Below are 143,755 nucleotides of genomic sequence, written 5' to 3' on the forward strand. Positions count from 1 at the left end.
AGGATTACGTGCCATCAATTCAGCCTTTCACGATACCGTCAGACTACAAATTCTAGAGCTTCTTGTGTCCTTCTTTTACGGGTTATCTGGCATTGAACATTGTTTTGGCTGCGAATCTGCATTAAGGACGAGATACAATGGCAAAAAGATTTGAGTCATTCAACACCGGTGTGGGGTTGGTGCAAGTGCAAAATGAGGATGGCGAGAAGAATGTAGTACAAAGAAGCGTATTGATCAATTTGGGAAATACCCTCAGCCTTCTTCCTAACACAAGTTCAGCTTCCAGCTCTACCCAAAACATTTCCTTCACTATTTCTCCTCACCCAGCTCCTAAAAACATACCGCCAAGATACTCTATTAAACCAGAAGTTTTGCAAGTCACATTGATACCTAATGTCCAAAAGCCTGCATGTGCAGCGCCCTTCACAGAAAACCAGCAAAATCAGCTAGCGGTATACCCACACAAGAGATTGAGAAATGAAACGAATGCAATCAATCAGAATAACTCGAATAGAGAGCTTCACAATTTAAGGAGGATTATCGAAGAAGAGATGCGGGCAAGAAATGTCCAAAGTTTAAGATATGAAAGTTTGTGCATGCTTCCGAATGTTGATTTGCCGCCAGGATTCAAAGTGCCAAAATTCAACACCTTTAATGGCAGAGGAAATCCTGTTACGCACTTGAAGGACTATTGTAGCAGATTAATGGGAATTGGACGAGATGAAGCCATAAGAATGAAATTGTTCATTCAGAGCCTATCAGGGTTGGCGTTAAATTGGTACACAGAACAAGACTTTCGCAAATGGTACACATGGGAGGACATGGCCCGCGACTTTGTAGAACATTTCAAATTTAACATCGGGGTTAGTCCAAATCTGTATGATATGCTTGAGATAGAAAGAATGCCACATGAGTCTTTTCAGGAATATGCCATCCGGTGGAGATTGGAAGCTTCAAAAATACACCCTCCGTTGCCCGAGAATGAGCTGATTTCAACTTTCATCCAAATGCAAAAGGGCATATATTATGAAAAGTTGTTATGTGCGCGGTTACGCGACTTTTCTGATTTAATTCAAGTTGGAAAGCAAGTAGAAGCGGGCATTCGAGCAGGAAGAATTGTTGACACTTCATCAGTACAAGAAACTTTTCAAGCCAAGACATTCAACAACTTGCAAGGAAAAAACAGAGAGACCGACTCAACTGTCAGGTCTACACGTCAGCCGCAATCACGGCAGAACTATCAATGTTCGCGTGATCATGTATACCTTCATCAACGAGGCTTTCAAAATCAACCCGATCAAGCACAGTCTAGCTTACGACAGTCAGAGCACGCAAAATTCCGCGCTTTTACTCCTCTTGAAGAGTCATTAACCAGCATATTTGAGAAAATGAAAGCCAAGGGACTCCTGAAGCCAAAGAAAGGATGGATCCCTAAAAGCCTACCGCCAGATTTTGATTGGTCCAAGAGTTGTGCTTACCACTCTAATATTCCAGGTCATGACACAGAAAATTGTCCGGCTCTTAAGCATAAGATCCAGAACATGATCGAAAAGGATAAGATAAGTGTGCAACAAAATAAATTGTGCGACAATGATGGCCCTTCAGTTGCAAATGCAATTATTGTTACCGGTGATCTGTCAAAATTGGCACCGAGACATTTGAAAAGGAAGTGTGGAACTAAGTAAGACGATTGAAAGGATCTACCGTCACTAGCATTCTCCACCCATCAGCTTTCCTTCTTGTAATTTTTGCTAAAGCTTGTTATGAACTACTTTCGACCTGATTCCTTCGGGATAAGTAGGCAGTCCATTCTCGGACACGGTCTTAATATAGTGAAAATTCCATCCTCCCCATAAAGCAACACTGGGGCAGCTTTGCAAATGGCCTATCATTATTCGACAAAAAAACATGAATCGAAATCTCGAACAATATATCAGCGTCACCAGATTGTTGCAATGCCATCACCTCAAGAAATGCAGATTCAACGCCAAAGCTTTGGTGTTCAATGCAAGGCAACCATGTTATTTTACACTAACAAAATTTTCTTTGAGTAATGCAGGGACATATTTTAGCTATTCTTGAAGGACATCGCACAGTATCAAATCGGCAATTGCAAGATTCAGATACAACAAAGGGCAAAGTCAACTTGATAATAATTAATTTTGAAAACTTACAAATTTCTTTGAGTGCAGGAACCTTTTAGTTGCAAATTTTGGCAGGGTAGAAAGTCCCCAAATCTTCGGCATTGTATCATGAATATTTGTTGCCGCAAATTACGCACTGCGTCGAGACACGTCTCACCGTATATGAATCAAGCATCGCAAAGGCTCTTCGCTCCGCACTAATTTTGGTAACCATAAATCAAGGAGGTCATTTCGGGCTCATTCCGCCTTTATGCGTTGTATGGGCTGTGCACCGCCCTTTGAATTTTTCGCATAAGGCTGAGCACAGCCCCCTTGAAATTCCTGCATAAAGCATTTGCACTGCACTAGCATTGCTTTATTATTTGCAAATGCCCCGCATCGCACCGCACCCGCATTACATTATCACTTTCAAATGCCCTGCAAAGGCACAACACCATTGTTCGCAAAAGCACCGCATTTTAGGCCCGTCCGCCTTTAATGGGACATTATAGGTTCGTCCACCTTTAATTGGATATTTAGGCCCGTCCGCCTTTAATGGGACATTATAGGTCCGTCCACCTTTAATTGGATATTTAGGCTTGTCCGCCTTTAATTGGACATTATAGGCTCGTCCGCCTTTAATTGGACATTATAGGCTAGTCCGCCTTTAATAGGACACTTTAGGCTCGTCCGCCTTTAATTGGACATTTAGGCTCGTCCGCCTTTAATTGGACATTTAGGCTAGTCCGCCTTTAATTGGACGTTTTAGGCTAGTCCGCCTTTAATAGGACGTTTAAGGCTGAGCACCGCCTTTTATATGTTGCATGGGATGTGCACCGCCCCTTTGAAATTTCTGCAAAGGCTAAGCGCCGCCTTCTATCTGTCGCATGGTCTTAGCACCGCCCTCTTGATGCTTTTGCATAAAGTCGAGCGCCGCTTTCCATCTCAATTTCATTCTGCTTTGTAACCTGAACTACGCTCGACCCGATTCCCTCAGTGGGATTCATCGTCTGCGAAAAGCTCAATATCCTTCCGTGCCAGAAACTGGGACAAATTTTAAAGGCGTCATCGCAGCCCAACATCCTCCTGCGCCAAAACTGGGACAAATTTTTTAGGGCATCATCGCAAGCGATATCGAGAAAAATGAAGGAGTATATGGCCAACAGAGTCATCAGGCAAAAGGAAACTTTGGAAAAGGACGCTCTTCACAGTGCGTCACAGTCCCAGTTAGCCAAGACTCAGAAATAGGCGGAGTTTACAAGTCCAGACAAAGTTGGAAGCATAAAGCGTCGAGAACCAAATCTTCAGAGTCAACGCGAACCAAAGCGCTGCATATGCACTAAATACCCTATGAAAGCACTGCATCATTGCCCGCATTGCACCGCACTTGCATGGCTTTATTATTTTCAAATGCCCCTGTGTATGCGCAGCCGCATCGCATCGCACCTGCATTACATTATCACCTTCAAATGCCCTGCAAAGACGCAACATCATTGTTCGCAAAAGCACCGACATTTTAGGCTCGTCCGCCTTTAATTGGACATTTTAGGCTCGTCCGCCTTTAATTGGACATTTTAGGCTCGTCCGCCTTTAATTGGACATTTTAGGCTCGTCCGCCTTTAATAGGACATTTAAGGCTGTGCACCGCCTTTTATATGATGCATGGGTTGTGCACCACCCTTTGCATCGCTTTCATATATTGCCCGGGCCATGCACCGCCCTTTTAAATCTCTGCATAAGGCTGTGCACCGCCTTTCATATGATGCATGGGTTGTGCACCGCCCTTTGCATCGTTTCCATATATTGCCTGTGCCATGCACCGCCCTTTTAATTTTCTGCATAAAGCCATGCACCGCCCTTTTAAATTTCTGCATAAAGTTGTGCACCGCATTTCAATATGATGCATGGGTTGTGCACCGCCCTTTGCATCGCTTTCATATATTGCCTAGGCCATAAACCGCCCTTTCAAACTTCCGCATAAGACTGAGCACCACCTTTAAATTTTATGCATAAAGCCGTACACCGCCCTTTGCATCGCTTTCATATATTGCTTGGGCCATGCACCGCCCTTTTAATTTTCTGCATAAAGCCGAGCACCGCCCTTGCATCTCTTTCGTATATCACGTGAGCCATGCACCGCCTTTCTAAATCTCCGCATAAAGACATTGCACCGCACCTGCCTTGTTTTATTATTATTTTGTTGATGCCCTGCATATGCTCGCAGCAGTATTGCACCGCGCTTGCATCGCTGTATTTCAATATATATTCTTACTGACTATTTTTATCTGGTTTTTAGTTTCGCAGGAGCTTTTAGCGCAACGTGGAACTATTTCTTCGGCAGCGAACTGGGGCAATACGTCGGGAAGGACAAGCAAACTTCTCGACAAGGGTCAAAGATCTACCTCGAACACTCGGCTTCAAATTCAAATTTCCCGTTCACATTCCAGCACAATCAATTTTCAGGGTTCTATCACAATACCCAGTGTCATCATAATTCGACACTGGGACAATATGTTTTTGCGAAGATCGCATCAAATCGTGAGTCGCCAGTCATAGGTGTCATAGTCTTCCCAGAACTACACACGACCTGATTCTCGTGCAACCCGAGATATGTAGGCGATTCAGAGACCAGAGTTCGGCCGTAATTTTCTTTACCCTTAGTCCTTCATAATCCTCTAGCCGGGACAAAATAGGCTACTAAGTCAACGTCTTTGCCCGAAAATTCTTTCATCATTGTCAGGCAAAGAGGGACAAGTTGTTGACACCCAATTTTGTCCCGCCTCTCCCCCGAAATACCTATTAATGCTTCTAGTGTTTTGAGAAATTAAAAAATATGCACCCACGTTTTATTATTCCGCTACAGTTATTATTATTATTATTATTATAATTATTATTATTATTATTATTACTATTATTATTATCAGCGTTATTTTGTTATCAATTATTAATCATCATTATCATCGTTATTTTATTATTAATTATTATCATTGTTTTATCAATAATTGTCATTTATTATTATTATTATCATCATTATTATTTCTTATTATTATTATCATTATTATCTTATTATTACCACTATTATTGTTATTATTATTAATTTATTAACATTTTGACACTATCAATAATTGTTATTTATTATTATTATTATTTTATTATTAATTATTATCATCTTTATTATTATTAATTATTATCATTTTTAATTATCAATATTTGTTATTACTATTATTATTATATCTATTATTATTTTTTATCACCATTATCATCAATATTATCATTATTACCATTATCATTATTGTTATTAGCAGTATTACTACCGCTATTTATTTGCTGCTACTATTTAGTATTATTCAAACTTGCATTTCTCAGCATTTTTTTACCAATTTCTGCACACGTATCGCATTTTATTTCGCACAATTAAATGACAGCGTTTATTTATTGTTAAAATGATATTGCACGGCTATTATAGCATCATATAATTTTATTACCCGAGTCCTAATAATTACACATTTGTATTAGGCAATATTTTGTCATACTCAGTATATTACTAATCAATATGGGTCTTTATTTCAAATTTTAGAAGCTGAACCATTTCTTGCACTCGGTCCGTATTTTGACTTACCGGACCCCAAATCAAAGTCCGATTAACTCCTAATATTTTTTGGACTAGACCATATTTTTTATCTCAATTTTTAGACCAGTCCATGTTTTAATTCACTAGTCCATCCTTTTAATACCCAGTCTAAAATTTGACCCGGTCCACAAATGGACCGGGTCCGATCCATTCTTTCATCCAAATAAGGGAAACCCTTTTTAGGGTTTCCCCTTCACTTCCTCATTACCTCCGCCGCTTCCCCACCCCGCCCCTGTTCTCTCTCTTCTCCTTCCCTCTCTTCTCCCTCCATTTTCGCCCATACCTCTCCTCTCCCCCACTACGCCCTGTTCCCTGTTGTCCCCCACTTCATATTGTCCCCCCACGCTCCTCTCTCTCTTCCTTTTCGGACGAAAACCCTAGTTCAAACCTAAGATTGAGGTTATAAATAATGTTTTCCCAAGTCAGAAATGGGGGAGAGATGGGATTTTCATGAAATTCCCCTAGAACCTGAGGTTTTTTGAATCGAAAAAATCTGTTGCAATTTTTTTCCCCCAAGAACTGAGACCTTTTTTTGAATCGCAGAAACCCCCTCCCCCTAAAAAAATCAAAGCTTCCAGTCGCAAAAATCCCTAAAATACGTTCTATTGGCAGTTTAATCTTGTTTGTTATCAGTAAAATACCGAATCAATTCATCGTTTGCCTTGGTGTTTGTCGCGAATCCGAGCATCGCAAGTTTGGATTCGATTGTGTTCGAGTAGATATCGAAGCCCCGCACCCATTTCGCTGCGCCTGCAAAAGGTAATTTTCCTTTATATTTTCTTTTATTTCGGTTCTGCACAAATTATGATTAGTTTCTTTTTGTGTCAACTGTAAGATAAATTGTTTACTTCTATTTCTATTTGTATTTTGTGTTTAAACTCTGACTCTGTTTGTTTATTCAAAAAATTTGGTGTAATTAAATTGTTTGCTTGTTTCAACCAGGATTGTGTACGTTAAATTTAGTTAGGTTTAATTGTGTTCTCACCATTTGCAAAGTTTAATCATGTTTAAGAGCATCTAATTCTCGACTATTGTCAGCTGGGTCTTGTTTAGTCGAGATTCAGTAGGTTGAGTAAATGATCCAACATACTGATTAAATGCGTTTCATTCCCCAAAGAATATTCTCATGTTGTTTCTCCGTGTATTGGAATGGTTCATGGTCTACAATTCACTATAGGTATTTTTAAGTGCTTAGTTCATTTCTATCTACTGATTAAGGTCACTTCTATACCTGTCTATCTGGATAATTCATGGCACATTTGAAATAAAACATGCTTTCGTATGTGAGGAATGGTCATTTGTTCCCTTATGTGATCCTTTTCTGCACAACACTAAGTGGTATCCCAACATGTATAAATATGCGATTCAAATTGCTTTATTTTAAAGTAAATGGCACTGTTGGTTTGAATACTTGTTTGAAAGTCCAGAATGGCATGAATCCCCTTTTTGTGAAGCAGGCATAGCATGCTCTGGTCCTGTTTCTTACCATTGTGTAAATTGAACATGTGTGGAGCCTAGAGGTTATTTTAGATCGCAACATTATCATGAGTATATCAAGAATGTATGTCTGTTTTGATTAAATATTCAATCATGTGTCTAGCATAATTTGAGGAATGCACTGCTGAATGGTTTGATCTGTTTAAACTACTTATATGGTTCTGTGTCTGAGTTTGAACATAGATGAGGAATAACCCCAGTAATAACTAGGTTTGGATTGAGTTTTCCCTGTGAATGTTTTGCTACTGGCTAACTCAGTTTTTCTGTGAGTTTAACAGCGTTTCTTTCCAGGCTCCTTTTTCTTGACTGGTCTTAAAAAATGATGTTTGATTTGGTTGTTTGAAGGTCTTAATTCTTTGTTTGAGTTGACTTCTTTCTCTTTCAGATTCTTCTGTGGTTCTTGATTTAGCTCATTTTTCATACTTTGCACGTTCTGATGTTTTCCTTATCTCTGAATCCATGAGGATCAGTTTTCGGTACCAGGTTGTTTTTTCTGTTGTCATAAATGATCCCTTTGTTCTTGCTGTTCATCTTCTTCATTTCCTTCATATTTGAGTCGAGCAAAATTCAATAGATCAAGGGTGCGTTTGGTTCTGTGTCAGTAGGCTGTTTCCTTCAAATTCAACTGGGAGTTTAGTTCAGTTTTAAACTAAGGACGCACATTTCAGTTCTTTTCTTTTTATCTTAGCTTGGCTGATATATTTAACCTCTTCTCCGATTTAGGTTACTATCAAACTAAAGTTGATATTTGAAGCATGCTTACTAGTTTAAAGCTGAACCCAGACCTCTTCGCATACTCCTTGATGACTCTGTTTCTTCAAAAAAAAATGTAAAAAATCTTTTATGTGTTTTGGCGGTTGTTTAGTCATACGAACCCTCCGAATAACCTCCTTTGCACTAGTTAGCATGTTGATAAGGCCTGCTTGCATACTTTGCCCATGTGTGTTTATGTCCATGTTTCGAAATAACTCCGCAACGTTTGTTTAATTGAGTCTATGCATACTACGTGTGTCTTGAGATTTATTGGGTACATATGTTGCTTTTTTTTGCTGGATCCGTTACGACTTCCTTTCGTCCAAAACATGGAATACGCATCAATCTGATTTCGTATAAGGAGATACTCGTATATGGATATACTTGTGTGTGGATAGCCTGATCCAATTTAGTTTTCTATTTGTTATGTGATAGTATTTAAAATCTCTTTCTTTGAATTATGGATTTTGCATTTTTTGAATTATTAATCATCTAGACCCATACTAATCCATTTCCTTTTATTTTATGCATGACATTCGCATACGGGTCCGAGGGACTCGTCTTCCGCATTTGATGTTGGGCTCAAGGCCCTACGGAATATCATTTCCCCCCTCTGCCCGCTGCCAAAGAAATAAAAGTGGAGTTTTGGGTCAAAGCCCAAATATAAGAAGAAAAAAAAAAGACCAGCAGCAGTCTCAAAACGGGCTGGCCCATTTGACATTATTTGGTCCCCTTTTATTTATTTTGTGCCTTTATTTGTCTTCATAACTTGTGAATTCTGGTAAATTGGTGGGTTAGTTTAGTATAATGGGTAGTTAATTAAAGAGAAATTAAATAGATAACTCAGTAGGCTCCATTTTATTTACTTATATTATCTATAATATCTATCTTAAGTTATTTACATTATCTTTAATATTCATCTCAAATTATTTACACCATTTATAATATCTACTAATATTAGAATCATAAACTTCCGATAATGAGAACAAATGCCTTGAGCCGGAGGATTACTTTCCACCCCTTTATCGCAATAGGGATTTAACGTATCATAGACCTAAATATATGAATTTAGGTATTATAAGTTGATCTAATCTTAATTAAGCTCGGTTAACAAAAGATAACAAAAGGGTAAAGAAACTCGTTAGCTGTTTCGTATTTCATTTATACTTCTAAAGTACAGGATCAACTAATACTTTATCGTTTAGTTTGCCTCAGATATTTACTAAAATATCGCACAAACCTGCGTTTTTTTTTTTATATGCAAATCATCATCTTTTGCCAATCCTATTATTATACTTTCACCTAAGACATTAGCAGTTTTAAGCCTTATTTAAATAGCATTTTAAAATCTCCTTTATACTAATATTAGTCTTATTTAAAATAGTATTATTATTTGAAGTCTTTTTTTTTTTTATATAAAATGACATTTAAAATCTTCTTTTGCACAAATTGTTATGTTTTTTACAAGTCTTATTTGCACAAGCTATTTTCTTAAAATTTAAATACTATATCCAACATTGATTAATTAACCTAAGTTTGGCTGGATAACCGTAGTTAACGGATTCTAAAGGATGCCTAACCCCTTCCCTTTAGAATGATATAGGACCCTTACCTAGAATCACACTGATTAAGCAGACGATTAATGGAGGTTTAGTTAACTTTACCTTAGTTAATAATTAGGTGTCCTAATTCACCGTAAAAATCAATTAGGTGGCGACTCCTTAAAAATAAACAAAGCATATTTAGGAATCTCCAATATGTTGTACTCCGCTTCAACTCCGGTTAAAATGGGGTATAACAAACCGAAGAAGGAACTCAGTTATCAAATTCAAACAACATTAAGACCGAACGAATCTCACTGAACTTATTAAAACATCAGAATAGGAAAATGACACAGATCAATGAACAGAATCACAAAGGAAGAATAATGTGCAAAGGAAAATCCAGAAAGCATACGAGGAAACATTCACATCTGGGCTTCATTATACAGTAACTGCTGATTCATGACACACATATGACATATGAAACATGATTAACCATAACAGGATATTCTACATATGCTTAAACATGGATAAACTTAGGCTAGGATAACATAGAAACATACTTTGACTAGGCTAAGCTAAACAAAGATCCAATCATGCTTAACTGTAAAATAACTCATCGTATACAGCTTCATTGGGTTAAACTAACTTAAGCAGGCTAGGCAATTCAATTACTAAGCAAAACAGGAGGGTCTTTCTCCTTCGACTATGATCACAATTTCAGCAACCAAATCAAGTAATGTATATCATCTTTATTAAAACAGATCAGGCTAAACATAATACAGTTCTTCAACAAATGAAACAATGAACCTACATTGGCATAGCAACTAGTCGCGGCTAACCATATAAACAGCCAATGATGAATAAGAACCAAGACATTTAAGCATGCTTAGCTAAATAAGGTCAATATATTTAAGATTTAAATAGCAGGGCTTAGACCATGTTGAACTAACTTAACATATCAAGCAAGCTTAATCATCCTACATAAGAACATTATTGAACTGATTAGCATGTTTAATAACTAGGTAAATTATTTCACATAATCCTATTCCTTTTAACTAAGTCAAACTGAACACGAGTATGATTCATACACAGAACCCGACTATCCTAACACATATACAGATATTTAAACTAAATGCACAAATCACATAGAAGCAGTAAAATGAACTAACACAGAACAAATAAACCCTAAATAAAATAAAAAGACACAAAAAGGGAAAGGAGAATCACCTGCTTCGGGTGCAGCGAAGTGAGGCTTCGAATCTCCGATCTGCCCCGAAATACCACAAACTCCTGAGTTGGTATCACTCGGATCCGAAACAGCGAAAAGAGAAAAAATGTTTAGTATTTTTTTGAATCGATATTAAGCGATATTGTGACTGCTAAAAAAAAACTAATATTTTGTAGGGTATTTTTTGGGCGGCTGAAGAACTCTAATTTTTAGGGAATTTCCGCGGCTAAAATACTTCCTCTTTTTCTTCCGAAAACGATTATTTATAGGGTATAGATTAGGGTTTTGCTGGGGGTTCTAAAACGAAAAATTGGGCGGGATTTAAGTTGAATCCTTTTTCAAACACAAAACGTTAGGGTGTCGTCGACAGAAAACCCAGAAGAAGAAGACAACATTCATAAAAACTTCGTACTCGAAAAATCAAAAGGGAACAGATAAAGACGGATTTCAACTCACAAATGGCCAAAACCCATTAAGGGTTTCAGATCGAAAAAAAAAAAGAAAGAAGAACAGAAAGAGGGAAGAAAATCACCCTTCATGTTGACTCTGATAGATAAGGTACGGTGTATTTAATTTCCATTCCCGAATTGACTATGCACGGTCTGTGGGAGGCGAAATAATTCTGCGATTTAGCCATTTTTGTGAGGAGAGAGAGAGGAGAGGGGGGGGGGGGGGGGGGGTGCGGCGCTGAGTGATAAAAACCTAGTTGTTCATTTTTGTTAACGAACGGGTCGGGTCGGTCATCGGGTTTAATGGACTGGGTCAGATTACAATGGGCTGAGTTAAATATTGTTTTGGGCTGGTGGTTTTTTGGGCTGGGTAGTCGGGTAGCAAGTTGGTCTCATAGGATTGGGTTAAAACATGGGTTGGGCATTGATGGACTGGTCCGAAAATAGTTATAAATTGATTGGGGCGGATGGACTAAAAATATATTTACTTCTTGTGCTATTTTGGGCTTCTAAATTTGCATAAAAGATCTATTTTAATTAAAAATATTACCTATTATAAAAGTATGTATTTATTAGTGCTCAGATAAAAATAAAATTATAAAACGTCGTAATGACCGTGCGATAATATTTTAAAAGTTCAGCAGTAAATAAACGCTATTATTTAATTATGCGAAAATAAATGTGATGCGTGTGCATAGGATGGTAAAAAAAATGCTGAAATGATTATAATGCGAACTATAATAATACTGGTAATAATAATAATAACAAAAAAAAAATTAATAATAATAATAATAATAATGACAAGGATAATAGTGGTAGTAGTAATAAAAATAATAACAGCTAGTGACTGCAATAGAAGAATGAAACGCCGGTATTAATAAAAGCTAATAATTATAGTAAATATAAATAATTCTTTCTTAGGTTGCCAAAAATATTAGAAGTGTAAATAGATATTTTGGGGAAGGCGGGACAAAATTGGGTGTCAACAACCTAATTTTCGTTAAATTTCTACTACTATTTTACTCTATACTAACCATAAGTACCTATTATGATTACCTTTTTATCTCAGATGTAACATCAACCAGAATAAGTCCAACAGTTATTGAGGAAAATAAAGTTCCACAATGCAAAATATTATACAATATTGAAATTCAAAAGAAAGTAAAACAGAAGAAAAGGAGTATGAAATTATTATATATCCGATATGGTTGGGCGTTATTAGTGAAAGTAAATGGGTAGAGGTTCTAGAGTAGAAACTTGTAAGTTACTAAAAGAGAAAGTAAGTATAGAAATAAAAGAGAATAATTATTTGCAGGTTGAAATATATTAAATTAATTTAAGAGAACTGAAAAGTAGGGATATGGAATAACAAGAAATGAGAGAGATTGTTATGACATAAAAGTAGGAAGTGGGCCCAAAAATATAAAATTACATAACCATCTCTGAAAAGGCGGCAAGATGCTCAATATGGTGTGAAATGAAGATTGAAGCGAGTTTCAGCTTTCAGAAAATTGTAAATTAAGCAAACCAATCCTGATCTTTTCATCCAAAAGTGTAAGAGTACATTGCCAACACGCTGAAATACAACAATATTAAAGCAGGAAAATCGTTTAATACCATATATACCCCCAAGTCAGCAAGAAGGACTACGGGAAGCTCCTCAAAGTCTCCCTTACATATTAGTGGATGAAATCAAAAGTAAGTAAAAACAAAGAATTGACCGCAAAAAAGGGAGCATTTGATACGCTAGAAGGAGGGCTCGAACCTCCGACCTTGTGGTTAATAGCACACGCTCTAACTAACTGAGCTATTTCAGCTTGTGTGGTGAAATACTGCTTTCTGGCTAAATTGTTGCATTTCGGTTTGAAATGATCGGACAAACTTCCCTCTCACTGATTAGGAAGTTTATCAAGGCCTAATTTGTTTTTACTAAGATTAAGACGGTTAAATCTGAATGCACATCTAAATATTAAGACACGCATTAAGATTTAGATGTTTGAATATCTGAATATATATTTGAATATTAAGATGTGCAATAAGATTTAAATGTCTGAATTTGAATAAATAACTGAATACTAAGATGTGTTAATAAATGAATACCAAATAATTAAGACTCTTTGTTGTCTCAACAATATCTAAATATATAAAAAAAAACTTTATCTAGAAATTAATAAATAAATTACTAAATTAATTTAACCTAATTTATATAATTTTAAAAAAATTATATGGCAGTTGGTTGGTGGTGGTCGTGGATGTCGATTGAGGATTGTGTTGGTGAATGGTGATGGTTATAAGTAGTAACTAATGGTGATGATCGCTATCATAATGATTAATAGTGGTTGTTGATCGTGGTTGTTGGTGGTAGAAGCTAATAATTGTGGTGGACGCTAGTGATAGCTAATGGTAGTTGTGAATGATGATGGTAATTGGCAATATATAATGGTGGCTGATGGTGGTTATTGCTCAGTATGTAGTGATTGATAGTTGTAATGGTGATTGGTGGTGGTGATTGTAAATGATGGTGGCTGATGGTGGTAAAATCCAGGTGTGGTGATTGTGACTGAGGACAGGAGAGGATCTAGGGTCCGGGAGGGTGTATATCGTATACATAAAGTTTTTATTTTTTATTTTTTATGTACATATATAGATTTTGAATACCTTAAACACAAGAGAAAATGTCAGTCTAGCGGTTTAGTGAATTCAGAATTCACCTTGAGATTCTAAGGTCAAATAAAAACGGTCACTACATTTTTATAGACTCACTTAATGATTAATAATATTGAAACCTTCATTAAAAGCAAACAAATGAATCCTAAAAACGTGTTTGGAAAGCAATAGAATTGAATTTGAGCAATAATTGCACTCTTCAATTCTCAAGGAGGTGATGATAGTTGATAGTAATTTATATGGTATAATAACAAGATATTTTTTCAAATTCTCTTTTAGTTTTCTTTTCAAATTTATATATTATTTTTACACTCTTTCTCTCACATTTTAAACACATTTTAGACCCAGTTGAGGTTGGAGCCCCACATACCTTAAACATATTTGGTTTGGCAAGAGTTGTAACATGCAAGCATTTAAAAGTATGATATTTGATCAATATAGTCGTTCATCTTTTGATCAAAGAACGACCTTGAACAAAGCTATGGATAGGAAATTCAACTCTCTCCCATATATGATACAAAGTAAATCATCATCGCAAAGCATAAATGAACAACAAATCCTTGTAATTGACCCATATAGTTTCTTGGGATAAACACATTCTTTCGTAGCAGACTGGCCCATTGTAGTTTATTATGTATTTATGACATTATCGCAAATCCTCTACACATTTGTACTGTTGCATTTGTCATTTGAAGGGTCTGAATTTCTAAGTAGCATGGTATGTACATTTCTTTTTCAAAACTGACATGTTCAAAAGTATGTTTAATTTCTTGTTGGTGTTAGTAAACACATAAGTATACACATATATTAATATAAAAAGAAAATAAGAATAAGACAAATACAAATGACATGAGGGATTTGAAAATAAACTTATGTGGCAGAGGATCATTCGATGTTAAAGTATTCACATATTGTTCTCGATAATGGTTGTTAGTATCATTTTTTGTCTAGCCAAAACTAAGAAATGTTCTACCGTAACCAGAAAACTTGGCGATCAACATTTCATTTAATTGATTCTCACTATAACCGTTGTGTTTCTCAATCATTTGTTCAGGAAGAAACATCATTGTCTTTTACTGTTTCCTCTTCCATTGACAAGCAATACAACTTTTTAGAATATATATGTGAGATATTACAAAAAAATTGAAGTAAAAAATGCAAGCTCAAATGTTGAATAAAATAAATGGTGTGAGTGACGTGGTAATTGAACTCAGAATAATTGATTATGATTTTAACTTAAACATCAACAAAAGCATAGTACAACCAAATAGTACCAAACTTTCTCGAGAAAAGGAGAGCAAATAATCAACTATGTTATTACATGTGTGAAAAAGAACTAAAAGTTTCCCGCTAAGAGATGGCTTGATAAAAAACCAAACTCATGTATAAGAACATGATTGTAACTCTGCCGTGTTATTCAAAAATAGATAGAGGGACGAAGATGAATCAGACACTAAAAGGGTCACCATGGAAGCAAAATGTCTCAAAATTGGGTGCCCAAAGTCAGACCCAATTGAGGTTGGAGCCCCACATACCTTAAACATATTTGGTTTGGCAAGAGTTGTAACATGCAAGCATTTAAAAGCATGATATTTGATCAATATAATCGTTCATCTTTTGATCAAAGAACGACCTTGAACAAAGCTATGGATGGGAAATTCAACTCTCTCCCTTATATGATACAAAGTAAATCAAATAAGATAAATCATGGAGTAAAAGAATATATTCATCGTAACCAAGATTTGGTAGCAATTGCCGTTTTCCTATTAAATCTCCATTAGTTGAATTAATGTGTCAAATTGTTCTAATTACTAGAACACGAAAATCAAATGGAAACTGTTTATTATCCAATAGTTGAAGTGATATTTTTTTAAGATATTATGGGGTAGATAGATATTTGTTAGTTCATTGCATTAGTGTATTCTAAGAATATACATTTGAAAACTTTTTTCCTGAGGGAGAGTCCTTTTAGTAATAGTTTCTAGCACTTAAAGATTAACCTCCTCAAGACACGTAGGAATATGGTGAATTAAGAATTTCATACGGGTCTACTTATTTACATAAAATTCATTTTTGGCTAACAAAAACAGATTCCAAAAGTAACTTCAGATATTCTGAATTTCTTGCTGTTTACCTAAAATTTTACAAGAGTCATATTTAGCATTAAAAGACATGCAAATTTTCTCTCTAATACTGAATAACCAGAACAACTCTCTCAGAGATTATTAATTGTTAAATATTTATAACTAATAATCATGGACATGAAGTGAAGTTGAATATATGTCTTTTTTCAAATTATATATTATTAACTATTGATACATTTAGGTAACATCTCATAATAAAATACGTAGAAATATATATTCAAACAAATCATAAAGTTCTTTTGATTGTTTTTCTTTAAAAAATGTATACTTATCAGTAGTTACGAAGAGCGAGTTAAATTATAACAAGAAAAACTTACTGGGCGATCTCGCGTAGGAGAAGGATCACATCCTTTTATCCGAAGAAACACATCCCTTCATACGAAATTGGGTTTGGGATAGTTGCCAAGCGCATCTTTTTACTATTTATTTTTAGTGGGAAAATTAAGTTTTTAAGAAGGGGTATTTTAGTAATTTAACTTTCAAGTTAGGGAGTTCATGCTTTTAATATAATATAGACAGAAATGTCGATTGGGAAAATATTCCACAAATTTCTAAATTAATTTTAGCGGAAAAATATTAGAAATGGAAAAATGAATAAAATAAATTTGGTCTAAGAAAATTATCAATCAATTGACCAAATCCGAAGCCGAGTCGAGCAACAAAGACGGCGCAAGGGGAGTCCCTTATCTTAACTCTTTAAGAGCTAAAAGAAGTGCTTCTCTATTTAAGCACACTTTTTTGATTTCCACCACGACAAAACTCCTTTCCAAAAAAAACTTTGCTTTAAATCTCATTTTCCCTCCATTTCCTTTTTTCCTCCATTTCTCAGTCACACCCACTTAGCTAACTTCAACAATAACTGCTTGCAAAAAATAAAGCACAGGCAAAAACTATACAATGTTTTGCACAAACATACAAATGCTTTGCTCTCTCTAAGTTACCGTGTGCAGATGTCTCTAGGTCTCGTTGTCTTTTAGATTCTTCGTCAACTTCTTTTCCTTTTCTCTGAACTGCATGGCTCTTGCTATTTCTATTCTGAAGATATATTCAACGTTAGAGGCATTGTTTTGTTGTAAGCTTAATGCTTCAGCTACTTTGAGTTATCATTAAGTTCGATATATGAGTGTAAGAGATCATATGATTGTGAACCATAGTTTCATTCATGATGCAAGCAATACAAACACAACTACAAATTAAATATATGTAAGAAAACACACTCTTAACAAAATACATGGAACAAAAAGACGACTTTTAACTTGAGCTTCCTCTCTTATTTCACTCCATCAGCTAAATTAGCTTCTCTCTGTCAAGTTTACACAATGAATTTTGAGACCTCCTTTCCACTTTTTGTTCCAAACTTCATACAACCCAAAACAAAGCTTATCATCAGCATTCCCCTTCCCTTTTGTTATTGTGATAGTTTTTTGTATCATCTTTTTGTCCTTCTCACTTGTCAAATTCACCTTTCTCCATTGAGTGTTATCTCCCCATTTAGCCATAATATAAACCGGTGAATCATTCCAACCGAACGCATCAGTCATCAGTGACATTGTAAAGCCAATGTCGTATGATTTCTTTTCTACAATATTGTCAATGCAACCAGTTACCTCCAGCCAATTTACTTGTATAAGTTCTGCACCATCATTTCTGTAATTCAAATATATTTAAAAACAATGTTAGCTCAAACTACAAATTAAATAAGTAGTAGTAACACGTTTAATATGATAAACTTAATTAGATTTGATATGCCCAATCTTACTCGTATTTGGGTAACCTCCAAAAGCGCTCATCGTTTCCCCAAACAATATTAAGAGCTTTGGGATATACTATATAACCCTGCAAGCAACAAAAAAAAAATTATTATTTGTCAAAGATCTTCATAAAAAAAAAAACATAAACTAAGCATAATGCAAGAAGCAGAGTAATGGGAGAAACAAGAAATGCATGAAATTTCCTGAACCTTTCTTGTTTTACGGAATGTGTGATTGCCTTGATAGTGACATTTTGAAGCCATTTGCTATATAAGTTGAACTCACAAAATTACAAAGAATGTAGAGATTTGAGTGCTTTATAATAATTTGGCCTTACAACAACCAGATATATATAGATATGAAATTTCATGCAACTTCCAACAGCATGCATGCACTCGACCAAAAGGAGCAAAGGGAATCAAGTCACACGGAAGAGGCCTTTGATTAAGAATACCACCATACAACATATTTTGATGTTTGTCGAAACTGGCCGGTGCAAATTAAATAATTTTAAAAGATTGACTACAGGTTAAATGATAGTGGTATCCAGATATGGTATCCGTAAAAATTTTACAAATTTTTTTCTAAGAATATGTTTTAATTATCCCTTATTGGCTTACTCGGTGCTAATCTAACTAATCGAACCAGGACCGACAAAAAAGTTAAGAATATACATACTCCGTGCTATAAGTTGTCAAAAATTGAAGCGAATATTGATTAGAACCGCTCTTTGTTTTTGTACTAGAGATTGTGTCCAAATTGCTTAAAAATATTCTACCCACTACAAAGTGCCTTTGTACTATATTCTCACACGGTTAGTATCATATTAGTTCAGATCTTCCACTTTTAGATCTCTTTCCCGTTGTTTTTTTAATCAACTATCCCTTGATCCTAGTCAGCCCAAATTAATTACCTCGAGCGGAGTCACACTTTCTAAGTTCTAGAAAAAAGTTGCAAGTTGTAGTCTAATTGACTTTTCTTAATCTTATAAGAATGGTTTCTTAATTCACTTTTTTCCTGTAATTAAGTTTCCTATGCAACCTTTCACCTGGAAGATTTGATCAGTTGATTCTGTTTTTCTTTTTTCTTTCTCTTTTATGTAATTAAGCACGTCATATTTGGTGATAAGGAGGCAAATTAAATAATCAATTTATGACTAAGCCGACAGAAAGCATATAAGTGAAGGGCCTAAGTTGGACCAAATTAAAGGGTCAAAATTCCTCTTATATAAAGGTAGCATATATACATTTCAAAGCAAGTGTGATAGTTGAATGAGTAGAAGAACAATAGAGTAGTGGCTTAAAGATGACGGCTCGACTAATTCTAGAGAACACAGATAATTAACAACAACGCGCATTGTTACTTCAACTCATTTTCGGAAAAGTATATTTCAAATTTTGGACGAATTTGCTAATTAAAAAAGGCAAAATGAAAAGTTACTTATCTAAGTTACTTCCCTATGTGCAGACTGCAGAGGCAAGCAAAGTTGATGCTAATTTGTTATTTGACAAATTGACATAAACACTGAGTACATTGTTTACCCCGAATTTCGGTAACAATTGAATTTGTAAGTGAGGTATAGAATATGCGGATGAATTTTAATCTACTCTTGGTTGATGTGAAATATGTATGGGTTCGTATGCTATAATATGTATGGATGGATATATATGCTAATGCCTTGAATAAATATGTTGATATTGGTGATTAAGCTATATATATATATATATATATTGTATTGAGTGGATGAACAAGCCAAAGTATACTTCAAATCCGGACTAAAATGAGAGGGAGAGAGAGAGAGAAAGAGCTTCAATATATTTATCTATTACAATGTTCTAGATCTCAAAAACCAACCCCTAAAAGTAGGGAAATGTCCTCTATTTATAGGTTTGTCTCATGGGCCTTGAATATAATACAAAGCCTTTTAAAATAAAGAAACCCTAAAAGGATAAGGTAGTACCGTATGGTCTGACACCCGTACGGTTGTCAGTACAAAATGACAGAACGGTCGTGGCAGCACCGCAACTGGGAAACCGGACCAACGGCCACGATAAGTTCTGACACGGAGAAACCGGACTAACGGCCACGTAAACTTGACTTGGAGAAATCAGACTAACGGCCACGTTGAGTTTGGTTCGGTGACGCCGGATCAACGGATACACTTCTCTCATCTCGGGTCAGTCGCCTTCGGTGCAATCCCCCCGATCTGAAGAAAAGACCGAATATACTCGTGCTCATTTGGTCCTACCCTCGGCCCCCAATCTCACCGATCTTGCATATACCCGATTTTTACCGTATACATACATGCTTGCCTCCATATTTCTATTATTTCTTATAATTCTTGATATGATTGTTACTTCAATTCATTTTGGTAAGTATATTTCAAATTTTCGACGGATTTGCAATTTAAACAAGGCAAAATATTAATTTCATGAATGATCACTTAACTTTTATTTTATTGCATTAATAACTCCAAATTATTTTTATAATGAATAATTTATTCAACTTTTATTTTTGTCGGCATAAAAAGTCGCTCAACTTTATATTAAAAAAAAAACAAAATATAAAAATTCGAAAGAGAAAACCCCTCATAGTTTTGCTTATACACAAAAAAAAATTCTGTTAAGGTACGTTATTATTGTATTGGCGTGGAAGCAGAAGGTGGGGCGAGCACACAAGATCATTAAAAGTATAAAATACATTACGCAAAGAACAACAACAAAAATTGAACGCTAGAAGGAGGGCTTGAACCTCCGACCTTGTGTTTAACAGCCACACGCTCTAACCAACTGAGCTATTCCAGGTTGGTTATTGAGGCAATGTTTCAAGTTCTACCACTTTCTAGTACGTTTCGGTTCCAATTATATTTGTCTCTTGCTGAGTAGGAAGTTGGAAAGCCAGCATGGAATTGATTTTGTGTGTAATTATATAATTTTGAGCCTCATTTGTTTTCATTAAAATCAAGACCTCTGAATTTGAATGCACATCCGAATCATTAAGATGTTGTCTTTAGATCTGAATACTGAATGACTAAGACTATTTATTTTTCAACATTTGAATGTACATAATGTATTTATTTTAACATAATAAATATACAATTCAAATAAAAAATGACTAAATATTAGAAGATAAATATAAATTTAACAAAAAAAATACTTGATAAAAAAAAACATTTATGTTTGCTAATTGTTATACCTCGCATTTTTGTACATTGAGTTTCGCCGAATGCTAGTTGTCCTAGCCTTGGGACGTAGGACAAATTTTTTGAGGTCATGAGGATAGATATGTCCATCTTGGGTATATAAGGGAGTACAACCATGTTTAGTCAGCCTCGGGAAGGTTTAAGACTTGTCGGATCATCGGAGTTCGGTTTGGCTATTTCGGTTTCGATTTTTTGAAGGTGGACACCGAACACCGAACCAAACTAGTTCGGTTCGGTTCTTTCGATTTCGATTTTTTGAAGTTCGGTTCGGTTTCGGTTTTTTCAATTCAGTTTTTTTGATATGATATTAGAAGCGATTCCATTTACACTAATTCATATTCTCAAAAGCAATAAAACATAAAACTGATAAATTGAAATCAAAATCAAACAAACAGGATACACAAGAACAAGAAACCATAACCACGATATAGGATTACTAGGTGTTATATACATACCGTAAGAATAATTAAGAAAACACATAAAGGACATACATTAATCCTAAAGACACATCCTAGTCACCTTTTTTTGTTAAGGATATTTGATTTTCTCAACTGAAGTAGAAAATTAGGGATACAAAAGCAAAAGAGGGCTTATTACAATTGGTTTTTTTTTTTTTTGCTTAAACTTAATAGCCTGGACTATTTTAATTTATTTCGGTAATGTATTAAATTTCGATGGGCGTTCGATTCTTCGGTTCAGTTTTATCAAACTTCGATTCGGCTATTTAGATTTCGGTTTTTTAAAGGTGGACACCAAACACCGAACCAAACTAGTTCGGTTCGGTTCGGTTCGGTTTTTTGGTTTTCGGTATTTATGCCCACCCCTATTATATATACTAGTATGGGATAGAATAATCTTATATTTAACGTGAGATCAATGCAACTTTTTTACTATAAAGGAACTATTATATTTATCTCATCTCTAAATGATCTAACGATATTTTGAAATCACTTAAACTACTAATAAAAAGAAAATGTATCATAACTTTGCCGGTCCCAACTCCCAACTATTACGATGAAAGGTGCAATTTAAATGAATTTAAATGGAAGTTTCATTAAATAAGCAAGAAATAAATAGCCATTTTTTTAATCTCTGGCCAAGTTTTGTCCCAACTTCATCCCTTTATATCACACACCTTCTCTTACTTTTTCGTGAATCTGCCTTAATTTAAGCCTTTTCTGGTAAATACGTTTGAACAACTCTTATTTGTCGTGATTTCTAACAGTTGTCTCAAATTATTTGTCGTTTTAGAAGTTCAAGACAATTAATTCTTCCTTTCCTAGTTTACGCTTAGCAGCAATTATTTTTGAAGACTACAAATATCTCAATTATGGGGAGATGACACAAAAATAGATTAAATATTCAGCAAAGAGATATTATATGTTAAGACATAAATTATGGTAAAATGGTCGAAATCCCTCTTAATTAATATCTTTTTAAAGATCGTGTAAAAATATAAATGCGACAAATAATTTGAGATGAAAAGAGCATCAATTAGTGGCTCCATTAAGTTAGACCGATCATTTATTTGAAGAGACAATTGCAACCCTAGCTTATTCTTAACTAAGAAATCTAATTGTACTACCTATAATGAGTTAGTTTACTGGTTTGAATCACTATGGGTTGTCATTCTCAGTTTAGTGAAGCTAGTCCGTTTCAGCTCTCTTTCTCTTTTATATTCTTTAACATTTTCTTTGTTTTATTCCCTTTTTAAAATTATGTACTTCCTCGACCAATAAACCTCCCTAAAAAAGAAAAATACATATTCGGTGAAAATTCTTATAACTATTTCGGTAATTCAAAGTATTTGGGATTGAAGTAGATTTAGAACCCTAATTGATATTACCTAAATTTCGTTAAATTACTACTACTATTTTACTCTATACTAACCATAAGTACCTATTATGATTACATTTTTATCTCAGATGTAACATCAACCATAATAAGTCCAACAGTTATTAAGGAAAATAAAGTCCCAAAATGCAAAATATTATACAATATTGAAATTCAAAAGAAAGTTAAACAGAAGAAAAGGAGTATGAAATTATTATATATCTGATATGGTTGGGTATTATTAATGAAATTAAATGGGTAGAGGGCCTAGAGTAGAAACTTGTAAGTTACTAAAAGAGAAAGTAAGTGTAGAAATAAAAGAGAATAATTATCTGCCGGTTAAAATATATTAAATTAATTTAAGAGAACTGAAAAGTAGGGATATGGAATAACAAGAAATGAGAAAGAGATTGTTATGACATAAAAGTAGGAAGTGGGCCCAGAAATATAAAATTACATAATCATCTCTGAAAAAGCGGCAAGATGCTCAATATGGTGTGAAATGAAGATTGAAGCGGGATCCAGCTTTCAAAAAATTGTAAATTAAGCAAACTAATCCTGATCTTTTCGTCCAAAAGTTTAAGAGTACATTGCCAACACGCTGAAATACAACAATATTAAAGCAGGAAAAACGTTTAATACCATATATACCCCCAAGTCAACAAGGAGGACTACGGGAAGCTCCTCAAAGTCTCCCTTACATATTAGTGGATGAAATCAAAAGTAAGTAAAAACAAAGAATTGACCGCAAAAAAGGGAGCATTTGATACGCTAGAAGGAGGGCTCGAACCTCCGACCTTGTGGTTAATAGCACACGCTCTAACTAACTGAGCTATTTCAGCTTGTGTGGTGAAATACTGCTTTCTGGCTAAATTGTTGCATTTCAGTTTGAAATGATCAGACAAACTTCTCTCTCACTGATTAGGAAGTTTATCCAGGCCTAATTTGTTTTTTATTAAGATTAAGACGGTTAAATCTGAATGCACATCTAAATATTAAGACATGCATTAAGATTTAGATTTTGAATATCTAAATATATATATATATATTTGAATATTAAAATGTGCAATAAGATTTAAATGTCTGAATTTGAATACACAACTGAATACTAAGATGTGTTAATAAATGAATACTAAATAATTAAGACTCTTTGTTGTCTAATAGCTAAATATAAAAAAATAAAAAAAACTTTATCTAGAAATTAATAAATAAATTACTAAATTAATCTAACCTAATTTATATAATTTTTAAAAAAATTATATGGCAGTTGGTTGGTGGTGGTCGTGGATGCCGATTGAGGATTGTGTTGGTGGATGGTGATGGTTATAAGTAATAACTAATGGTGATGGTCGCTATCATAATGATTAATAGTGGTTGTTGGTGGTAGAAGTTAATAATTGTGGTGGACGATAGTGATAGCTAATGGTAGTTGTGAATGATGATGGTAATTGACAATATATAATGGTGGTTGATGGTGGTTATTGCTCAGTATGTAGTGATTGATAGTTGTAATGGTGATTGGTGGTGATGATTGTAAATGATGGTGGCTGATGGTGGTAAAATCCAGGTGTGGTGATTGTGACTGAGGACAGGAGAGGATCTAGGGTCAGGGAGGGTGTATATCGTATACATAAAGTTTTTATTTTTTATTTTTTATGTACAACAAGAATACAAATTTGAAATTTACACTCCTCAACTGGTGGAATCATAAAACAAAAAAATCCAATTTGTGCCCTCATCATCAAAATCATTCCAGCTCTAACTTGTTGGGAAATTTGGAGATCGAGAAGTTGCAACAAGTTTGAAGCAGAAAGGTACTCACTTTACAGATCAATTGCTAATATTCTCTTTTCTATCTTGCAGGTCCTTAAAAACAAGTTTGGAAATGCTAGATTTGGAAACTCATGGAACACCATTTGTCAAGCCTGTAAAGCAATATCCATCAGAAATCAACCTTACAAGTCAAATGGATCAGGCCCCAACTCAACAGTGTCAAGCTCAATAGTGATGGGTGTTGTTTAAATGGGATCTGTGGAGGTGGAGGAATAGTCAGAGACCCCAATGGAAAGACTCTATTTGCCTATTCTATCCCACTGGGCCAAGGAACCAGCAACATGGCCGAAGCTGCTGCAATGCTATATGGATTGAAATGGTGCTCAGCAAATGGCTTTAACATAGTTTGGGGAGAAACTGATTCTCTACTAATAACAAGATGCATAAATGGAGAATGGAAACCCCCCTGGAAGATTGCAAAACTCATAGAAGATATTCAGAAACTAGTTGAAGAGAATGGATTTATCATCACACACTGCTATAGAAAAGCTAATAAACCAGCAGACAAACTAGCTGCATTTAGTCATGGAGGTGGTGTAATCCAAACCTTCAACTTCTTCTCTGATATCCCTGCTTCAATCAAAGGGCTCCTCAACATGGATAGATGGGGTACCCCGTCTTTTAGGATCAACGCTATTAAAGACAGCAACCTTGTTTATGATCCTCCATAGAAGAACTGGTTTGGAAGTTTTTGGTTAGGATAAAGGTAGTCTAGTCTCACCTCAATGATCATGTATAGTTTGGGATGCCAAACTCTTACTCTAATGTAACTTTTTGCACATCAATAATCAATGGAGACAAAGTTTGAATTTTTTTTTTTTTTTTAAAAGTAGGTAAAACACATTCCATAAATGACATCCCACATTAATTGTCTCATTGGTACACTCTAGCACACCATGCCCCATATCCCCCATTCTCACCACCCCTGCCTCTATAGGGTTTGAATATTTTGTGTATAAATGCTTTTGGACAATATCTTTTACTTAATTACTGATCACCACAAAAAAAGTAAGAAAATCACTTACTTTCCAAACATTTTCCTTCCTATACACACCCATAGTTGTTACAAATTAATACTTATTTACTTATTCATCCGGAAATAAAGTTTATTTCATTATATATAACTAACTTTTTTTTGAAATCAAGAATATCTAAATATATAACTATATAATTACACTTGTGCGGTCAAACATGATGTTGCGAATCACAGTGTGATTATATTACGGCAAACAAACATATCTTTATAATTACACAGCCTAATAATTACACGGTGATTTTTAAACACATCCTGACTTTTGTTTTGTGCTCCTTAAATAATCACGAATCTTTTGCGTTTTACACTGTTCATTTTTTTGGAACCATTAAGTCCACTATACTTTTCTATATAAGAAAAATAGTTGACAGGTCCGAATAAAGGAAGGAATTATCATCAATTTGAACTCTTCGCTAAAAATAGTCAACTTTACATTCAACATGTGATAGAGCTCATACTAGCTATCAGTCTTCACTCATCAGTGTGACTATGTAGTAAATGCATTACTCCCAAGGATGTCACATAGAATGGGTATAAATCTGTGAGGCATAATACATAAATAGTCCCTTAAACTTGACCTCAGCTGGCAAGTATGCCCTCCAACTTAGGTGCACAAGTAGGCACCTCAACATGTATAAAGTCGAACATGTAAATGCTGACGTGACATTGACTTGGCACTAACGTGGCCCTTCAAAATTTATGTGACACGTCAGTGCCACGATAACATTTGTGTTTACAAGTTCAATTTTATACAAGTTGAGGTGTCTACTTGCGCACGCCCAAAGTTGGAGGGCATACTTGCCAGCTGAGGCCAAGTTTAAGGGTCTGTTTATGTATTATGCCAATCTAGGACTATACCTCGAGAATGCGCACAATCTTACAGAAACGAAGGAAATTTTTTGAGATATAAGAAATACATGTGTTAATATGTTCTCGCGTGTACATATTAGACGCAAGATAAATCCTGATTGTATAGATATATAATGAAGAATGCATTCCATAAACTGGCAAACAGCATAAGCGAACTCGAAATGTACTGCTCCTTGTGGAGGTTATCTCAGAATATTGTTCAATTCATAGCTCTAATTCTTGATCGATTGATGCAGCTTCCAGGTCTTCAACGCTGACTGGTTGGTGCAGCTGCATTGATGAAAAGCAACTTTAACAAAGACAACATCACTAAGTACCCAAAGCAGCGAAAGTAAGCAACAATGATAAAGAGACCATACAAATGCATCCAGACCATTTCAATTGCAGCTCCTACATGGATTTCGTCTATATACTCATTTTCCAACATTAGTGTTCATAAGCATTTATCAGAGGAAAGACAGCTAAACTAGCTAACTCGGTGATGCATGTTTCTCAAAGCCCCAATCCGAAGAACATTTTAGGTATCAAAGCAGGTACCATATTCAGTAGAAACTGCTGTTGTCTATGGAGCAACTTTGATATGACCCCTTGCTTAGCAAACTTTACAGATAATCAAACAGATAAAGCAGGAAAGGTAATCTCCTGGTAATTAGTAGTGAGAAGAAACATACTGCTGTTGCAACAGAAAATAGGTGGAAGGCACGCAAGGAAGCATCATTTTCTGAGGGAAGAGAATCATGGTTCCACAATGTTATGTTTTGGAGCTTTGCCTTCATCTCCCAGCAACTTGAATCTTCCTCAGACCTTTTTCTTTTCTCATCAGGCATTTTCTTTCCCAAGACAAACCCTGAAGAAGCAAGTCGAGAGGTTTCAAATAACACAAAGTTAAGAAAATTAAGGTCCTAGTATAAATACAAACTATAATATTTGTAAGACTTTAGATGGCAGATGAGTGATGTTGGTAGTTTTACTCTACGAAGTTCAGGAAACAAATAAGGTAAAAATGATACCACTGAAAACAGCAACACAAGTAATGATACATATTCAGAAGTACATTTCACAGAATTGAAGTATCAAAACTGGGATGGAGAGGGATTACTGTGTTAAAAAAAAAAAAAGGAGGGGGGGGGTTGGTGGTGGATGGAGAGAGTACATCATTTGAATGGAGCTGAAAGACAACAGACTATCATTCAAAAAGCATATATCTTAAGTTCGCCTGGACATTTTCCTTCCAGACAATTGTTCTAAGATTGACATAAGTGTCTAATGAAGCCAGAAGCTTAACCAAAATTTTTGTTAAATCATCAAAAGTTGGAAGGCAAACGACAACCCATGTAAACTAGCTAGGATCAACTCTCAAAAGATGAAACAAGCAGATAGTTCACCAGTCTAGTTATTCCTCTCCCCCTCGCCCCTCCCTCAACCCCCACTACGCCAAAAAAGGAAAAGAAATTCAAGCTATTATGATCCTAGTTGCAGGTATGAGAATTCAATAGCATGCCATTGTACAGGATTTCACTGTGATTACATGGCATTAGGCCCTGCCATCTCAACAGCTAGCTTGTGGCATGTGATTCTCATAAAGTTCACACCAATTGGTTCAGAACCATCCAGTAACTATGCCTCCTAAACAAGTATGCTGGATGGGCAATAATATCAACATATAAGTGTTTCCCCAATACCAGAGTGTTTAAAGCAAATTTGTACTGCCGCCAATTCAACAAAGTAGTAATGGATGGTTATTATCCAAGAAGTAAGTATTGCGACTTAGATCCAACACTAAGATTATGGGATCCCAATATGAGTTCAGCTCCCCTTACCTTATTTTCTAAGGGTATAATACATAGATAGACACCTTAACTTGGCCTCAACTAGCAACTAAGCACTCCAACTATGAGAATGCACATCTAGACATCTAAACTCGTCCCCATTGTATCTCATGGACACCCGACACTGATGTGGCACATAAATTTTGAAGGTGTCTAGATGATCATTTTGTAAAGTTGGAGTGTTCAATTGACACATTGGAGACGAGTTGAGGTGTCTAGATGATCATTTTGTAAGTTAGAGTGTTCAGGCCAAGTATAAATGTCTATCTATGTATTCTGCCTTTTCTAACCATATTCTTGGCCCAATTTTTAATTTTAAAAGGCAAGCCAGTCCTAATAGCATTGTTATTTTTTGAAGAATAAAAAGAAGAGAAATTACCAGAATATCCATGAGGAATAGCAACAGTAGTTCCCTGAAGCTTCCTTCCTCTAAAATAAGCTTCCTCCACACTTAACCCATCAACAATCACACCTTCATTTCATTCCCAAATTCAAACACCAATTAACCAAAAAAACGAAAAGAGAATGTTCTTTGGATAACTTAATTTTAAGGAAACTTACAGATTCGTACCCTTCGGCCATCTAGTTTACCAAACCTGGCCGAAGTATACACTTTGTACTTCGGCTGTATAGTTATATATATTATATGTATATGCAGTATAAACTATACAGTACCTATACACTGTGTACATATTTTGTAAACTAGATGGTCGAATGGTTTTGGTAGTAATTTTCCCTAATTTTAATACTCCCTCCATCTCAATTAAAGTATTTTAGTTTGACTATGCACGTGATTTAAGAAATAAAGATAAAGTTTTTAATCTTGTGATCCTAAAGTAAAGATGCGTATTATATACTAAAATATCTTTTAATTTTATGGTTATAAACTTGTCAATGCAGGATGTTTGAATTGTCAACTTATTCCATATAGAAAGAGATGGAGTATTACTTTTGGGACAAACCAAATAAAAGATTTAAGTACATAAAGGGGTATGAAATTATGTTTGGATAAATAGAAGAGTTATTATACCAGTGGATTTAGGTTTGAAGTAGTGAGAAACATGAGATGGACCATTGAACTTGATACAGCACGGCAGCTGGTGCACTTTTCCCGTGAGATCCACTACCAGATTGTCGTTTAGATTAATTGTGCCTGATATTCCATTGTTGCTTCTCTCCATTGAACAATTGATTTCGTAACGACGATCAAAACAAGCCCTAATTTAAGGTTAACTTTCTATTTTCCCGCGCTGCTTCATGAGTTTTATGTACTATTTATAATTAACTGGACACGATATTTAAGAAAGAGGGAATATTTTTAAAACTTATGATTCAAAATAAGATTTAAAAATTTGTGTGGCTTTAGATCATTCATAAAGTGAATTTGTTTTCAAATTAGGAAATAGGTCATTTATTTTGGCATGAATTAAAAAGGAAATAGGTTCAAACAAATTGAATCAGAGGGAGTATATATATATTATAGACCACACTTAAAATAAGAAACAGAAAAGCTTGGAATGTAATCCAAACACAACAACGTACCCCCCTTATCCTTACAATGGCAATTAGAGAGGCTGTTAGAGTATCCACTTATCAAATTAAAAAAAAAAAATTAATCTTATTTTTTTAGATTTGCCCCTATTAAGTGTTTTGTGATTAAATTTCAATACCTATTTAATTAGGAGCAATTTAGTCAATTTTTTTTTAGGAGTTAGTATTTTCTTAAGGGGTGTACAGATGGCTAAGTAGATACTCTTTTTTATCCGGAGGGAGTAGCTTGTTTGGTCAAATTACTAGAAAGTTAAAAGTGCTTAATTTTTTTCAAGAAAACAAAGATAAACTTATTTAGGGGGGAAATGAATGTTTTTAATATAGCAGAACCTGTTTTCCAGAAGTTGAAAAAATAGCCTTTTTTCAAAAGCACTTTTGGAATTTTGGTCAAGCACAAATGAGTGCTTAATATGTTTTTCAAAGTGATTAATCAAATACAAACTATTATTCACCAAAATTACTTTTTCGAGAAACGCTTATCAAAATAAACAGATTTTGAAAGCCTGGTCAAACAGGTAAATATGTGACTATGGAAGGGTGAAAATTTACTCCTACCCGGTATTTACACTAATCTAGTTGTAATTTACCTTCATTAAATGATATATTTAGGTGGATATATGCATTAGTTAACAACTGTTTAATGATAATAGTATATGTAAAGATGTAGTCGTTGCATTAGTATAAACATGAGGTACGAATAAATTTTTACCGGAAGGCAAGTGTTAGAAGGTGCATAATGTTTAACTAGGCTAACCCCACAGTTTGGAGACAAAGATAAGAGATAAGATAGGCGAGTGAGAGAAGTGGACTTTTTCTAATTACAACACACATCTTATTAGTACGTTGCTTGAAGTGCACAAGGCTCTAGAACACTTGTACCAAGGGTATTGGTGGCTTGAGGCTCGGAGGCTTAGTTGATGAACTAACAAATTGGACAATGATCCTTGTTTACTTCAAAAATCAAAGGGGAAAAGGGAAAGAAAAATGTAAAATGAACTACCTAATTCTTCATAACAGAATCTTGCAGCAGATAACCCTTTAATGCCTACTGATTAATTGATAATGTTACTACTATTTGGATAAAACAGAACAGGGGAAATAACAAGTACTGCGTCTCTCCTACCATCCTAACCTAACACATCACTTGCAACAGATACAACTTCTAAATGCAAGTCACTCTATTTCTTTGGTACATCTAAATGCAAGTCACTGGAAGTAATTAGACAATAGACAGCATTGTTTCAACTCTCAGGATCAGATAAATACACAGGGCTATCCAAATCACCCATTTGTGCTGAAGCAAATGACTCAGAACTATCTGCACTAGAGAGGGGAGAAGGCGATCCATCAGAGTCCGACATTCCCCCATCATGCATAATGATGTGATCGTCATCAATCTCAGATGCATCTGATCCAGAACCACCTAGGAGAAGCTTGTTTATGGCTCCTTTTGCAGTTTCGGTGAACCATTCGTCCTCAGGTAGCGCACTGATAAGAAAGATATTTTCTTTGATGACCATACATTAAAGGAGAAAAGAAGTAAGCTAACTGAAAAAGGTATACCTTTGTGGATCTATGCCCCTGGCAGAAAACGTCCTGACTGCACGTGCAATTATATCTGATGATATTTGATGCACATGCCTTGATGGATAGCCCGCAAATCTCGCGATTTCAACAGTGAAGTGCATGTCAAGAATTAACTGTCAAACAAAAAGTTGATATCAAGATAAAAGGAACGTTCTGTCAGAAAATCAAAATATTTGCTTAAAAAAGGCAGCATTTCTAAAGATAAGGAAGTAATAAGTGCATGGACAAGATACCCTCATTTTTAAACACCTAGACACCCAGAGAGTTACTTATAGAAAAAAGTATGACATCCTATACCCAACTACATATCCTTGAAAAATGTCCATCCAGGATTTTCTAAACAATTGAGGACTTGAATCTGCGATAGAGCCATACAATTTATTCCGTTGTGCTACTCTTCATACTGAGTACAAATTAAACAAAGCTATAACAGCTCCTACACACTATTCCAAATTGAATGAAAATCCGGGTAGGAGGTTTGATGTCAGGTGCGAAAAGTAAAAAGAAATTGCGCCAATACTCTTAAAATATATTCAGGTAGTACAGCTAACAACAGGGTAGTATATATCACAAAATACCTGCTGCAGACCCAGCGCCTGCAGAGGAGCTGACTCATCCTCTAGAACACTCCAAAATTCTTGTTCATCAGACAACCACATTACCACAGTCTCTGTCAGCCTGGCAAGCAAAACCTTCTGTATCTTCTCTCTTCCTAGAAGAACATCTCCTGCCACAGTTGCTAATTGCTGCAGCTTACCAAATAATGCCTACAGATTTTAACAGTTGTCACCTTTAAGTCACATAACAGGATTTCTAATATAAGCATTTTATGAGGTTCTCATTTAGCAAAAACTATTGAAAGCACTTAAGAAAAAGATCACAGAATATTAGCACTTGGATAGGTTGATAAGAATTGGCAAACAGTTGTAAATAACAAGCTAGAGAGACAACATAAATCTGTGTTTTCAGTGCCCAATGGTCCAAAATATCAAATCCCAGGGAACATCCGCTGCTTGAACTTTATAATAAAGACAAACAAGCATCTGTGGAATAATATGATGAATGATTGTCTTATAAAAAAAGATTTAGATTCTCCTTAAGGTTGCTGCAATAAAGCAGTGATAGATGACAAGCAGAAAAACTGGAATTGAAGGTTTTGACAGAGGAGTTACGTACTAACAGCAAAGCAACGCCAATGATGAACCAGAAACTCAATAGAAGCAGCACTAATCCACTTGGATATAGGGAAATTACACATCTGGTTCTCCCAATTCACAAAAAGGAAAACTTAATTAACCTTGGACCATTGTAGCGAAAAGGAAAAAGAAGAGAACAAACTAAAGATTGGTAAAAGAATAACTAAAGATTGGTAAAAGAATTAACTAGGGTGTGGGTTCATAGCATCAATGAATAAGGATGAATTTGAAAACTACGACAAAAATAAGGATCAATTTGGAAACTAGGACAAAAATCAATGTCAGTACCTGAAATGGCAATGATGGTAGCGGATCAGTGTCCCAAATTGAATCTTCCCCGACACCACTCAAATAAATCTGTGCATCTAATCGTGCATCACCATCTCTTGAGTATATGAAATTAACAACATATTGTCGACAGAAATTATCTCTAAGTTTGTCCAGTGAATGCTGAAGTTGACGCCTCCAGTCCTTGAGTTCTACGGTATTGTTTGTGGCAGTCATAATATTTTCAGACCCCACTTCCTTGCTTTCATTAAGAACATTCCAAATTCTAGATACAACCATAGGCAATAGTTCCTCAGCAATGGTAAATGCAGTTCCCAATAGTGCAAGCTGCTCAGAGTCTGTTTCAGCTCTAAAAGGAACAGGTTCTTTCAGCTCTGTGAGATTATCATCCTCAGAAAGACCAGGTAGAGCTTTAATCAGTGAATCCACATACTTGTCAAAAAGTCGTGAAATTCTGGTCAATATATTAGCTCCAAAATGTAGAATGACTAACTGGGTGAGCTTCTCCACTATTTCCTGCAGAGAAGGTCAAAGTTGGAATAAACTATTATCAAGCCATCATTAAAAGTAACAGATATCTAATGCACTGCTATTGTTCTCTTGTCTTGTTGTTCCACATGGTGCAGTTCAAAGCAATCTCAAACATCTATCTGTGTTCCTAATAGAGCAATGACAAATACTTGAGACATCTATTTAAGTGGCACCACAGTGAAGGTCGTCGTAAAATTTGCAGCTAGCAGAAACCAGCAGAAAGAGAGAGAAATCACGTGCATTTATGCAATATACAAGTGATATATATATATATATATTTGCACATACATATACACACACATCATATTCATATATAATGAATGCACAATTGTAAATGGTAGTTATTCCACCATGTCTTGAATATGCAGCTATAAGTATGTTACATACAGGACACAGCTTTTTGCCCCTTCTTCATCGGAAAAGCGGAAATGTTCTGTGACACAGTGTACTTCCATTTTTTGAGACTATTTTCAGCTCAAGAAATGTTTGTTTTCCTTGACCAAGGAGACACACTTTAGTGCCCAAGGTTCTTTCTATTTCGGCTTAATGAATCAAGTAGTTGAATATAAGAGAAAGAGTATGGATAGAGAGCAAGAAAGAGAAAATTAGAGAAGAGAATGAAGTATCTGGATTCAATCTACCAGTCAGTTGTGTTTAGAGGGGGGGGGGGGGGGGGGTTGGGGGGGGGGGTCAACAGAGGTCTATCAAAAACAACATTATAGGTTACAAATTACTTAGAGTTCTTGCAATAATAGTTGCACACCAATAACAAGGGGAGGGAGGTCCTTATAGAGGGGAATAAAAAAAGCAAGGGGAGGGAGGTCCTTATAGAGGGGAATAAAAAAAGCAAGGGAGGGAGGTCCTTATCGAGGAGAATAACAAAAACAATGGGAGGGAGGCAGGAGTGCAAATCTAAATCTGCACAGTGCAATTTTGTGAAGCTAGGTGCATCGAGAGATACAGCATTAACACATAAGCAATCAGATGATCAAACATTAATAATAAGGATTAAGACCTTACTTTGACTACATATATGAATCTCATTCCACTTTCAATAAGCAGAGTATCAGATGTAGTTGCAAATGTAGATAAAGGAGATGCAAAGCGAGGTGACAATGGTTTCCCTTCATCACTTGAAGCATCAAGAACCGCTTTCCTGGCTCGTATAAAGTTCAACTCAAGGACTTCTTCTATATATGGGTGCAAAAGCACCAAGAGTAATTTTGACAGTTTAAGGCCCTGTTTCTCCAAGGCGTTACAGTGGTTAAGACTGGCCTGAGCACAAACACTCGCTGCATGTAAAGCAGGAGCTCCATCAGAAGGCGGTGCATGTTCTTTAACCAACCGCACAAAGTATTCAATTTCCCTTTCTGCCCACTGAATAATTCTGTTGCTATAAACAGGATTGTCACCAAACATCGCACTGGATTCCTTAGTAGTCAAAGAAATGGTAGAGAATACAAGGTTAGATACTGTGGCCGAATAAGTCTCGGGGTAACAAGGACAAAGGGGAAGGAAAGCCTCAATACTTTTCTGGAGACGAGATCCGTACGACTTAACAAGTAGCTGATGTGCCAAAGAACCTTTCCCGAGCTTGAGCAAATCAGACAAGGCCTTCTTAAGTTCGACAATGCCAATTGAGGGTCGTTCAGTGATCTCAACCAGCTGATTCTCAAGCATCTTTTTTCTTTTAGACAAAGCAGATTTAAAAGATGATGGTTCAGTAGATGAAGTGTCTCCTGAACTTTTCAGCTCAGGATGACTTCTTTCTTTAGCATCTATTGCATCTATTACTTCATCAATCTTGTGCTCAGCCAGAAGAACATCAATATTTTCCAAGAATAACATGTTTTCATCTTCCATGTCGTTTATGAAAGTATCATCATAATCAGAGCTTCGGGAACTTTCATTAGCTTCTTGGATATCACCACTAGCTCGGCTCCATTCATCCAATTCTCTGCATACACCATTCATGAGATCTTGAACAAGAATCCCCTGGGCGGATATATGCTTTCTAAGCTCATTGAGCTCGTGTTCTGTTTCCACAACTTCCTCAGACAATCTACAATGACAAGAATAGATTAGAAGCTGACCTCTGCATGTAGAGGGGTCATGTACCATTACACGGACCATTTAAGGTTACGTATCTGATGAAAGAGTATATAAGTATCCGATACGGGTATGTTTTGGCCAATTATCCAGTGTACTTCAAAGAATCTGCACAAAGGACCCATATCCAAATCGCACCCATTTCACATGGGTGCATCAATGCAAAAAAAGGACAAAGATCGGGAGATTAAATAGAAGGTGATAGGTAGACAAAAACACATAATGCATAAAGCAGCCCTATGCACAAAATGCCAGTGAAGCAAAAAAAAGAACAGCTGGACATGCACTGTCCAGAAAGACTAGTTGCAAGTATTCAGTCTAGCTAAATCTGTGGAGATTGTTAACACCGTCTACATTTTCATCTAGAGATAGTAAGTTGAACAGTCAGTAACTTTCTCTTTCAATGTGTTTTTTCAACTCGTGTTTTGTCAATAAGAAACTATGTCTGGTAGCCTTCTCCAATATAAAAGCTCCCATATAATAATTAGGAAAATATGAAGAGCAATGTGAACAGTCAGTAACTTTCTCCTTCAATGTGTTTTTTCATCTCGTGTTTTGTCGATAAGAAACTATGTCTTGCAGCCTTCTCCAATATAAAAGCTCCCATATAATAATTAGGAAAATAAGAAGAGCAATGTGATGCACATATTATGTCACATCTCTTTGAGGTGGTAGTACCTGTATTTGTCATACGATAATACACATTTACTCATTTAATGCAAAGTTTTAAGACACTTTTGCTATTGTGCCCTTGGAAGTTTATGTTTTTAACAGACTGGTAAGCGCAGCTTCCATAGGAAAGACAGGAAAACGGTTTATGAAAATGTGGGACTGAACAGAATATCTTTCACTTTTCTTTTGGCCTAGTGAAAGAGCTTCATCAACCAATACCTCAAGAAGGCCAAGCACTTTGTTCGAGTATTACCACACAGGTTCTCCACCGCATCCTTCAAATCCAAAAGCTCAAAACAGATTTTCCTGATTCCCTGCACAACCCAGAAAATTAAATTGGGAAACTCATAAGAAAGATAAAATCAGCAAGCACTCCAGAAATAGCGGAAAAGATAGACTTCTTTGATTTCACACGTGAAAGAAAGCATTACACCATCATATCCCAACTTTTCGAACACGGTTTTAACCATCATATCCCAACTAGAGAAACTTAAATCTCAAAACCATGGTCCAAAGACAAGACCTCATTGTAGCCTCCAAAATAATATCCTCAGCAAAACCCAACAATAATGATAATCATTCCCCGTGGGAGCTATTAAAATATTTATGGAAAAAAAAAGGGGGAAAATCAAGATGCAGAGCAGCACTACCTTCAATACATTTCTACTCAAGGAAATGGAGAATGCATTTTCTGGGAAGAAAGAGGTAGAAGTTTGGCACGTAAAAAGCACTTAAAGATGTTTGTACTTTTAAAAAATTCCTACATATTCATGGTATACATAACTCCTGTATCAACAGAACAGATGTGCTTTACTATTACAAGCTTGTTGACAAGTTCTCTCCACAAGGGGAACAGGTCCAAAAGGAAATCAAGTTCTCTTATTGCAGCCAACAGATATAGTTCAACAAAAAAATAAGAAGAAAAAAAGAAGTTAAGGGAAGTAAGATACTAGTCTTGAATATAAATGTCAGAATATACTGTCAAAGATAAATAGAGAACTCTTATTGCATTGGTTGAAGATATATACAAGAAAAGCTCTAATACAGGAACCTTAGTCTACCTACTATACAATAAGTAATTATTCTGTATGTCCAATAATATATACTTTTTGGATAATGGATTGTGTTATCGTCAGTTTGAGCATAAATCGACTAATGCATCGGCAGCCTGTCCAGCCCACAAGGACAGGCTGTCAAGACAATTCTGCCCACCAAGGATGGATCATATAGGTGTACACCAAGTATTGTAGTGGGATTCGAACATGGGATTTCTAGGTTGTTACTCTCATGACTCAACCTCTAGGTCATCCCCTTATGGACAAATAGGGGCATCTATTAGCTCTCTTCTTGAATCTTTTATTTGGGGAAAGCACTGATTTCAGTCTTGCACTTGTTGACAAAGCAGATTTTTTAAATTCCCCTGCCTTCTTTTTCCAACCCTTCTTATTGGATCATAATTCCTCACTTCTACTCACTGATCGTCCACTATTTCCCCTATCTTAACCTTTACCGTAATGATGGTTGCAAGCATTCTGGTATGAGCCACTATATTTGCTCATTTTAACACTCAACTAAAGTTTGGAACTATTCTGGTCAAAACCAAGAACAGACAGTTTTCCAAACTCTAATATCATCGAAGTCCTCGTAAATGTACTCATTTTTGGATAAGGTCCTCATAAATGTACACATATTGACAGGAATCATGTCAAACTACAGCTAGAGAGATTACACTAAGAACTAACCACTTGAAAGATGATTTCAAGAAATATACTGAATCAACAATTTAATAAAACTAAAGAAGGCCCTACTAGCACATTAGTACATCAGCAAATTAATATAGAGATGTTGAAAAATTTATTAATTGTAAAACTAGGTTTTTTTTTTCTTTGAGAACTATAAAAGGGACACCCCAAGCAACCAAAGTAAATGAGAACATCAAAAAATAAATAACACCTAGAAAAACTCACAAATTTAGCTCAGAAAATAGATCAACTTCAAGGAAAATATAAACACACTTGCACATTTCATCTAAGACCAAAATTTTACACTCAGCACTTGAAGCAAAAACCCAGCAAACCAAATTGAACTAGAACTCCAAAAAATAAAGAACACCCAGATGAAAAGTTACAAACTTGAAACCAACAATTGATCAAAATCCAAGAAAAAGAAAAACCCAACAACAGTAAGAGCAGTTAAATTTGTCATCACACCTATATTCTCAGCAAAGAAACAAAATGGGGCGTGAATAGAAAGTAAAAAGAGACTACTTTTTCAGTGTTGGACTGGTAAAGGGAGTCGATCTTGGACTGAGGAGTAACACTTTCAATACATGGGAAATCATCTTCTTCTTCACTGCTTTCCATCCTCATTTTTGCTGATACTCAAACCAGTTGATTTTCAGTGGACACAGCCTTTAAACTAGCCTTTCTATATATGTGTGTGTGTGTGTGTGTGTTTTTGTTTTTTTTGGGACTTGCTTGCGAGGGGAGGTGTTCAATAGAAGCGCGATTATTTGTTTTTTAGTTTTGTTTTTATAGAAAAGAAATATGGAGAATTATAAAAAGGCAAGTGTCTCTCAAAATTCATACTCCCTCTGATCCAAAATAAGTGAGGTTTTAGTTTTTAAAATAATTGATATTTTACGAAATTAAGAAAGTATTTAATTCTTTTTTCCAAATTTGCTGTTAATACATTCGCATGTTCCCATAATAATTATGTCAACATAAAAAGATAAGAATATTATAATTAAGATTATCTTAGTCAAAATTTCTATTAAAAATTAAGAAGTAGTGAATTCCTTGATCTATATGCCCAAGTTTAAAATCTCAATTAATTTGGATTGGAGAGAGTATTAAGATCGCTCTGCTGACTAGGCTAACTGTAGTGGTATAAGTATAAGGGAAGTAAAATGTAGTTAATTTTTGAAAATTTGGAGGTAAATCTGACCTTTTTCCCTTTTTTTACTTAGTGCAGTGAGTAATCTTGATTATTGGCAAATCTAAAGGTAAATTTTCCAGAACGCACAATACTCATTTCAGTACTTTTTTTTTCATTGAGTTTTTATTGTTAATCTGATGTTATATGGCTCTATAATATTATGTAAGCTTTTCCTCTTTTTTGAGAATTTGTGAAACAAAACTAAGTTTAGTGCACAAATAATCATTTTGCCCATCATTTTGATTAAATTTACTTTCTTTCATGTATCCTAGTATCATTTATCTTCTTCAAATAAGCTAATTATATTGACAAACACAAAAAATTCAAATTAGACATAAAACATACAAGGTAAAAAAATTGATAATTAGAGCGAAATATCTAAGATGGGAACAGAAGGGTGGAAATAAAAGTAGCTCCACGAGAAGTATGGAGTATTTCATGAGAGGATGGGTAGCATAAAACAAGAGCAGAATCTGCATTAAAACAACAAAAGATTGTGTACATTTAAGTGCAATTTAATCTATTTATTATGCTATAATATAGTTTTGTAACGTAAACAGTAAAAAAGGGACCTTTCTATAAACTATGACGAGTCGACAAGGAAGAATAAGATAGATGAATGGCATCAATGGGTGATGGATGTGTGTGCCTTTTCTTCAATGAATATGCCAAATCCATCGATGGACATATGTAGTGGTTGGGTTCTTTCTCTTCAAAACCTCAACTAAACTTTGTTTCATTTAGACACCTGAGGTAGGGTCCGACTGTGTCATTTAGACATTTTTTACTGACTTGACAACTTGCGTGTTTTCCACACCAAACTGGAGTGTGAAGAGCCCAAAAAACAATTTTTTTTTAATTCTTTTTATTTCCTTCTTCTTCTTTATTTTTTTTCTCTTTCTTCTCCATTTAACAAATCTTTCACTATTGCTTTCTTGTTCACGGGAAAAAAATCAAGACTGCCACTACCCTCTTTCTCCCTAAGCGTTTACGGGACAAGAAAGATGATTTTTCTTGGGATAAATCTGTCTAATAAACAAAAGAAAAAAGAAAATTTTCAAAAAGATTTTTTTTAAACAAACTTGCCATTAATGGAGTCTTTAGAAAGCTTGAAGGTTTAAAATGGGTTAATTGATTTGATGAAAATTTTAAGAAATTAATGTTGGATTCTCTTTGAGTCTTCGTGGGGAATCTTTAGCTAAAGTTATAACAAATTTGGAGGAGTTTCTCTTGAAAAATTGGATTAAAATTGTGGTTGTAACAAGAACAACATGAACATGGTGAAGAACTCCGAGAACAACTATCCATTTCAGAATTTTCAATGCGTCTAGTTTTTCTTTTTCTTTTTGTTAATAATGTGTCTTTTTCTGATTTGGTGTAAATCAAATTTTTTTCTTTTCTTTTTGAGAGTATTACTTTTAATTTGTTATTAAATATTTTTAAATAGTTTTTTTAATTTAAAAAAGGACACATGTCCTCATCTTATTCGTCATTTGCCACTTCAACAGCACACACTTTGTAAATTTGACTGATCAGCAAAAAATATCTGAATGGCACAGCCAGACCCTACCTGAGGTGTCTAAATGAAAAAAAATTCAGTTGAGTTGTTCAAGTAAAAGAACCAACCGGTGTCTATCGATGGGTTTGGCCTAATGAATACTGTAGTTTTACTGCCACTAGTTCTAAGATCTCAAAATTATATTTAAATGTAAATAATATCTCAGCTCTTATATATCTTTGTGAATTTTTCAAGTAAACTGAAAGATAATGCAAACATGATTCCATGTAAAATAAAAGCAACAAAAAGTTTTTATTTGCTTTAAAGACGATACTAAGATATCGCAATTCGAATCGCAATGTCAAAGAGATTTTCCAATTTCTATACATATCACAAGGATTATTAACTTAAGATAGGGATATCAAGCGCAAGTTTGATCACAACAGCAACAAGAAGGTACAATCCATTAATAAAGTTTAGTACAATGCATAATAATGTTACAACATTGCCAAGCTTGACAGAGTACTTCTGAAGAAATACATAACAGATATAGAAAACACTTCCATTGATAATTAAGACAGTGGAACAATTGCAGATTACAGATGCTGCAGACAAATTAGGAGGGGAAGAATATGAAGCTTAAAATGTTATTATTCCCCAAATCTTCAGAAACTTAAATCCTATTTAGTGTTTAGTTGAAGAATTAGCATTCACATTGAGGCGTCGAGGAAAGCATCAGACACATCAAGTTCCACGTTCAGGTTTCTGGCTGAAGGCAATCCCCCAACCACTTCTTCTTCAATGCCACACTCGTTTGTTCCTCTTCTGATCTTAAAGTAGCCATCCTGCAATGAAGACAAATCTACATTTGAGAAGAACCTTATAAAGATGTACACGCTGCTCAATTAACACATCTTCAAGAAGTAGCAATTCACCGCCCCCCCAATCCAAACCAAAAACCCCAATAGGAGGAGCTCCAAATCCCCAAAGAAAGAAGCAATTACTCATTAATGCACATGTACAAAGTATTAGGAACGTGTAGTGAACACTATGAGTGAAGTGTGAAAAATCAGATTTAGAAAGGGAAAAAAGCTACGGTCTATCAACTTTTAGTCATTTTCCCGGATGAAGGAATTCTTCTCACTCAAGTGAAAGAAAAAGGATTAGATTGAAGACATACATCACCCCAGCCTCTGTTCCATTGATTGGCAAGAAGCTGCAAAGCCAAAAAAAAAAAAAAAATGATCAAGCTTAGAAAGGACAGAATGATTTTGAAGATCTTAATGGCACAATTTGAAGATGTAAACAAACCCAATAGTCCTCCCCATCCTCAGAGGTTCCCCATCCAATGAGCTTAACAGCATGGCCTCCCATTACATCACCAGTTACGTGCTTGTAAACTCCAGACTTGTAGTGAGCGAAATCCTGTGCTTGAGAAACAGTTTTGTCATTCAGTACAGGAAGGGCACAGGTAAAAATAGGAGGTAATAACAGATAGAATAAAGAAAACAACCCAAGTCAGCGAATCCTAATTTCACCAGAATACACTAAGGACACCATGCTGAGGCAAATAAAAGAAATGTACCTATTGACAAACAGTACATTTATGCACAAATATCCCAGACTAGGATATTAGCACATTTACAATGACCTGTAGATATTACTCCTCGTACAATTAAACATATCATTGGACTTTCCAACCGGTACTTCTTCATTTTCATGGACATAATTATCCTGGAACACTAAACCTCTACAGATCACTAATTGGCACAATTTTTCCACAAACATGGTTGACGGTAACACTAGGAGCCTGTTTGGATTGGCTTATAAGTTGCTTATAAGCTGTTTTCAGCTTTTTTGAGTGTTTGGCTAGCCAGCTTAAAGTCATTTTGTGCTTAAAATAAGCCCAAAAAAATAATTGGGCCCGTTTGGCTTAGCTTATCTAAAGCAGCTTATAAGCTGGAAACAGCTTATAAGCTGCTTTTTTTAAGCCCATCCAAACAGGCTCTAGAATTCAGAAAGGTAGAGTTGGTGACCAACAATTATTTTGAACTGTCTAGCAGCTTATCAACAATTATTTGACAGTTGACCATAGAAAGAAAGTAGTTCTAATTATATTTTACTATTTAATTTAGCCACGCATTATCTATTGTCCTCACATATACTTTGTAAGGAAACCTCGTAAAAACTTTAAGAAAAAGGTACTTCAAATATTTAACTAAAGTTTCTCAAAGTATACTAGAGTTAGTCTGAAAGAAGCCTGCCAAGCTAACAATATTATAGGTATAGGGTATATTAAGAACAGCATGTTGATTCTTGTTTGAGATTGAGACATAGTTCTTGTTTGTTTAACAGGTTTATGCAACATCTAAATTTATATCATATAATATGAATTGTATCCCAAAATTCAGGATCGGAACTTTACTCTACTTCATCGATCATTCTTACCTCATAGACAGTGAAAGAGACCTCAACTGGTCCATTCTTGTAAACTTCTGTCATAATACTGTACGGATCGGAGCTGATAATGTATGCATTGACGCCGAAATGCTTGGACTTAGTCCAGAGTAGATTCTGTTTAACACACTTCCTCTGACACTTGGGGGTGGGATATGCAGGTTCACACCCAGGGTGGGAACATCCCTCATTATCAAAGTAAGGGTCACACTGCCAGAATATACTATATATTAGCTGAGTATAAGGATCCGCTATATCTTTTTTTGATCGGTATAAGGATCCACAATATCTGAACGATGTAATTGTTCTGAAATACAATAAGTCAAGAACAAAACCATATACCTCTTCTGTGACCACACCCTTGCGGACAAAGTATTTCCAAGCTTGTAATGGATATCCACCATCACAACCTTCCCCACAGGGAAATCCACAGCATGCTAAGATATCATTTGCTGACAAAGAGATATTCTGCCACACACATTAAAATTGAACATTAGTGATAATAGCTAGAATAGACCTTGCAAGTTTTTGCACTAAGAAATGAATTTACCAATCCATAATGAATACAGAAACGATCAGACAGTGACTCAGCAGCACCAAAAGCCCAACAAGAACCACAGTGTCCCTGAAATACTAACAATCAGATTATTAGAGTAACTGGAAAGAGCAATCAGCAAATTTAGGGGGGGGGGGGGGGGGGGGGGGGGAAACAAATAAGTGAAACTACAAGTCACCTGATCTGCGACGCGAGATAGTACCAGCGCATGACATCAAAACATGGAAATCATCAGTACCCCTCTGTAGAATTATAGCATTAAGCCAAGCACGAAAGTGAAGAAACTAACCAAGAATTCTCCCAATAGTGCTACAGTTAGGCCAAGCCACTCGTGCATCAAACTCTTGTGGTAACTTTGAAAGTTTTGGATGACTTAAAACAGGAATGCCCTTTAAATCGCCCTTTCTTGTGCGCTTAACTCCAAGAAGACGCTTAAATTGGGAAACCTGTGAATGAAGGGTGCACGTACTCATGAAATGAGTGGTGATGGAAAGGGCATTGCACAACAGAAAGTGCAACTAAGTTTGTCCTAACAAAATATACAGCTTTACAGAAATCTCACCGTTAAATTCGAGAATCGAGGGTTAAAGGCAGCTTTCCATCCAGCTTTTTCATTTTCATTAACTTGTTTAACGACTGAGTCCTGTATGACCATTCAAAAAGAGTCCATCACCTTTTAGTTAGATCAGAGTAAAACGACAGTAATATCTTCTCTATCATGAAGGAAATTGTACCTGAAGGATTGCAGATTCAGCTTTAGCTTGGGATATAGGATTTTCTGCAACAACCTGCTTGCCGTTCAAAAAACAAAAATGATCATTATGGTGCTCAACAATGGACTACACGCGGAATAACTAATCCTACGTACAGGCTTCAGTGAATATGGTACTTTAACCAACCAGGACTATGCTTTCACATTAAAACATCCACCAGCGAAATGTCAAACTTCTTAATACTCCTAAATTAAATCCATAACATCCTAGACATTGAAGATATAACCCTTGGGCCTAACTCAACCCCAAAAGTCAGCTCATTAGAGGAGGATTCTCCAAGTCCGTATAAGCAGATCACCGGTCCGCTACATGTAGAGATACATAAGCATATATTCCAGACAACATCTACACACATAAGACTATCGCCCCACCCCCCCAAAACCCCAACACACACACAAAGGGAAAACAAACAGACCCAAGCAGACCTCCTCCTCATGTATTGCAGGCAACCTAAACTGAAGCTTCAAGAAACATTTAAAAGATTTCTCTTTTAGGAGTACATCAGTTAATCAACTAACTATCATCATGATTACCAAGATTAGGCTCAAACCAAAAGGTAAAAAGAAAAAAAAAACACAACAAGTCAACAAAAAAGACATGTGGGGTTTTGGTCTGATACAATCACTTAATCCATCTATTAATCCAAAGCTATATAAACCAAACCAGCCATCCAAAAACACAAAAACATGAAGAATCAAAATCAAGAAACCAACCTGTAAAATAAAGATGGAGACAGCAACCAAAAGCAAAAGTGCAGCTAAGGACATTTGATTCATCCCCATTATTTGGAGTTCTCCAATTGTTGTTTTGGTAATGAAGGAATCCCAAAAATATATAGATATAGAAAAAGATAAATCAATTATTGGCCCCTCTTTCTTGACGTATTGAAAAAGACTATCTTTATTACTATTGATCTCCTTTAGGATATTTTGAATTAAAGAATTGGATTAAATTATACTCCTTCCATCTCAAATATTTGTCGTGCTTATAAAAATATTTATCTCAAAATATTTATCATTTTATTTATTCAAGATAAAATTGATAAAAAAAATTCCATTTTACCCTTATAAGTAGTTACATCAATGGGCTGGTTTTGTGAATTCTCGTACTAATATTTAACAAGTTTCTAATAGAGTACATATTATTCATTATTAATGGAGTAAATATTTATTGAGGAGAGAGCATGATGAAATATATAAAGAAGGTAAAATAGTCAAAATGCTATTTTTATAAATGCTTTCTTAATAGGTGTATAAATGAAAGAGAGTTGTTAAATTACCACACCAATTTGGCCACACTTCTGTAAAAATCATCATAACCTTTATTGTACAATTTTAAATTAAGATAAATTTAAAAAAAAAATATAGAAATGACATTAAGCAAGCATAAATTATTAAATTTGACCTAAATAGTTATATGAATTTACCCCATTTAGATCATTATGACTAAAATAATGTGGCAAAAAGACCTTATTCTAAATTAAAAATGCGATAAATATTTTGTGACGGGGAGTAAATATTTCTGATTCGAATGTCTGCCAAACTGACGGTGTCCATATTGAGGACCACGTGTGATTTGGTTATTGGATAAGGGAGTGTACTAAGTATGTCATTTTCAAGATGAATCAACGAGTGAGATCTCTTATCATGTTTTTTGGGTGAAATTGAAAAAGAATTCCCTCAAGTCGGAGTCCATTTTTTATATTGTTCCTTTGAAAGTGAATGAGACTATCCACTTGCTGTTTTAACATTATTGGAAGTATGGGTGGTAATTTCAATTTTTTGTTCTGTTTTGAAATAAAATATAGAAAAGATAATGTAGTGGATCTAGTAAATATACTGTAATGAATAAAGTTTCACGGTTCGTCCTGCAAATGGGCTGGTCTTTCAGTTTTATCCTTTGAAATCGAGCTTACGTCTAACGGGCATAAATTCTTTAAATAAATTGATCGGACATAACTTGTGAATATTATGATGTAAAAAATATAAATTTATATTCATTAAAAGTTATTTGGCTCGGTGGACAAAAATTAAAGACCAGGACAAAATTGGGACAAAGTGCAAATATGACCCATGCAACTTGTGTGAACAACCCTGATGGGATGGCAAGGCAATTGGCGCAGGCGTGCCCACTGTTTCAGTTAGTAGCCTAGTCCCCAAACTTTATTGTTAGCAGTAACAAATAAAATTATTCTCAAGTCATAAAGTTGAAAACCGAAATGAATAACATAAATGAAACAGGATTATTATTTATGAATGATACACATAAAATCGACGAGATAAATTATTATGCAAGTACATATATAAGTTTTTCTCGTCCCCAGTAGTATCATATTATTTATGTAGTGTCCTGTTGAAGAAATACTAGTACTCGTAGCATTTCATATTGAGGCATCAAGGAAAGCATCATCAAGTTCCACTTTCAGATTTCTTGGTGAAGGCAACCCTGCCACCACATTTTGTTCAATGCCACACTCATTTGTTCCTCTTCTGATCTTGAAGAATCCGTCCTGTCATGTCATCATGGAGAGATATACATTATATTCATCATTTGGAGAAGAAGCTTTATACAAATAGAATTTAACTTCACAATGTGTGACTTGTTTAAGCAATCATATTAAGGTGACATATGACAACATTCTATAATTATTTTAATTTAGTATAAATGCAGTAATAACCCGGTTAAAAAACGTCGACTGATTTTGCAAAACATTATTTACACTGTCAGTATAGTTAGCGCATCTACTACAACAAGTTCGCATGTCCATGTTCAAGGAATATGAAAGCAAAGGGAGAAAATAGAGGACATACATCACCCCATTCTGTGTTCCAAGAATTAGCAATGAGCTGCAAGAAGACATAAAGAATTAAGGTGATTAAATTTTGACAAAGTGATATGATTCTTTTAAATACAAGATAGAAAACCACAGCTTGAACATATACATACCCAATAGTTCTGTCCTTGCTCACTAGTTCCCCATCCAATAACCTTAACAGCATGGCCTGCCAAACGTTTCCCTGTTACATGCTTGTAAACTCCTGACTTGTAGTGAGCAAAATCCTGTGATCAACGAAAAAGTTTTAAATCATTGAATACAGGTAAGCATTGCTAAGAAAAAACAATCAGTTCTAATCAAAGTAAACAATTAATGTTCTAATGATGACATAACTTAGAATACTGAAACTTTACACTTTTTGTTAATTACCTGGTACACAGTAAAAGAGACCTCAACTGGTCCATTTTTGTATATTTCCGCCATGATATTGCGGATATTACGGTTGATCCTGTATGCATTGACACCATAATGCTTTGATTTCCCCCATAACAGGTTCTCCTTGACACACTTCCTATTACACTTTGGGGTGCGATATACCGGTGAACAACCAGGGTGGGGACATCCAATACTATCAAAGTAAGGATCACACTGCCAGCATAAACTTTTAATTTGTTAGCCATTGATCATAAAAAGCTACACTACATTACACTACTCTAGATGTAATTTCACTGAGGTGATAACAAGTCACCATTTTACCTCTTCCGTGACCACTCCCACACGTTTAAAGTATTTCCATGCTGCTAGAGGATTTCCGCCATTGCAACCTTTCCCGCATAAAAAGCCACAGCACGCTAAGAGATCATTTACAGACAGAGAGACACTCTGCATTACACATTAAAAGTTGACATCAGTGACCATACTGTAGTGAGATTTCATAAATGTTCTGTGCTAAGATGAGGTGGTGGTTACACGTTTGGCCCATCAGAAAGAATCAGGCTTGTGCAAGCTAGGCAGTCACAACGTTCAACAGAATTTACCTTGTTTAAATGGATACAGAAACGATCAGACAGCGCCTCAACAGCACCAAAAGCCCAACAAGAACCGCAATGTCCCTGATCTGTGATTCAAATTTGTCCCGATGATTGATGTGCAAAGATGGAAAATATTAGCATCTTCTATTATAAAATTATAACTTAAAGGACCAAGCAAGAAAGTGAAGTAACTGACCCAGAATTTTTCCAATTGTGCTGCATTGAGGCCACGCCTTTCGTGCGTCAAATTCCTTGGGTAACTCCATAAGGTTTGGATGAGTTACAACAGGAATTCCCTCCAAATCACCTTCTCTTGCAGGCAGAACTCCAAGTAGGCGCTTAAATTGGGAAACCTGTGACGACCAAATTATACAACAACAACAACAACAACAACAACAACAAACCCAGTATAATCCCACTATGTGGGGTCTGGGGAGGGTAGAGTGTACGCAGACCTAACCCCCACCTTGAAAGGTAGGGCGGCTGTTTCCGAAAGACCCTCGGCTCAAGAGAGGAGAGAAAGAAAGACAAGACAAGACAAAAAGTTAGATATGATCAAGCGTATTGAAAACAATATGAAAGCAAGGAATAACAAAACAAGAAAGTCATGGTAAAAGGAGAATTAACTGCTATAAATAACTATGAAAATGAAAACAATGAAGGTAAATAAGCCATTATTAACGACCAAATTATATGGACATAATTATAAATGCATGTTTTGGGTGTATAGCTGCAAAATTGAATTGGGAAGTATGAGACATCCCACTAAAAGAAAAAGCAAATGTACGTCATTGGTTTACAAGTTGCTTTATTTTCAAGATTACTGATCCACTTATCTTTTAGGTGGCATTATAGTGTAAAAGCTCTTTTACACTTTTAGACATTTAGAAGTTAAATTCTTTAGGTACTATATGATATGATGGCCTCACCGTGAAATTCGATAGTTGAGGGTTGAATGCAGCTTCCCATCCAGCTTCGGCATTCTCATTGACAGTTTTGACGATCGAGTCCTACATTATATTATCATCCAAAAATTAAGGAATCTCATTTTTAAAACTAGACCTTAGCACAATGACAATAACATTATCTTGTTGAATCATGAAGAGAAGATCATACTTGTAGGATTAGTGCAGAGTCATCAAGTTTAGCTTCAGATATTGGCTTCTCTGCAGCAACCTGCTTTCAAAAAGAACACATGCAGCAATTCTTTATATTCACCAATACCAAAAAGGGTAATCCAAATAATCAATATAAACTAAACCATCAGCTATATAACAGACCTGTAAGACAAGGATAAACAAAGCACCAAAAAGCAAAGGACTTGCTAAAGATTTGAAAGTCATGGCCATCTTAATTAGCTTCTCTTTTAGCTTTCAAATTTTGGTGTGGAAATGGAGGAATTTCAAAGGTATATATAGATAGAGGAATACAAGAATAGGAGATTAACAATCAATTTTTAAACACAACGTGATGGCTACTGGTGGTTTTTTTATAGTAAGATATTTTTGGATACTCTTTGATTAAAGAATTTGATCAAGTTAGTCAGGTAAGATATTTTTGGATACTCTTTGATTAAAGAATTTGATCAAGTTAGTCACGTTTTATATTTCCCAAAAGTCTAGTCCATATTGGAATGGTAGGTATTCTAGTTGACTATTTTATAAGCAATACTGAATTCTCTCTCTCGTCCCTTATGATTTATGAGTTATCACATAGCCAGAAATTTTAATAAGGAGATTTCAAGAAATAATACACTAATTTTATTTATTTAAATATAGTGTACATAATTTTTATTTATTTATATATATAGGACAATTTTTCAGGGAAGAAGATTCGTTTAGATCAGTTGGCCATACATAGCTCCGCCAATTTTGGTCCACATCAATTTTTAAGTCTCCATGTGAGATTGCTTGAGGAAATAATTAATCATAGGGATGTGAGTTACATGTGCACAACAGTTAATGTTGCCCTTAATAGAAGTTAATGTCTCTTAGCCTCCGTTAATCATTGGATTAAAATGAATATTTAATTTAACTGAAAGCCAAACGTGCTTAGATAAATAATAGAGGAACTATAACTAGAATAAAATAATCACTCAAGGTAATAACACAACACTCAGCAGCCTTCTCAATCAGAGCTCGTCGTATCAGGTTTGTCTAGTGCGGTTTACATTTCCTATGTGGTTTGTGAGCTATTGCACAAGGAGCAGGTTATCCGGTGTGCACCTAAAAGATAGCGGCTATGGGTTCCCTGGAATTTCAAAAATAATAATTCAAAACACTATTAGTTGTAAAAGCAAATGGATATCACGTTTTAGCTGCGGCCTGCGGATTTCCCCAGAATTTCAAAAAAATAATTCAAAACACTATTTTTTATAAAAGCAAATGGATATCACGGTAAAAATCAACATTATCTCCCAAAATTGACTTAGAAATCAAAGCCTCCCCCATTTTTTCTTTGTATAATTATTAGTTCATCTTTTAATTAGTGATTCAGTACATCCATCTTTAAAAAAAAAAAAAAAAAAAAAAAAAAAAGAAGAAGAAGATCTTGACTATTTTGAAATTGAATCTCTATATATTAAAAAAAAAAAAAAAAAACCGTTAAGGTCATAAAATGCAGTAACAGGCAGGATAAACAATTTGAGAAAGTGAATGAAATGTAAAACTAAATGATATTTAACCCAAAACATATGTGAAAATTGGACAGATATTCTATTCTGAAAGTATAAATTATTCCAATTATATTATTCAAGTCAATCAATAACGTGAAATTCTAAGGAATAACATGTTAGCTTATTTGTAATTGTGAGATGTGACAGAAGACTTAGTATTGTACTAATATTATAGAATTCGATTAAGTCAGTTTCATCCTTCCCAAAGCCAGTTATATACAAAAATTCAAACTATTTTTTGTTAATGATTTTCTTTTTGAGAAATTCACCCAGCTCTGCAAAGTAAGAGGTGTTTTCACTAAATTACCTTAATAAAATAGTGTCTATTTAATATGATTTTCTCGGTTGTGCAACACTTATTTAAATTAAGGTAAATTTATAAAAAATAATCAGCATCTTCTTGATTATGTAAAAACAAATTATTTAATTTGCACTAAATATAAAAGCTAAAAGTGCCATATTAAATTATCTGGGGGAATAGCTTTGAGAATTTGTCAAATTGATAGTTTGTTTGGTCAAACTTCTAAAATCAGCTTATTTTAAAAAGTGATTTTAAAAAAAAAATACTTTTGTCGAAAAGCAATTTGGACTTTCAAAAACTTGGCGAAACAGGCTATCTCCAAAAGTGAACCATGACAAGTTGATAACTAATTTGGGATGGATATATATATATATATATATATATATGAAAAAAAAAAAACTATTACAAAATCTTAAAGAATTGCAAAAACAAAATGATTGATTCTTTTTTTTGGGGGGGGGAATCTCCAGGAAAATCTGCAGCCGCTACTCTTCGAGTGCACACTGAATAACTTGCTCACTGTGCAATAGCTTGCAACAAATTGATTGATTCTTAAAAAGTCAAATGTTTAACCAAACTAAAGTGACATGAATATTTAATAAGTTGAGATTAATTACAACTTTGTGGAGTTGATGTATTTGTTTATTTTAGATTCAATATATTTAAATGATTCATTTGTTTACTCTTAATGAAAGTCTGAAAAACAATTCTTCACTTTTTTGTCATAAAGTATGTTTATTTTAGTTTGAATCTTAAACATCCAAATCTTGATCATTAAGTACGTCTATTTTTTTGTCTGCAAGCACTTAATGAGTTCAAATAGATTTGAGTTAGTAAGATCTATAAAAAGACTTTATATTATTTAAATGTTATTCATTCAAAAAAAATCGCAGAAAAAACATTTCACCACTAATTGATCCATCTTCATTGCTATCCACCATTGTAATTGCCACTACCTAACATCAGCACCACTACCATCATTTTCTATCACCGGTTAGCACCCAGAACCACCATCTTTGCCATCACCACCACCAACCACCATATACATTTAGTTTTTTATAATATATTGATGTGGTACTAGATTAGTTAATATTGAAAAATAAACAGTTTTAATTATGAAATATTCAAGTTTAAATATTCATATGTACATTAAGACATCATAATCTTAATATTCAAATATCTATTTAGATTCATACTGCATATTTTTCTAATAAACGGGTCCAAGAGTCTTCTGAGTTGTGTAGGAGATTTGAGTATCCGTAAAAATGTAATACAACTTCTAGTTTTAGATGTCTATATTATGTAATGTTGGATTGATATGAAAGTACACCGAGTGATATGAATGCACGCATTCATACAATCAACCACAACTAGCTTGAAATTGTCTATTAAAAAATCTTTTGTATAAAAATTTCAAATATGCACCTTTCGAAACTCGAAACTCCTAAACGAGAAATAATCCGAAATACTTGAGAAGGTAGAGAATATTTCACATTTTGTACACATAAGAAACGTTTATTCTTTTTTAAAAATCTTGTAAAATTAGTAGAAATTACCATTTGTATAATTTATGTTTTTTCTAACCTTGCACCAAAGTTGTTATAGAAAATTGTGTAACTTGTGTGAACAACTCGGATGGGATGGCATGGCAATTGGCAGCCATGCTCACTGTTTCAGCTCGTAGCCTAGTCCCCAACCTTAGTTATTAGTAACAAATAAAATTATTCTTAAGTCATAAAATTGAAAACTGAAAAGTGACTATTGCAACAAGTATTAATTATGAATTATTATACAGATTAAATCGACGAGATAAATATGCAAGTTCATAAGTTTTTCTCGTCCCCGCATCATATATTACTGCTAGTATTATGTAGTGTCTAGTTGAAGAAATAGCATTTTACATTGAGGCATCAAGGAAAGCATCATCAAGTTCCACATTCAAATTTCTTGCTGAAGGCAATCCTGCCACCACATTATGTTCAATGCCACATTCATTTGTTCCTCTTCTAATCTTGAAGTAACCATCCTGTCATCATGGAAAGATATACATTCACATTTAGAGAAGAAGCTTATAAAAATAGAATTCAATTTATGTGCACGGATAATGTACAATTTGTTTAAGCAATCAGGTTAAAATGACATACAACAACATATAACTGTCTATAGTAATCTTTAACTATCAGTGTTACCTATATACGATGTCAGTATATATAAGTTAAATTCGTACAGATATAGGTCAGTTTAAGTCTTCAACAAGAAGTTAGGATGTCAATGGTTAAGGACTTTTTGTTCATATAAATGGTGAGAGCATAGGGAGAAAATCAAGGACATACATCACCCCAGCCTCTATTCCAAGAATTAGCAATGAGCTGCAAGAAGAAATAAAAAGGTGATCAAATTCTGTCAAAATGATATGATTTTAAATAGAAAATAAAAGACCATAAATTGAACATATTGACATACCCAATAGTCCTCTCCTTGCTCACTAGTTCCCCATCCGATAAGCTTAACAGCATGGCCTCCCATACTTTGCCCAGTTACATGCTTGTAAACTCCTGCCTTATAGTGAGCAAAGTCCTGTAATCGACAAAAAGGGTTTTAAGTCATCTAGCACCAGAAAGCGTTGCTAATAAAAAGAGACAATAACAGCTATTTGCAAACTGTTATTAAGGTTACCAGGTCAGACCATGTCTTGTATGAAAACTGTTCTCACATAATTAACAAATACTAGAACTTTACACTCTTCCTTCTCCTTGTTACCTGGTATACAGTAAAAGAGACCTCGACCGGTCCATTCTTGTATATTTCTGCCATGATACTTTGAGGATCATGGCTGACCCTGTATGCATTGACACTATAATGTTTTGATTTCCTCCATAGTAGATTCTCCTTGACACACTTCCTATGACACTTTGGGGTGGGATATGCAGGTTCACAACCAGGGTGGGAACATCCCTCATTATCAAAGTAAGGATCACACTGCCAGAATAAACTTAATTTGTTAGCGATTGATCATAAAGAGCCACATTACTCTAGACGTTTTTACAATAAGTCATCATTTACCTCTTCTGTGACCACTCCCCTACGTTTAAAGTATCGCCATGCTGATATAGGATATCCACCATTACAACCACTCCCGCATAAGAAGCCACAGCATGCTAAGACATCATTTACAGACAGAGAGATACTCTGCATTACACATCAAAAGTTAACGTCAGTAACCATAACTACAGTAAAAATTCACAAGCGTTTTGCGCTAAGATGAGGTGGTGGTCACTTGCTAAGATATAAGTAAATAAAAGTATGTCATTTCAAACAGTTTAAGTTAGGCAGTCACATGGTTCGACAGAATTTACCAAGTTATAATGGATACAGAAACGATCAGATAGCGACTCAACAGCACCAAAAGCCCAACAAGAACCGCAATGTCCCTGAAATATATAGGATTAGACCACTAGAGAGAACCTGGAATGTGCCATTTAGTGCGTATAATGGAAAGATATTCACCTGATCTGTGATGCAAATTTGTCCCGGTGATTGATGTGCAAAGATGGAAAGCATTAGCATCACTATAATAGAATTATATCTCGAAAAGACCGAGCAAGAAAGTGAAGTAACTAACCCAGAATTCTTCCAATTGTGCTACATTGAGACCATGCCTTTCGTGCATCAAACTCTTTTGGTAACTCCTTAAGTTTTGGATGAGTTACAACAGGAATTCCCTCCAAATCACCTTCTCTTGCAGGCTTAACTCCAAGAAGACGCTTAAATTGGGAGACCTGTGACAACCAAATATTGACATAATTATAAATTCATATTTTCCGTGTATATAAACTTGAATTATTTTCAAGGTTACTGATCCTACTTTTATAGAAAGTTATTGGTAGTTATCTTTTAGGTGGCATGATAGTGTAAAAGTTCTTTTACACTGTCCGTGTTTAGAAGCTAAATTCTTTAGCTATATGATGGTCTCACCGTGAAATTCGATAATTGAGGGTTGAATGCAGCTTTCCATCCAGCTTTGGGGTTCTCATTGACATGTTTGACGATCGAGTCCTGCATTATCATTCAAAAATTGAGTCTCAGTTTAAAAATTGACCTGAGCACAATGACAATAACATCTTCTTGAATCCTGAACAGAAGAGCATACTTGAAGGATTGCAGATTCAACTTTAGCTTCAGATATTGGCTTCTCTGCAGCAACCTGCTTTCCATAAGAACGCAGTAATTCTATTCATCAATAGATAACTTAAAAGCTTTTAGAAAACAGAGTTGCAACTCAAGAACAAAGGTATGACGCTGTGACAAACGAAGAACTAAAGGGCTTCACTCTAATCAAGATGAGCCACTTATACAATTCATATTGTCAACATCATAATACTCAGCCTGGATTTGTTTTTTTGAAAGACATATGTAGCAAATACATCATATGCTTAAAGCACTATAACATGGAAAAATATGATGAATCATAGAAGCAGAAGTTGTGACTAGTTCACTACTCCATTTCTCTTCTTCTCCCCCCTTTCTGTATTTCTCTATGAAGCAATACTTTCTCTCATGTAGACTCATGTATATATACAGGCAAAGAATTTATGTATATATATTATATCTTGAATCCCCTTGACTTCTTTATATGTTTATTTCGTTATACTTGATTCCCCTCAGTGAATATTTTAGCCCGCCACTGTATATAAAGAACCATGTAAGTTAGCTAATTCATAAGTATGTCGCATCAAACCATATACTGACAGGGGCAGAACCAGTTATGGTTAGGTAGAACCCGATAGCTTAGGCTCAAACCTTATATTTGTACTGGAAAAATTCAATTTAATATGTATAAATAATATATCTAGAACTCAATAAATAAAAAGAATTATGATTCAAAACCCATAACTAAAATTCCTAGCTCCGCCTATGTTAATACTGAAGCTGCAGAAACATGTCTATACTTCTCTTTTTCTATTAGGTAATCATTAAAATTCAAGATTTCAAGTCAACGCTGAACTAAAGCACATGAATCCAAAACAACCATGTAATCATCAAAAGCTATATAAACTAAACCATCAGCTAAATCCATCTAAACAAGATCATCAATTCAATAGCCAAGAACTAGCCACAAAAGATCATTATAAAAAATACTAAAGACAGGTTCAAAGAATCAAGAAACAAACCTGTAAGATAAGGATAAAGAAAGCACCCAAAAACAAACGAGTTGTTAAAGACTTCAAAGTCATGGCCATTTTAGCTTCTTTTTGAGCTTTCCAATTGTGGTGTTGAAATGGAGGAATCTTAAAGGTATATATAGTCTATAGATAGAGAAAAAGAAGAAAAGGAGAGTAACAATCAATTTGATTGGCCCATTCTATGACTTATAAAAATGATGGCCTTATCAAACAGAAGATGATGGCTACTGCCTACTGGCGGTTTTATAAGATATTTTTGGATGAAAGAATTTGATCAAGTTATACTGTTTCACCTTTCCCAAAAGTCCAGTTCAAGTTGGAGTGTTAGGTATTCTAGTTAAGATTATTTTACAAGCAATACTGAATCCCCTCTCTCTCTTTCTTCCATAATGGCAGTGCCAAAATTTTTAATAAGGAGATTAATAGATTAATACAGCTAAAAGTTTTTTTTTTTTGGTATAAAACAAATATAACAGGTTATATATACATAATTCTTTTCATTTATGCATACAGGACAATTTTTTGGTGAAAAAAATTCATTTGGACCCCTTCGCTATACATAGCTCCACTAATTTTGGTCGCACACGGACCTTACATGTGTATCGTAGTCGATATTGCCCTTAAATAGGAACTAAAACTAGAATAAGATAATAAGTCAAGGGTAAAAATTAAAGACAATTTTAGTAAAAAGTAAATAGATAATTATCATTAGTAAAAATCAACATAGCTCCCAAAATTGACTTAGAAATTGAAGCCACCCCGATCTTTGATGGTATGCCCCGATTTTTTATTTTTATAAAGCTATTAGTTTATCTTTTAATTAGTGATTCAGTAAACCTTTCTTAAAAAAAAAAAAAACTTCTTGACTATTTTGAAAATTGAACTTCTATATATTAAAGAATTTTAATTTTTGTTTCGTTAAGGTCATAAAATGCTGTAACAAGCTGGATAAACAATTTGATAAAGTGAATGAAATGTAAAAATAAATGATATTTAACCCAAAACATATTTGAAAAGTGGATTTCTAGAAGTATGAATTATTCCAACTATTATTCAACTCAATCAATATCGTGAAATTCTAAGGGATAACATCAGTTTTGCTTATCTGTAATTGTGAGATGTGACAGAAGACGTAGTATTATGCTAACATTATAGAATTTGATTAAGTCACGTTTCATCCTTTCCAAATTCAGTGATTTACAAATATTCAAACTATTTTCTTTTTGTTTCCCTTGGTGTGTAGACAGTGTAGTGGATAGGTGAGTCAGGTGTACAATTTTCCTTCACAAATAAGTCCCGCTATGGCAAAGGGAATTACTCTCTCTCCCAAATTAGTTGTCATATTTCACCTCTCGAAAGTTAAATCATATAAATTTTGATTCATATTTTAATATGTGTTTCATCAAATTAACATTAGAAATGTTGCAACTTGTATTACTTCATATAATTTTTAAAAACCTATTTTAAATTCGTAAAAATTGAGTTAATTTAATCTAATTTAATTTAAAAAATTTGTTGAATTAATTCTCAAAAAAGGAAAAATGACCGCTCCTTTAGGAGAGAGGAGGTATAAAACAACATATGCCCTTACTTTTCATCTCTTTTCCACTAATAATGTTTTTATCTTTTTCTCTCTCCTTTTTTTGGTACATTAGAAAAAGTTAAATAGACATGTTAATTTCATATGCCCTTACTTTTCATCTCTTTTCCACTAATAATGTTTTTATCTTTTTCTCTCTCCTTTTTTTGGTACATTAGAAAAAGTTAAATAGACATGTTAATTTCATATGCCCTTACTTTTCATCTCTTTTCCACTAATAATGTTTTTATCTTTTTCTCTCTCCTTTTTTTGGTACATTAGAAAAAGTTAAATAGACATGTTAATTTCATAAGCTACCCAATAAACTTCATTTTTTTGAGCGCATCTTCACAGAATAACAAATCTTCATGGTGGTTGTTTTATTAATACTATGAAGGCCAGTTTATTCTTCTCTCTTTTATATTTTGGTGAGCAGAAATAACTTTTGAAGTTTATAGAACGTGACCACCTTTTATCTAATTTAACAAAACACTAACAACAGAAACAATAAAAGAGTTAAAATCTTTCTGTAAAACCTTGGTGATCTTTTTTATCGGCTGTCCCCGAAGGGACACTTGTGCTTTTTATGTTTCCGACTCGGTGTTAGATATCTGCATTGGAGCCCGACTAAATTCGAATTCGGGCTACACTTAGACGGGTAATCCATAGTGGAAATTTAGAAACGTACAGCCAATTAAATCCATGAGATGAAGATGTATTTTACAATAATTTTGGTTCCCCAGTTTCATAGACTTTGGTAGTATTATGTAGTGTCTAGTTGAAGAAGTAGCATTTTACATTGAGGCTTCAAGGAAAGAATCATCAAGTTCCACATTCAGATTTCTTGCTGAAGGCAATCCTGCAACCACATTAAATTCAATGCCACACTCATTTGTTCCTCTTCTGATCTTGAAGTAACCATCCTGCCATACACAAATATACATACACTCAGACAAGAAGCTTATAGAGATATTAAAACTCTTGCTCATATAAAGTGGTGAAAGTACATATGGTATAAATCGAAGGACATACATCACCCCAGCCTCTGTTCCAAGAATTCACAATAAGCTGCAGAAAATAAAAAAAGAAGGTGATTAACTGCTGATAAGTTAACATAGTCTTAAATAGATTATAGTTACAACATACCCAATAGTTCTCTCCTTGCTCACTAGTTCCCCATCCGATGAGCTTAGCAGCATGGCCTCCGATATAATTCCCTGTTACGTGCTTGTAAACTCCCGATTTGTAGTGAGCAAAATCCTGTGATCGACGAAAATTTTCAAGTCATCGAGTAAAGGGAACCCTAGCTAAGGAAAAGAGAAAATAATGGATATAACCAATTCCAACAAATCCTTATTCTAGGAGGGGAAAATATTGACCCTTACATCACCAAGCAACTATGTTATTATTTTGTGCTAAGAGATAGGTGTTGTACTTTAAAGTATTTTGCCAGTAAATCCCACACAAGTTTCACAGAATAGATACTTATCCTTCTTACCTCGTAAACATTAAAAGCAACCTCAACTGGTCCATTCTTGTAAACTTCAGCCATGATACTGTATGGATCCCAGCTGAGTCCATATGCATCGACACCGAAATGCTTGGATTTACTCCACAGTAGATTCTCTTTAACACACTTCCTATGACACTGTGGGGTGGGATATGTAGGTTCGCAACCCGGGTGAGAACATCCAATATTATCGAAGTAAGGGTCACACTGCAAGAACGAGTTATTATTAACTTATGAGTCGTTGAGCATATCTCTCTGAGGTGATTCTACGTCGAGAAGAATATTATTTACCTTCTCTGTGACCACGCCCTTGCGGACAAAGTATCGCCATGCTGATATGGGAGATCCACCATTACAGCCATCCCCACATAAAAAGCCACAGCATGCTAATACATCATTTACGGATAGAGATATATTCTACATCACACATCCAAAGTAAATCATCAACAACCATGGTTGAAATGAGACAAAAACAAGTGTTTCTTCGATTAACATGAACTGACCAAGCCCTAATGAATACAGAAACGATCAGAAAGCGATTCAACAGCACCAAAAGCCCAACAAGAACCGCAATGTCCCTGAAATATATAGGATCAAAACCACTATAGAGCATTTGGCTTTAGAGGAAGAAGGAAAAGAGCGAGACTAGTAGCAAGAGCAGTCACCTGATCTGCAATGTAAAATATGGAAAACATCAGCATTCTTCTGATAGGAATATAGCATAAAAGGTCTAAGCAATAAGATGAAGAAACTGACCGAGAATTCTTCCAATAGTGCTACACTGAGGCCAAGCTGTTCGTGCATCAAACTCTTTTGGTAAATCCATAAGTTTTGGATGAGTTAAAATAGGGATGCTCTTGAGATCACCCTCTCTTGGGGGCTTAACTCCAAGTAAGCGCTTGAATTGGGAAACCTGTGAAAACAGGAGTGGGGAAGGATGAGATATCCCTCTATAAGGAACTATAATTGTTATTGGTTAGAAATATATAAAGATCTTACTGTGAAGTTCGAGAAACGAGGGTTGAATGCAGCTTTCCATCCAGCTTTGGAATTTTCATTAACCTCTTTGATGATTGATTCCTACATGATTATCCAAAAATCTCTCTCAGTTTTAAATTGAAAGGAACAAGGGGTATACATGGGCGGAGCCAAGTGGTGGCCAGGGTGTTCACCCGAACTCCCTTCGGCAAAAAATTACCATGTATACACAGGGTTAAAATTATTTTTTATGTATAAATAGTAGATGTTGAATCCCCTTGGCTTCTTCGTTTCTTACTTTTTATATTTTGAACCCCCTTAGTGAAAATTCTGGCTCCGCCACTGGGAGTATAACATCTTATAAGTGAATCATGAACAGAAGGGTATACCTGAAGGATTGCAGATTCACCTTTAGCTTCAGATCTTGGCTTCTCTGCAACAACCTGCTATAATTTCCATAAGAACAAATGATAGATATAGCAATTGTGTTCATCAATGAACGACATAAAATAAACTTTTTGAGAATAGGCTTGCAACTCCAGCTCCACTAAGTTACATGACCAAGAATAAAGGTCTCAATTTTTAAGCAAGATGGAAAACATTTATAATTCTTAGTATAAACCTTATAAATCCTTGTAACCTGGAAGGTTAATGTGAATATATGTTACAAAAGCATCATAGGTTTTAAAGTGGATTTACATAGGCTATCTATTTGGTTGAGCAAGCAGAACTTGTACACAGTCCACTTATTTCTTCTTCTTTTTCCCCTTTTCCTACTCCTCTACTTACCATTTTCAAGCAAATCTCACAGCAGAACACTGTTCTCACTCTAGGTTATTTTAAATAAACTTTTAATTTCCTAGTCATAATACTCCATAGCTCCTCTTCCTTATACTAACTAACAGATCTTTCTCTTTTTTCTTGTATTCATCAAACACACAGCCACAAAGTCTACAGGTGAGTAATGCAAGTGAATCTTGCCTTACAATTATTAGCTACCAGTTGGACATGAACCTTAGCTATAATCACATCTGTTCAATTAAAACAACGGCTACTAGCTATGGTAATCGATAGCATCAGAGATAACTGAATCCATGACAATAGTATTTTACAAGAGGACTAGTTTTCAACCAAAAAAATAGTACTTTAGCTCAGCATAATCCCTGAAACTGCAAAAACAAAGTCAACATGTACTCTCTTTTACACTAGTAAAAAAGAAAATCAATTAAAATTCAAGATTTCCTAAGATTTTGCTCAAGTCAAAGCTGAACTAAAGCATAACAAAGTCCAAGAAAATACATAACTAACTGTCTTTGATCTTCCTCAACAAATACCAAAAGGTTAATTCATAATTCATCAAAGCAGTGTAAGGTAAGCCAATTTGCTAAATCCATCTAAATAACATGCAAGAAACTTCGAGATGGAGACAAACCTGCAAGATTAAGATAAGGAAAGCACACAAAAGCAAGGAAGTTGCTAAGGACATCTTGGTCATCACAATTTTTACTTTTTTTTTTTTTTTTAAGCTCCAGTAGTAGTTGGAATATGGCGTAACCTCAAGAAATATAACGAGACAGTAAAAAACATGGAATGAACAAGTAGTGGCCCACTCTTTGACATATAATAACTATTGGCTATATCAAGCAGAAAAGATACAACAGTGATTGGTGAGGATTTTTAGATATATCATTTTTTTTTCTTGGATACTGTTGTTATATACTACTAGTGGAAATCCATTTAGCTAGTCTTACCATTACCTTTTCCAAGAGCCGGATTAAATTGAGATGTTAGGTATTCAAGTTGGATTATTTTGTAAGAAATAATGTTTTCTCCATGTGACATCCCTAGATTAGAACTATTTGTTGGAAAACTAATGTTGTTTATATCTCAAAAGTAAGTGTTTCTAATGTGTGATAGCTGCGGTCTAATATATAGAAATTTTATTTTGTCTTAAGTTGTTATTCTATATTAGCAAAAAAATATGCTAGCTTGTTGAATTGTTATGTATGTCCTTGATTGTTTATAATTGTAGTACCAAATTGTCTTCCAATTTAAAAAATACTAAAAGGTAAATTTGCCAATCAACTACCAATTTGATATTTGTTGAAATTTGAGGAATGATCGGGGGGATTTTGATTCTAAATGAAGGATATTACGTCTATGATGCTGCTCAATTATTACATGTTCAAAAGTTCTCTTTACTGATTTGAAAAATAATGATAGTGTCGAAAATTACGTTTTATTAAACACAGAGTGATTGATATATAAAAAAAAAAAAAAAAAAACTCTAGCATTACCTGATTGAAGTTTTATAAAGCAAAAAAGGAATAGTGTCATCATCATTGCTTTATTTAAAGGACGGAAAGCAAAACGTAAACTTGAAATGATTGAAGTGCTCCTATTATTTTAATTTCATTTGTAATGCATTAGCACTTAGCAGGTATTTCTTTCTTCTTTTTTCTTTAACTAAAAATATATTAAATTGAATGCTTTTCGACAAACATGTGACCCCTTGACCAATTGATTTATTATAGCAGAAAACTAGAAATGCAATTACCCTATGATTAATGAAGTACATTATAATTGATTATAGATTTGAGCAAAAAGAGATGATTTTAGTGGGTTTCTGAAACAATTACAAGAAAAGGACAAATTATTGGAAATTTCCAGGAAAAAAAACGAATATTGGGAAATGTGAATACATAGTACAATTTTGTTACGATTATAAACAACTTTTAATTTATTTTTTACGATCACTCATTTTTTATTTATTAGGAAAAGCAATTCAATATTAGAAATTCAAAGGAATAATTTCACATACTTATCCTGTCATGCACTAAATTATGTTAATTATACCACTATTAAATGATGAATCTCGGTAGACGCACATATACGTTGATTAACCACAACTCAGTGATAAATCTTATGCAAAATACACATGCCATGCTGTCACAACAAAACTTATGCAAAGACTACATTTATGATCGCCTTATTTTGATGCAAATAGTAGATGCAGATAATTCAATGCAGGTTATCTGTAATTTGTTTGCGAGATGTGACCGGAGATATATCGTTTATATAGCAGAATTTGACATCTTCAAGTTTATCTAGGCCAGAACTCAATCGAAATACACCTAGCTTTTAAAAAAAAAATTATTATTGTTTTTTTTTTTAAAAGAAAAGTATCATTATCCATTTTTTGTTGCTTTTATTTGCGGAGGATGCGGCAGACACGTGATTCAGATGTACAATTTTCGTTCACAAAAAAGTGTCTACGTACCATAGTAGAAACAATTAAGCAACACGTACCCTTATCTTGCTCTCTTTATCCATCGGTGATTATCTTTTTCTCTTCCGGTTGGAAGGGGTGGGTCAAACTATAATGAACATTTATTAATCTTGAATTCATGATCATGAAGGAGGAAATTATACAATAGTAGAGAATATGTGGAACTGGTAATGTCTTACGTCTATAATCTTCACATTACAACTTATTTATAGCGAAATATTCTTTTCTTGAAAAAAAAATTATACCTGTTCATAAATAGTGAATATAATGATGTTCAACTTAAAAATCCTAAATAAGAGACGTCTATGAATTTCGTCAGCATTTTGCTTACTATGTTTTTCATTTTCCCTTTGGAGTGCTTTTGCCATTTTGGTGACAAAGACTTATTTCAATTAGTGAGAGCTTGATATCCAGTGTCGAGATAATAGATAAAAATTTACTTTGTAGCACAGTAAGAATAATACATCAATATAGTTTTTTGGAATCTACGTTTGCATGATATTTACAAGTAATACACTTGTTTCTTCTCCTTTTTTTCCCCCCTCCTCGTGGAGGGGTAGGTGTTTTTGTCTTTCAGAAATCCAAACTTGTCTTTCACAACTTTGGGTCAAAGGCCCCTTGCAAATTATCTTTTAAACCATTGCAACTGTTAATAGTTCTGAACTGCGTTAAATAAGCCAATAAACTACATTTCATTTCGTATTAATACAAGAAATACGTATATGATAATTCATCATTCATGATCAACAATGCTGAAACGAGGTCAGCCATTCATGATCAACAATGCTGAAACGAGGTCAGCCCATGTCCCAACGCAAAAGCAAGCGATAATCTGGAAAGTTTACAGCTATAAAGAGAAACAGAACTACATAGGGAGCAAAAAGAAGCTCAAACCTTAGATTATAAGGCCAGAGCAAATATAAGTAAATACTGATAACCACAAAATCGTCACTTATCAGCATTCTCATTGGGTGCAGCGTCTGCAGAAGTGTAAGCAGCATCAGCCGAGGCGGTGTCCATGTCATTAAGACCCAACTCCTCGTTTTGCTCAAATGATCTAACGTACTCTTCATCTGCAGTAATGTTGTGATATGTTCACAAATGAGCAAAATTTAACATGTCTATCGTCAATTGAAGGGGGTTTATGTAAAAGAGGGAAAGCAAAAGATCCACAAACTTCGGGTTTCTTCCCCAATATTTCCAAAAGAAATCACAGAAATATCACTTAAGCGGAAAACTTGGGGAGGAGGGGGCATTTTGGCAAAAGTTATAACTAAACCATTCGATTCTTATTTTAGCGCAAATTTTCTCATCTGTCTGAGGTTGTTTCTCCTCCTTTCTCTCGTCTCAAGCCGCACCCTCTTTTTTTTTTTTTTTTTTTGGTGTGGGTTGGATTTGCTCAATTCTGACCGATAAAAATATCCCAGTACAAACTTTACAAATAGGTAGAATCAAAAGACATGAAAGACAAATGATGACCTTATGTGCGAACCTAAAAGCATGAAGCTAACCAGCCATCGACTTGTTTCCCATTGAAATTTCATATTAGCATATTATTAAAACAATTCGAGGACCGTTTTGCCTGAACTACTCTGGAGCTGCAAAAATGACTTACATTTCAACTGTTTGTCATCCTTGATATCATCGGTAGCAGGTGCAACAAAAGAATTTGCAAGTGCATCATCGATGATCAATGTCCAAGGTTGTTCCAAGTTCAAAAGCTGTGGAATGTTTGAAATGATTACAAAAAATATATTAAATAAATATGTCTTGGAATGGAGTTATATAGAGGAAAGTTAAAAGGAGTCTTGTATTTGGAAATACGGATTGTATCTTTACATCTCAGTCACGGACCAAAAATGGTTACAACCACCTAAAATAGCTCCTCCGAAGAAGACTAGAGGTAATTGAGGCATATTGGTAAATATTTTCCATTAACATATTCGGAGAACCAGATGATTCAGATCTCAAAATCTTGAATAGATATGAAATTCTTAATACGGAAATCACATATAAGCTTAAAATATGTGATATAGCAAGTAAGGAGGTATCTCTCCACATTTACCTTGTCTAGTCTTGCTCGGAAATCCAACCACTTGCTCTTCCTGTCTTCGGGAAGACTGTCACCAAATGTGAATCCATGTACTCTCTCAAGACCTACATTTAAAAGAAAATGTTCATCCAAGAGGATGTTTAAATGACGGAAATAAAAAAAGATCAACTACAAACACCACGAAAGTATAGGTCATTCAGATTCAGTAGTCCATGTAAACTAATCAGAGTATTCGCGCAACTCAAGATATTGATTAGACAAATGCCATTTGACACAAAAAATCACTCAGTTAACGGGAGCAAAATAAACGAAAGAAGAAATCAGAAACATGTAAAGAGTCTTAAATACGACGACTAATCTACAGTGTTCAACTGAAGTTCGACTTTCGGTGAGTTTGAAAATTGAAGTATCGAAATAATCGATATTGTTGTCCAAGAAAGTGAAACAAGGAAAAGGAGAAAAAAACAAGGTAAAAGAAGATACTCACTTTCGCTGATCTTTGTGATTAAACCCTCAACTGTCGTCACCATTCCACCCAAAGTACCACTAGTAAGCTCTAACTCAAGCTCAGGAACTTCCACCCCAGCACTATCCGACTGGTAAATACAAAACAACAATTTGGAGTCAGAGAATGCAAAGAAACAGAGATAGGTCCAAGCCGTTAAACACACTTTTCCCTATTTGTAACATGCGGAATATCAAGCAGATTCAAGACAATTAGGGCTCAACACTTGGGATGGAGGTACTGCAAATAGAAGTCTGATACTGTCAAGATGCCTACTCTTGAACATGATCTTGATGCTATTCCTCTCATTCCATTTCTTATTCTTTTTACTAAATAAATTAAATTATGAGCATCTGGGTTGAATACTTGAATCCAATCAGTATTAAAGCACAGAATTCACAACAAAACCACTAATATTTTGAAACTTTTTTTTTTTGGGTTAAAACTAACAAACACTAATATGAGGAGAAAGGAAACGGACAAAAATCCTGAATAACCCTAGTCAAGACAACAGAGGATCAGCATATAACTAGTGCGCCACTGCAACAAAACTACCAAGTGGAACAAGAAGCAGCTGCAGATAAAAAGATGAAGGTCAGAAGAAACAGCAGCGAAGAAAGTGGATCCTTCTGCATTGCTGCAATGGCAAGGTATGGGGCGCTCTTGTAGTTTTTTTTCTTTTGATGATGGTTATGTCTGAGCCTGCTTGCAGCACACTCAACTATTCTAATGGGTATCCGCAACCTCCGACCACCACAAACACCGGATAATTCTGCCACCAAAGTTTAGGCAGACGGGAAGACATCACTTATTTTTATCTCTGCGGGGATTTGAAACCTGCTCACAAAAGTTTTCACCTACTTCATTGACCACTAGGTCACAACCTTACCCTTAGGTGTCGTGAAAAAACAATTCTCTCAAAGCTGATGTTGGAAAGTTGGAAGTTGATATCGTTTGTTCATTAGTTTTTTCTTTGCCACCCATCATGTAATTTTATTGCTTTTTTACTTGTGGCTATTATAATCTTGGGTTATAAGCATGAAATGCGTTCCATTTTCGGATACTGTGTCGTCTTTGTTCTTCAAGCATGTTCTCAAATGCTGTATCAAGTATCAACAAATCCACAAGAGAAAGAATATAACAAAGATGATCCAAGCATCTTGGCATTCATGCCAACATGCTGGAAATTTTACATCCTTGCTTTACTTTGCTTTCATTGATCATGATCTTTAAAGTTTGAGAAGTAGATGTTACATGTGAAAGCAGTACGCAAATATGCTTTCTAAAGTCAAATATAACAGAGTTAATTAAAAAAAAAAAAAAAAATGTGAGACAAGTAACAACAGAGTAGATAGAAAATTTATTAAATATGGTCTTCGAAATAGCAGTATAAGAGTAAATATAAAAGTAAAATCAAATGTTGCACCTTCAGGGAAGGTTGCACAATGAATGAGATCACCAAAAATAAAACTAGAAAACAAAAAATTAGCTAGTATTTCTGCCAAATACAGGCTGGAGAGTTATACCTTAATCACATCACGGCTTAGATCTTTAATGTTTTCCACACGAAGTGTAATTTTCTTTCCCTTATCAGATATAGGACCACCAGGTTTCAGCTGCAAAGACGAGCATAATGTCATCAATAAAAATTCCATAAGCTATTCTTTTCTAGTACATGACAGCAATTACCTCAGAGTTGCGATAACCACACGCATCACAAGCGGATGCCATAACTATTACTTCTTGAAAGTATGGAATATCTTTAAGTGGTCAAGTTCAACAATACCATAGAAGCAAAAAAGCTTGCAGCAGATGGGCAACAATTGCAACTATTAATATTCCCTTCTATCTCGCAGCAAGGGACCGTGTGAGGGAGGAGCGCAGTAATCATGAGGTTATCTATTGTGTAAAAGTAGAAAAGGATACTGGTAACAAACATTTTACAGTCACACTTCGCAGCACATGCTCCACAAGTTGATGGAAACATCATCACCTGTCGAAAAGAGGAAGCTATCAGAAAAGAAAGTTTAAAAGGGACAGATATATGTAAGAAACCCCACCAGGTCGACGTACCTCTTCAGGAGCTGAATATCGAAATAGAGCTTCAGCCATTTCTGCACTGTTACCCTGAGCAATAGCCTGACGTCCTGCTCTTGCTCCAACTGATCCATGTGGTTCATTTAGTTGTCGATGAGGAATATTATTTATCCCCTCACTTGATACCTCATCACGTTGTCCTCCAAGCTGTGAAGGGTCAGCAAGATACCCTAAAGCTGCCTGTTGTTCAGGAGTTCGCTCATAGAATGTGATTTTCAATGAGGGATCAGCAGATGGAGCTAACCTGTAAGATAAGCATTGACCTAAGCATAAGGTCAACAATAATACTTAAAACGTAGTGTAGCTCAAGTAAGCTACTGCTTGCACGTTTTATAAATCACATACTAACAAAGACGCTTTTGAAGTGAAATGGACCTAACTTCATACTCCCTCTGTCCCAAAAAGATTGTTTTCCTTTCCTTTTTAGTGTGTCCCAAAAAGATTGTCACCTTTCTATATTTAGAATAAATTTAACTTTATGAGATAATTTACAGCCACATAAATATCTAAGGCTTGTTTTGGATCACACATTTCAAAAGTCTTCCTTTATTTCTTAAATTTTGTGTCAAGTCAAAAGAGGACAATCTTTTTGGGATGGAGGGAGTACTTTTTTACCGTCAAATTAACAAACACAGTTTTGAGATGAAATAGACATGAAAAGAGCAAATTGGATACAGAGGATTCATAAAGCCAACCTGCACTGAGCCATAGTTAATTAATTGATCGATTCATGAACAAAGGCAGTTCGCATAAGCTAGGCTACACAGAATTCTGTTTATTGTTCACCAGAAAGAAAAGCAACTCCTTCAGATGAGTAGTGGCAAAAGATCAGCCACATTACAACTTAAACTCAAATTTTTAGATGAAGAAGTTATTAAGCGTAAACGTTGCACCTCAAACTTCCCATATTTTAAGTGATTAAGGTCCACATGCAGAAGCCTACTTGCTAGAGTTATCCTTCCTAAAACCTGCGGTCTCACGGTATGTTTTCAACAATTGAACATTATTTTGTTTCCCCTGCAATTCATCGTTACTACCTTCTTTTTCTTCTTCTTTTTTTTTTTTTTTTTTTTTTGAAATGGGATTCATCATTGCTACTTTCCCTACCCTGTATTCACCAGTGAAGAAAGAAGATTAGTTTTAGGTTTTGTATCCAAGACAACTAGTCCGACACGGAATACCAATAGCAGTACCACTTAAACAAGTCTTATCATCTAGCAATTACTGTCCTAATTATCTACTTGATTTTTATTATGCAGGGTGGCGTTACCCCAGTTTAAACATTTGCTTTACACAATACTGCACAATGTCCGGGCCGTACTCAGTAATTCACTTCCTAATTTTATGTGAGTTGAAAGAAAATTTGTTCTTTGAAGGACAAGATAAATTTTTTTTAATAACCACTAAATCGTTAATCAGAACACACAGCAAAACAAAACTCTTAGCCACTCTATAGAACAAAAACCTTGATCAGAAAGGAAAAAGAGACGGCAATATATAACCATTCAAGTTGGATCTTTTAAGTTGTTTTTGTATTCTAATGACTAGTATTCTTCTAAAACTTGACTGTGATCATTTCTTGATCTGTATTAATGGCATATGTTCTGCCTATATATTCACATTTAGTAATGCTTTTTTTTTTTTGAAAGATTAATGGCTAGTTCCAAATTTAAACCCTAAAAGTATTTTGGTTCTACTCATCCATCCCCAAAAAGTTCAGAATTTCAGGTAACAGCATCCAGCATGCCGCTAATGTCTGTGATGGTACCATGATACATCCGTATTATTGATCAGCAATATTTTCAGTTTCAGGCATGAAGCACTCCAATATATATAACTAGATTGGGCAAGGCAAAAGCCATAACATTTTTACTGTAAGAAATGAGTTTCTTACGGGTTCTCAATGAAGCTGTTACCAGCAGGATCATCAAGAATGAAAGTGAAGGATGAATCTCCTGACGCACATGCTCTTAGTTTTATCAAGAACTGATCTATTGCTTCAGCCATCTGGGGATCCACTTTCTGCCAACACCATGCGATGAAAATATCAGAATGCGAAAAATATAGAGAAAAAGACAAAACCAGAGCGTGTAAGCCTATAAAGCAATAGAAAAACTCCACCTTCCGTTCATCTTGAAGGGCCTCCAGACCTTCGGCAGCTCGAGCCAGTATGCCTTCTATCTGTAATGTAGCACAGAGATATTTATTATAACAAGAGGCGAGCATAAGTATTTTTCTGTTTCTAAGGTTTTCTGTATTTGCAGCTGGGAGAACAAACAACTACTGCTCCTACATCCTTTTGCCTTTTGAATCTCCCACAAAATCATAAACTCCACATCCTAACACACACCATCAGGATGTAAAAGAAAAAATTTGAAGACAAGAATGAAGATATCTGAACAACTTATGCCTAAAATTGCATTAGTGGAACATTGAGATGAAGGCGTAACATAAACCATATAGTGAAACAGGATAATTTTTTAAAAAGCCAAGCTAGTAAAAAGGCAGATACCGATGACAATGATCCACGTTGAGCCTCAGGCGGGATCTCAAAATCCAGTTCAGGGATCTGCACAGCACAACCATAATAAATATGTATACGGGTAACTCCAGAAAAAGATAGCTTGCTTAGGACCCTAATTAAAATTTGTTGATCCTTCACTAAGAAGTACAAGCAACAACAACAACAACAACAAGCCCAGTATAATCCCACCATGTGGGGTCTGGGGGTAGAGTGTACGCAGACCTAACCCCCACCTTGAAAGGTAGGGCGGCTGTTTCCAAAAGACCCTCGGCTCAAGAGAGAAGAACAAGAGAGGAAAACAAGACAAAAGGTCAGATAGGATCAAGCATATCGAAAATAATATGAAAACAAGGAATAACAAAAGCGAGAAAGTCATGGTAGAACAGTCCGGAAAGAAAGGAGCATTAACTACTATAGATAAATAAGATAACCAAAGTACAACGGCCCAACAAATATAAGTAGCAATCAAATGCAGAAATCAAATGGTAATAAACAAATGAGCAAAACTACAACTACTATGGTCAAAGGATAAGCCACCTAGCCTTCTATCCTAATCTGAGTCCTCCACAACCCCCTATCTAAGGTCATGTCCTCGGTGAGCTGAAACTGTGCCATATCCTGTCTAATCACCTCTCCCCAATACTTCTTCGGCCTCCCTTTGCCTCTCCTGAAACCGTCCATAGCCAACCTCTCACACCTCCGCACTGGAGCATCTGTGTCTCTCCTCTTCACATGCCCAAACCATCTCAGCCTCGCTTCCCGCATCTTGTCCTCCACCGATGCCACTCCCACCTTGTCTCGAATATCTTCATTCCTAATTCTATCCTTCCTAGTGTGCCCACACATCCACAGCAGCATTCGCATTTCCGCGACTTTCATCTTCTGAACGTGAAATTTCTTGACTGGCCAACACTCCGCCCCGTACAATAAAGTCGGTCTAACCACCACTTTGTAGAACCTGCCTTTAAGTTTTGGCGGCACTTTCTTATCACACAGCACTCCGGAGGCGAGCCTCCATTTCATCCACCCTGCACCAATACGATGTGAAACATCGTCGTCGATATCCCCATCTCCCTGTATAATAGACCCAAGATACTTGAAACCTCCTTTCTTTTGAATGGCCTGGGTACCAAGCCTCACTTCCCCGTCAGCCTCACGTGGTAGGCCACTGAACCTGCACTCCAAGTATTCTGTCTTGGTCCTACTCAATTTAAATCCATCTAAAATATACATTATGTTCTATTCCTGTATGTCTCTATCTATTAAATACAGCCGACATCAAACATGGAGATTTAAGAGGTTTACTAACAGTGCATGTGTCAAGACACTAACAAATTACAACAGAGTTTAATTAAAGTACCTTGATGGTAGCACTTTCAGACTTCACAACTGTTCTGTCGAGCATCTGCAGTTTCAAAATACCAGTAAGTCAAGTATCGCGAAGAGTTAAACTCAAAATTATCATTGGCTTAAAACTAGCCCAGGATGCATAACATTCTTTATTTCACAAAAATATGCATCATGCAGGCCTACTAGCTTTCTAACATTGCCAAAATAAACTTTATTGTCATGAAATAAAGAAAAGGAGAATCAAGATGAGCATTCAACTATGTGCCGTATAGCAATAAGACATTATGCTACTTTAGTAACAGCCCGAGAACTTCTTGGAGAAAAGATAGTAAATTTTTTTTCTTTTTTATATCTTGATATTTTTTAGTACTACACTCACCCAAGCTTCGGAGTTCTGATGGTATCCGGTGCACTAGTGCTGGTATGATCGTATTCTTAAAGGGTTTTTTGTCATAAAGACATACAGAGACCCACACCAGCCAGAATCAAACTTGAGAACCTTGCTCTCTTTGAACACCCTTGACCACTGGGCTGCCTACCTCAGTATTAAAATAATACAGAAGAAAAATATAAGGAATTCAATGTCCGCCCTTTTTCCCAACTTTTTTTTTTCTTCTAAGGATTAGTTGTTTTTCCAAACTACAGCTGTCCGCTCAACCAACTGAGCTAAGGTCGGAACTATAAAATGGTTCTAATAATAAGTGGAGATGAGGGGAATCGAGCCCCGTACCTCTCACATGCTAAGCGAGCTACCATCTAAGCTACATCCCCTAATGGAAACTGATCCTTATTCTTCTGGATAAATAACTCAGCATTCAACGTGCACCATTCAACCTTATTTCTTTTCCTTGGCGCTTTCCGCGTAAAATGACTTGAGGTTTCCATTGAAGAAATCCCTCTAAAATTGGTGTATGCCACTATTTGCAAGAGCACAATAAAGAATTCATTGTGCATCCTACTTCCCAACTCCTTTTTTTCTTCTAAGAATTAGCTGTTTTCCAAACTACAGTCTATGCTTACCAACTGAGCTAAGGTCAGAATTATAAAATGGTTGTAATAATAAGTGGAGATGCGGAGTATCGAGCCCCGCACCTCTCGCATGCTAAGCGAGCGCTCTACCATCTGAGCTTCATCCCCTTATAAAAGGAAGTATCCTTATTCTTCTGTATAAGTAACTCAATATCCAAGCAAGTGCACCATTCAACCTTACTTATTTTCCTTGGCACTTTCCTCGTAAACTGACTTGGGGTTACCATTGAAGAAATCCCTCCAAAAATTGGTGTATGCCACTATTTGCAATGAACACAATAAAGAATACATTGTTCATCCTTCTCCCCAACTCCGTTTTTTCTTCTAAGGATTAGCTGTTTTTCCAAACTACAGTCCTCTGCTCTACCAACTGACCTAAGGTCGGAACTATAAAATGGTTGTAATAATAAGTGGAGATGCGGGGTATCGAGCCCCGTACCTCTAGCATGCTAAGCGAGCGCTCTACCATCTGAGCTACATCCCCTTATTAAAGGAAGTATTAAGTGGGAACTGATCCTTGTTCCTCTGGATAAATAAACAAGTGCACCATTCAACCTTATGTCTTTTCCTTGGCGCTTTCCGCGTAAACTGATTTGGGGTTTCCACTGAAGAAATCCCTCCAAAAATTGCTGTATGCCACTATTTGCAATGAGCACAATAAAGAATACATTGTTCGTCCTTCTTCCCAACTCCTTTTTTCTTCTAAGGATTAGCTGTTTTTCCAAACTACAGCCCTCCGCTCTACCAACTGACCTAAGGTCGGAACTATAAATGGTTGTAATAATAAGTGGAGATGCGGGGTATCGAGCCCCGTACCTCTCGCATGCTAAGCGAGCGCTCTACCATCTGAGCTACATCCCCTTATTAAAGGAAGTATTAAGTGGGAACTGATCCTTGTTCCTCTGGATAAATAAACAAGTGCACCATTCAACCTTATGTCTTTTCCTTGGCGCTTTCTGCGTAAACTGATTTGGGGTTTCCACTGAAGAAATCCCTCCAAAAATAGCTGTATGCCACTATTTGCAATGAGCACAATAAAGAATACATTGTTCGTCCTTCTTCCCAACTCCTTTTTTCTTCTAAGGATTAGCTGTTTTTCCAAACTACAGCCCTCCGCTCTACCAACTGACCTAAGGTCAGAACTATAAAATGGTTGTAATAATAAGTGGAGATGCGGGGTATCGAGCCCCGTACCTCTCGCATGCTAAGCGAGCGCTCTACCATCTGAGCTACATCCCCTTATACCAAGTGCACCATTCAAACTTATGTCTTTTCCTTGTCGCTTTCCGCGTAAACTGATTTGGGGTTTCCACTGAAGAAATCCCTCCAAAAATTGCAGTATGCCACTATTTGCAATTAGCACAATAAAGAATACATTGTTCGTCCTTCTTCCCAACTCCTTTTTTCTTCTAAGGGTTAGCTGTTTTTCCAAACTACAGTCCTCCACTCTACCAACTGACCTAAGGTCGGAACTATAAAATGGTTGTAATAATAAGTGGAGATGCGGGGTATCGAGTATCGAGCCCCGTACCTCTCGCACACTAAGCAAGCGCTCTACCATCTGAGCAATATCCCCTTATAAAAGGAAATATTAAGTGGGAACAGATCTTTGTTCCTCTGGATAAATAAATCAGCATTCAACCAAGTGCACCATTCAACCTTATGTCTTTTCGTTGGCGCTTTCCGCGTAAACTGACTTGGGGTTTCCACTGAAGTATCCCTCCAAAAATTTCTGTATGCCACTATATGCAACGAGCACACGGTATCCTTTAGTAAAACACGAAAGAATAGTTTGCAATGTGCTCATCGTCTGGCTGTGTAAAACCCTCGTCTATTGCTTGGAAGGAAATTATCCTAACCGTTGAACTACAGACGCTATTGTATATAGCAACTTATTGCTTTATCTAACAGCATATAACAACGTCAACAGATGCAATAGAGGAAATACCTTTTGATCGCCTGAAGGAACACGCAAGCTATAGCAACATCCTCGAGGCTGAATCTCACCAGCAAACTCCACTTCATTATTTCTTTAGAAGGGAAATGAAAAGAGAAGGAAAACAGGGTAAAGTAGGTTATTGAGCTGAAAGTTACTCCAATTTCCAATGCCTTCGGAGATTAAATGCCTTACCTTTCACCACAATGTGGACAGTCAAATGCTGACAATAATATCTGGAAGAACATTCAATGTACCATTTAGAATGACAACCATTGATACAAAAGAGAGAGGGTCTCACACAAATGAAAACAAGGTTTCTAACACGCCTTTTTTTCTTTCCAAATTTTCAAGAAGCTATAACTTCTATCCCACATGCTGCTGTTCTTTTAGGTTTTCAAATGCCAAAAATAATTCTGGTCCAAAAATTGCCGATAAGGTTTAATTGGTTTAGGATGAAAAAACAAAAACTTACAACCATAAGCTAGGCAGCACTATAGGAAAGAGAAGGAGGAAGCCAAGTACCTTTCTAAAATGTGGAATCAGTGTTAAGAGAAACCTTGTTGTACCCTGTCAACAGAAACAATAAGACCATTAGGCAAAGAGAAGTATCCTGCTGATATTTCCCTACAAAACTGATACAAGCACAAAACTCGAAAGCAATAAAGCCGGAAAAAAAACAACACATTTTCCACCAATGTAGCTCTAACAAAAAATCCCAAAAGTGGAAAAGGAATTTAATGCACCACAATATTAAACAAAAAGCTAACTTCATAGAAAATACTCAGATAAATACCATGTATAAGAAGTAAAGAGACAAACCAAAGCATATGAATTCTTCACTTCGGCATATTTTCATGTTATTAAACTTTTCTCGTTCTTCTACAGTAAATTCAAGAAGAAAAAAGCTATAGCACTCTTTGTCCCTTCTCCAGCCAACCACCAAAGGAAAAGATTTAAGACGAACAACATCTCATAAAAACTGTAACTTTATATCATACAAGAGCAGATAATCTCTGTAAACGTAGATTAATCAAAAAAAGCTTCCACATTCTACAGCTAAAGCAAGCTTTCCATGTTTTATAATCTCTTCAACCTCTTTCGTAAACGTTCTAACGAAGCAAAAAAAGATTACCCTTTTCCTCAAATAACACAAAAATCAACAAGAAAGAAAAAATAAAACTCCTTTCTTCAAGTACGCTTGGAAAACAGAAAAAAGACTTAAAAAACACAACATCTCATAAAAACTGTAACTTTATAGCAGACACATATCATATCAGTAAAAGTAGATTAACCAACAAAAGCTTCTACATTCCTCAACTAAAATAAATTCCCCATGTTTATAATGTCTTCAACCTTCTATAGTAAACGTTCTAACGAAGAAAAAAAATTACCCTTTTCCTCAAATAACACAAAAATAATCAACAAAGACAAAAAAGAACTCCTTTCCTCAAGTAAGCTTGGAAAAGAGAAAAAAGACTTACGGAGCACGGCATCTCATAAAAATTGTAACTTTATAGCATACGCAGAGCAGATAATCTCGGTAAGAGTAGATTAACCAACAAATGTTTCTACATTCTTCAGCTAAAGTAAATTCCCCATGTTTTATAATCTCTTCAACCTTCTCTAGTAAACGTTCTAACCGAGAGAAAAAAAGAAAAAGGCTTACCCTCTTCCTCAAACAACACAAAAATCATCAAGAAAGACAAAAAAAAAAAAAAAAAAAAAAAAAAAATCTCCTTTCCTCAAGTAACCTTGGAGGACAGAAAAAGCAAAGAAGAGAAAGAAGCACATACATTTTCAGCATACTTTCATGTTAATACCCTTTCATCATTCTTTTTCAGTAATTTCAAGAAGAAAATAGCTATACAACTCTTTGTCCTTTCCCCTATTAATTAAACCCAAAAAGAAAAGACTTCAGAAACACAACATCTCATCAAAACTGTAACTTTATAGCATACACAGAGATCAATTAACCAACTAAATCTTCTATTTTCACCAGCTAAAGTAAATTCCCCATGTTTTATAATCTCTTCAACCTCTTTAATAAATTTCTAACGAAGCAAAATAAAGATTACCCTTTTCCTCAAACAACACAAAAAACATCAAGAAAGACAAAAAAAAAAAAAAAAACTCCTTTTCCTAGTAACATTGGATAACAGAAAAAGGCAAAAAGAGAAAGAAGGTAGATACATTTTCACCACATCGCATACATAGGCTTTCAACAACATAAAGAGGGGTATCAATCTCAACATCATCTCCAGCAGCTTGAACTGCTTCCACCACTGACCTTACATCCATTATCTGTTCCTTTGGCACTGCCATTTCAAGAAAGTATTTTGATTATTTCCCAATCAACCTTCTCTTCTCCTCTATATACTGCAAAGGTTAAGGTTTTAGACAATGGTGGCGGAGAGGGAAAATATTAAGTTCTGCAAGTTTGGGGTTTAACGAACCAGAAGAATCCAGTGCATACAAGAGATTAGATGTCGCAATTAAATTAGTGATATAAATAATTTGGATGGGCTATATGCACAAGCCGTCTTAGCTCAGTGGTAGAGCGCGTGGCTTTTAACCACGTGGTCGTGGGTTCGATCCCCACAGACGGCGTTTTATTATGTTTTTTCATTTTTACCTTTAAAAATAACTTAACGGCCAAAAATCATACTGATTAAAAAAAAACAGAGAAGAGAAGGAAAGCCAGAAGCAAGCTTGAAGATGACAATGATTAAACTAGTTCCATTACCATTACCATGTCCAACATACCTATATACACGCCATGGCCACAAAACCTCTTTTGCTTCCTCTTCTTCAAGCCAGAAATCAAGAAGAGTTATTTCTCTTTCTGCAATTACTCTTTCACTGTCTGCTCTATCTAGTTCTATTTCTTGGGCAAATCCTCAAGTTCCAAAGTTCTTGGAGCTGCCCAATTCAGGTGGTGTCAAGGCATTGGACCTTCGTATTGGTAATGGGGAAACCCCACTTGATGGTGATGTGGTACCCTTCTTTCTCTTTTTCTACTTTCTTTTTTTTCACTGTTTTCTGTACTAAGCTGTGTTAGGCAAATGCAATGAGCTTGTGCTTTATATGTAATCACATATTTGTTGGTAACAAAAGTCAATTATTTGGAAACTAATTAGTGAAATACAGCAAACTAACAACATACCCAGTGTAGTTCCATAAGTGGGGTCCGGAAAGATAGGGTGCATGTAGACCTTACTCCTACCTTTGTGAGCTAGAAGACTCTTTCCGATAGACCCTCGGTTAAAACCAATTAGTGAAATATGTTTGCAAAATTGTGAAAGGAAAGGATTATTAGTTAGCTGGGATTAAGGATTGTTGAAGTAATAAGTGTGGGGTTTAAAGAATCTAGTTTAAATAACTACTAATGTGCTCTAAAAGACAAATTAATTGGAAAGAAATGAGGCCAATTAGAGAGAAATGGATATTGGATTCAGATAGCTCGATCCAATTAGCTTTCGATAGAGAAAAAAAAGTCTCTTCCTTTTCAAAATTTCTGCTGTTTCTAGAGAGTTGGGTTTTCCTTTTTGAAGATTTTGAGTTTGGTTGAAATTCTATTGTTGAGTTTTCACAATCATGAAAGGATGATGTGTATGTTGACATGGTGAAGAACATGTTTGGTTTTTTGCTTAAAAACAGATTTCTCTGGCATATATATATCGTCTACTGAACAATTTACCTAGACAAAGCCTCTTTTTATCTGGAGCTATCTGCTTTTACTAGATTATTATGGCATATGCTATATGTGCACATTAACTACGTTTTATGACCTATAAAACTAATAGAACCAAAATATTAGTAGTGGAAGAAGTCCGAATTCAGGAAGTTTTGCTTAGATAACTCTGTCACTGCCGATCAATGGTGTTGCATATGGTTTCTCTTTGTGCTAAAGGATAGGATAAAAGTTGAGGAAAAGCAAGGAGGAATCAGTGGTCATGCTTGAATGGATCTTGCACATTTTTATCAGCTTTACATAGAACTGTACTGGTAGTGCTTTATGATGTCTGTTCAGTTCTGGAGAGTAATTATGTGTGATTGGACAGGTTGCAATTCATTATTATGGGAGACTTGCTGCAAAGCAAGGATGGCGCTTTGACTCAACCTATGATCACAAGGACGAAACTGGTGAACCAATTCCTTTCTCTTTTGTCCTTGGTTCAGGCAAAGTGAGTTAACCTGTCTTTCGCACTTGTCCATTGAAGTCTTTTAATTTGAACAAAGAGGAGTCAAGGTAATCAGTTGAACCTGAATGTGGTTGATGAGTGACTGTTTGATGCTTTGGCCAAGAAGCATATAAAACTGCTTGACCACTAATGAACTCCAATGCTCAACTTAACCTGGTGTTTGAGTTTTTCTGTCGGACATGAATTCATCTTTTTTTCTACTTTGAATTCCTTGTTGCTCAATCTCTTTGAAGTGCATCTGTTCGACTGTTCTGAACCTACTAAATTACATAGCAAATAAAACTGTAGCAATTAATTCCACATCTTTGTCTATCTACTTATTGCAGGTTATATCAGGGATTGAAACTGCTGTGAGATCGATGAAAGTAGGCGGCCTTCGTCGAGTTATTATCCCACCATCTCAAGGATATCAGAATACATCCCAAGAACCCCTGCCACCTAATGTGTGAAGTTGCTCTTCTTCCTTTATAATCATAATTTGGTTCTTCTCAGTTGCATTCTTTTGGCAGGGAAGTCTATTTAGTCTTCTGAATACTAGAGCTCTTTCTACATAAATTAAGCTGTGGGGGAATCATGCATTTAATCTCCCCTTTTCTGTTTGATGTATGTTTCTGTGAATGAGCTGTTACCCTTTTTCAAGAAGAGGTATTACATCTCTAATAGTTAGTTAGGAGAAGGGAAATTTGTGCAACAATTACTTTGCTCTTTTAGACATAAATAAGATCATAATTCTACTGTAATGTTATAATCCCACCTTCCATGTTTTGAATTGCAACCCATCTACCATCTTTAATTTTAATTATAACAACAAAAACAACAAACCCAGTATACTCCCACCAAGTGGGGTCTGGCAAGGGTAGAGTGTACGCAGACCTTATCCTTAACTTGTAAAGGTAGAGATAGTTTTAATTATAAGAAACAAAATATTAAATGTGTTATCACCATTGGAGTTTCTTATTCTTGAGTTTCAAATCATAGGGTTTGGAATCACTGGTCCAAGCCTGCCACACTGGATTAGAATTCCCAATACACCCAATGACAGATAGCTACCAAAAAGCCTAAGTTAGAAAACACAATATGTGCTTCAGCTACACCTTCGTGATTGAACATGCATAAAAGGAATCCATACAACTAATTATTTTCTGTTTCTTTCCTCCTTTCTATTCTGGTTATTCTTGGACCATCTAGATTTTGGGGATTATGTACTCGACTTTGGTAGAGTCTTGAAATGATTTTGGAGTTCTATTGTGCCAGCCTTTTTCTGTTGGACGATTCAGTCATTCATAATACCTGCAGTAGGAAAGTCTTTAGAACTGATTGATTGTAATTGGTGTTGAAATCGAGATTAATAATACTTTAATTCTTATTAAAAGAGATTAGAAGTACTTTAAATTTCATGAATATATTTTCATTTGGGACTTAAGTTAGTAAACATTTTCTCCTTGTTTCAGTATTTTGATCGGCAAAGGCTTTTTACTACCATTTTCAACCCAACCCGTCTTGCAAATGGAGAAGGTGCAACACTGGGGACAGTCATATTTGATATTGAATTGGTCAGCCGGAGGCATCTCTGATCGATACTTAGGCAGCCGTTTTTCTCCTCTTTACTGGAGTATGGAGCAATTGTTGTCAATTCGATGATGACGGAAGGTAAATCTATTGTTAATAGGAAAAGTTTTAATCATTATTAATGGTTATCACCTAGTTATTGCTTTCTTATTTGGAATAAATATTAGACAATGTGTTTCATTAGAAAGTCTCTCCTGAATCTCTACTTAGACTGCACATATTTTTGACAATACTCGTTGTGCGGCATAACCTATATAGTTGTTGAATGCTTTATAGAGGATTTAATACTAAGGTGAGATAAATATCTCTAACTCTCGGCTATGTAGAATGGAGATCCATTAGCCTGTTAACTCGAGCTCACTTTGTTTCTCTGCTCAACAAAGTTTGTTGTTTCTAGTTTTGCTTATACTGTAGCCTAGTATAATATATATATAAGTTAAAGATATCTCCTTCTTAGTTAATTCATTGTTGTTCTTCCAGGTTTACAGATGATGAAATAGTTTCTAGCTAATGCTTGTGGGTGTTAAAGAAGCCTCGGTGAAAAGTTTGGTCCTATGATATGCCCAATTGCCATATATGAAAGGCAAGGAGAGAGTGCTTGAAGGAGTTTTTAGAACTCTGGATGAAAGGGTACATGTGTTTATATATATATTTTTTTTATTCTTCATTTAGTTTATCGGTTTTTATACCATTTAAAAGAAATCGATATTCTACGACTTGATAAAGATATCTTTGTTCAAATTAGAAGCAGGTTCGGTTGTTCAGTAAGAATGTTGTAAATTTAGGAAATTTATCTGAGAGAAAAAAAAAAAAAAAAAAAAAAAAGGAATGTGTGTGGCTTGAAATAGGCTTCAACTAGCCTCAATATCCCAACATCTACTTACTTTGATCATCTGAAAAAATCTCTCCAAAAGTAGCATTTTCAGTTTTGACACTGCCATCATTATTTAGTTTAATCTTTCCTGCGAAAAGAGAAGACCAAGCTATTAGTGTGACTTGTTTAGATTGAGAATTCTGACGATGCGATGATTCATCAATTTTCCTAGCATAATTGTTTTTTTCTCTGCATAAATAGATAATTTTTTTCAGTTAAATTTCTATTATGCTCTTCATATACGTCACATAATTTTAAATATATTTCTAGCACAGGAAGGTTGCCAGGTATTATTATTTATAATATATTGTCAAGCCATTCAAGCCTTGACGTGGCATTCATAGTAGCAATCTCATTTGGTGGAGATGAACTTGTTCCATCATTTGTTTCGATATTGGACAAGCCATAATATGTGAAGGGTCCTTGACATCACAATTACATGTTCACATTTCGGTGATTTGGTGATCTTCGTGATTAATCTAAGCTCATTTGTCACAAGCTTATTATGTTTGACAAGCCACGTGAATTTTTTTTTTTAAATCAAGTCAATGTATTGCATATCATAATCAAGGTCATAAAGCTGCTGTTTATAAGTGGCATACCACAAGTTAAGAGTCTACTAAAGTAAATGATTCTCTACCAACTTTACTCAATCATATATACAACAGGGTACTTTCTGAATGCACCAAAAGAAAATAAGAGAACGAAGGCTACTCCTTAATTGGGGAAGCTCGATTTTACACCTTCGAGAGCTCTTCTATTCCTCTCTCCAGACAACCCACATTAATGCAAGTGGCACCACATTCCATGCCCTTCGTCTTCTCTTCTCCTTCCGCTCTTCCAACTAGACATCAACTCTTTCACCATTTTTGGCATCACCCATTAAGGAGCCGTTTGGACATAGTTTGAAACCATGGTTTCAAATCACGTTTATTAGGGTATTTTAAGTTGTATCTTCTCTTATACATATAAAAACCCCACAAATTGTGAAAACTATCAAAACATTCTCAATTCTTATACAATCTTACCAAATGAGCAAGTCATAGTTCATAACAAAATTAATACGCTACTAGAAGGCCTTTCTAAAAAATACAAGATCAATTGATCAAACTTGAATTTAATAAAAACGAAAATTTAACATGAATATTAATGAGGTTGGTAGACTTATAAAGGTTGGTAGATATAAATAAAGGTTGGTGGATGTTAATGAGGTTGGTAAATGATTGGTCGGTAATTGCTAAAACTATTTACCAACTTATGGCTTTCTTTTTACAAAATATGAACTTATGGGTCAAATTTTATATTTAAATTTTTTGAAACCATGAGATGAAATGCATGTCTAAATGCTAGTTTCATCTCATGGCTTCAAACCGCATGTCCAAACACCTACAAAATGCCAAATCACCTAAACATATCCCACCATAATCTCATGTCAATCCGCACCATCTGAAGTATTTTATCTTCTCGTGAAGGCAAAATTTCTATATATTAGTCCATGCCATTTCATTTGGGGTGATTTCATGATGACAAGCACTCTCATATGTGGATTTGGTACTTTAACTTCCTATTATCAGTTTCATTCCAAGTGATTTTATCTGTAAAATCAATATTATCAAAAATAAAGTGAGATAAAATAAAACTGAATTTCATATAGATTAAGGAAAATAGCTATAGAGGTGATGCCTCATTACCATGTACCAACACGTCAAAAACTTTAATAGAAGTGTCAGCTTGATTAATATCCATATTTATTTTGTGTTTGTCCCATAAGTAGCTACTAGTATTATTTTCTGCAAATTAAACAATTAACCCTGAAAGAAAGAACTAAAGGAAAAAAAAAAAAGAAATTATCAAGAAGCTACATGAGATAACAAAATCTAGTGGGGCGAAATTGCCTAATCCTACTTTTGCAGGGACCATTTAGAAAATTCAGTGGTAAAGCTAAATGACAAAAAAAAAAAAAAAAAAAAAAAAAAACAGTTCCCTCCAGCTAAAACCCTAATAAACGTCATCCTTCTACTTCGATTTTCATTTCATCACTGTGGCGTCTCATATACTGAGAAAATATTCACTTCACCCTAAACAATTTACATCATATGTTATAATCCCCTTTAATTTAAGCAAATCAAGGTAATTCTTTTTCCTATTTTTGTCACTTTCTCTCTTTTTTTTTACCTCTCAATTCTTGAATTGTACTTTTGTTAGTAATAGTGCTAATTTTCTCGAACCAGATCAGTATGCTTGATTTTCTTTCATTTTTCAAATACCCATCATTCTTATAAAGTCTCAGTCTTTGGTGGGTTCATTGATAAGTTGTTTTTATTTTTATTATTTATTTTAGTTTATAGTAGTAAGTGTTTCATAGCCATCATCCTTAATGCTGAAAATTTATCATAAAGCCTCAATCTTGGGTAGGTTCATTGATAAGTTACTTCTGTTTTTATTGTTTATATTAGTTTTTAAAGTAGGTATTTCATTTACTTAATTGTTTGGATGTAGTTTTTTTCTTTTCTAATTCTGTTCTGCTGATATTTTCAGTTTACAAATAGTGTTTGATTCCTCCATTGCAGATAGGGCCTTAAATGAAACTGTACATGGTTCTAACATTACGTGAATTTCTCTTGTACTGCAAGCTGTTATGCAATGTTTGTACTGGTTGTTATTTCATTTTTCATAATTGATTGTTGTTAATGTCCTTATCACATTTTTTTTATAAGTGATTGCTGGTAATGGACTTAGTTGAGATCAGGTAATTCTTATGTTTCAGCAATCTATTGATTATTCATTTTTGGGACCGCGGGGGGGGGGGGGGGGGGGGGGGGGGAATTGGACGCTTAAGCAGATTCGTTTTGGGCATTTTGGGTGGTCCAGCTGTCTTGTAGCAACTTGTTGGTTTCTTGAAGGAGATTGTAACTGGTTTACTATTGCTCTGTTCCATAATTGCTCCTCGTGAGGAAGACTCGGAAATTCTGTGAGGCGTATGGAATTGATGCCTTGAGATCACTTGTTATTACTCGAAGATTTTGTTTTGGTTATCATAGTGTTCCAGAATATTAAGTTATCACATCTATTTGTGTATGAGCCTGTGGTTCGTGTAATTTGGTTTTTACGAGAACATGATATTTTGTACATGTTTTTTTTTTTTTTTTATGACATGGGAACCCGCAGCCGCTACCCTTCGGGTGCGCACAGGGTAAACCCAATTCTTGTGTAATAGCTGGCAAACCACACAGGAGAGATAACCCGCACTAGGCAAGCCCCGTGCGACGAGCTTGACCCAAAAGGCAAATCCCTGCTGCTGTCGTAGGCAGGTGTTCAAACCTGAGACCTCCATTATGAAAGCCCTATGCTCAACCAACTGAGCCACCCTTGCGGGTTCCTTTTGTACATGTTTTCCCGTGTGCATGTTCCTGCAAAAGATGTTGCAGTATCTATTCAAAATTGTCTTGATGGATCTGTGAAGATATAATTATGAAGATGTTCTCCTGTTATGATTTTTCCTATTTTATGCAGATTCTGCAGGTTTGCTGATAAAGAAGTGATGGCAGAAGAAGGTGGCAGAAGTTTTGCCCGAAGGGACCAATTGTTAGACATAGAGAAACAGGTCCATAAGTGGTGGACAGAAGGTGATGTTTTCAGAGCTGAACCTAAAGATTCGCCTCCTAAAGTGGGTGAAAAGTTCTTTGGGAATTTCCCTTTCCCTTATATGAATGGATATCTTCATTTAGGCCATGCTTTTTCATTGTCGAAGCTTGAATTTGCAGCTGCATATCACCGATTGAGAGGTGCTTCTGTTCTTTTGCCTTTTGCATTTCACTGCACAGGGATGCCCATAAAGGCATCTTCTGATAAGCTTTCGAGGGAGGTGTCGATGTTTGGGAACCCTCCTGTGTTTCCTGTTGTGAAGGAAGAGGAGAGTGTTGAAACAGAAGTGAAGGTTGAGACCGAAGGAAGTCAGCCCCCACCGGGTGGAAAATTTAAAGGAAAAAAATCGAAGGCAGTTGCGAAGGCCGGGGTTGTTAAGTACCAGTGGGAGATAATGAGGAGTTATGGTCTGTCTGACGAGGAAATTGGCAGGTTTACAGACCCATATTACTGGCTAACATACTTTCCACCTCTGGCTGTAGAGGATCTGAAGGAGTTTGGCTTGGGTTGTGATTGGCGTAGAACTTTTATTACAACTGACATGAATCCATACTTTGATTCGTTTGTACGGTGGCAAATGCGGAAGCTGAAAGCCACGGGAAAAATTGTTAAAGATCTTAGGTACACCGTGTATTCACCCCTAGATGGTCAGCCATGTGCTGACCATGACCGTGCTTCTGGTGAAGGAGTTATTCCCCAGGAGTATACTCTTATCAAGATGGAAGTTCTTCCACCTTTTCCACCAAAGATGAGTGTTCTGGAGGGGAAAAAGGTATATCTCGCAGCAGCTACACTGAGACCAGAGACCATGTATGGGCAAACAAATGCTTGGGTTTTGCCAGAAGGAAAATATGGGGCATTTGAGATTAATGATACTGAGGTTTTTGTGTTGACTTATAAGGCAGCTCTCAATCTAGCCTATCAAAGGTTGTCTCGTATCCCTGAGAAGCCTACTTGTTTGGTTGAATTGTCTGGTCAGGATCTTATAGGTTTGCCCCTGAGGTCTCCCTTGGCATTTAACAAGACAATATACACTCTGCCCATGTTATCTGTTCTTACTGAAAAGGGTACTGGAATTGTAACTAGTGTTCCCAGTGATTCTCCTGATGATTATATGGCCCTACATGATTTGAAGTCAAAGCCAGCTTTCAGGGCCAAATTTGGTGTGAAGGATGAGTGGGTCTTGCCATTTGAGATAGTCCCGATTATCAACCATCCAGATTTTGGAGATAGGTCAGCTGAGAGAATTTGCATTGAAAAAAAAATCAAGAGTCAGAATGAGAGAGATAAGCTTGATGAGGCAAAGAAAATAATTTACAAGGGCGGGTTTTATGAGGGAACAATGGTTGTTGGGGAATTTTCTGGTATGAAAGTCCAAGAAGCGAAAGGTCTGATCAGGAGCCACCTTTTGGAGATGAATCAAGCTGTAGTATATAGTGAACCTGAGAAGAAGGTCATGTCGAGATCTGGGGATGAGTGTGTTGTAGCTTTGACTGATCAATGGTATCTCACTTATGGAGAATCAGAATGGAGGAAGGCTGCAGAGGAGTGTTTGGCCAGTATGAATGTCTACTCTGATGAGACGCGGCATGGCTTTGAACACACTCTCAGCTGGCTTAATCAATGGGCTTGTTCTCGCAGTTTTGGGCTGGGAACTCGTATTCCTTGGGATGAGGATTTCTTAGTTGAGTCCTTGTCAGATTCCACTATTTATATGGCATATTACACCGTGGCACATTTCTTGCAGAAAGGGGACATGTATGGTACTGATCATTCTTCAATGAAACCAGAGCAGCTGACAGATGAGGTCTGGGAATTCTTGTTCTGTAATGGACCTTTTCCCGAAAATTCTTCTATATCTTCTTCTCTTCTCAAGGAGATGAAGAAGGAATTCGACTACTGGTATCCGTTCGATCTCAGAGTTTCTGGCAAGGATCTTATTCAGAATCATCTTACCTTTTGCATCTATAACCACACCACCATCTTCCCTAAGCACCACTGGCCACGTGGTTTCAGATGCAATGGGCATATAATGCTGAACTCTGAGAAGATGTCCAAGTCTACTGGAAATTTCCGTACACTCCGGGAGGCAATTGAAGAGTTTTCAGCTGATGCCACACGCTTTGCTCTTGCAGATGCAGGTGATGGGATGGACGATGCTAACTTCGTCTTTGAAACAGCTAATGCTGCCATCTTACGTCTCACAAAAGAAATAGCATGGATGCAGGAGGTTCTTGCTGCAGAGTCATCTTTAAGAAATGGGCCACCATCCACATATGCTGACCGTGTATTTGCAAATGAAATAAATATTGCAGTCAGGACTGCAGAGAAGAACTATAGTGAATACATGTTTCGGGAAGCTCTGAAAACTGGTTTTTATGATCTTCAGGCTGCCAGAGATGAGTACAGGCTTTCCTGTGGTTCAGGAGGCATGAACCGGAATTTGTTATGGCGGTTTATGGATGTTCAAACACGACTTATTGCTCCAATCTGCCCACACTATGCTGAATATGCATGGAAAGAGCTTTTGAAGAAGGATGGCTATGTCATAAAAGCTGGGTGGCCAGAGGCTGATTTGCCAGATCTTACCCTTAAGAAGGCCAACAAATATTTGCAAGACACGATTATCTCGATGAGGAAGCTACTTCAGAAACAGGTTTCTGGCTCAAAGAAAGGAAATGTAAATGTGAGTAGCCAAAACAAACCTACTGTGGGCCTGATCTATGTGGATGAGCAGTATGGTGGGTGGAAAAGGGAATGTTTGGAGATTCTGCAGAGGAAATATGACACTTCAACCAGCTCCTTTGCACCTGATAAAGAAATCCTCTCCGAATTGCAGAAGAGTCATATCGCGCAACAAGGCAATTTCAAACAAATACAAAAGCTCTGTATGCCGTTCTTGAGGTTCAAGAAAGATGAAGTTTTGTCAGTTGGAGTTCAAGCATTGAACTTGAAGCTTCCTTTTGGTGAGATTGAAGTCCTTGAGAAGAACTCGGACTTGATCAAGAGACAGCTTGGTCTCGAGAGATTGGAGATCTTATCTATGATAGATGATGCTCTGGAGAAAGCGGGGCCTCATGCTGCGGTCGTGAGGCAGAATCCTCCATCACCAGGAGATCCAACGGCAATCTTTCTATGAGTAAAACATTTTTGCAGCATAAGTTATCTACAGTTCTAGTTTGAGACCTAAATGATGCGATAATTTTCTCTTTCTAGGTCTTCATTTATTCAGATCAAATTTGTATTGGCTAGTTCTATTTTTTAAAGGAATTTATGTACGTCCCATTTCTTTCTTCTTATGGAACCTTCACTTCAGTGGATCTATAACGTTACTTCAGTGAATGAGTTAATAGAAAGGTATATGATGTTTGTTAACTTCTCTGTTCCTTATAAACCTTTTGAAGTTGTGAACTTGTGATAAACTAGTTTCCATTCAAGGTTAAGTTGAATGAGGAGGTACATTGATATGGATTTGTTCTACTGTTTGATGTGATGATTTATTTTACTCGTGCAATATTATCAAGTCATTTTTGCCTGAAGATTTTGAAGTGGCATTGAGGTTTTGTCCTTTGTTCATTAACATGATCAATGGTTGAAAAAATTATTGAATCGTCTTTGCTGTTGTTGTAAAAGGATTAAAGAAAAACCCTGGTTGAGGGAGATTGTGAAGACTAGAAATCACTAATTTGAAATCCTATTCTAAAAGTAAAAGATAAAATAAAATAAAATCAAGAAAATAAAGTAATAGTAAAGCAAAGTCATAGTATAAGTAATATATTTCATATTGGAATAATCATTTTAGTATTTTGTTTTATCTTAAAGTCTACAGGGATTTTAGAATGACAAATATAAAGACGTCAAAAAAATGTTACTACTAATATTCGCTGAAGAACAAGATATTGTTTCCTTACCTTCCTAATATGAAAATAAATAAATAAATAAATAGGACCTTCTGAGTTACAAATGCTACTACTTTAGATTTGGGGACAATACGAATCTTTGGCAGACCATGGATCTTGTACTCTGCTGCTGAAAGCAATTTTTGTTTTAGTTTGAAGGCGAAATATATTGACAGCCATTTAATCTCGTCCACTATGTTCTCTAGTGTTCACATTAATCTCAATTGGAAAAGACATGCGTTTTTGCAGCTCATTGAAGTACCCTGTATCATTAAAAAGAGATTAACATATTTTAAATGATTAACTTATCTATGTAATAGATATTTGAGAATACAAGCAAAAGCTTATGTCAAAATTCAGAAGTGTTTAACAGGAGCACTTTACCAGATATTAAGTTGTTCAGTTGAAAGATATCATAATCCGAATGTTTAAATAAAATATACCGATAAATTTAAGGGGTTGTTGATGTTTCAGCATCGTTGATTTGTTATCAAGAGCTGACCAGTCTTCTAGGCACATATGATGTACCAAATTACTAGACTAGTAAATTATGTCCGTGCGATGCACGGAGCCTAACATGATTAATTTAGTTGCTCACTTTAGTTAGTCTTTATGATTTGTATATTTTGCAAGTGATATTGCGATTCTCCTTAGTGAGTCTCTATATTTTTTTTCCTTTCTTCTTATTTTTCTCCTTAATTTCTCAATTATTGTTAAAATTTATCTTATTTTGGTCATGTTCGCTTCTTTTTATATTTAATAAGTTGACAATTCAAATATCTTACATGTCAAGTTTATAATCACAAGATTCAAAGAATATTTTATTATATTATACATATTTTTAATTTAGAACCACATGATTCAAAAGTCTGTCTTTATTTCTTAAACTCCGTGTCTAATCAAATGTAGACACTTAAGTTGAGACAGAAGGAGTATATGCCAAATGAAGGAAATGAAAGGACAATTAAGACACTGCGGATACATGTAGACTTAAAAAGTAAACATGGGGACTTAAAAAGAAAACACACAAGAGGTAGTATTAATGTTAAACTTCTGAAATGTACACATGTTAGTCCCATTTTAGAGTACAATTTCAGTTGCTTTTTGTACAACTTATTGTTGTTGTGTTCGTCCACCTTGGGCGTTTGTTGTTAAATAAAAAAAATTATATTATCGTAGTTATGTCCGCCTTTTTTTATATTTAGTACGTTGACAATTCAAATATCCTACATGTCAAGTTTATAATCACAAGATTCAAAGAATATTTTATTATATTATACACATTTTTAATTTAAAATCACAAGATTTGAACGTCTATCTTCATTTTTTAAACGCCGTGTCTAGTCAGACGTAGACACTTATTGAGACAAAGGGAGTATATGCCAAATGAAAGGACAATTAAGACACTGCGGACCCGCGGGGACTTAAAAAGTAAACACACAAGAGGTAGAATTAATGTTCAACTTTTGAAATGTACACATGTCAGTTTCTGCTTAGAGTACAATTTCAGTTGCTTTTTGTACAACTTATTGTTGCCGTGTTCGTCTACCTTGGGCGTTTATATATAATAAAGAAAATATAGAATAGAAAAATAGACATATATTTTTAGTAATGTAGCCAAATAATATGGGACGAAGGGAGTACTTCATCTATTAATTAATTCTTAAAGAATGTGAAAAGTCAAGTACAGTAATGTGGCCAAGTAATATGGGACGAAGGGAGTACTTCATTTATTAATTCTTAAAGAAAGTGAAGAGTCTAAAGTGAACAAGTAAAAGTGCAGGGAGGAAATAAGTATGTGTCGGAGAATTAAAATTGAACTGCGTACATGTATACATGAGAAGAAAATAAATATTTAGCAAGAACGTGAAAAGTTCAAAGTGAACAAGTAAAAGTGCACGGAGGAAATAAATATGTATCGAAGAGTTAAAATTGAAGTGCATACGTCTATACATGAGAAGAGAATAAATATTCAGTACTCTAACATATGTCAACATGGGATTTATTGATTCTTAAAGAACGTGAAAAATCAAAAGTGAACAACTAAAAGTGCACAGAGGAAATAAATAAGTGCGTACGTGTATATATGAGAAGAGAATAAATATTAAGTACTATGACATACGTCTATGTGGGATAAAAAAATAGTTTGTTAAAGTGTACAAGTTATATAGCTTTTAGTATAAGCATTCATTGCGTGTACAATTTATAAAGCTTTTGGTACAAGCTGTTAAAGCTGTGTTGGTCCTCCAATCACACTTACTTAGCAATACATGCCCGTGCGATGCACGAGCCGAACATGTTTATTCACTTTAATTAGTCAGTCTTTAAGGTTTGTATTTTGAAAATAACTTTTAAAAACATTCTAGTTGTTATTATATATACAAAATGTATTTTATGTACCATCACGTTAGTTGTAATTAAAAGTTTTTGAGATGGAAAGAGTCAGACTTTTTTATCATTATCGTGACAATGAAAGTTGTTTATTGATGTAAAAGAAAATTAGTAAGAATATGAGGAAAAATTAATATTTTGATTCTAAATTTTTTCTTTTAAATTCTTTAATATTTTATATATATATACCGGCAGGTTGATATCCATTTCAATTAAGTAACTGTTCAGATCAAAACATAAGAACCATTTTGGTGTATATATTGGATTAGAATATTTTTATTAAATTAATTATAAAATATATTATAATTTTTTATATTAATTGTTACAAAGAAATCAAAATTAGAAAGATATATGTTATATCATTAAAAAAAAAGGCAGCCCGGTGCACTAAGCTTCCACTATGCGCGGGGTCCGGAGAAGGGCCGGACCAAAAGGAGGGATGCAACACGAGGACTTCCCAGGGGGTCACCCATCCTAGTACTACTCTCGCCCAAGCACGCTTAACTTCGGAGTTCTGATGAGATCCGGTGCATATATGTTATGTCACACCCCATTTTAACCGGAGTCAAAATTAGGAGTATGATGTATTGGTGATTCCCGTTTATTTTGTTTTAAGGAGTCGCCACCTAATTAATTTAACGGTGAATTAGGACACCTAGGGGTTAATTAAGGCAAAGTTAAAACTAAACCTCAATTAATAGTCTGCTTAACCAGTGTGATTCCAGGTAAGGGCTCTATATTATCCTAAAGGGAAGGGGTTAGGCATCCTTTAGAATCCGTTAACTACGGTTGTCCGGCCAAACTTAGGTTAATTAATTAAGAGTAAATATAATGCTTAAAATTTAGAAAATGATTTTAAGATATTGCTAAAGTTTTAAAAGAAAATAATGTTAGTTAAAATAAGATTTACAGAAAATATAATAATTTGTATAAAAGAGACTTTAAATGCCATTTTTTGAAAATACGATTTATGAATGTTGTTAAGGTTTTAGATGAAAGTATAATAATGTTGTATAAAAATAGGCTTATAAATACATATTAATTGATTTTTCTACGATTTAAGAATATATTCAAAAGTAGCTAATAGGAATTTCTTTATCCTTTCATCATTTCTCATTAACTATGATAACTATGCTTAGATGAAAATATGCGTGATTGATTTGAATTTGAAAGGGTTATTTATAAAATATCCTTGAATTTATATTTGCGTATTAGTGGTGTTTTGAAATTAAGATCGCAAGAAATAAAATATGATTCCTCTAATTAAATATAAAGTCATGCTATTTTGAAAATCAATTGTGCTAAATAAAATAAATATTAGACATTATAAATAGTTTTAACATGAAAAGAAAAATGGGACTAATGACGAATTTCCTTTCTTAAATCCTACCCATTATACTAAAGCTAACCCATTAAATTTCACTAAGGTTCATCTAAATTAGCAAACAAAACGTTAGTCATACAAGGTGAAATTAAATACAGAAGAAGAAAACAGAGTGAAGGGAGGAATATCCGGAAGGATCAGCCCGATTAGGCTATTGTTGCCACTGGGCTTCGGCCCATGTTATATTTGGGATGCTGCGCCTGTGCCTGGCTGTTGGGCTTTGGCCCAGAACTTTTGTGCTTCTCATTTTTAGCTGCGAACAGGGGTGGGACACGAGAGGAATCATGTTTCGTCGGGCCTTTAGTCCGACGCTAAATGCAGGGAGGGACGAGTCCGAGGGACTCGTACGCGATGGTCATGCAAAAAATAAAAGGGAAAGGATTAGTACATAACCAATAAATAAGGCTAAACATATAAAATATAAGCTCAAAACGGATCCGTAGATTATGTATATACAGTGTATATTTAAGTATACCTCATGTATACACATTCATAAACATACTTCAACGAGATAAACATATGCAGAATTCTAATAAAGGTGTATACTGATACTATGGAATACCTACAAGGCTTAATTAACGCATATTTACTCATTCATTCGAAAAGACTTCAAGATACTTTGAACATACAACAAGTATCCCACTGCTTGTGTTCCAAGACACTGGCACAACACAAAGAAAGAAATACAAACTGAATGGCAATCCTCTCATATTTCTCAAATTTTATCCTTGACATGGTTTATATCGTATTGGATTCGACTACTTCTGCAAAATGATAACTAAGCTAGTAAACAATTCAAAGATTTCAAGGGCGATAGATACAACATGTATTCTTAAAATTTGACCAAAGTAGGACCTCAACCATGTATCATAAATTTCCCAGAACACTAGGTAGACTCACAGGTGCTACAAGTTGCATTTAACAACCTTTCTACACACACTCTACGACTTTGGAATACCCAACCAATCGACCTAGACTCATATCATGGACAGATTTAACAACAGCGACAACAAGACCATACTAAACAAACGAAAGACCAGAACTTGAACTACTCCCTCATTTAGCAGCCAAGTTTGAAACTACACCCAGAGGTTATTGAAAGATGGGCACTCAACTGCCTTAACTTATTTCAAAATTAATAAGTCCCGAAAGGGACAGTGGAGATCGCGAGAATATGAAAAAATAACATCAATTAGGCTTGCATATACCCAACAACAACACTGCCCAGAGATAAGGAAAGCAAGTAATACCATGAAACAATTTGATGAGATTCAGCAGCTTGGCAGAGACACACATGAGAGTATTATTAGCATTTTTATACCAAGTCGAAGGAGCGCGAAGGTTATAAATCAATGTGATAGACGTAACTGAATCAAGATCAGTTTAGGAGGAAGGGTTAACCAGGCCCACTGTTGAAGTCAAGTCCTCATAGAATTAAAGAAACAGAGAAGAAGGGGGAAGTATAACATGATAAGAATGATACAGCCAGAGTCTTAAATATCAGGCAGAAAGTCTTAATCAAATATAACACAAAATTGCAGGTGATTCATCCTACGAATTTGGACACAAAAGATCAATTTAGAATGACATATGCAAACTAGACTGGACTAGGCAAAGTCCTCTATATTATTGAAGTTTAAACTAACCATGTTTCATAAATTAGGAGTCAATATTAGACCCTGATTCAGTTAATAGAACCAACATAGCATTCACATGCTACTTCAATATCAAATAAGATCTACGGACTATACTAATAGCATGTTTATACTAACTTCACTTTACACTTCACCGAAATAAGATACAGGGGAAACAGTAGGATAGGGACCATCAGGCAGAATACAGCATGCATTTTTGGTTTGGCAGTCTAAATGTGACATACATATGCTGGCAACATTGCATCAAGATCAAATGAGTTCCTAATGAACACCCTACTGATTCAAAACAAGAGAAGCAAACTATCCTTTTCTTTCTTCTGGTTTAGAGAAAACAGCCAATGATTTAAATGGTTGAATTTGTCTTAACTGATAAACTCTATATTAGGAATAAATCCTAGCCTACATTATCTTGAAGAAACAACATCATCCTAACTCTTCAAAACTTGTAATGATCCCCATCGAAATAAACTAGCATGTTCATGACAACTCTATTGACCACAGTTGACTTAGTGCACAAACTTCTCAACCATATATCTTTGGCAAAAGCAACCATATAATTAGACAGAAGCAGGCTCAACCAACATATATATCCAGATCCTCATCCAAATCATGGATATTGCACTCACAGAGCAACAGTGGCCAGAAACTTCAACTAAACTAATAGTCATGCAGACATAGAAGTGTCTAAGTTTAGACATATAAGTGTTAGGGTATGGGACTAATCAAGTTATGCAAAGAGGGCATCCAAGCAACAAATACATTCACAGACCCATCCCATGAACATATAACTAGGCAAATATGCCAACTCAAACAGGATTTATAAGTCCATAAGCAAGAACTCAGCTCAGATCATAATATCTATTTTTAAGAGATTAAACAAACCAGGCCAGATTCTTAAAAGGACTCATGCATATCGCAAACAAAAATCAGATTCAAACTTCTTTCAGATAAGAAACAAATCAGATTCAATTATCTCAACCACAAGCTATAATTCTTATCATAATACAAACTGGATATGCTTTCTCTATATTACAATTTGCAGTCCTCCACATTACTGTGTCATTACCAAACTACATCAAATCCTATGGGGGTGTTCTTTGCTAACATAATCAGGAATAAATGGAAATCAGTTACAGATTTGAACTACTGACCATGCTTGAATTAACAACACTACTTAATCAAGATCGAATATCCTACTAACTAATTATCCAAATTCACGGCAATGTGCCACTTAAATCAACGAGCATAATCAACTCACACATTCGAATTAACTTAAAGACAAGTTATCACCCCTAATACTTGTAATTACATAAACAGAGCCAAACTCGATAATTAAACCATCATACAAAACTGATTAGGTCCGAATTAATATCAACAAACAAACAGATTATTCATTAAAAACAAACTGATCTAATCAGATGGCCTGTTTTAAACCTACATAGCGATTAAGAAAAACACAGATAAAACAGAAAGTAAAAGGGAAAGGGGAAATTACCTTCTTCGGGTGCAGCGAAGTGAGTGCGAATCTTCGATCTACACTCGAACACTACCGAATTCGAGCTTGCGATGCTCAGATTCGCAACAACACCAAGGTAAACAAGAACAAAATTGATGTAGTATTTTGAGTCGACAACAAAACGAGATTATAACCGCTAACAGAAATCGTGTTTCAGGGAATTATAGGCGACTAAAAGAACTTATATCTTAGAGATTCTCAGGGTTTCAAAAATTTGTTTCAGAACCTTAATTTTTTCAGGGGATTCTGTGATTCGAAAAAAGAACTACAAAATAGGGGGGGGGGGGGTTTTGGGGGTTCAAGAACTATGATTCTTAGGGGGTTTCTGCGATTCCCAGGGCCTGTTTCTAGGGGATTTCCACGGCTAAAACAACTTATCATTGGGGAACTTCATGAATCGAGACAGCCCTAGGTTCTTGGGGTTCTAAAACCTGTCCTTTTAGGGGATTTTTGCCGCTCCAAACAACAACAAAAAAAACTACAAAATAGGGGGTTTTTGGGGTTCAGGAACTGTGATTCTTAAGTCATTTCCTGCGATTCTCACCACCTCTTAAACGATTTCAAGCCGCGACCATTTATAGGATTTTGGCTCGTTTGAGTCGAAGAAAAAGAAGAGAGGAGCGGGGGGACAAGCGGCGTGGTGGGGATGAAGATGATGAAGTAAGAGAGTGGGGGAAAGGGAACGGCGTGGTGGGGAAAAGGGAAGAGGAGCGACGGTGGTAGGGGTGAGTGCGGCGTGGTGGGGTGAAGAGAGACGAAAGAGCGAAGAGAGAGAGAAAAGGGGAGGGGGCGGCTGAAGGAGGAAAATATGAAAGGGGAGGGAACCCTACCTGTTTTCTTCAATTAAGAAACGGGTTGGGTCCATTTTTGGACTGGGTAGGATTTGGGTTGTGGGCTGATCTGAAAAATGTGGGCTGAGTGTTAAAATGTGGGCTGGTCATTATTGGACTGGTATTAAATGAACGGGCTGGTCCGAAGTGTTGGTTAATTATTTGGGCTGAGGTGAATTAAGTTGGGCTGGTAAATTAAAATGTAGACTGGTATTGTGAATTGATCCGAAAATAGTATGAGTTGATTGGGCTATTACATTTAAATAAAAAACCTATTTAAATAACTTGTGTTAAAATATTACTTAATATAAAATATGCAATTATTAGTGCTCAGATAAAAAATGGCGTTGTAATAGCCGTGCAATAATATTTTGAAAATCCACAGTAAATAAACACTATTATTTAATTATGCAAAGATAAATGCGATGCGTGTGCGTAAGCTGGCAAAATGCCGAAATGATAAAAAATTGTGAATAATAATAATAATAATGGCTAGTAACTGTAATGGAATAATGAAACGCCGGTATTGATAAGAGGCTAGTAATTATAGTAAAATACAATATATATTTTTTAATTTTCCAAAAATATTAGAAGCGTAAATAGGTATTTTGGAGGAGAGGCGGGACAAAATTGGGTGTCAACATGTTATATCATTAATCACCAAATTTTAATTCTAAAATGAAAATATAAATTAATACATTTTATAAATGTAAAGAAACAATAATCTAAGACTGCAAAAGAGAGTAAATAAGTAAAGTATTGACAATGAAGGAAAACGGGGATAAATGTCATTCCCTCCCTTTACTTTTACTTGTCGACGTTAACATATCAAGGAAAAAAAAATCTTCTTCTTATTTTACCCTTCACATTAATTATTCATTTTCAAATCATTTTCTGAGGCTATTGAGACTATATACCAATAAATATGGATATTATGATAAAATATATACTTTATTTATTAATTTTCAAAGAACATGCAAAGTCAAAAGTGAACAAATTATTTGTAGGAGCATTAAAATAACTTTTGATACAAATTTGCATTGCTATTGTTCGTCCTCTCTTCACGTTTAAAGTATTGACAAAAAAGAAAAACGGGGATAATAGAAATAGAAAAGAAGATAAATATAGAATAGAAAAATAGACATATATTTTTAGTAATGTGGCCAAGTATTATGGACGAAGGGAGTACTTCATTTTTATTAATTCTTAAAGAACGTGAAAAGTCAAGTATAGTAATGTGGCCAAGTAATATGAGACGGATGGAGTATTTCATTTATTAATTCTTAAATAACGTGAAAAGTCAAAAGTGAACAAATAAAAGTGCATGGAGGAAATAAATATGTGTCGGAGAATTAAAATAGAAGTGCACACGTGTATACATGAGAAGAGAACAAATATTCAGTATGACCTATATCCACGTGGGATTTATTAATTCTCAAAGAATGTGAAAAGTAAAAAATGAAAAAATTAAAGTGCACGGAGGAAATAAATTTGTGTAGGAGAATTAAAATTAACTGCATATGTCTATACATGAGAAGAGAATAAATATTCAGCTAGAACACGAAAAATCAAAAGTGAACAAGTAAAAGTGTACGGAGAAAATAAATGTGTTGGAGAATTAAATTTGAAGTGCATACGTCTATATATGAGAAGAGAATTAAATATTAAGTACTATGACACATGTCCACATCATTTTTATTAATTCTTAAAGAACGTGAAAAGTCAATTATAGTAATGTGGCCAAGTAATATGGGACGGGAGGAGCACTTTATTATTAATTCTTAAATAATGTGAAAAGTCAAAATGAACAAGTAAAAGTGCACGGAGAAAATAAATATGTGTCGGACAATTAAAATAGAAGTGCACACGTGTATACATGAGAAGAGAATAAATATTCAGTACTATGGCATATATGCACGTGAGATTTATTAATTCTCAAAGAATGTGAAAAGTCTAAAGTGAACAAATTAAAGTGCATGGAGGAAATAGATTTTTGTAGGAAAATTAAAATTGAACTGCATATGTCTATACATGAAAAGAGAATAAATATTCATCTAGAACATGAAAAGTCAAAATTGAACAAGTAAAAGTGCACGGAGGAAATAAATATATCGGAGAATTAAATTTAAAGTGCATACCTCTCTATACATGATAAGAGAATAAATATTAAGTATTATGACACATGTCTACATGGGATATAAAAATAGTTGGATAAAGTGTACAAATTATATAGCTCAATTCATGAAGCTGTTGGTACAAGTTTGGGGAGCCGTGTTCGTCCCCCAAGCCGCTTATATATAATGAAAATATATAATAGAAACTAGATGGCCTCCCAACCAGTTAATGATTATGCCCAATTTCTTTGATTTAATCAAAAAATTTGTTACTCTTTGATTTAGTTATATGACACTATTTGATTTGGCATGAAATTTAAAAAAGAAAGTATTTAAGATTTTTAAAATTTATGGTTCAAAATAAACCTTAAATATTTGTGTGACTGTCAATTATCTCATAAAGCTAAATTATTTTTAGATATAGAATTGTGACATTTTTTTTAAACAGACGAAAAAGAAAAGTGTGTCATATAAACTGATATAGAAGGAATGCTTTATTGTAAATATTTTTTATAATTTTCAAAATATTCTTCTAAAATAAAACCCTAATTTCCTCTAATTTCTATTTCCTTTGTTCATCCTTCTCCCTATAAAAATATTTTTAAATTTATATATTTTTTGTTTGTAATATAGGCAAGGAAATTCTAGTTACTTTCAACAATTATTTGCCAACATTTTTTCACTAAACATATCAAATTTACAAAGAAATGGATTTTCCGCCTAACTCAATCCAAAAGATAGCTTATAAGGGGAGAATTGCTCCGGTCCAATTAATTAGTTTTAACACTTTATCAAATAGTAATAATCATAATTATTAATTTATTAAGTAAATTTTGTACTTGAAAATGCTTTTTTTCTTTTTCTTTTTTAGTTCGATATGATACTACTTGTGGTGGAATCACTTTCTCTGTCTAACAAAAATAAAAAAAAAGGCACAAGGATATAGAGAGAGAAGTGTATCTATCCATAGTCTATACTTTTCCTCTCCTTTGAAATTCAACTTTGTTTACTTCCTAAGCAAAACCCAAAGAAACCCCAGATCGGCAATCAGGTTATCAAATGGGTCAACAAAAGGCTTTGATCTATGCTTTTGTGGGTCGTGGGAATGTAATATTGGCTGAATACACTGATTTCAGTGGTAACTTCAACTCTATAGCTTATCAGTGCCTTCAAAAGCTGCCTGCTTCAAATAACAAGTTCACTTATAACTGTGATGGTCATACCTTCAACTACCTTGTCGATAATGGATTCAGTTAGTTCTCTTTAAACACCCCCCCACTTCCATTTTTGTTCTTAAAAATTGTGTTTTTGTTTCTGGTTTTGCTCTAAATTTCTAGATATAGAAGGGATCCAAGAAGTTTTGACTTGTTAGGTATTTTTGGTTTCTGAGATTTGTGATTTGTTAGGTATTTATGAATTTGGACATACAATCTTTAAGTTTTTGGAAGAATGATTTATGTTTTTGGAAACTACATGAAAAGTACTATAAATCACAGTAGTTAACAATTGAAATATATTTAAAGGGCATACGAATAAATCGCGGGTCAAAAGATTCTCTTGTCTGACTCTCGAAATGCGAATTGTATCACATAAATTGGGACATTTATTCGTAATCCGAAAATATGATGATTTAACTCTAGTAATGGGAACCATACTGATCTTGAAAATAAGGGCCTGTTTTGCCCATGATATTTGAAAAAAAAAAAAAAGAAGTTTTTGTTTTCAAAGTGAAAAATGGGGAGTATTTGGAAATTGGAGTTTGAATTTTTGTGAGTGATTTGGAGTGAAAGCAACTTTTTGGGGTTTTTAAATTCCTGAATTTATGGCCAAACACGATTTCCGGAATTCAAGTCTGGAAAAAGTAACAAAGTATTAATTGCCAAACGACAACTAAATCTAGTACTGTGAACCATGATATGCTTGTTGAATGGAGACAGAGTAAAATTTTCTCTGATTCTTGATCATATTGGGGGTTCCTAAGTACTTGCCGATAAGATATAGTGCTCAAATGTTGTTCTCCATTGGTTTTTGTATGCTTTCGAGTTGTTTCTTGTTGCATCTGAATACGGGAAATGAAAGGGATCAGTGGATTTGCGGATTGTTTTTTTTTTGCTTCATGAAAACCATGGAGGACAGGGTTCAAATGCCAATGGATTCAGAAAAAGCTAGGTGATTTTTTCCATCAGCCTTGGTGGGCAGAATTACTCATTACTCACTACCTATGCTGGTGGGAGATTGCAGGCACTGAGTGGAATAGTTGATGTGCGCGCAAGTTGGCCAAGACGCCATTGTTAGGGAAAAAAAACTATATGAGGCTTCACTTTTGCTGTGACGTTGTTTCTATCACATTTTTTGGATTTTTTATGCTTGTCTATGGTGGAAAGACGAATGTGGTGGTCAAGATCATTTAATTTGCTCTTTTGATATTTCTAATTCCATGTTGTGTTCTTCTCTCTTAACCTCTCTTCCGTAACTTGTCATCCCACTGACAATTGGATTCATAGTTGTATTTTTCATTAGATGCACTTTTAATTGTTTTCAGTTACTTATAGTGCGTTGAAAGCACCAATGTGAAATCTACGATCACCATTAGTCAAAATTGTTTATTTCATAATTCTTAGCAACTGGAAAGCATTTTTTGAAAGAAAGATAGATGTATGTTTAAGAGAATGTTTCACCTTCCAAGATACATTACCATAGCTTCTTACTTTAATGTGATCTGCTGATCTTATATTTACTTTCAAGTGAAGAGCATCATAGCTTACTGTCTAACCCACAAATTGAATAGCTATTATGAGGAAAATCTGAGTGCTATTAGTAAATTGTTTGTTATCCTGCTCTCTTGCACTTCCCGAAATATACTGATATTGCACAGTTAGTTGATTAATGGACTTACCTATGCTAACTTTATGATTCATCTTACAGCATACTGTGTCGTTGCTGAGGAGTCAGTTGGAAGGCAAGTTCCAATAGCCTTTTTGGAGCGTGTTAAGGATGATTTTGTGTCAAAATATGGTGGTGGAAAGGCTGCGACAGCTCCACCAAATAGCCTGAACAAGGAATTCGGGTAACTTAGAATTAAAATTTTACTTTAGTGGCATGTGAAGGCAGAATATTCTGTTGAGTCATCTAATTGCAGTATTCTCTTAAGTGCAGCCCTAAGTTGAAGGAGCATATGCAGTATTGTGCTGAACATCCTGAGGAAATTAGCAAACTTGCCAAGGTGAAAGCCCAGGTTTCAGAAGTTAAGGGTGTTATGATGGAAAACATTGAGAAGGTAAAATGTCTTTAATAATTGCTTACCTTTGTATTATTGTATATGGTAGATGGTTTAACATTTTACATGAAATCTTGACTTTCCATGTCTTCCCTTTCTGTGTAATAATGACATGAAATAATACAAGACAAAACCATCCATGACGGAGCTTAAGTATTATTTGGATCTTGGAAAGGTTCCTTCCATTAACGTGACATCAAGGAAAATAGTTATAATACTATTAAGGGCCACTTCATCAAAAAAAATACTATTAAGGACCATAATATTTTTTAACTAGCAGCTTTCTGCATGTATACTATTCTAAAACTGCTTGCTCACCAGACCAGAGGCTGGACCTTTTAGAGTATTTGAAGCCTGTATGCTTCGTTATTTTTGTTTAAATTATGTAACTTACGCGAAACAAGATGGGAAAGGTTGTGATTAAGGGGCGATAAAACAGGCTTTTGTTTGAATAAATGAAGAGGGTAACTGTCCTTTGTTATCCTCTGATCTTGGTTTCGAAATTGTCACATTTGTTTTTTGTTTATACTGACAACATAAATAACAGCGCATAACTATTCCCCCGGACAGCCACCTAGCTCAAATCTCGGATCTCTAGGTGAGCGATGTTAATAATGTTGTAAAAATCTATACATTGTGAGTGGAACAACGTCCAACTTCTAAGTCTTACATAGAAGGAAGAACTTTTAAAAATGCAGAAGAACATGCAAGAAAGCTATGTGAGAATTAGATCATATCTATCCCCTATTTTCTTGGACAAGGTAACAGTCATCTATCCCTATTTACAGAAGGAGTAGCTAACTAATTGAGTTAATGGAAGAGTCTCTCACTGCATGTTAAGAAACAGAACGATGAAATCTAAAACTTGGAATGCCTAACATCTCAATTAAGCATATTCTTCTTATCTTGGGGATAGAGTCAACAACAAAGTAATAAGAATCTTGTTGACCATCAGCTGCATAATAGCCAAGGCTTCAGCAATTCACAGACATTGACCTCAGTAAAGCTTGTATTCTTGATGTTAAATAGGTGTGAATTCTAAGTTGCTCGGGCTCAGCTGCGGTATCCTATACGGGTACGGATCTGAGTGTTGGATTGGGCAAAATCTATAATTTAAGATTTGGGGGTGCGGATCCAGGTATGGATACGGGGGTGCGGAGTTGGCTAAAAAAAATTCAAAATTTATAAAAATAGAGCTATAAGTCCGAACTCAGAACACGATCCCTTGAATTCTTGGTTTCTCTCTGTTTGGCCTGAAAAAAAGCAGTGAATATGAGACAAAAGGACTATAACATTGAAAGTATGCCATTTCGCATGTCTTAAATATGTTTTATCTTTCATTTTGAGAAATCAAAATCTCAATTCCCCCCTCCCCCCAAATTTGTCCATGGACTCCTGTCAAAGTATCCGAAGTTGGTTGACCGAATCGGAGACGTATCCCGTCCCAGTCTCATGTGGAGATGGGTTCGGCATCAAAAACGAAGAATCCGCGCAACTTAGGGTGTGATGAGTTACTTAGGTTATGTACTAAATTTCTGAGTGTAGTTTATAGATCTTCCTACTTGATAGATAGAGGGTGACAGTGGGATCGTAATGATACTTTATTTACTCTCTTTATCTATCATTTGATGGTTGATCAGTTCTTAGTTTCTTACATGATATTATTATTGAAGGCCCATATCCCTGGAGCAACTATGTGATTTCTCATAATATTCTGAAGATAAACTCGCCCTTCTTTCCTTGTGCTAACTGTAGAGATCCTAGAGCTAAATTAGTAAATTTCCTTGATCATTACACTAACTTTCCAAATGGAGTGAAATGAGTAATGAGGATTCATATAAGCCGACCCTAACTAGCCTGGGTTTGAAGCGTAGATACTGATGTTGTACTCCACTAACACTCCACTGCAGTACATTCTTAGCTCAAGTTGTTCTGGATAGAACAATGCTATTTTTCAGAGTGCAAGTTGATCAATTCATGTAAAGAAATGACTGCCTACTCAAAACTTGTAGTTATGGAGTTTTTGGAAAATTTACTACCAAAGGGGAAGTGATTGATTCAGAATGGGATTTTTGGATAGCTCTGTTATTGAAGAGTGAACTTCTCAAGTTTTCATTATTTCGTAGAATTCAAGCTTGCATAATATGAACATATACATAAAACCTTACTAATTAGTCCACTTGAATAAACTTTGGATGCATCACTCCAATATAAACTATTAGATTGAAGGGAGTACTCTTCTCCTATCAACCCAATTACGGTGTTATAATGTGATCCAAGGATGAGTCCGAGGGATTAATATATTTGAAATTTTAGTGTTTATAATATTTGGCGAAGAGTGTGGAAAATGTAAAAGATCATCATATCAAAGTTGCAAGTGTATAGTATAAATGTTTATATTCCATTAATTGCATAATTTTTAAGTTGAAGAAAGAGGTTCTTGTGGACGGGATAGGTCAATAACTAGTAGGCAGTATTAAGTATATTTTCGATTCTTTGGGGTTCTACATTCAGAAACGATTAACCGTTATTAATATCCTTAACAGAAGGAAGAGGTTCTTGTGGACGGGATAGGTCGATAACTAGAAGGAAGAACCTCTCTTTTAAAAAAATGCAGAAGAACATGCAACAAAGCTATGTAAGAATTAGATCATATCTATCCCCTATTTTCTTGGACAAGGTAACAGTCATATCTATCCCCTATTTACAGAAGGAATAGCTAACTAATTGAGTGAATGGAAGAGTCTCCCCATTGCATGTTAATAAACAGAACGATGAAGTCTAAAACTTGGAATGCCTAACATATCAATTAAGCACATTCTTCTTATCTTGGGGAAGTGACTAGAGAGTCAACAACAAAGTAATAAGAATCTTGTTGACCATCAGCTGCATAATAGCCAAGGCATCAGCAATTCACAGACATTGACCTCAGCGAAGCTTGTATTCTTGATGTTAAATAGGTGTGAATTCTAAGTTGCTCGGACTCGACGGATGCGAGTGTCGGATTGGGCAAAATCTAAATTTTAAGATTTGGGGGTGCGGATCCAGGTATGGATATGGGTGTGGGGAGTCTGCTAAAAAATTCAAAATTTATAAAAATAGAGCTACAAGTCAGAACTCAGAACACGACCCCTTGAATTCTTGGTTTCTCTCTGTTTGGCCTGAAATAAGAAGCAGCGAATATGAGACAAAAGGACTAAAGTATTGAAGTTATGCTAATTTTCATTTCTTAAATTTGTTTTATCTTTCATTTTGAGAAATCAAAATCTCAATTTTCCCCCCAAATTTGTCCATGGACTCCGGTCAAAGTATCCGAAGTTGGTTGACCGAATCCGAGACGTATCCCGTCCCAGTCTCGTGTTGAGATAGGTTCGTCATAAAAAACGAAGAGTCCGCGCAACTTAGGGTGTGATGAGTTACTTAGGTTATGTATTAAATTTCTGAGTGTAGTTTATAGATCTTCATATCTATCATGATACTTTGTTTACTGTCTTTATCTACCATTTGATGGTTGATCAGTTCTTTTTTTATTTACATGATATTATTATTGTAGGCCCACATCCCTGGAGTAACTATGTGATTTCTCATAATAGTTCTGAAGAGGAATTCGCCCTGCTTTCCTTCTGCTAACTGTAGAGATCCTAGAGCTAAATTAGTAAATTTCCTTGATCATTGCGCTAACTTTCCAAATGGAGTGAAATGAGTAATGAGGATTCATATAAGTCGAACCTAACTAGCTTGGGTTTGAAGTGTAGATACTGATGTTGTACTCCACTAACTCTCCACTGCAGTACATTCTTAGCTCAAGCTGTTCTGGATAGAACAATACTATTTTTTTAGAGCGCAAGTTGATTAATTTATTTAAAGAAATGACTGCCTACTCAAAGCTTGGTAGTTATGGAGTTTTTGGAAAATTTACTACCAAAGTGGAAGTGATTGATTCGGAATGGGATTTTTGGGTAGCTCTGTTATTTAAGAGTGAACTTCTCAAGTCTTCATCATTTCGTAGAATTCAAGCTTGCATAATATGAACATATACATAAAATCTTACTAATTAGTCCACTTGAATAAACTTTGGATGCATCACTCCAATATAAACTATTAGATTGAAGGGAGTACTCTTCTCCTATCAACCCAATTACGGTGTTATAATGTGATCCAACGATGAGTCCGAGGGATTAATATATTTGAAGTTTTAGTGTTTATAATATTTGGCGAAGAGTGTGGACAGTGTAAAGAATTATCATTAATTGCATAATTTTTGTGTTGAAGAAAGAGGTTCTTGTGGACGGGATAGGTCAATAACTAGTAGGCAGTATCAAGTATATGTTCGATTCTTTGGGGTTGTACATCAGAAACAATTAACCGTTATTGATATCCATAAGTTACATATTGCCCCTAGGGCTTTGGTCTAGTGGTAAGAGCGCTACAAGTGATGGGCAGGAGTTTGAACTCTGCTGCAGACAAAAGCCCGGTACTAAGTAGAGAAGGGTAGAGGGGCGGACCCAATATCCACCTAAGTTTAGAACCTTGAATCACTTGCCCTAAGGGATTTCTTGGTTATCAAATCATAAATTCCGTTTAAGAAATGATTATTGTGATTATGACTAATGCTTTTGTCATTTCAAAATCTTGTTTAGAACCTTGAATCACTTGCCCTAAGGGATTTCTTGGTTATCAAATCATAAATTCCGTTTAAGAAATGATTATTGTGATTATGATTAATGCTTTTTCTCATTTCAAAATCTTTCCTTCTTTCATATGTTATGTTTTTTGCCCTACTGGCCGACATCATGAGAGTTGATGTGGTATGTTTTCTTTGTTTGAAATTTTAGGTTCTTGATCGTGGAGAAAAGATAGAGCTTCTTGTTGATAAGACGGAGAACCTTCATCACCAGGTGATCAATTTAATATATATATTTTTAAAAGCTTACATTTATATCCTTCTTTGAGAACAATTTAAATCAGATGGTTTCAATTTTATTTTACAGTTTGCTTTCTGTGTTGCCTTACCATTTTGGAATGGGATCGACTCTTACTGGTGTTCAATCTTCATATGGACCACTTTCCTCATAGGATATCTATTTTATTTTTTGCATGTTAATTTTTACTTGAGGTTACTTATAGCTAATGTTACTATCTGGTTTGTAAGTGCGCAAGAAGTGTACAACCAACTTGCTTTTCAATGTCCTTCAGTTGTCGGGCCCCAATGCGGGTACCGGACACGTGATGGGAAACCAAAAAAAAAATAAAAAAATTCCTTCAGTTCATTATGGGTTGGCTGCCAACTTTACTGAGGGTGGGGCTCATCAAGCATTTGCTTTGCCGGTTGCATGGCATTCTAACTTCATCCGTAGGCTGAGGTGGTTTGCGTGTCAACAAGATGATGTCGCCTTTGATTTGCTTGATTGTTACCTACCTTATTCTTCCATTAGTCTGTCTTTTTCGTAACCCAATTACGTGGGGAGACACTGGTGCGCATATCTTCCTCAACTTACATAAAAGAACTAAAAAAAGCTTACCTGTTTGCTTGCCCCTTCTGAATGTTGTAATGAGATGTGTTCTGGTGCTGTATAGATAGGTTACCCATCTGATGCTTGGCAATATCTGTGTGACATCTAAAGATATTATGATATGTATCTTTGTCATATTGATCTGCTTATTCCCCCCAAAAAAAAGGTTCCTTGTCAAGGTCTGACTTCAATTTTCATCAAGATAACAGCAACTTTTGTCGTTCTTCCCTCCAACTTTTGTGCGATTAGCCTTCAACTTTGTTGTAGTTAACCAATATTATTGAGCCAAACACAGTATGGGGCTCAACTGGCTGTTGTTACCATGTTTTCTTTTGCCAAAGTTTTTGCTATCTGTACAAGCACCAATGCTAGTGGTTTTTTTTTTTTAAATTTATTGTAACAGGCACAGGACTTCAGAAATACGGGAACCCAAATCCGGAGGAAAATGTGGCTGCAAAACATGAAGATCAAGCTGATAGTGTTAGGCATCCTGGTAGCTTTGATCCTCATCATTGTTCTCTCAGTTTGCCATGGATTCAATTGTGGAAAGTGAGCATATTTCTGTTGTGATGCTACAGTTCTACGAAAAGCTTTGTCCTATATCAGCATTTACGAATAGAGACGATGTTATGTTCTGTATGTATTAGCCTACTAAGAGTACTCAATATTTCTGTTTGCTGGAGCAGAAAGGATCCGTTTTTCTTTTCTTTATGTTTGGGTCTAAATGTCGTAGTATATGATGCCGCCATTGAGAGGTCATTTTGTGCTGTCAATGATTTGTTCCTTTTTAGAAGAAAAAGACCTGCAATGCTCGACACTCTTATTAATGAAATTCAATTTTCATCAAGTTGGTTTATGTTGAGTCTTTTGACCATTTTTATATGTTTGTAACCCTACATACCCTTGAGCATTGCTGAAGAATATCTGCTATTCCGTTTGGGTGTTCTATAGAATTCTTTAGGTGAAAATGCACTCGGAGAGTTCTCAAGCCCTGTGAATAATGTTGACATATTACGAGTGTTTCTGAGTGAATACTACAGGTGTTAAGGCGGTGTGTAGCTAGAGCTTCTGGGCAGTAGCAACAAATAAGCTCAGGAGCAAAATTGTCCAAAGTTATTTTATACACTATGGGTGTGTTCGGTATATTGGAAAATATTTTTCAATTTTCTCATGTTCATTTGGTAAAAAATGAAAAACCTAAACAAGTTTCTTAAAAATTGGGGAAATGACTTCCCTAATAAAAGTAGGAAAAATAAGTCCACAAATGCATTGCACCAATCACCCTATCACCAAACCCCCCACCCCAACCAAAAAAAATTGTTTTGAAAAAAAAGTTTTGATTTTTTTTTTTTTTTTGGTTTTTTGCGCCACCTACCACCCACCCCCACCTATCAAACCCCAATCACTCCCCCACCTCCCAAATACCAAACCCCAACCACTCCCCCACCCAACCCACCCCAACCACGAAATCCCAACGCCTCCCGCAACCCATGCACCACTTCACCGCCCTCCCCCCCCACCTCCCCAAATTTTATTTTTTATTTTGGGTTTCTACACCACCACATCCCTCCACCCTCCCCCACCCCTACCTCACCAACCACCAAACCCCAACCACTCTCACAATCCATGCACCACTCCCCCTACCCGCACCCTACCCCCTCCCCCCCTCACCCCACATTTTTTTTTTCTTAAAAAAAGTTTTGAAAAGTTTTCTTTTTTGATACCCTACACCCACCCCCCGCACGCACCTCCTACCCCCTCCCGAATTTTCTACTTCCTATTTAATTTTACCTTTATTAAAAAATTATAAAAATTGAAATTTTGCGTGGTTAAAAATTAAAATTTTTGGAGGGGTGGGTCCACGCGGGGGTGGGGGGGATGTGCTGGTTAAGAAAATAAAATAAAAATTAAAAAATTAAAAACTTCAAAAAAAAAAAATTTGGGTGGGGGTGGGTTGGGGGGGGGGGGGTTGGTGTTGTATGGGTGGTGGGGTTGGGGTGGAGCTGTGGGGTTTGGCTGGGTATTTTCCTGAAAATGTTTTCTACCAACCAAACGAACATGAGAAAATGGTAAGAAATTCACGTATTTTTCACTACCCAAACGAACATGAGAAAATAAGTAGAAATTCACTTGTTTTCCAAGAGCACATTTTTCAGGAAAACATTTTCCTCCGTACCGAAAACACCCTATATAAGCAAACTACTGGAGATTTTTAGGGACTTTTGTCACGTTAGATTACCTACTGAAATGCAGCAGCAAAGACAAAGAAAGCTCCAACTTCAACATCGAGTTTTTCTTCTCTTTGGTTTTGAGGGAATTTTGTTCTTTCAGTTATTGCTTATTTCCTTTATTTATCCTTGTGATCTTGGACATAGCACATTCATCCTTCAATTAAATCGAGCGTGTGAAGCTCACAGAAAATGTTATGTTATAGCACAGGTAGTTTAGAATTTTGTTTAAATTGCAGGTTCTGATCCCAAGTGTGATATTCTTATATTTCTTTTTGAATCTCGACAGTATTTCAGACACCCAACCAAACATTACACTATAGTCAATTGGTTGTTTCTTAGAGTTGTACAAGTATAAATAATGAGGGGATTAGTGCTAGAGAGATTAGTTACGTAGAGTTTAGTTGCACAGGATTTAGTTATTCATGTAGTAGTTATTAATACATAAATTTTCTCATAACTTATATATATTAGTTACGTGGTACTTTATACATGTATTAACTATGCAACATTGTAACTGATAACCAAACCCCGTACTTGGTGTGATGATTTTTATACATAGCAATTAAAATGCTACCAAACATAGTACAAATTAATCTAATTTTTATACATGAATAATTCACTTCCTAACTAGCAATTATAATCCTTCCGACCAACGAGGATCCAAACGTAATATATACATCGGTAGGAGCGAATCCAAGATTTAAATTCTACATACGCTATGCATATCGGTACATCTGATCTTTTAATGAATCATCTTTTCTGTTCTTGTAAAAGAAGAAAAATCGTGGTTGGAAAGATCCTGAAGATTATCTGGACTATTTCAAGTCTGTAGACTTCAAATTGGCAAAACACAAATAACAGATGTTAGAAACTCGAAATTATCCTTGCTTCACTAAGAAAATGACAATGTTCTTCCCAATCTTCCTGATATGAACATAGAACGGACCTTTGAGTTTCCAATCCTAATAGAATGGGGACGTTACATGAATTCTGTTGTTAGTAAAAGCCAAATCTAGGTTCCTCTCTCCCCTCTCCAAATATAGGTTCCAATTAATTCCACAAAAGAAGCTCATAATTAAGTAAAACATCACTAATCTCACTCCATTCAGATAAATTAATAAATTAACATCTTTGCACTAAAAAACTGAATTGAGTTTCTGTTTGTTACATTAACTAATGAAACTCATGACCACTTTAGCATAATTAATAGACAGAAGATGCGACCCTCTCCATGTAAGGTTCGAGTGCAAATGGTCTTAAAATCAAAAATGTTTCTGTTGTCGACCAACACGTCAAGGGTTCAATCCCTGACGTTGCCGCCCTCTTCTTCATATCATCATCTCATTTTTTTTTTTTTTTGTTCATCTGGATTACCTCTTCAAGCTTTTCTTTTGATTCTCATCATCAAAAATCCAATTGTCACATAAAACTCTCTTGCCTATTCCACCCCTTCTTCTACACACCCCTAACACCCCACCACCCCCAATCTTAAACCTCACTTTCCCTCCTCTCTTCAATGGCAATTCAATTCCTTTCCTTTCCCTCTCATTTTCTTCCTTTTTCAATTCCCTATGTCTTTCCTTAGTTTTACAGGTAAGGTGCGTGTACACTCTATTATTTCCTGACCCCGCTTTGTTAGATTTCACTGCATATGTTGTTTCTCCATCCCCTCTAGACTCCACTTCGTGAGATTTCACTGGTTGAGTCGTCGTTGTTGTTTCCTCAATTTCACCACAAAATAATCCCCAAATTTCCTTCCTTTTCTTCTTCTCCTCCTCCTTCTCAATCACCGGCATGACAGGTAACCATTTCGGTATGTGCTTCCTCTCTCCTCCAATATACTCATTATTATTAATCCCTATATTTCTCAAACCTTTTCCCCTCTCTACTTTAAATATCTTCCTCGGCAACGATTTTGCAAACGGAATTTCTTCAGAATAATCCGAAAACCTAGCGAGTTCCTTAACCGCACCGGAGTTGAGAAAACTCCCTCCGGTAGAAACTCTCCATGCTCCGGCGAATCCAGTGACGGAGCTCAGCTCCTCCACGGCGGCGACTGCGTCGACGATATTCGACTGCGTACGGCCTGCTGAGTTTGCTGAGTCAGCAGCGGACTTAGCGACTGATCTCAGGTACCTCGTGGCGATGTCCGATAGGATACGGAGAGCGGGAGTTTCCGCGGATGCGAATCCGATGGAGTTGCAGATCTGCGCAACGGCGACTCTGGTTAGGGTGAAGGCGTAGGAGGATTCTGTTGATGACGTGGACGGCGGAGGAGGAGGAGGAGGACGGTTGTTGCGCTTTGATATCGATCTCATTGTGGCGGCTGTTACCTAAAACCCTAGGTTTTCATTGGTGGAAAGTGAGGCAGAGTGGGGGCTCGAACTCGTGTTCGGTTTATTGTTAAAAGTGTGTATTAAACTGAAAACCAAGTACGCTGAGAAATCTAGCGGTACGTTTGTTATATTTTTTTTCATTTATTTAACTAAAACGACAGGGAAATGCTTGCTAGTACACGGTACACCCCTTGTTTTGTTTGGTTTCCCGTCCGATCCGGTATCAGTATTGAGGCCAATTAAATTCGGATTCATCAGAAAATCTTACTTTAGGATAAACCGCTCCCTAACAAAAGCGACTTTGTATTTAGAGGGACTCGAACTGTACACCTCTTGCTTTTCTTTTTTGGTTTTTCACGTGGTCCGGTATTCACATTGGGGCCCGACTAAATTCGGATTCGGGTTGAAAAATCCCACTAATGTGGGATTTCGGTATTCGATGTTTCGGTTTTCGGTTTAGTTTTCGGGAATAAAATTAAAAATACGGTATTTCGGCTTTGGTATTCAGTTTTAGATAATAATACTGTTCGGTAATTTGGTAATACCGAATACCGAAATAAATAAAAGGTCCATTAAATTAATACCCCCATCACTGATTGAGTTCTGCTTCAGCCCATACGTATTCGGTAATACCGATCCCAACAAAATGATATTTAACTGGCGTGACTAGTAACTGTGTTTGTAAATGAATAAGTTCTCATTCTAATGATTAATTTGCTAGTTGTAAGTTCCCCTTTTCACACTTTTGAGTCCTTGCATTTGCATTTCTCATTATGTTGGCTCTATTGAAGCTTCCAATATGATATATCTTAATTGCTATTACAAAAGGTAGAAGAAAGCTTGATAGAATTTTCTGTATGTGGGGTCAACATGATGAACTGCAAGCTAAGTTTTTGGAGGAGAAGGCAGCACTTGAAGCTAAATACCACACTTCTTGTATACAAAGGTGAAAAGGATAGTTCAACTTTGACCCACATCTGTATGTATCTTGACAATGAAATCAGCTTCACCACAACTGACTTCGACTTTAATATGGTACTACCGAATACCGTACCGAACCGAAGTTTGATTTACCGATTACCGAAGTCTGAAAGTTCGGTATTTGGTATCTACTTTCAATTACCGATTACCGAATTACCGAACCCGAACTTTGAAAATACCGAACCGAACACCGAACGCCCACCCCTAATTATAATGAGTAGAGACGTATGGTATTTATCTGTTGGTCCTTTGAAAATTAGACTTATTAAGATTGGACATGATATGAGCAAAGGCTGAATACAAGGCATAAAAATATCAATATTTTGGATATAGTACTTATCAAGGCCATTATACTAACATACCAAATATACAGGACTCGTCTACAAGTCTCTGAAGATAACAAAAATGTAATGTGGTCGGGACAGGGCCTCGACCTACCCATCAGGTCTATACATACATAAAGGACTCCCAAAATTTGAACCTGATAACTCTGGATGAAATGGAGCTTACCAATCAAGCAGATGTCTGGCTTTGTCTACTGGGTGGTCTATCCGACTGTCTATCAGAACCTGCAGGCATAAAATGCAGCGTCCCTGACAAAGGGGTGTCAGTACAAAATAATGTACCGAGTATGTAATGCAACTGAAACTGAATTGATAAACATAGTAAACTGAAGGTCAAGGAATAATCTGAGATGTACTTACCTGGTCTGACTCAACACATCAATATATAGTAATAATATTGTCACGACCCAACCTGAGGGCCATGACGGGCACCTGGAGCTAGTCTACCGAGCACCACGTAGCATGCTTCTTTAATCATATCTCGGCGGACCACATATCTAACTCACAATTAGCATCGTCTGTACAGGCATAAATTCTCAAATAAAAGCTCATTTATATGATTATCATCAACTCTGCCCCATAGAAATATATATACAAGTCCACAAGGCTACAAAAAAGATATACAAGATATGAACCGATGGGGTTATGAGACGTCTAACTGCACATACACACACACACATGTCTACGAGCCTCTATACAGAATGCTAAAAGTCATAAAGACAGGACAGAACCCCTCCATGCCCAATCATGTACACAAAAGAGTAATACTAATAAACTGTAGCTTCAAAGCAAATGGAGCGCTCCTAAGACTCTGCGGATGAAGCTCCTAGGATCTAATCCGTCTCCCTGCCTACTTGCAGGCATGAACACAGCGTCCACAAGCAAAAGGATGTCAGTACGAATAATGTTTTGAGTATGTAAAGCATGAACAATAACATAATAAAGATAATTTGGTATAATAATACAATTTTTTTGATATTTCTATTTAGAAAACGAAAATGTTTAGTTATCTATTCAAACAAGATATACAAATTACTAATAGATTGAATGAAATCTCAAAGAATACCACGTTCAAGGTATTACTCAGTAAATACATATATATCTTAACTTAAGATTGACTATTTGAGGAACATGAGATAAAGAGATAACTTGTATATCGGATTACCTCTCAAGGCGGATACCATGCATGCTTAGCTTTAAAAAAAACATTTTTATACATAGCATACTGCCTGGCCATATAGGCACGGTGTTATCATCATATCATCATTATCCCGCGTCCGGGATGATATCATAAGCTGCCCACTGCAGTGGTGTATATATCTACATGTCTGCCCCGGCCGGCTATAGCACGACGCGGTGTGAGAAAATACATATATATATATATATATATATATATATATATATATATATATATATATATATATATATATAGATATAATAAACATGCATGAGAGCCCAAATAAAATGTTACTACTCTATCAAAGTGACGTAAGGTTGGTAACCCTCCGATTTCTATTATGGAATCATCATCATCGCTATATCCCACCATGGAAGAACAACCATTATAAGATGGGATCAACAACAATGAATACAATCGATAATCTTGTGACAAACTCAATAGTATCGTGAGAACATTAGAACTTCAAGCTTTGGAATTTCTAGAATTGAAATCACCATCATAATCGTCATCATTATCATCACAAAGATCATTATCAACTATATCATAAGAATCATGAAAATTATGGGCTTCTAGTGTTTCTAGGAATAAGAATATCGTGGATATCATGTGTGGGTTAACAACTATGGAATCATGCCTTTAGAAAGAAAAGGGTTAGCCTTACATACCTTCATGTCTTCTTAACTACCAACGTTTCCTCCCAAGCCCGCAAAATCTACATTCAAGAGGATTCATGACACGGTTAAATCTTGAAAACATGCTTAAGTTCAAACTAGAGCAACTAAAAGGCTAACGGAATTGGGTAGCACTTCTCTATTTCATCAACTTCCACCATATTATAAAACATCTCCTAAATAATAATAACAACATCCATAATATCATAATAAGGAGTTATATTCAATTTAATCTCAAATTTAACCAAAATCCCCTTTTCGAGTTCACCTCATAGTCATCTTCTTCATTACAACACTCATAACTTCTCCACTTTAATTCTTTTCCTTTCTAAGGGGTACTAAACCTTTGCATCAACTCAACCATATGAATAGGATGAAGAACATTGTAACACCTCGTATCTTAGAACTCATATTAGACTCGAAACGTTAGAGTTTTAGAGAAAATTTTGAAAGTTTGTACGTATTATGAAAGTGGTTGACCAGCCTACTTTGGACACCCGTAACTCCTTGATTAGTTGATAATTTCAGAAAACTTAAAACATTAAAGTTGTATCCCTTTGGAATATATTTCCAACGGTATCTTATGGAGCTCAAACGGAGCCCTGTGCTAAGAGTTATGCTTGTTTTACTATCACTGGTTGGAGCAGAATTTTCAGATTTTGGGTTACGTTTTTAGCCTTTTCCTACTCGAATTGGGACTCCTTATTTTATTACTGTATGAAGTAAAAACGTCCCTAACACTATTCTAAACCCTAAGAGACTATTCTTTTTCTCTCTACCTCCATCCCTAAATAACCTAGACACTTCAATCTTGCAATCAAGAAAAATCAAGAAACCTTCAAGAATTTGGTTTGACAATCTAGTTTCCTAAGGTTTCCTCCATGGTAAATATTTTAATCAAGAACCTTTGTATTCTACAAGATTTATCATTTATAAAGACTAGAATAAATCCATCCATCCCGTTACCCTATAAAAATCAAGAGTTGTAAAAAGTTGGAGAAAACTCTAGTATTTTTCTATTGAGTTTCATTCCGACCAGCCATATTAATTTGGTGTTTTCCGATAAACTAACCGTTGGATCAAACCCATATTTTAATTGAGTGTTCATAACACATAAGTATAAAATATTAACGGTGGAGATTGTATTTGGAGGACCGGAGAAGTAACCTTTGAGCCACGAACAGTAGCTACGAAAATCAGTGAAAATCCTCTCAAGGTTTCCAAATTCAAAGCTTTTGGAATTCTTCTTCAAAGATTCAGACTTTTCTTCAAGTTTTGGAGTGATTAAGGTATGTAGAGTTACTAACTACGTGTGGGAACATCATTGTTCTTCCCCACGCCTCATAATCCATAAATTTTGATTCTCTATGAAAACTAGGGTTTTCTATACCATGCTCATGACAACCCTAGGTCCATGTCCATGATTATATTATGTATGAATTGCTATTATTCTATCATTGTGTTCTTAATAACTCCATATGATTATTGAGAACAAGTCTGTAATCCATGAAAACCCATATCTTATATTCCATGGGTTCTTGCATGCATGTTTTTAACTAAGAATGATTATTTCATGAATATCCTACATGTCTACAAGTTTTCATGCAACTATATTATATAATTATTTTCATGCTATGATACAAGATACATACATGATAAATACAAGTTATTTCATGAAACCATGTTTACAAGTTATTTCATGAAACCATGTTTACAAGACAAGTACAAGTTAATTCACGAAAATCATGGGCTTCTTAGCCAATTATATCATGTTCATGTTTTTGGGAGTTGCACGAATTACCGAGAAGGCTCAGATAGCATGAAACTACGTAGCCACCGTAGGACAAGGATCGCTCCGCCCAGTTAGGACGATACCTTAATTTTACACTGAATGGATCCATCAGGCACGTTACCACCTTATACCCTGGCAAGGTATGGGGGCTCTGCTGGTCCGGTGAGGTACCAGACTCCACGTATCCACGTGGTGATATCATGTTGTCGGTTTATGAAATGCTTTCCCTACTTATTATGTTTTACTTATGTTATATATATATATATATATATATATATATATATATATATATATATATACTCATCTTCATGTTCATGTCCAGGTTTTTAGTTCCACTCTTATCATGTTATTCCATGTCCCATGTTATTTCTTTCAGTTGCTTTACATACCAGTACATTCGATGTGCTGACGTCCCCTTTCTATTATCCGGGGGCCTGCATTTCACGATGCAGGTATTGATTGACAGGACAGCAGATTTGCTCGTTAGGACATTGCTCGTATCAGCTTTTGGTGAGCCCCATCTCATTCGGGGTTGTGTCTTTACTTCTATTTATGTCAGTTATGCATTTAAGGTATGCCGAGGGCCTTGTCCCGGTGAACAGTTTAGCAGACAGATTCGTGTCAGAGGTTTCATAGACTAGTCAGTTGTCATGTTCAGTTGAGTTGGCCTTAGTGGCTAAATTACCATAATTCCGCATTCATGATATAATAATAATAATAATAATAATAATAATAATAATAATAATAATAATAATAATAATAATAATAATAATAATAATAATAATAATAATAATAATAATATTTTCAGACTTATGATTATTGAATTCCATGTTTTCACAATTCATGCATGTTTACTTTATATTCCGCATCAGTTCATGTCCCATGTAGACTCAGCAAGTCATGTGGTTCGCTCGGTCACATGCAGCAAGGCACCGAGTGTCGTGTTACGCCCAGGCCATGGTTCGGGGTGTGACAAACATACCTTATAATCAAGGAACTTACCCTCCCTCAACTCCCTCCAAGATCAAGGCACCAAGTGTCGTGTTACGCCCAGACCATCACCTTCCATGGATTTATGTTGAGGTTTTGGTGTTTGATCCTCCTCTTGATGATATAGAAGGGCTTAGAGTGATAGGGAACCTTCAAGAACTCTTTAGCAGCCTCTAGAAATGTGGGGAAATAAATGTGGGAATTTGGAATGAAATTGAGGTGTCTTGGGGATTTAAAAAGGTGGCAATTTCGCTCCAATTTCGCATACTCCCTCTACCACTTGGGGCTGATGGTGGCCAGTGAGTTCACCCAAAATGGGGAGTTGGCGGCCAATATGCGGCTTAGCATACTCAGTATGCGACCGCATACTACCCTAATTTCTCCGATTTCGCGAAATCGCTTTTTTTTTATTCGTTTGACCTCCAATCCTTATGAAACCTTCTTGGCACTTGTATAAAACTTCATTAACTATCTAATGGGCCCTATGGCTCCCCCTCAATATAATGCTAAGCAATGTATAACTCAAACGCTACGAAATCTTTCCAAAACATGACTCCAACTCCCATTTCTCCAACAAACTTACTTCCACCACTTCATATAACTTCGAAACCTTAAGGTATATACTTAAAATTATCAAATATCCTTCCTAACCTTATGAAGGCTTCATGTCCACTTTAGGCTTGCGTTAGTTCACTCACAACGCAAACGTCACAAAATTTTCAAGGTGTAACATTAGCTAGCCGGCCACATATTGGACTTGGTGTATCTCTCACCAGCTAATAAGCCAGGGATCAATATCTCTTACTGACCGAAGGGTCAGGCATAAAAAACTTTCACTGACCGTAAGGCTAGGCATAAATATCTCTCACTGACCATAATGTCAAGTAGGGGTGGGCATGGCACGGTATGGTACGGTATTTGAAACTTCGGTTCGGTAATTTCGATTTTCGGTATTAAAAAAAACTATACCATTACCATACCAAATTAATTCGGTGTGGTTCGGTATTTTTAAGTTCGGTTTCGGTATTTTACGATACGGTAATTCGGTATGACTTACATATATACATATAATAAAGAATTAAGACTTCCGCTATTCAAGAAACATCTCAATTATATTATACTAACACCTTACACGTGTAAAAATATTCAAAAGAAAGTACAGGCAATGCCATTCGTTAATTAATTACACAAAAAGGGCATTTCAACCAAGATATATATACTTCGGTGCACAAAAAGGGCATTTCAATCAATTATATCATACTAACATCTTACACATGTGAAAATATTTAAAAGAAACTACAAGCAATTCCAACGTCTAAACAATTAGTTTGTACTAATACTAATTATATATTTGTTAGTATTATATATATATGGAATACTTCGGTATGGTATTCGGTATTTCGGTATTTTCTTTATCATACCGATTACCGTACCAAATACCATAATACCGAAATCGCGATATCAAAAATTTCGATTTCGGTATGGTAATCGATATATACCATACCGTGCCCACCCCTGAGGTCAAGCATCAATAACTCTCACTAACTGCAAGGGCAGACATCAATAACTCTCACTGACTGCAAGGGCAGGCATCAATAACTCTCACTGATCGAAGGGCCAGGCAACAATAAAAATATATATATGTATATATTTTTGTATATCATGTATATAGTAAAGATGCAAAATAATATACATATGATCCGCCATCACTCTATCAACATGGAGTCGGCCTGAAATGGATAGGAACTCTCTTAGGACATACGAAAGTAAAGCACCTATAGATATAAGAATTGGACGATATACACTTCTCTTATACAATTCATTCGTCTCTCTCATTATGAATTCATGCCAATGGAGGAAGGGATATCTTTTACATACCTCTGGTTGTTCACCCAAACACAGCCACAGACTCAAGTCACAACTCCTTCGTCTACAATAATATGACAATGAAACTTATGTCAACACAACAAGGTGTAGGATACGATATATCAAACGCCAAGTTGGACTTATAACAACAACCAACGGTCCTCTGAAGGATTCCTCTTTTTTTACAAAACGATCAAGACAGTACTACCATATAATCAAGTTACAATTCAAGAGTTCTAGTCATTGCAACCCAATGATATGTTCAAAACAGTCTGATATACACAATACCAATTATACCATTCAAGTTTCCTCTTTCATGAACATGTAGGTCATCAACCACAAGAATAACAAGCACTTAAACTATTCTCCCCGATATCTAAACACAAAAAGGCTCAAGAACACAACCCAAAACAGTTTTCCATTAAAAGTGGGCCATTTGCACGATTGTCCTTCAAAGGCACTGGTCTTTAATTTTCGTCTCTCAAATTGTTGGTCTTTAATTTTTGGCCTTCGTCTAATACCCCGAAGATCTGGATTCGAATCTCGGCTTAGTAAAAAAAAAAATCGCAAAGCAGAGGTTTGCCTTAAGGTAAACTTTTACCCAAAATTAGGCCTTAAGGCAAACTTCTGTCTGAATAGGCCTAACTTTGCTATTAACTTCTGTCTTGCGATTTTTTTTAATATTTGACTGAGCGGGGTTCGAATCCGGAACCTATGAATTTTAGGCGAAAGATAAAAATTAAAGATTTCAAATTTGAGGGAATTTTAGGCGAAAAATAAAAATTAAAGATTTCAACTTTGAGGGCAAAAAAATTAAAGACCAATCAATGCCTTTGATGGCCATTCCGCAAAAAAAAAAAAAATGATTAAAAGTACTATGTTCAAGTGTGTTTCCACAGGCCATTTGCAGGATTGCCCTTCATTGGGGGTGGTCTTTAATTTTTACCCCTCAAAATGGTGGTCTTTAAATTTTGCCCTTTAGGCAGAATTTACATGGCACAGACAAAATTTCTGCCTGTGCGTAAGGCAGAATTTCGCTGGACAAATTTGTAAAATTCTGTCTTGCGATTTTTTTTTCTTTTTTACTGAGCTGAGGTTCGAACCCACAACCTCGGAGTGTTAGGCAATGGGTAAAACTTAAAGACCACCAATTTGAAGAGCAAAAATTAAAGACCACCCCAAATGAAGGACAATCCGCGCAAAAAAAAAAAAAAAAAAAGGTGTTTTCACCTCTCTAAACTCTAGGTGCCATTTAGCAACGATATTCTATAATGGGCCGAAGATATCAACTTGGACATCTTCTTTACAGGCTCAAATTGAGTGAATGAGGGTCTCATTCCTAAAGGCTGTAGCCGTAAGAACAAAAATTACACCAGTAATATATTTACTAAGTCAATTATGTAGGAGAATTTACTTAGGCCTTGTTTATTTTTATTAAGATTAAGATTCTGAGTCTTAATTAATACACATCCGATTAGTTAGACATTGTAATTAAACTCGAATATGAGTAATAAAAACTACTCCATTTGTTATCTTAGCCTTTGGATGCGTGTAATTTATGTTTACTTTAAAGCTAATAGATGTAAAGTTAAATAAATTAAAACTAAAGGTTATATTCTAAATTAGTCAATATATTAATCGGTATACATTTTTGTTTCTAAAACTGGAGTAACTATAAAGTAGTAGTATTAGTTTACATGGTGTTTTGTGCGATTTTGCTCACTCTTTCTTTCTCTGATGTTCTATTTGATGTCATGTCTTTATTTAGCTATCATTTTGTTTATTATCAATAGCTTTAAAAGATGGAGTATAATTTATTTTTTCTTTAATCCCACAGTATGGTAGTACTAAGTAAAGCATTAGGCCATGGAGACGCTATCAATTGCGATTTTGACCTCTTTTTACCCGAAAAGATAACTGTTGAAGGATAAGTTTGAGTCTTCAAAGTTTTTATACTACCAAAAGTCGAATAATGACATATGTAAAGACCAAAATATAGGAGTAGAATTAAGAAAATTGTATACGGGTAAAACCGAGGATCCGGTAAATGCTCGGTTTCCCGATGTCATGGTTGCGCTCGGTCACAACCCGACCGGGTCATCGAGAAGGAGGCATCGAATTTGGTCGGGGGCGAGGCGTTATAGGAAGGGCGGTTAACTGCCATAAAGAGAAGATCGAAATTTCCGCCCTCAACCGGATATTTCGGCGTCGATCTCGGTAACAGCTATCACCAGATGTCTTTTCTTTATTTAGAATTGTACTAGGGTTGGGACTTCTCTACTATATAAAGAGGATGTTCCCATCCATTTTAAGAGGTTGGCGACAGAAAGAAAGAAAGGAGTTCATATCAAGGAATAAAAGAATCATTTAAGTTCATCTCCATTTTGTTCTTGAGTTCATTATTCATCGTGTACGTGTTCAGCATAGGGTATTGACCTCGGTTTCTATACCCGAGGCCAGACATGCTTAACTGTTGGTCAGATCTGCTTCTTTTTTTGCTTATTGTCTTATCTTGCAATTTAGTCTATAATTGAATTTAACTACATATCTTTAGTGTCACATATAAATTTAATTGTTCTCCATTTTAAGGTTAAACAAAAATATTTAACATGGATATACACAAGCACAAATGCTGGGTCCAACAGGTTGAGGTACACAAGTTGCTCCAGATCCACCTCCCACTAAGTGCTTGCACGCAGGCAAGCAGTTTGGTTCAGGGTCATCATTCTTGCAAGTTATCTCATTCACCACTTTGAAGCAAGTTTTCCCTTCCACTGTCCCAACTTTTTCATCAACTGCATATGATTAAAAAATAAAAGAATACGTTATAAAAATCATATCCTTAATCAAGCGCCTAAAGCTGTCGCCTAGTTGTCTATGAACTAGTTTGGTGAAAATCTTTGAAACTAAGTATTTTAGCCCCAAAAATGGGGAAAGTGCAAACCAACTTCCGGAGGTCAGTATTACGAAGAATTTTAAAAAAAAAAACCTAACTCTCAGGAGGTTTCAAACTCCGGAAGTCGGTTTTTGATCCATTTTTTTCAAAAAATGACCTCCTACGGTTGGTTTTTTGCTGTTTTTTTAGTAGTGACGTATCATCTAGCAAAACTTGATTCTCCAAAATTCATAAACGAGCAGTGACAAATTTGATTGCTCAAACAAAATTGATCACAACTAAAAATTACAAAACAGACGAAGAAGAAAGTGTATATCTTACCAAGGATGAGGGAAACCAAAACGACAATACAACACAAGGATGCTAAAGACTTTGCCATATTTTGGTTATTGAATTTGCTAATGTTACATATTTATAACAAATATTAGCGGTATATAGAAATAATCTGATTGAAATTAGATCTCGTGAACAAGAGACTAATTGAGGATGCGTTAATAATGTCAGAGATCATCTTGTATTTATCACAAACTTATCGGGAATTTAGTCAGTGCTCAATAGTCAAACTCGATGCGAGCAGAGTGTAAGCCCTTACTAATACATTATCTCAGGTGTGACATTTTGAATTTTTTGAATCCCTTTATTAGAATCTTTTATTCTGCAATTTAATGCAAGCTCTTAGTACGTTATATCAAATGCTTTATATATAGAGGTGTTAAATCTTTGTGGAATGAACCAAAAAGGAAGGTATCACATTAAATTACATTAGATAAAGGGCAAACTACATAAATGACAAAGATTTGGGCTTAACTCAAGCCACATAGCATATGTTTCACTAATTACATTTTATAGCAATAATCAGGATCCATGCGCGTGTATACAAATTGTGATTTGTATGCAATAATTTTTTTTTTCCTGTTTTTTCACTGTATTCATAAAAAATGACTGTATGTATTCATAAATTGACTTGTTGTATTCATAAATACAACGAGTAACAAATGAATACATATAAACATATATACACAAAAAAATTAACAAAATCATATTTTCCGGTATTGTATACAACAAATACAAGGCATACAACATAGATACACCAAAAAATTAACATTGTATACAACACAGGTACACCAAAACATTAATGAATACACTCAAAATATTGAATACAAGAAATAAAATTGACTGTATTCATTTTTATACACTTCAAATTCACTGTATTAATTTGTATATAACAAAAGATCTTCGAAAAACGCAAAAATTATTGTATACCAGTGTATCACTGTATGTATACACAGATCTGAAAAAATTTCCGGTCAGATCTGAAAAATTCTAGTATGTCTACGACAAATACAAGCGAAAAAAAATGTTGTATACAAGATAAATACAACAAAAATACAGTGAAAAATCCGGACTGAGCTTTTTTCCGGCGTAGATATGAGATTTTTCCGGTGTAGATTTGAGTTTTTTTTTTCTTTTTGCTTCCAACAATGCTTAGATCTGTAGGCTACGGCGGTGGCGGTGGCGGAAGACGTGAAGGTGGCGGTGGTGGATACAGTGGAAGACGTGAAGGAGGCGGTGGTGGTTAGGCTGCGCATCCATGGCAGCGTTAATATTCTCATTAGCTCTATGATTAAAGCCCAAATCCATTTCGTTGGAGCTTCGGCAGTGGTGGCTGGCGGCGAAACAGTGGGGAAGAGGGGAGAGAGAGATGGGAGGGTTGGGTTGGAAGTGAATAATGCGATGAGTATTCTATTTTGTGTGTGTCTATATATATATATATATATATATATATATATATATAGTTACTAAATGCCATTAATATACAAATATTTGCTATGAGAAGTAATTAAGTTAAACTATAGATACTAAATATCAATAACCACTATATGTTTATTACGTCATGTAGTTTTCCCTTAAATAAACTAGTGACTCTGGACCTTTTGAAATCCATCGACTAGAGTTGACGATTGCTCATGTTTCAGCCCAATGAAAGAAGAACTTAAGGCTCAACAATAAAGAGCCTATTTGGATGGGCTTAAAAAAAGTAGCTTATAAGCTGGAAACAGCTTATAAGCTAAAAAAAAATAAGTTGGGGTAGGCCAACTTATTTTTTTTGGCTTATAAGCTGTTTTTAGCTTATAAGCTGCTTTAGATAAGTTAAGCCAAATGGGCTCAATTAATTTTTTGGGCTTATTTTAAGCACAAAATGGCTTTAAGCTGGCCAGCCAAACACTTAAAAAAGCTGAAAACAGCTTATAGGCAACTTATACGCCAATCCAAACGGGCTCAATATTGAATGGGCAATTTGGAGGATTGTCCTTCGCTGGGGTGGTCTTTAATTTCTGTCCCTCAAATTGGTGATCTTTAATTTCTGTCCTTCGCTTAAAAATCCCTTGGTTTCGGGTTCGAACTCCCGCTTAGTCAAAAAAATTAAAAAAATTCGCAAGACAGAGTTTTGCATGCTTCAGGCAGAGTTTTGAAAGCAAAATTCTGCTTTGCGAATCCAAACTTCTGTCTTGAGAAATTCCTTCTTTTTTTTACTGAGCTAGGGTTCGAACCCAGAACCTCACGGTATTAGGCGAAGGACAAAAACTAAAGATCACCCCAAAAGAAGATCAATCCGCGCAAAAAAAAGATATTGAATTCCATCTTCCACTTTGGGCTGGCAGAGAAGTATGAAAATTTCCACCAATTGTATTTGACATCAGAAGTTCTCAAGGCCCATTGGACTTGTCTTTGTTAAACCTTGACTGACAGATAAAATCCCACAAATAGCCGCTTTTGATAAAGTTTTACTTGCGGAACATGAACCTTTAGTCCAAATGACCAAAGAGTTTGATAGCGGGATTTCAGATCAACGTATTAGTCTTATGGTATATTTAAGTATCAAAGATGAGATTAAAATTTTGTATTTGTTTATAAGCTCTCCTTGCAATTGGTAATACCTCAGTGACTAATTATGATGCTATACAATTTGTGCGACTAATTGTGCATATAATATAATAAGCATTAGATTAGTTGCTTCGATGAGATCTTTTATTCAGGAGAAATTATGAAATAACTAGCATTCTTCACTCTTGGCATCCTTGGAGGTTTTCATGACAGGAATAAGAAGATGCATTCATCATATGAATACTAAGTAATGTTGGTGTTTCACCTATGTAACTTAAAATCTTACGACAACAACTATTTTTCAATTACCTGATCAACCGGTGGTTAGTGAGCGCTAATTTTACGAATTTGGACATGATGGTTTCAGGCATCAATTCCACACCCTAATACGAGAAAATGATCTTCTATGCTTACAGTGATGCATGCTTAATTTTTTGCATATTATTTCTGTTATTATGACATTATTTTCACAATCTTTATTTATTTATTTATGCTGTCCTCATTTCAGTTTTACAAAAATAAGCAATCATAGAATTCTGTCATTACGTAGCCAAAATAAACAATGCCCCTCTGCTCTGGAAAACATGTGAATGGGCTCGGACGTGACATTTGATGTTTTTGTTGTTTTGTGCATCTTTGTCTTAAAACATTTAATAAGTCCTAGATTTGTTCATCAATTAATTGAGGCATACACCAAAATTTAGACACTGAAAAGTGCTGCCAACTTCTCAAAATAATGGCACAAAACAGTGGAATTAATTTGTTTTATTTGACACTGGACCAGATCAATTAATAAGTGTACTCAATCATGTACCTCCTACTATGCTTCCTGTTTTATTTTTTGAAAAATTAGTATTTTGTTGAATTAGGAAGTTTGACATGACATCCACCCTGTTAATTAGTTGTATTTGCAAGTATTAGTTGAGAGCTTTAATCATAGTGGTTCATGTCATGTGCATCTAGCAATTGCTTGTGAACAAAGCACTTATATATGTAGTCATTTGTTTGGAAAAAAATCTTCTAGATATGACTTAGCCCAAATGGATGTATTTATCACTTTTCATTTTCATTATGTGTGCACAAATAGTGGCCATTGTCCATCAAAATTTTGGTATTTCAACCTTAAATTAAGTCTATAAAATGAAAAATTGAAAAAGAAAGGAATTAGGGTCCTTTTTAGCTACTGAAAAAATGGATTGATTAAAAAGTTAATATGGTTCATTACAATAAGGAATTTAATTAAAAGTTACAGTTCCAAAGGTATCCCAATAGAGTTGAGGATTAACAAAAATTGGAGAATCATTAAAGATGAATATTTTTCTGCTACCATCCAAGTTAATGGGGCAGCAAGTTTGTTGACAATTTTTAAAATTTAACTTGGTATGTTTTATTTTTCGAAACGTTATATTGGTCGGATAATTAAAAAATTTAATGACATCTTTTCCATTAATTTTATCTTCTTTTTAGTTTGTACATCTACAATATTAGCGTCTAGAAGAGATCAAATTTTCCTTCTTCATGACAATCAAATGCTTAAACTGAATTCATTTATCGAGAAAGTTATTGTCTCCATTTCTATATCGAAAATGACATTTTTGGACTAGGGCAAAACCAGATTGATCCTTCGATTTAATTCGAATTAATAAGATTCAAATTTTCAATTACCAGTATTCTTTGCTTTCTTTCCAATTTTTCTAAATTTAACTTAAGAGTTTAGCTTAAAATTTGTAATGGTTTTGTATTTATATATCACACATCAACATCAAGTCCAATTTCCATTCTTCAATTGGCCCACCGATGATATAATGGATCAAGAAGCAAAAGGATATTTCAATCAATAAATATGCACAAAAAGTATTTGTCTACAATATGTTAATCTACTAGCAGCCCCTAATGGATAGACTTTTTAATTATTACATAAAGGGAAAGAGAGGTCTTATCACTAATCCATCTTGTTCCCCTGCCAACTCATTGAAACTTCGATTTAACTTCAAAATCAACCGTTTTCTAAATTTGGATAAAATAATACTATTTGGAAGCACACTGATTATTATTGGCACACATGGGCGGAAATAACCATTTTTTACCAATGAAGAATTTCTCGTCATTTTAAATTCAAGTCAATAGATTTACACCAACAGGAGCCATAAATTTCATATACAATAGAGGGATATGATAGATTTTTTTTTTTTTAAAGATAATGAATAGAATTCCTTTTCCCATCATATCTCATTCACCGCTTCTGATCAATGATATTGTAAAAATAGTTTTCTTGCTTTTATGTCTCATGACTATTCGAGTCGCACACATGTACCTTAGCACATCTCCCTCGACGTTGAGGGCACCCACAAAGATCGGAGGATTTCGTGACATTTCTGATAGGTTATTTGGCATTGTATTTCTAATAAGTTGTTTAATAATTAGCATGTTGAATTAGGGTGGGCATGATATGGTAGATATCGATTACCATACCGAAATCGAAATTTTTTATACCGCAATTTCAGTATTATGATATTTGGTAGGCATTTTGAAAAAGTTTGGTTTTCGGTACGATAGTTGGTATTCATAAAGAATATATCGAAATGCCGAATACCATACCGAAATATATAATTACATATACAATTCATATATCTTAGTATTATAATACTAACAAATATATAAACTAGTGTTATTAGAAAACTAATGGTTTAAACGTTGGAACTTTGACTACTCTATCTTGATTAAAATGTTTTTTTTTTTGTGTAATTGATTTACGAAGGGGATTGCGTGTACTTTCTTTTGAATATTTTTACATGAGTAAGGTGTTTAGTACATAATAATTGAGACGTTTCTTAAGTCGGCGAAGTCATAATTCTCCACAATATGAGTATATAGAAGTCGAAGTTGGACAAACTATGATACCGATTTACCGTACCGTAAAATACCGAAATCGAACTTTGGAATACTGAACCATACCGAATTAATTTGGTACGGTAATGGTATAGTATTTTTAGAAATCGGAAATTGAAATTATCGTACCATGCTCACCCCTACGTTGAATCATATACATAATATGATGGGTTGGTTTACACAGATCTTAACTAAGGGCCTGTTTGGAAAGCCACCCAGGCAATTGGAATTGAATGTAATTACACAGTTTGGCTTGTTTGTTTGACCAAGCAATTACACAGTTAGGTGGAAATTTGGTGTAATTGAGAGAGTGTAATTACACTCTCCAATTCTCAAGGGGGAGGTTGAGAATTGGGTTGTGATTACACCCTGTAATTACAGGGTTACTTTTTAGTTTGTTTATTTTAATTTATTTTAATCTATTTTTTATTTCTATCATTTTAATCTCTTTTTCTTTTTCTTTTTCTTTTTTACTTTTTGATTATTTTATTTTTTTAAAATATTTTTTTTTTATATTATTTATTTTTCATTTCCTTTCCGCTCACTTCCAACCTTTACTTCTTGTTGTTTCATGTAATTGCTCGCATTTTTTTTATTTTATTTATTCATTTAACATAACCGTGTTATTATTCTATTTTTTGAAACTACACATCTTAATATTGGAAAGAATGAGTCATTAACAAACTTGACATATAACGAGTGGCGTTGTTAAAGAAGAATTTCGTTGTTAATGAGGTTATAGACTTATATTTTTCATTTCTTTTGAATTATTTACTTAAGTTACGTTGGAACTTACTTTTGTAATGTTGGAATTTGACACAAAAGTATTATGTTAAACTTTTTCTTTTGGATTTTCAATTTTAAGTTATTTGCTTTCACATTGCATGTCGTTTATTTTTCACTTATAGTTGATGGATTTTTTGTGTCAAACATTTGAATAACGTTATGGAACTATATTTTTAAATATTATTTTTTTGTCAAACATTCAATCCACGACGTTCTCACAAAAAAAGTCTTCTTTTAAGTTTTATAATTAATTAAAATTAAATGTTATAAACCCTCTTTAATTATTCAGCTAAGGAGCACAAATATGATTCATCTTAACCCCCTTCTCCAAAAAATTATACGGGATTAAAATTGTTATTTTTATATATGTAGCATATGTTGAATCCTTTTAATTTATTCGTGTGCATGTTTTCCGAAAATTCTGATTATGCTATGACTGATGCACGTCAAATTGAAAAATTAATGTCAAGAGAGAAAATCAAATACCAAGTTAGTATGAGGCTATGAGCTACTATTAGGAAGCCAAGTGGGAATATTTAAGGTTTGCTCTCCTTTTTTGTTTTTATTCTTCCCTAATTGTTTGCCTTGAAAGTTGCAAGCACGAAAAGTGGTTGAGGTTAAAGTCAATCTTCACTTTCATCATGGGCGTAAAATAGCTTAATACCCAGATGGACCCTTAAACTTAGCATGTTTTGTAAGATAGGCATATAAATTTATAAGGTGATTAGATAGACACTTAAACTTACTCAAAGTGTATTTTTCAAGTTTTTCAGTTGTTTTGAAAACAAAAACTATATTTTTCAAACACTCACAATTTTCATGGCCAAACAAGCCCTAAATATATCACAAAATATTTTTTTTAAAATGCAAAAATAAGGCAAACGCATATACATGAGACTATAAATGTGCACTTAAACCAATAAATACTCGCTAATCGCAATTTTACAGCTTTCAATTAACTCGGATTTTTTTTTACACTTGAATAATTAAAAAACAATAACTTTAACCAATAAAAATCCTTAAAAAAAGAAATTTCAAATTAAGAAATTTCTAAGTTCAGTATTTCAAGTGTAAAAGAAATTTCAAATTAAGCATTTTTATTGGTTAAAGTTGTTGTTTTTTAATTATTCAAGTGTAAAAAAAATCCGAGTTAATTGAAAGCTGCAAAATTGCGATTAGCGAGTATTTATTGGTTTAAGTGCACATTTATAGTCTCATGTATATGCGTTTGCCTTATTTTTGCATTTTAAAAAAAATATTTTGTGATATATTTAGGGCTTGTTTGGCCATGAAAATTGTGAGTGTTTGAAAAATATAGTTTTTGTTTTCAAAACAACTGAAAAACTTGAAAAATACACTTTGAGTAAGTTTAAGTGTCTATCTGGTCATCTTATAAGTTTATATGCTATCTTACAAAACATGTCAAGTTTAAGGGTCCATCTAGATATTAAGCCTAATGAATGGTTTCACACTTGAAAAAGTATACTAGGATCTGTTAATAATATATGCAACATAGGATCTAGATTGTTGAGGTTAAAGTCAATTTTCAATTCATTGTGGGCCAAAATTAAGTGGAGTAATAGTGAATGATACATAGGATCTTAGATTGTTTGTCACAAATTACAATTGTGAATAGAAACGTCAAGTTTCACTTTGCCAAAATTTCGTGCTTTTCTATGTATTTAAGCAACTATTGGCTGCCATTTCAAATTTGAATTTAAATGGTTCTAATATTCAATGCCTTCAAATTTACTGTTTGCTGGTAGTATTGCTCTTTATGAGCATAATAACAACTAGATGACTCCAAATTCACTTTTTATGTTTACATTATGATCCATTTGTCCACAGTTAATATTTGAATTCTTTTTCCAAATAAGGGTATGTTTTGCAATAATCTGAATTTCGAAAATTTTGTTTGAGGACTATTTCGAATGAAATAACGGTAGCATTCACTAACATGATAGTTAAGATTGAATCAAACTGACTGATGAACACTGTGAAGTTGAGAAGATATTCAAGCCAATTTCTACTCAAAAGCGGAAAGAAATAAAGGAAACTTTTCTCTTTGTTGGTTTCGAGTGTTATTGGGATTTAGATACTTTCTATGAAAGGATTAGACCTAGTAGTATAAATACATGTTAGCTTGGATTAATTAAGCAGGACAGAACATAGAACCAAAGAATATTCAATCTTGTAACTTACTTTCTCCATTGATATTAATAAAAGTACCGGCTGTTCTCCGTGGACTAGAATCACATCGATCCGAACCACGTTAATTACTGTGTTTTTATCGTGTTCGTGCTAACAATTGGTATCAGAGCCTACAGGTCGTGAGATCTAGGAGACGAGGAGACTATGACATCTATGAAGTTTGAGGCAGCGTATTTTGATGGGCGAAGTAATAACTTAACCATCTGGATGATCAAGATCATGGCGTTATTACGGAGAGAAGGATTAGTCTATACTTTGGACTACTTGTATCCCGAAAATACGAAAGAGGCCGAGAAGCAGAAGATTGAGATGGATGCGTTTAGCGAAATTCAATTATCCTTATCAGACAGCGTGTTATGTGAAGTCAGTACTGAGAAAACATCTGCGAGTTTGTGGAAGAAAGTTGAAGATGTCTACCAGAAGAAATCAATAAGAACTAGAATGTTGTTAAGGCAGCGTTTACATGCCTTCAAGATGAAGACAGGTACAACTTTACAGGATCATCTTGATACTTTTAATAAATTGGCTATGGATCTGACTCATGCTGATATTAAAGAGGGAAATGAAGAACTAGCGTGCACCCTATTATTTTCATTATCACCGGCGTACAAAGACGTAGTTAATTCAATGATGTACAGTAAGGAGGTGGTCACGTTACAAATGGTAAGACATGCATTGAATTCGGATGAATTAAGAAACCATATCAATAATGGTTAGAAAGAGGACCATGGTGAGGGTTTGACGGTTAGAGGTTGCTCGAGCCAAAGAGGGAGAGACAAATCACTAGCTAGGTCAAAATCTAGGAAACGGGGGAGTAGGAAGAATGGTGAATGTTAGGGTTGTCATCAAAAAGGTCACTTGAGAGGGATTGCCCGAATAAAAAGATTGACAAAACAACAGCCAGTGCATCTATGGTTCAGTTAGCTCAGACATCTGGAGAAGATTATGTACTAACTGCTTCAACAGATGACATTCAAACACACAAGTGGATTTTAGATTCAGCTTGTACTTTCACATGTGCTTCAGAAAAAAGATTGGTTTACTAGCTACGAGCAACCGAGTGGGACTGTACTTATGGGTAACGATGCAGTATGTAAAATAGCAGGAATTGGTTTAGCCCGTATACGGTGTCATGATGGCATCATAAGAACATTGTCTAATGTTCGACATGTTCCTGATATGAAAAAGAATCTGATCGCTCTTGGTACACTTGATAAGCTCGGATATAAGGCCGCGGGTGAAGGTGGAATCTGCAAGATGATCAAGGGTTCTCTGGTCATGTTAAAGGCCAAACTGGAGGGTGGTATTTATGAACTTATGGGCAGCACCATTCTAGGTACGGCGAATGCTTCAACCATACAGTTACAAGATGATGACAAGGCTAAGATGTGGCATATGATATTAGGTCACATGAGCGAGAAGGGGTTGGTAATTTTGGGCAACCGAAACCTTTTGAAAGGTGAGAAGATTAGTACACTCGATTTTTGTAAGCATTGTGTACTTGGAAAGCAGAAATGGGTCAGCTTTAGCACGGGCAAGTACAAAACCGAAGAGGTACTTGACTACATTCATTCGTATTTATAGGGTCCATCTCAAGTTCCATCCAAGAGTGGAAAGAGGTATCTTCTTACTTTCATTGATGATTTTTCACCCAAGGTTTAGGTATACTTCTTAAAGGCTAAAAGTGATGTCTTTGAGAATTTAAAAAACTGGAAGACTTTAATTGAAAATCAGTGTGACAGAAAGATTAAGTGTCTTCGAACATATAATGGGTTGGAGTTTTATAATGAAGAGTTCGATAATTTCTGCAACATTCATGGTGTATTGAGACATAGAACTGTTAGGCATACACCATAACAGAATGGAGTAACTGAAAGGATGAACCGCACTCTTCTTGAGAATGCATGATGTATGCTCTCTAATGCCAAGGTGCCTAAGGAGTTCTGGGAGGAGGCAGTAAATACTGCTTGTTATGTTGTTAATCGTTCTCCAGCATCAGCGATTAACTTCCAAACTTCAAATGAGGTATGGTCAGGTAAACCATCTGACTACTCGTACTTAAGAATCTTTGGATGTCCCACATACTATCATGTAAGTGATGGAAAATTAGAACCTAGAGCTCGGAAAGGTTTATTTATTGGATATGCTGAAGGGGTAAAAGGATATAGAATATGGAGTTTAAATCCTCTTAAGTCTGTAATCAGTAGAGATATTACTTTTGATGAGGCCTCTATGCTTGATCCCGGAAAGACTTCTATTGAGTTCACAGGACAGAAAGTTCTTACAACAAAAACGATGGAAGAAAATGTGAAACTCACCGAGCAAAAGGATCAAGTGACTCAGGTGGAGTCCGATAATGAAAAATCACAATAGTTGTACCTGAAGGTGAACCATATAACATATCTACTGGAAGGGACAAACGAACTCCGAAGCCTAGTCCAAAATATTATCCTCAACCTTCGCAAGCTAATCTTATGGCATATGCATTAGCTACTGCCGAAGAGGAAATAAAGGATCTGGAACCCTTAAGTTATACAGAAGCTACTATGAGTGGTGAAGCTGATCAATGGCGTTTAGCCATGACTGAAGAGATGAAGTCTCTGCACAAGAACCAGACATGGGATTTGGTAAATCTACCAAAGGGGAAGAGAACTGTTGGTTGTAAATGGGTCTTCAAAAAAAAAAGATGGCATTCCGGGTGTGGAAGATGCTAGGTACAAAGCGAGATTGGTTGCTAAAGGCTTTTTTTAGAAGGAGGGAATCGACTACAATGGGATTTTCTCACCAGTCGTGAAGCATAGCTCAATTCGTTTGTCACTAGCTTTGGTTGCCCATTACGAGTTGAAGCTTCATCTGCTTGATGTCAAGATTGCATTTTACATGGTGAACTTGAAGAGGTGATCTTCATGAGTCCCCCCAAGGGTTTCCTTATTGATGGAAAAGAAGACCCGATTTTTCAATTGAAGAAATCTTTATATGGTTTGAAACAATCACCACGACAGTAATACAAGAGATTTGATGCGTTCATGATTACTAAAGGTTTCTCGAGAAGTGCATTTAATAGCTGCGTGTATCACATGACGGTATCTGGTAATTCAAATATTTATTTACTGTTATATGTCAATGATATGCTTATTGTTGCTAATAGTATGATAGAGATAAATGATTTGAAGAAACTGCTAAGTAAGGGGTTTGACATGAAAGATTTAGGTGAAGCTAAGAAAATCCTTGGAATGGAGATTCACTGGAAGAACGGTGAGGTACATCTCTGATAGAGGTTTGGCATGACTAAATGTAAACCTGTTACTTCACCGTTAGCACAACATTTCAGACTTTCTTCTTTTATGGCACCGCAATCAAAAGAAGAGGTGGAGTACATGTCAAAAGTTCCTTATTCTAGTGTAGTTGGTAGCATTATGTATGCTATGTTTTGCACTCGGTCTGATATTGCTCGAGTAGTGAGTGTGGTAAGTCAATTCATGTCTAATCCGGGTAAGACACATTGGAAAGCAATTAGGTGGATATTGAGATATCTTTAAGGTTCTTCGAATGTTGGTCTAACTTTTTGTAGGATGAGAAATGAAGGATTCTCGGTCCTTGGTTATGTGGATTCTAATTTTACAGGTGATCTTAATAGAAGGAGATCAACAACGGGCTATATCATTAGTACTCTTGCAGGCAGTGCCATATGGATGGCAACTCTCCAGTCTATGGTTTCTTTATCCACGACAGAAGCTGAATATATGGCATCAGCAGAAGCAGTAAAGGAGGCTATATGGTTAAAAGGTTTGGTGTCAGAATTGAGTAGGGTTCAACATGAACCAACTCTAAAATGTGATGTCCAGAGTGCTATTCACTTGATAAAAAATCAGAGATTTCATGAAAACACCAAACACATTGATATTAGATTTCATTTTATTCGTGATGTTGTTGAACAAGGCACAGTTAAGGTCTTGAAGGTTGACACGAAGGACAACACAACAAATATGTTGACTAAGGTGGTTCCCCTTGTCAAGTTCAGTCATTGTATGAATTTGGCAGGAGTCGCATCAACTGCTGCGTCAGGATGGAGAATGGCAGGGCAAGGTAGAGCTACTAGTATGTACAAGGTTTTGGTTAGTGTCTCTTGTTTCCTACACGGAGTTAGCTCACATAGGCTTGGAGACATTGGACTGAATGATGTTCATATGGAAGCTCGAAATTCATCTCAAGGTGGAGATTGTGAAGTTGAGAAGATATTCAAGTCAATTCCTACTCAAAGCGGAAAGAAATAAAAGGAAACTTTTTTCTTTGCTGGTTTTCGAGTGTTATTGGGATTTAGATCCTTTCTAGGAAAGGATTAGACCTAGTAGTATAAATACATGCTAGCTAGGATTTTTAAGTAGGACAGAATATAGAACCAAAGAGTATTCATTCTTGTAACTTACTTTCCGTATTCAATCTTGTAACTTACTTTCTCCCTTGATATTAATAAAAGTGCCGGTCATTCTCCGTGGACTAGGATCACATCGATCTGAACCACGTTAATTAATGTGTTTTTATCGTTTCCGCGCTGACAAACACCCTAGTTAAGATCATTATTTTGTTACAATTACATAAGATTCAAGAAAGGTAAGGCTACCCAAGCATAACACTGTCACACTTATGAAATTCACAAATGCATTACGTACGATCTGTTCTATTCATATATGTTATGTATGAAAAGAACCAAATATTTGTATTGCTAACAACTATTTGCAACTAGAATTTCATTTTTAACCCTCTTTTACATGGAGAAAACAATAAATAAAAAAATGGAAAAGGAAAGAAGAGAGAAACAGAAAGGGTCAATTCCAAGATTGCAAACAAACAATGAAATTGCTTTGTCATGTGATATTCGCATCCATCAGCAATGACGTGCCACCATCTTTTCATTTTTCTTCTTCTTTTTTATTATTATTATTGCAATTTTTGAAATTTTCTTTTCTCCTAGTTAATTAATGTTGATCACACACATCATTTTCACATTCATTGGATGTTTATAGGTCGTATATTGGGTGATGTTAGCTCTTCTTACTTGAAAACAATTATCTGTTAGGTACACATTTTGTGTCATTACATCAATGTTATGTCATGTCTCTCACAAGTGGTTGTCCTTTGTTAGGTACAAATTTATTAGTATATATCTTTTGTACGTAAGCTTGAGAGGGAAACACAACAAAATAGGACAATAAGAAGAAGATTGTTACTCTTCATATTTTTCATCATTTTCTTTAAAAATATACATCACGAAGGTGGTAGAATATGAAATTATCCACAATAAATAAGAACAAGCAATATCGACAAACGAAGCAATAGTACTCAAGAACTCTATTCCCTCCATCCCTATTTGCTTAACATAATGAGCCCGTTTGGATTGGCTTATAAGTTGGCTTATAAGCTGTTTTCAGCTTTTTTGAGTGTTTGGCTGGCCAGCTTAAAGTCATTTTATGCTTAAAATAAGCTCAAAAAAATAATTGAACCCATTTGACTTAGTTTATCTAAAGCAGCTTATAAGCTGAAAACAGCTTATAAGCCAAAAAAAATAAGTTGGACTACCCCAACTTATTTTTTTCAGCTTATAAGCTGCAAACAGCTTTAAGCTGTAAGCCAATCCAAACGGGCTCAATGTGACAAGTACAGAGAAAAGCAAGCTTTTAAGACATAAACTAAACACGAACATAAAACAAAAGCTACTCTTGTATTGCACAAAATAATTCGTTTTGTATACAATTGACAATAGTAAAATTGAACATAAAATTTGTTTATTTTCTTAAACATAGAAAGTTACCAAAAAATTGTTGACAAAGTAAAAAGAAGATAACAACAAACAATTGACAAGACAGTACAAATTATATACATATAATATGGGTAACTATATACAGAGTCATTACTGGTAATTTATCTACTTTCTATTGTCAAACATGTTTCTATTGTTAAGAAGATCTTTCAGTTCGTGGAGCAATGTGGAATTTTCTTGATACTGGCTGATAGATAATTTCAAAAGCAAAATATCATTAAAATGTCAACGAAATTTAAGGGATATATATTGTCGATGGAACCCATGCACAATGCATGAATTACGCTTGACTTGTCTTGTGAACTAGTAGTAAGTAGTAGGAGTAATTTCTTTCCTTTCTTTTTCTTGTTCGAATAATGGGGTCCATGTTTTTTTTTTCAAAAACTATCACCAACATTTCATTTGGAAAGACCCACATCGCCCCTTTGAGGATTGGGCGGTCTCTTTAATATGGCTCGGACAATTCACCCCATGAGTAAACTTTTGGAGTTGAATTTTTTCAAAGATGAGTTTTGTTTTCAACAAATTTTAAGTGATAGAATAAACATATCACAAACAAATATGTTGAAACAGAGATTTTATTAATAAAGAATGCGAGTACAATTTTGTTTTGTAAATCTTCTTGAAGTATTTGGTTGTCAAGAAATATTCGGCTAACTATGAACTTCTTTTTGAATACTCGTGAGTTTATGAGATATTTGAGATGTCTATTTAAGGATATGTGTCCCCTTTTTATAGACTTGAGCTAGGGTTTAAGATATAATAGACTCCAAGAAATCTAATGGAACTTAGAGTTTGAAGACGGATTGAACTCATCTTGTAGAGTCATATTTTAAATCCGATATACTATCGATGGCTACATCAACTTTTAAGTATATTGCGTGCGAAATATAGGCGAAACGACATCCGCAAGAAGTCTTTGCATGCAGGCAAAATGCATAATCACGGGGATTAAGTACTTGATTAGGACATGACTAATTAAGTGAAATAAGTACTGTAATTTCTTTTCTTCAATTTTTGTTTATATTTTACCCTTTAAGCAACTAGTTTCGGTCCTTCCGACATTAAGCACCTGTAGTATCAATATTCGCACAACCCCACTGCATTTGTTTAAATTGGAATTGAACCTCGCAAGTTTGAGGATAATGGACAGGATTGACTGTATCATTTAATCTTGGAATTGTGTGTAAATTATTTTCTATTTCATGGGAACATAAAGGAAAAGGCGAAAAATAAATTAAATAAGTAAATTTTGAACTTATAAGTCTTGGTGGTGTGTGATGAAAGCTAAAGGGATTTGTTCACTCTAAACTTTAAATAGTTTGTGATATTTAATCAAATATTTTAGTTTTTTTTTTTAGAAAAATTATTAGTAACAATCATTAATCATTAACTGAACTAATTAAATTTTAATTAGTTTAAGCCTATTGTGATTTTTATTTTTATAATATTTATCAATTACATCACTCCATCAAGTTAAATCGAACTTAAACTTTGACCAAATCGAATCTAATCAAGTTGAATAGAATGTAGTCGAGCTAGAATGAAAGTAAGTCGAGAGAGCCCCGAGCCTCGAGCAAGCCTCGTTTAGTGACCAAACCTAATTATGCTAAAGTTTTAGGTGGATAAAAAGTAATCCTAGGAAAAAATAATGCATCACGTTAGAAAAACTTCGGGTAAATATGTCGAAGTTCCTCAAGATTTTCAAGTGGTTCAAAAGATAATTGCAGTGTAGTATTGACAAAGCGTCGAAACGGCAAATTTGATCGTTCGATCATAAAGCAAAATGGTGATAATAGAAGAAAAAAACATTCAGTATCCAAATTTTGTTTAATCTTTCGATAGAAAAATTCCACATGATAAGTCTTAAATACCGCTACTTTTGCATGATTGGTCAAATTATAAATGTGAGCATGATAACATAGTAGGATCCAAGTAATTAGCTTTTTCTTTTGACAATTTTCTTTTTTTAAGAAAGAAAAAGCATGAACACTTTACTCCCATCTTCCATTGAACTGTGATTTGGGTGGTTGCTTTTCCCTCTGACATCTCAAATATTACTCATGAACTATTTTTATCTACCAACCATCAGTCCATCATAAAACAAAATAAGGGAAAAGGGCTGAATAAAGAACTCAAATTCTGTAAGAGAGAGAGAAAGCACCGATTTGTGGCCATATCCAAAAAAAAAAAAAAAAAATAGTGGAAGGTTGGCACCTTAGAACTGAATCACTACTTCAAAGAAAGATACTCTTATCTCTTTCTTTTGCATTTTCTACGCTTTTTATGAAACCTTTTATATGAAGATGCTTATATTATATTCACTTTCGATATGATTCTTTTGTGCACTTTAAAGCTTTTTCGAATCATCAAGAGTTAGTTCATGACATGGCCAAATGTGAAATGTTTTCCCCACTCATTTTCTAAAACTACCTTTTACTTTTTGTCTTCAACATATATTAAAAAAAGAAACCCCCTTCAATTGAGAATTTCTTTTTTCAGGAAAAGTGACCCAAAGTGCGAATCTTTTATGTGGTGATTTAGTCAATTGAGGAAGAATTGTGTGTCAATGATGAACTTTGATTTTCTTTTTCTCTTTCCTCTTTGAACCTTTTAGAAGCATTAAGGAGGGATGTAGCTAACGCTTGAAATAGCACTACAAGTTATAATGGAAAACACATCTGTCTTGGAATGATTCTTAAAGCATGAAATAGAGGTAGTCCTGTTGATAAAAAGACCATCATCTTATTAGTGGTATCTAAGCTTATTGACTAGCTAATATTTTTTTTATGTACATTATTATTCAAGTATGTAATCATTCCATCTAAAAAATTAAACAGTTAAAAAAAGAGAATAACTTTTTATTTACTCAATTATAGTCTCAACACGTGTTCTCAAGCCTTTTTTTTTTTCGTGGACCAAGCACATGAAAAAATTTCTTAATAATGAGTGGTAGTGAGATTTGGAACTCAAAACCTCTGTTTGCTCAATCCCGTGATAATAAATGATCTTGCGTCTAATTCAACCCAAAAGTTAGCTTATAATATGAGGATTATTAAAGACCATATAAAGAGAGAAAACAACTTCATACGAAACCGATGGGTAACCAACACCTTGTACGTCTGAGATATTTGAAGCATGAACAATAAAATATGGGGCGCTACATCTGATAAACAAAAAATTGGAATGAGTTTGACTTTGATACCATGTAAAAAACTGAGTGATTTTAATTATGGTTTGGGAATTCTTCTTGTTTGCTGCAAAATTGCTGTCAACATATAATAGGATAAACATTAGTCAACGCTGAAAATGAAAATTCATTTTCAGGAGTATATATTACCTCTTAATAAGCTCTGGGCCAGTTGATCTTTATATAGTTAAGATTCTATTCTTCCTTCCTTCTCCTCTTTTGTTCTTAATCTTTAAGTTACTCTATTTTCCTCCCTTCTCATTTAGTTGATTATCTAAAATACGTCGAATAAGGTGCATGTTCTAATTAGCTGTCCGGCAAATAAATTGCAAAAAAGTGTGACAGTGGTAATGAAGATTTTGTCTCTAAGGATTGTTTAGAAAATCATTTGGCTCCGATGTGTCGGAATCCATCAACGATTAGAGTGACACATATAACTTAGTCAAAATAATAAGCAAAATGAAAAAAAGAAGAAGATAGCATTATAGTAAGTGTTGATTTTCATTTTCTTGAAATTATAAGTGCTCTCCCATATTCTTGAAAGTTTATTGGGCCTACGGTTAACTTTCTTTGGAACGTTGTTAGTGGCATTACCACAATAGCAAAAGAATAGATTGGCCCAATGTGAACATGGGACTCATTAATATTCCATACCTGCATACATTAACGAAATTTACAAATGAGTATTCTCCTTCCAAAAATGATAGATATACATTAATGGAAAATTTATATAGGTCAAGGAGGACTGTTTCCTTGAATTTAAAATTCCAGCGGATATTCTCATGATCTTTCCAAATTATTAAAACGAAAGAAAACAAAAAAGATGCAAGAAAACTTATTCTATTTGAGATGGCAGATAAAATGTCAAGTTAGAATAAATTCTTTAACGAAATAAATAATCAGTGCCATCTCCAGTAAGCTAATTATGCTTGGTCTTACATGTCAAAAGATGTTGTCATGAAAGGTATCAACACACTTGGAACTTGTATTGTTTAGTACTGAATCTGTAGTGTCCATCTTTATATTTAATAAATTCATTGCCTTTAAGTGGGAGATTGCCAACAAGATAATTTAATAAAAAAAGGATGCTCATGGCATATGACGTTTTAACAAATCAAAATATTAAAAGAGAAAGGGAAGCTAATTAAATTGTAAGTCAAGAGGGAGAAATTAATTGATTATCGTTTATTAATATGCTCACTTACGATTTGATCGTGACATCTCGCTTTATTCTTGTTTGGAATCATTTTTCTTGGACGCTCTCTTTCCATTCTTTTCTAATCTTGGTGTTAGTTGGGTGATTAGCATTTATCATTTTTAAATAACCAGATAAACTAGTAATCGTATTATACTTCCTCATCCAATTAAATGTGACAACACTTGATTGAGTACAAAGTCTGGAAAATTTGTTTGACTTATACATGGTACAAGTAAGAACAAAAAGAAATAAAGCGCTAGATGAAAAGAGGTTCTTAGAGAACATTATTAGACCCAAATAAATGTTAAACTAAAGGAAGTTTAATGGAGTAGATAACCTCATATTGGAGCATTTTATATGAGAAGTACATATATTTACATAACAAAACTATTGAAATTTACGTAACAAAGTTTATATGATTCTTTTTCAGTAATGAAAAATAATACGAACAACAACATACCCAATGTAATTTCACAAGTGGGTTCTGGGGAGAGTAAAATGTACGCAGACCTTCCCTCTACCTTTATGGGATAGAGAGGCTGTTTCCAATAGATCCTCGGCTCAAGAAAAATGTAATCAATGTAGAAACGTAGGAAAGAAAAAAGGAACAACAAAATAGCAAAACGAACACAATAAATGTAGTAACATATATCAACACACATTAGCGAAAAAGAAACTACGTGACAAGAACAAAATAAATGTAGTAACATATATCAATACACATTAGCGAAAAAGAAACTACGCGACAACCCTAAGTCAGATATAAATATTTGATACTCCATGCTATATTTTGACAATTTATGGTAAAATCATAAATAATAATTTGAAAAAACTAAGTAAGTAAGGGAGAAGTTTAAAGGATTATAAATTTCACCAATCATTTTGACATCATAATTATGGATTTATGGTATTTGAAAATCCATCCTTTCTTATCCTTAAATAAATTTTGTAGGTCAAAACTCAAAAAGGAATAGAAATACTTCAAATCTTTGAAAATAGTAGATGTTACGTTCTCAATATTTCATTTAAATATGTCGTGATCACGGGGCATTGCTTTTCTAGAATATGTTGCAATTAGAATCCACAGCCAGCAACCATTTTTGATAATGCAGGCCTTCTTCACATTTTATTTTTGGTGGTTGATTCATACGTAATTGACAGGCTTGTAATTAACAAATTATTCTTTATCTATTGTTAACTGTTTTCGTGTGTAAGCGACCATAAAAAAGTAGAATTCTTTGCTTTCGTCAAAGGAGAACTG

At 35.1% G+C, this 143,755-nt stretch overlaps 11 protein-coding genes, 4 non-coding genes and 2 pseudogenes across 19 annotated transcripts; 5 read left to right on the plus strand and 12 right to left on the minus strand.

The window, feature by feature from the left end:
- Positions 1-17,174: 17,174 nt before the first annotated feature.
- LOC132622267 (protein PHLOEM PROTEIN 2-LIKE A9-like) lies at positions 17,175-18,118 on the minus strand. The gene is made up of 3 exons (XM_060336844.1): positions 17,997-18,118; positions 17,796-17,872; positions 17,175-17,683 (listed from the first exon to the last, which is right to left on the minus strand). Exons 1-3 carry the CDS (start codon positions 18,048-18,050, stop codon positions 17,329-17,331), a joined length of 486 nt encoding a protein of 161 aa, XP_060192827.1. The 5' UTR covers positions 18,051-18,118; the 3' UTR covers positions 17,175-17,328.
- A 6,818-nt stretch (positions 18,119-24,936) lies between these two features.
- On the plus strand, positions 24,937-25,326 carry LOC132624453 (uncharacterized). Its single transcript, XM_060339233.1, has one exon. The coding sequence runs from the start codon at positions 24,937-24,939 to the stop codon at positions 25,324-25,326; it is 390 nt and encodes a 129-aa protein (XP_060195216.1).
- A 1,239-nt stretch (positions 25,327-26,565) lies between these two features.
- LOC132623907 (uncharacterized) lies at positions 26,566-29,653 on the minus strand. 2 transcript variants are annotated; one of them, XM_060338716.1, is made up of 4 exons: positions 29,418-29,647; positions 28,767-28,859; positions 27,230-27,405; positions 26,566-26,828 (listed from the first exon to the last, which is right to left on the minus strand). In XM_060338716.1, the coding sequence occupies exons 1-4, from the start codon at positions 29,566-29,568 to the stop codon at positions 26,763-26,765; spliced, it is 486 nt and encodes a 161-aa protein (XP_060194699.1). In that variant the 5' UTR covers positions 29,569-29,647; the 3' UTR covers positions 26,566-26,762. The 2 variants fall into 2 exon arrangements, with proteins under 2 accessions (XP_060194699.1, XP_060194700.1); XM_060338717.1 differs by lacking the exon at positions 28,767-28,859 and having other exon boundaries at positions 29,418-29,653.
- Positions 29,654-30,969: 1,316 nt separating this feature from the next.
- LOC132621393 (exocyst complex component EXO84C) lies at positions 30,970-38,830 on the minus strand. Its single transcript, XM_060335644.1, has 7 exons — positions 38,589-38,830; positions 36,541-36,635; positions 34,561-35,602; positions 33,010-33,525; positions 32,104-32,292; positions 31,502-31,638; positions 30,970-31,426 (listed from the first exon to the last, which is right to left on the minus strand). Exons 1-7 carry the CDS (start codon positions 38,688-38,690, stop codon positions 31,180-31,182), a joined length of 2,328 nt encoding a protein of 775 aa, XP_060191627.1. The 5' UTR covers positions 38,691-38,830; the 3' UTR covers positions 30,970-31,179.
- Positions 38,831-41,188: 2,358 nt separating this feature from the next.
- LOC132621674 (cathepsin B-like protease 3) lies at positions 41,189-45,410 on the minus strand. Its single transcript, XM_060336015.1, has 11 exons — positions 45,256-45,410; positions 44,504-44,557; positions 44,332-44,412; positions 44,059-44,215; positions 43,948-43,952; positions 43,764-43,838; positions 43,556-43,681; positions 43,205-43,423; positions 42,068-42,181; positions 41,937-41,972; positions 41,189-41,601 (listed from the first exon to the last, which is right to left on the minus strand). Exons 1-11 carry the CDS (start codon positions 45,322-45,324, stop codon positions 41,467-41,469), a joined length of 1,071 nt encoding a protein of 356 aa, XP_060191998.1. The 5' UTR covers positions 45,325-45,410; the 3' UTR covers positions 41,189-41,466.
- A 1,351-nt stretch (positions 45,411-46,761) lies between these two features.
- LOC132621154 (cathepsin B-like protease 2) lies at positions 46,762-49,836 on the minus strand. Its single transcript, XM_060335312.1, has 10 exons — positions 49,630-49,836; positions 49,466-49,525; positions 49,279-49,359; positions 48,546-48,702; positions 48,356-48,435; positions 48,075-48,200; positions 47,748-47,966; positions 47,489-47,602; positions 47,353-47,388; positions 46,762-47,051 (listed from the first exon to the last, which is right to left on the minus strand). Exons 1-10 carry the CDS (start codon positions 49,696-49,698, stop codon positions 46,923-46,925), a joined length of 1,071 nt encoding a protein of 356 aa, XP_060191295.1. The 5' UTR covers positions 49,699-49,836; the 3' UTR covers positions 46,762-46,922.
- Positions 49,837-53,064: 3,228 nt separating this feature from the next.
- LOC132621157 (cathepsin B-like protease 2) lies at positions 53,065-56,855 on the minus strand. The gene is made up of 11 exons (XM_060335314.1): positions 56,496-56,855; positions 55,475-55,528; positions 55,300-55,380; positions 54,947-55,103; positions 54,832-54,836; positions 54,681-54,755; positions 54,388-54,513; positions 54,085-54,303; positions 53,788-53,901; positions 53,658-53,693; positions 53,065-53,350 (listed from the first exon to the last, which is right to left on the minus strand). Exons 1-11 carry the CDS (start codon positions 56,562-56,564, stop codon positions 53,222-53,224), a joined length of 1,065 nt encoding a protein of 354 aa, XP_060191297.1. The 5' UTR covers positions 56,565-56,855; the 3' UTR covers positions 53,065-53,221.
- A 1,885-nt stretch (positions 56,856-58,740) lies between these two features.
- LOC132624454 (cathepsin B-like protease 3) lies at positions 58,741-64,231 on the minus strand (annotated as a pseudogene).
- A 305-nt stretch (positions 64,232-64,536) lies between these two features.
- Positions 64,537-77,840, minus strand: LOC132621153 (uncharacterized). Of its 4 annotated transcripts, XM_060335309.1 has the most exons (16): positions 77,551-77,836; positions 75,883-75,927; positions 75,553-75,593; positions 75,370-75,451; positions 72,403-72,447; positions 71,031-71,087; positions 70,640-70,699; positions 70,413-70,540; positions 68,495-68,762; positions 68,348-68,414; positions 68,111-68,181; positions 67,948-68,037; positions 66,404-66,512; positions 65,929-66,020; positions 65,479-65,584; positions 64,676-64,936 (listed from the first exon to the last, which is right to left on the minus strand). In XM_060335309.1, the coding sequence occupies exons 1-16, from the start codon at positions 77,680-77,682 to the stop codon at positions 64,812-64,814; spliced, it is 1,518 nt and encodes a 505-aa protein (XP_060191292.1). In that variant the 5' UTR covers positions 77,683-77,836; the 3' UTR covers positions 64,676-64,811. The 4 variants fall into 4 exon arrangements, with proteins under 4 accessions (XP_060191291.1, XP_060191294.1, XP_060191293.1 ...); XM_060335308.1 differs by lacking the exon at positions 65,479-65,584 and having other exon boundaries at positions 64,537-64,936; positions 77,551-77,839; XM_060335311.1 differs by lacking the exons at positions 65,479-65,584; positions 77,551-77,836 and adding an exon at positions 76,842-76,971 and having other exon boundaries at positions 64,537-64,936.
- Positions 74,210-74,282, minus strand: TRNAA-AGC (transfer RNA alanine (anticodon AGC)). Its single transcript has one exon. It is a non-coding gene; the product is annotated as a tRNA-Ala (tRNA).
- On the minus strand, positions 74,588-74,660 carry TRNAA-AGC (transfer RNA alanine (anticodon AGC)). The gene has a single exon. It is a non-coding gene; the product is annotated as a tRNA-Ala (tRNA).
- LOC132625280 (U5 spliceosomal RNA) lies at positions 75,122-75,238 on the minus strand. Its single transcript, XR_009576722.1, has one exon. It is a non-coding gene; the product is annotated as a U5 spliceosomal RNA (small nuclear RNA).
- A 55-nt stretch (positions 77,841-77,895) lies between the features above and the next one.
- Positions 77,896-77,967, plus strand: TRNAK-UUU (transfer RNA lysine (anticodon UUU)). Its single transcript has one exon. It is a non-coding gene; the product is annotated as a tRNA-Lys (tRNA).
- Positions 77,968-78,014: 47 nt separating this feature from the next.
- LOC132621155 (peptidyl-prolyl cis-trans isomerase FKBP17-1, chloroplastic) lies at positions 78,015-81,858 on the plus strand. Its single transcript, XM_060335313.1, has 5 exons — positions 78,015-78,354; positions 79,422-79,544; positions 79,889-80,005; positions 81,014-81,212; positions 81,612-81,858. Exons 1-4 carry the CDS (start codon positions 78,076-78,078, stop codon positions 81,134-81,136), a joined length of 642 nt encoding a protein of 213 aa, XP_060191296.1. The 5' UTR covers positions 78,015-78,075; the 3' UTR covers positions 81,137-81,212; positions 81,612-81,858.
- A 2,118-nt stretch (positions 81,859-83,976) lies between these two features.
- LOC132625064 (leucine--tRNA ligase, cytoplasmic-like) lies at positions 83,977-89,025 on the plus strand. The gene is made up of 2 exons (XM_060339839.1): positions 83,977-84,135; positions 85,519-89,025. The coding sequence occupies exon 2, from the start codon at positions 85,547-85,549 to the stop codon at positions 88,787-88,789; it is 3,243 nt and encodes a 1,080-aa protein (XP_060195822.1). The 5' UTR covers positions 83,977-84,135; positions 85,519-85,546; the 3' UTR covers positions 88,790-89,025.
- Positions 89,026-92,376: 3,351 nt separating this feature from the next.
- LOC132625257 (5S ribosomal RNA) lies at positions 92,377-92,491 on the minus strand (annotated as a pseudogene).
- Positions 92,492-100,335: 7,844 nt separating this feature from the next.
- Positions 100,336-109,076, plus strand: LOC132625023 (vesicle-associated membrane protein 721-like). The gene is made up of 5 exons (XM_060339788.1): positions 100,336-100,691; positions 102,365-102,506; positions 102,596-102,716; positions 107,552-107,614; positions 108,633-109,076. The coding sequence occupies exons 1-5, from the start codon at positions 100,499-100,501 to the stop codon at positions 108,780-108,782; spliced, it is 669 nt and encodes a 222-aa protein (XP_060195771.1). The 5' UTR covers positions 100,336-100,498; the 3' UTR covers positions 108,783-109,076.
- The last annotated feature ends 34,679 nt before the right edge of the window (positions 109,077-143,755 follow it).

Source organism: Lycium barbarum, chromosome 12 (assembly GCF_019175385.1).
Source record: "Lycium barbarum isolate Lr01 chromosome 12, ASM1917538v2, whole genome shotgun sequence".
Taxonomy (NCBI): Eukaryota; Viridiplantae; Streptophyta; class Magnoliopsida; order Solanales; family Solanaceae; genus Lycium; species Lycium barbarum.

Bases quoted from the DNA above. Each gene is read 5' to 3' on its own strand.
- LOC132621393 (XM_060335644.1), bottom strand. From the start codon at position 38,690: ATGAGGATGGAAAGCAGTGAAGAAGAAGATGATTTCCCATGTATTGAA. The intron at 32,293-33,009 runs GTACTGACATTG...TAAAATCTGTAG, and splicing joins TACCATCATTGCCATTTCAG to GCATTATTTGGTAAGCTGCA. The intron at 31,427-31,501 runs GTATACCTTTTT...CTTTCTTATCAG, and splicing joins AGGGGCATAGATCCACAAAG to TGCGCTACCTGAGGACGAAT.
- LOC132622267 (XM_060336844.1), bottom strand. From the start codon at position 18,050: ATGGCTTCAAAATGTCACTATCAAGGCAATCACACATTCCGTAAAACA. The intron at 17,873-17,996 runs GTTCAGGAAATT...TGTTGCTTGCAG, and splicing joins CATTCCGTAAAACAAGAAAG to GGTTATATAGTATATCCCAA. The intron at 17,684-17,795 runs GTAAGATTGGGC...TTTGAATTACAG, and splicing joins TGGAGGTTACCCAAATACGA to AAATGATGGTGCAGAACTTA.
- LOC132621674 (XM_060336015.1), bottom strand. From the start codon at position 45,324: ATGGGGATGAATCAAATGTCCTTAGCTGCACTTTTGCTTTTGGTTGCT. The intron at 44,413-44,503 runs GTACAATTTCCT...ATGGTCATACAG, and splicing joins CTGAATCTGCAATCCTTCAG to GACTCAGTCGTTAAACAAGT. The intron at 42,182-43,204 runs GTAAGAATGATC...TCTCAAGCACAG, and splicing joins TCTCTTTCACTGTCTATGAG to GATTTCGCTCACTACAAGTC.
- LOC132621157 (XM_060335314.1), bottom strand. From the start codon at position 56,564: ATGGCCATGACTTTGAAGTCTTTAACAACTCGTTTGTTTTTGGGTGCT. The intron at 55,529-56,495 runs GTTTGTTTCTTG...TATGGAAAGCAG, and splicing joins TCTTTATCCTTATCTTACAG to GTTGCTGCAGAGAAGCCAAT. The intron at 53,351-53,657 runs GTATGTCCTTGA...CCATGATGACAG, and splicing joins GGAATAGAGGCTGGGGTGAT to GATGGTTACTTCAAGATTAG.
- LOC132621155 (XM_060335313.1), top strand. From the start codon at position 78,076: ATGACAATGATTAAACTAGTTCCATTACCATTACCATGTCCAACATAC. The intron at 78,355-79,421 runs GTACCCTTCTTT...GTGATTGGACAG, and splicing joins CCCCACTTGATGGTGATGTG to GTTGCAATTCATTATTATGG. The intron at 79,545-79,888 runs GTGAGTTAACCT...TACTTATTGCAG, and splicing joins TTGTCCTTGGTTCAGGCAAA to GTTATATCAGGGATTGAAAC.
- LOC132621153 (XM_060335308.1), bottom strand. From the start codon at position 77,682: ATGGCAGTGCCAAAGGAACAGATAATGGATGTAAGGTCAGTGGTGGAA. The intron at 75,594-75,882 runs GTACTTGGCTTC...ATGTTCTTCCAG, and splicing joins TGATTCCACATTTTAGAAAG to ATATTATTGTCAGCATTTGA. The intron at 64,937-65,928 runs GTAAATGTGGAG...ACATTACTGCAG, and splicing joins TCCGAGCAAGACTAGACAAG to ATGAAGAGTACGTTAGATCA.
- LOC132625023 (XM_060339788.1), top strand. From the start codon at position 100,499: ATGGGTCAACAAAAGGCTTTGATCTATGCTTTTGTGGGTCGTGGGAAT. The intron at 102,507-102,595 runs GTAACTTAGAAT...TCTTAAGTGCAG, and splicing joins AGCCTGAACAAGGAATTCGG to CCCTAAGTTGAAGGAGCATA. The intron at 107,615-108,632 runs GTGATCAATTTA...TTATTGTAACAG, and splicing joins CGGAGAACCTTCATCACCAG to GCACAGGACTTCAGAAATAC.
- LOC132623907 (XM_060338716.1), bottom strand. From the start codon at position 29,568: ATGGAGAGAAGCAACAATGGAATATCAGGCACAATTAATCTAAACGAC. The intron at 28,860-29,417 runs GTATAATAACTC...AATGAAATGAAG, and splicing joins CTTCAAACCTAAATCCACTG to GTGTGATTGTTGATGGGTTA. The intron at 27,406-28,766 runs GTAATTTCTCTT...TTGCTTCTTCAG, and splicing joins TATTCCTCATGGATATTCTG to GGTTTGTCTTGGGAAAGAAA.
- LOC132621154 (XM_060335312.1), bottom strand. From the start codon at position 49,698: ATGGCCATGACTTTCAAATCTTTAGCAAGTCCTTTGCTTTTTGGTGCT. The intron at 48,201-48,355 runs GTAAATTCTGTT...TGTGTAATGCAG, and splicing joins TCTGTATCCATTTAAACAAG to AGTGTCTCTCTGTCTGTAAA. The intron at 47,389-47,488 runs GTATGTATATGT...GTCTTCTTGCAG, and splicing joins AGCAAGGACAGAACTATTGG to CTCATTGCTAATTCTTGGAA.
- LOC132624453 (XM_060339233.1), top strand. From the start codon at position 24,937: ATGGCCGAAGCTGCTGCAATGCTATATGGATTGAAATGGTGCTCAGCA.
- LOC132625064 (XM_060339839.1), top strand. From the start codon at position 85,547: ATGGCAGAAGAAGGTGGCAGAAGTTTTGCCCGAAGGGACCAATTGTTA.